Raw genomic sequence first — 105,812 nt, 5'->3', positions numbered from 1 at the left:
GTGTGGGCATAAAGCCCCCTTCACCCTGATTCTGAGCAACACTGCACCATGCAGTGAAATGGAATTCTGTAGATCAAGAGCACAAAGGGCTTTGGACTCAGAGGGATATATTTTCTCCCAGGCTTGATGCCTAGATAACTCCACTATTGGGAAAAGCTACTTTTTTTTTATGATGATGTATTTCATATCTCTTATTATCTTTTATTTATTTATTTATATTTTAGTTATAAAAATGAAACATTGACAAAACCATAGGATAAGAGGGGTACAACTCCACATAATTCCTACCACCAAAACTCTGTATCCCATCCCTTCCCCTCATAACATTCCTATTCTTTAAAAAATATTTATTTTCTTTTGTTGCCCTTGTTTTCTATTGTTGTTGTAGTTGTTATTGATGTCTTCATCGTTGGATAAGACAGAAATGAAGAGAGGAGAAGAAGAAAGAGAGGGGGAGAGAAAGATAGACACCTACAGACCTGCTTTACCACCTCTGAAGCGACTCTCCTGCAGGTGGGGAGCCAGGGGCTCAAACTGGGATCCTTATGCCGGTCCTTGTGCTTTGTGCCACCTGCGCTTAACCCGCTGCGCTACCGCCCAACTCCTAGAATTTCTATTCTTTAACCCTCTGAGAGTATGGACCCAAGGTCATTGTGGGATGCAGAAGGTGGAAGTTCTGGCTTCTGTAATTGCTTCCCCTCTGAACATGGGCGTTGGCAGGCCAATCCATATTCCCAGCCTGCCTCTCTCTTTCCCTAGTGGGGCGGGGTTCTGGGGAAGCTGAACTCCAGGACACATTGGTAGGGATGTCTGTCCAGGGAAGTCTGGTTAGCATCATGCTAGCATCTGGAACCTGACGGCTGAAAAGAGAGTTAAAATATAAAGTCAAACAAATTGTTGACTAATCATGAAACTAACGGCTGGAAAAGTTCATATGAAGAGTTGGGAGGTCTCTGTTCTGTAGATAGCTAGTAGGCATATTTTAGTTATATTTCAAAGGGCCTGTGGCTATACTAGTTTTTTTTTTCCTGAGCCTGAAATCTGAAATGCAGGTGGATCAAGTTATTGTCTGAGGAGATGATGTCATGGCTGGACCAGAGGACCAGAAAGCTGGATCAGGGAAGAGAGTAGCTCCCAAATATGGGAAAGGTGTATAGATATTGTTGGTTGTAAACCCATTGATCTGATGTGATCTGGGCCCATATTCAGCTTAGGAGCCTATGTGACCTCTGCATCCCTGTAGATCTGAGCTCACATTCTGTGGTCATGAGTAGGAACGTTCTAAGCTGCCCCAATATCAGGACCCATCTTCCTCAGGTGGAGCATAGAGTATGTTGAACAGCCTCCTTTCAGAGGATGGAACATTCTCTGCAGTTGTTGATACAAGTTGAGGACAAGGTCCTATGGGGGCCCACAAAGGGGTCTATTTTGTTGTTCCTGATAGAGATGACCAGTAACAATGGAGAGGGATTTATTCAAGGTCTAGGCCCACCATGTAAAAGCCATTTTTTCTTTCTTTCTTCTCTCTTTATTTCTTCCTACCTTCCTTCCTTTCTTTCTTTCTCTATTTCTTTCCTTCCTTCCTTCCTTCCTTCCTTCCTTCCTTTCTTTTTTTTTTTTTTTTCTTTTTCCTCCAGTGGTTATCACTGGGGCTTGGTGCCTGCACTACAAATCCACTGCTCCTGAAAGCCATCTTTTTTCCATTGTTGTTTTTGCTGCTGTTGTTGTTGGATAGGACAGAGAGAAATGGAGAGAAGAAGGGAAGACAGAGAGGGGGAAAGAAAAATAGACACCTGCAGACCTGCTTCACTGCTTGCGGAGTGACCCCCTGCAGGTGGGGAACTAGGGGCTCAAACTGGGATCCTTGCACTTCACACTGCGTACACTTAATTCGGTACATTACCTCCCAGCTCCTTTCTTCTCTCTTCCTTTCTCTCTCTCTCCCTCCCACCTCTCTCCTTTTCTTTCTTTTCCTTTCCTTTTTTTTTTTTTTTTTTTTTTTTGGCCTCCAGGGTTATCGCTGGGTCTCAGTGCCAGCACTATGAATCCACCGCTCCTGGAGGCTATTTTTCCCATTTTGTTGCCCTTATTGTTGTTCTTATTATAGCTATTGTTGTTGGACAGGACAGAGAGAAATCGAGAGAGGAGAGGAAGACAGAGAGGAGGAGAGAAAGACACCTGCAGACCTGCTTCACCATTTGTGAAGCGACCTCCCTGCAGGTGGGGAGCTGGGGGCTCAAACTTGGATCCTTATGTTGGTCATTGCGCTTATGTGTGCTTAACCCACTGCGCTACCACCCAGCCCCCCATTTTTTGTAAAGACACCGGAGACAGACAGAGAAGGAGAGATAGCCACAGCACTGCTCCACTGCTTGTGAAGCATCCCTCACCCTCCCACCCCCCGCAGATGGGGACCAGGGGCTTGAATCCAAGTCTTTGTATGTGGTAATATGTTCTCTACCAAGTGAGCCAGAACCCAAAGCCAGCTTTTTATATATATATAATAAAATTGTGTGGTCCGGGAGGTGGCGCAGTGGCTAAGGCACTAGTCTCTCAAGCATGAGGTCCTGAGTTCGATCCCCGGCAGCACATGTACCAGAGTGATGGCTGGTTCTTTCTCTCCTCCTATCTTTCGCATGAATAAATAAATACATTCTTTTTAAAAAGTCTTTAAAATATATATATATATATATATATATATATATCAAAATTGTTCGGGGGAAACACACTGATAGATTCAGTTGTTTTTATTTATAGAGATTTATTTATTAATATGAGAGAGTTCAGGGGCCAGGTGGTGGCACACCTGGTTAAGCACACCCAGAGTCACTTATCTTTCCCTGACTCCACCCTGCCTCCCCACCCTGGGCACAGAATAGTGAGCCAGACAAGCTAGGTTCTGTGATAAGGAAGTGAAGAGAAAAAGAAAAAGCATTTAGGCAGTAACATTAATGAAGCTTACCAGTGACAACATAGAAAGACTTTAGTCTACTAAAGGGTAGAGGAACGGAGCTGTCTTCTCCCAGACCTGGCTCAGTAAAGCCAGAACAGTCCCTGTACATGAGATGAGGCTCTTCCCATCCACCCCCATGGGCCCTGCCAGGGTTATCGCTGGGGCTTGGTGCCTATATATTTTTTCTCCTCCTTCTCTTCTCCTTCTCCTTCCCCTTCCCCTTCCCCTTCCCCTTCTCCTTCTCCTTCTCCTTCTCCTTCTCCTTCTCCTTCTCCTTCTCCTCCTCCTCCTCCTTCTCCTTCTCCTCCTCCTCCTCCTTCTTCTTCTCCTTCTTCTTCTTCTTTTCTTGTTAGTTTCCTCTTTTTAAAATTTTTTTGCCAGTCTTTTAAAAACATTTTTAATTATCTTTATTTATTTAATGGGGGGGTAGTGACACTCAGCTCTGTACCCCTGCTTTCTGCTGTTCCTTGGGGGTCAGTGTCATTGAGTCTTTTCCTAGGAAAAGAATCATATTTCTTCCCTCAGCAAAAAAAAAAAAAAAAAATGTCCAACTTGCTGCTTCTCGAGTCAGCCCTTCAGTCTCTTTGAGAGAGAGAAACAAAGAGAAAAGAGAGGCACTGTAACTCCACTTCACCATCCATGAGGCTCCACCAGTGCTCCATGGTGTTCCCATGTGGTGCTGGGGCTCAGACCCAGGGAGACACACACAAACACACACACACACACACACCAGGTCTTTTCTACCAAGTGACCCATCTTCTGGGCTCTAGTCCCTCACAATTTATCCTTGGTGATACCTTCATCTCCACCATCATCTCCACTGGACTCATGCACCTAGTTAATCACCAAGTTCTCCCAAGCTTGTCACTATAGGGAAACAAAATTCATGACACTCCAGATGACCTCTGCCACTAGAATCTCTCACCCCACACCAATACAGAAACAGAGACAGAGAGGCAGAGAAAGAGGACAAGAACCCACAGTACTAGGGGCTGGGCAGTGGGGCAGCCAGTAAAGCGTACAAGTTATCATGTGTGAGGACCCAGCTTAGAGTTTCCTGCTTCCCACCTTCACACGAGCAGTGGAGCAGGTCTGCAGCTGTCTTTCTTTCTCTCTTCCTCTCTATCTCCCCCTCCACTCTCAATTTTTCTCTATCCTATCAAACAAAAAGGGAAAAAACAAAAAGCAAACATGGTGCCAGGGATGGTGGATTCTTCAAAGAGGCACCAAGCCCCAACTAGCAAAAGGGAAGCAAAAATAAAGAAAGGAAGGAAGGAAGAAAGAGAGAAAAATACTGACGCTTCCTCAAGAAAGAAAGAAAAACACTGAAGCTTCCTGCAGTGCAGTGGGGGCCAGGCTGCACCCTGTGTCGCACACATGGCTGAGCAGGGGCGCCAACCTGGTGTACAGGTGAGCTATGTTGCTGGCCCCACCCAGACTAGAATTCTTTCACGGGTGGGGCTCTGCAGGTGGGTGGAGTCTGTCCCTTTTGTCAGAGGACTTCACAGCTATGAAAGAAATGTCTCCCTTCAAATGGCATCTTCTTGGCTGCACCTGGAAGACCTAATCTCTTTACCCCTTCCTAAGAAGACTGTAATCTCTTTAACTGTTATCTGTGAGCTGCCTCCAACTTAAATCTGCTTAACAAGACAGACCTCATACACTGAGTCTTTCCTGCTGACCTCTCATAACTGACCTTCCCTTCCCCACCTGCCCAAAGCTCCCCAATAGCCCTTAGCTTTTAACTTTATCATGTAAGAGAGTATGTCACATGAGATAGAGGGAAAAGAAGGACAGAGAGAGGGAGAGGGAGAGAGAGAAAATGTACAGAGCACCACTCTGGTACATGTGGCACCAGGGATAGAACAGGGAACCTCAAACATGCAAGTCTGATGCTCTACAATTTGAACTGCCTCCTCACCATCATTTAAATAGGTAGATGACAGACAGACAATAGGTGTTAGATAGATAGATAGATAGATAGATAGATAGATAGATAGATAGATAGATGATAGATAGATGATGGATAGATGGTGGATAGATAGATGATAGATGATGGAAAGATAGATGATAGATGATAGGTTGATTGATAAGTAGACTGACTGATGATATATATATACATATACATATACATATACATATACACATACACATACACATACACATACACATACACATACATATACATATACATATACATATATATATACATATATATATATATATAGACAGACAGATAGATAAATAACCACAACGGCAAAGCTTCCTTCAGTACAGTGGGGATAAGGCTCAAACTTGGGTTGTGCAAATGACAAAGCAAGTGAGCTATTTCCCCAGGCCCCCCCAAAAGGATTTATTTAATTTATTACAAGTAAAGAAAGATTCACATGGGGCAGAGAGGAGAGAGACAAGACAGAGTGCCACTCTGCTGCATGCAGTGGCAGGGGTCAAACTGGGAACTTGAACCCTGAAAGTCCTATATTGTACTTAACCTTTTAACTTTAACTGAACTTGGGGCCAGTCAGTGACACACCTGGTTAGTACATACATTACTACAGGCAAGGACTCGGGTTCAAACCCCTGTTCCTCACCCACCAGAAGGAAACTTCATGTGTGGTGAAGCAGGGCTGTGTGTGTGTGTGTGTGTGTGTGTGTCTGTCTGTCTGTCTGTCTCTCCCTCTCCCTTTCTCTCACTTTCTCCCTCTCTATTCTCCTCAGTTTCTCTCTGTTTTATCAAATAAAAAGGCAGGAAAAAAAAATACTTGCATGCCTAAGGCTCCAAGGTCCTAGATCCTAGGTTCAGTCGTCAGCATCACCGTAAGTCAGAGCTGAGTAGTGCGCTGATAAAGTCAATCAATCCATACAAAAGAAAAAAAACTATAATTGAACTTACTTAAGGAGATGACTTAACCCATTTTGGAGAGTTATTTAGTGATACTGATTTTCTTTCAAGTATAAAAGTCGTACACACATTACTGTTAAACCTCCCTCCCTTATCAAACTGATACCAATTTGATTATTGAACTCCATACAAAAAGCAAGAGGAAAGGAAATTCACCCATTTTCCATGTAAAAAATGTTTGTATGTTTCCAGGTGACAACTCTTCTTTCTTCTAAATGTCAGCACCTCTCTTCATTTTTTTTTTTTTTTGTCTTACCAGGGTTATCATAGGGGCTCCATGCTTGTATGACAACTCCACTGTGACTTGTGGCTATTTTTTCCCTTTCTTTTCTTATAGAGACAGAAATAGAAAGGGAGGGAATGGAAAGACAGGGAGAGGGGAGGGGGTAGGGAGAGAGGGAGAGAGAGAGGACTTATAGCTCTGCTCCTGTTGTTAAAATTTCCGGAAGGCTCCAGCTGGCCGGGCTTGCTTCACGGCGGGTAACAGAGACGCTGAGACAACGGCTGGGCAGGGAAGCTGTATTTCTTTATTCAGGAACCACGATTCATAAACTAAGACAAACTAATCACCAAACAAAACTCTGCTGTCTCTTTGCGGCGGCGCAAGCACTCTTTCCTTTTCTGTAACTCGGGAACTCTCCAACTCTGGAACTCTCGGACTCAGGAACCCTCTGAAACTCTGGCACACTGGAACTCTCTCTTACTCTGTAACCCTGAAACTCTCAAACTCAGGAACTCAGGAACTCTGTCACTCGGGAACTCAGGAACTCTTGCTAACTCAGGAACTCAGGAACTCTGTCTCTCTGGCACTCTCTCTTACTCTGTAACTCTGGAACTCTCCAACTCTGGAACTCTGGAACTCTCGTACTCAGGAACCCTCTCCCGGGGTTTCTTGGGGCGGGGCCAAGCAGGCCCGCGAAATTAATTGGACTGATCCAATTCTCTTGGCGGGGGGAGGGCTAGAACAAACCAATGTAAAGCATACGACAATTTTGCCGTTATGGGTGTCCCATTATTTTTGAAAACAGACAATGCACCTATGTTTACAAGTAAACAATTTAAAGATTTTTGTTCCCTCTGGAATATTACTCATACCACGGGCATTCCCTACAATCCACAGGGACAAGGCATTGTCGAGAGGGCCCATCAAACTCTTAAGGCTCAACTAAATAAAGATAAAGGAGGAACATATCCCCCAAATATCCAGCTAGCAAAAGCCTTAACTACGTTAAATCTCTTTAATATTTACAATAACTCAGCCTTACCCCCTATTATTCTTCACTGGCAATCACCATCTACCCTCCCATCTATTAAGGTCAAATGGAGAGACCCACTCGATAAAGTTTGGAAAGGGCCTGACCCATTATTGACCATGGGAAGGGGTTTCGCATGCATTTTCCCTCAAAATTTCTCTAAACCTGTCTGGGTTCCTGCCCGCCATGTCCGACAATACCCGCAGGATGGCGCTGTTATTCCTGAAGAACAAGAAATAACACAAGAGGACTAGATGCAGGATACATCCCAGCAAAAAGCCACAAGGGTGAGAAGCTCTTGCTGTTCAGGGGAATCACTTCACAGGCGGTGAAGCAGGTCTACAGGTATCTTTATCTCCCTCTGTCTTTCCCTCCTCTCTCCATTTCTCTCTGTTCTATCCAACAACCACAATATCAGCAATAACAACAATATAATTACAACAAGAACAACTAGGGCAACAAAAGGCAAGATACAAGATACAAAAAAAAAAAAAAAAAAAAAAGGGATAAGATAGTTCCCGCTTCCCTACACCTTAGAGTCTTTGTTAAAAGATAAGGTCTTTTTCCCCATGAATCACCCAGGACCTTCCAGATAAACGGCTGACTACCATGACAAATAATATAAAATATAATCATAAATGAATAGGAAAGATACATCCCCCAATACTCAGTTGGTCAAGGCACCAAACCTCTTCTTCTATAAAGCATTCAAATCAGATGCCCTGCTAACCACGAGAAGCAGATTGTTTGTGTTTCTTTCACAGGAATCCCGGAAAAACCATCTGAACCCCTGCACACCCTCACGTCACTCACTAGATGGCACGACTACCGTGGCACACCCCCCGAAACCCTAGATGTCACTCAACGCGATCTGAAGAATCTGATTTGCAGACTCCAAGGACAGAACCTTTTTACTGCCTGTCTGCCTTTCCTGCTTTTGCTTTGACCTGTCACGTTTTGGCGGTTCCAGCTCACAATCTACAGAAAAGCAGAATTCCAGAGGCTGACCTTCCTCATGCAGCATTTCATCCCCTGCCATTTCTCCCCCTAGTCGCCTACTTTGGACTGAGACTTCTATCGGACTTGCTGGTATACCCTTTGGACACTTTAGACAATTTTACAGCAGCTTCCTTCCCTTCACGTTGCTGGTTTTTCATAGACTGATCCTGAGTAATTCATAGACTTTACAGACTGTTGCCTTGAGGACTATACAATGCCAAATAGCCCCTCTGTTTGGTGGGTCATTCCTCCTGCCTCCCCCTCATTATGTACCCTTGCCCCTTTCCCCACCCAAACAGGGAATGTTCCTTTACACACCAATCCTTCCCTTCACACCACACTGGCTTTTACTTCTCCCCTGCTTATCTCTTCCTATTTTGTTATGTCATTTAGGCTTATGCCCAGAAGGTTTCTGCCCCATGATAGTCTTTTATAGACTTTGTACATCTTATGCTATTACTAGATAGAAAGATAGAAAAGATGTAGAGATATTGTGAAGAGATGGTTGAGCAGGCTGCGCTTAAACCTATGAGATGAGTCTCTCCAGGTAAGTCTCTCTCTCTAAAGAGGGGTTGAGCACAGGAGGACGCATAAATCTCACAAGGTTGGCAGCCATTTAAGCCTTCCCTCCTCCACAGAAAGTCCTACATCTTCCCACCCGAGCATGGCATTCCTCTAAAACATTTAAGCCTGCTCCATTTTTCTTTACTGTGTCCATTTAGATATAAAGGGATAGGAGGAGATGTTGCTGAGGACTTATTCTGATGCAGTCTCCACCCCCAGGTTTTTCTATGCTCCGCTAAATCCTAGAGTGCCCCCTTTCAACCAATCCTGGCTCCGCCCCCAGGTTTTTCTATGCCCCGCTAAATCCTAGAGTGCCCCCTTTCAACCAATCCTGGCCCTACACGTCACCCCTGGTTGTCGCCCAATAAAAAGCCCCCTCACCCCTCCCCCTCTCTCTCTCTCTGGGCTCTCGGCTCTCCCTCTCTGAGGTCTCGCTCCCTGCTCTCCCCCCGTGGTCGGCCATTGCTGGCTGGCTCCACGTGGTCTGAACCAAACCTCCCCCCGCATCCTATAATAAAGATCTGTGTACCCCTTTGCTCTGGACGTCCGCTCTCTTCTCCGCGGTGCAGCCCGACACCAGACTGCCTCAACAACAGCTCCAGTGCTCATGAACCGTCCCTCCTGCAGGTGCAGGCCGGGGACTTGAATCCAGGTCCTCTTGCATGGTGGCCTGTGAGCTGTACCTGGCAAGCCACTAGCTAATCCCCTGCACTTGATTCCTTTCCAGACCCTTCAGGTAGTTTAGTTTTTGTCTGAGCTCATAATTGCTGTCTCTAGGACACTGATCTGATAAGAGCTACTTTGCTGTTTGGAAAATTCGAAGATTTTTGCCAGTTTTTTTTAACTTTTTTTTTCTATTTTTGTTGCCCTTGTTTATCGTCATTGTGTTATTGTCATTGTTATTATTGCTGTTGTTATTGTTGTCATTGCTGTTGAATAGGACAGAGAGAAATCAAAGAGAGGAGGGAAAGACAGAAAGGGGGAGAGAAAGACACCTGTAGACCTGCTCACCACCTGTGAAGTGACACCCTTGTAGGTTGGGAGCCGGGGGCTCGAACCAGGATCCTGATGCGGGTCCTTGCCGGTCCTTGTGCTTTCTGCTGGCCACCCACCGGCTCCCAGATTTTTGCCTTTTTTATTTTCCATTATTTGAAATGACAGACAGATATTGAGAGGGGAGAGGGAGAAAAAGACAGAGACACTGGAAGTACTTGTTTCACTGCTCATGAAGCTTCTCTGCAGGTGGGGAACGGGGACTCAGAGCACTGCAAAAACTGTAGTTTGTGGTGGTGAAGGGGACTGAACCAGGAACGTTCCTATCCTGTTTTGTAAACCCTACTAGTGAGGCAGTAGTGAGAGGGAGAGACACCACAACACTGAAGTTCCTGCCTGCTCCCAGTGCAGTAGAGACCTTCTATAAAGTACCGGGGGTCAGACCTAGGTCACACGCATGGTTAACCAGGCACCCTCTCACCTCACCAACTACCTCACTGACCCCTATAGTCTGCTACTAGTTTTTTTCTTATTATTTATAAAATGGGAATATTGACAAGACCATAGGATAAGAGGGATACAGTTCCATACAATTCCCTCCACCAACCCTGTATTCAATCGCCTCCCTTGATAGCTTTTCTATTTTTCATCCCTCTGGGAGTATGAACTCAGGATCACTATGGGGTGCAGAAGGTGGAAGGTCTGGCTTCTGTAATTGCTTCCCTGTTGAATGTGGGTGCTGACAGGTCGATTTTAGATTTATTTTAATTTTTATTTATGAGAAAGATAGGAGGAGAGAGAAAGAACCAGACATCACTGACACATGTGCCGCCAGGAATCGAACTCGGGACCTCATGCTTGAGAGTTCAAAGACTTATCACTGTACCACCTCCCAGACCACCGTATATGAATATTGTTAACTATAAACCCCACCGATTTGATCTGGGGCCCATATTCAGCACAGGAGCCTATGTAACCTCTGCATCCCTGTAGGTCTGAGCTCACATTCTGTTGTCACGGTTAGGAACATTCCAGGCTGCACTAATTTCAGGACCTCTCATCCTCGGGGTAGAGTATGTTAATCAACCTCCCTTTGGAGAATGGAACATTCCCTATAATTGTTGAGCCACATTGAGGGCAAGGTCCTATAGGGGCCCACAAGGTTCTATAGGGGCCACAAGGCTCTACTGTACTCCTCTTATCCTACGGTTTTGTCAATGTTTCCATTTTATAAATAAAAAAAAATTAAAAATCTAAAAAAAACCCCCAATATTCATATACTATTCTCATATGTGAGAGTTACTCTCTTCCCTGATCCAGATTTCTAGTCCTTTTTCCAACTCTGACACCATCTCCCTAGTTTTTGTTTTTTCACCACGGCACTGCTTGGCTCTGGCCTCTAGGGTGCTTGGGGATTGAACCTGGTAATTTGGAGCCTCAGGCAATAAGTCTTTTGCAAAACCATCATGCTGTCTCCCCCACTCTCTAGCTGTTTTAAAATTTATTTAAACATATTACTCTGCATCTGATCATGCTAGTGGCTTTTGCTTATTTTTCGTGTTGTTAACTAAATATTTTTTCTTGAGGGAGGGAAGGAAATACTTGTAATACATATGTGAAAAAAGCAAAATAAAACTCAATTGGCTGTAATTTCATCTTTAATTGATGCATAACATCTCATTAAGTGGATGTTTCCATAGTTCACTGAACTGTTGCTGATGCTTCTGACTACTCAGGCTGTTAACAATTTTTTCCTGTTAGGTAAGCACTCTGGTGTGAGGACTCTGACCAGGTTCCTGATTATGTCCTTAGGTCAGGTACTTGGCAGTGGAATTGCTAGACAATCACTTTTTTTATTATTTTTTAATTTTTATTATTATTATTTTGCCTCCAGGGTTATTGCTGGGGCTCAGTGCCTGCACCACAAATCCACAGCTTCTGGAGGCTATTTTTTCCTTTTTGTTGCCCTTGTTTTTTTTTTCCTTTTATCATTGTTGTGGTTATTATTATTGTTGTTATTGATGTCATTATTGTTGGATAGGACAGAGAGAAATGGAGGGGAGGTAGGCAGAGAGGGGGAGAGAAAGATAAACACCTGCAGATCTGCTTCACTGCTTGTGAAGCGACCTGCCCCCGCCCCCCCGCAGGTGGGGAGCCTGGGGCCTGAACCAGGATCCTTAACCTGGTCCTTGTGCTGTGCCATGTGTGCTTAACCCACAATGCTACTGCCCAGCCCCTGACAAGCACTTTTTTAAGGCTCCAGGAACCTGCTGATCAGTATTATTCCAAAAGTTTTGCATCATTAATAGCCCAAGAAGTGCTGTAGTGGATAAAATATTGGGCTTGCAAACATGCATGTATGTATCTGTGTTTTTCTGTATCAGAGCACTGCTCAGTTCTGGCTTAAGGTGGTGCTGTGAATTGAACCTGTGACCTGGTAGCCTGAGGCATGAAAGTCTTTTTGCATTTTGCTACCTCCTAGACCCTAAGTAAGTAAGACTTACTATCACTGTGTATCTGCCCTGGCAGGACTAGGGGAGCACTGCTCAGCTTTGGCTTACAGTGGTGCATAGTTTATTTATTTTAATGAGAGAAATACAGGGAGAGTGGGAGAAGGGAGAGATCAGAGCACCGCACTGCTCAGCTCAGCTCTGGTTTATGTTGGTGCTGGGGATAGAACATGGGACTTCAGAGTCTCATGCATGGGAATCTGCTTACATAACCATTATGCTATCTCCCCATCATGCACTGGGGCCCCCTCATCTTCTCATCTTTTCCATCCTCCTAGTGGAACTGAATAAAGTGTGTGCTGGCACTCTTTTCTTGAAGATTCACTCTCTCACTCTCTCTCTCTCTCTCTGGATACACTTCATTATATTTTAGTTATTAATTTTATTTACTGATTTTTTTTATTTTACCAGAGCACTGCTCAGCTTTGGTTTATGGTGGTGTTGGGGATTGAACCTGGGATTTTGGACCAGCAGGCAGTCCACCCAGTAGAGCACACATATTACTCTGTGCAAGGACTCAGGTTCACCCAGGCCACCACATGAAAGCAGGGTGGAAGTTCTCCAGTGGTGAATCAGTGCTGTGATGGCTCTCCTTCTCCCCCGTCTTCCTCTCCCTCTTTGTCTCTCATCCTCTATCAGGAAAAAAGAAAAACATGACCACCAGGAACGGTAATGTTGTGCAGCCATTGAACACCAAAGCACTGAGGTAAGAGGAAAAAGAAAAAAGGGGAGGGAGAAGTCTGGTGTTCTAGCTTATGCCCAACCTCCCAGGCTGTCCTGGTTTGTTTGTTTTATAGATAGGTTCCAGCCCAGCCCCCACTACATTGAAGGAAGCTTCAGTGTTGTAGTCTGTCTGCCTGTCTATTTGTCTATCTCTGTATATATGCAGTGGATAAACTTTGATTCCTGGTATCACATGCCATAATGAAGCTCTGGTGTGAGGCTCTAATTGATATATATTCCTCCCTGTGGAAGCCAGAAAAATGATCACCTAAAGATATATCAGTAACATCTTAATCCCAGAACCTCTGAATCTGTCATTTTTACAAGCAGAGAGAATTAGCTTCAAACAGAATTGATGGCTAATCACTTCATTTATTTATCTATGTATGTATTTATTTACCAAAGCACTGCTCAGTTCTGGTTTATGGTGGCCCCGGGAACGAGCATGGGAACTCATAGCCTCAGGTATGAGAGTTGTTTGGCATAACCATTATGCTGTCTCTTCACTAATCATTTTAAAATGGGAAAATCTGGGGCCTGGTGGCAGCGCACTAAATTAAACACACATGGTGAGAAGCGCAAGGACCAGCATAAGGATCCCCAGCTTCCCATCTACAGGGGAGTCACTTCACAAACAGGGAGGGAGGCAGGTCTGCAGGTGTCTCTCTTTCTCTTCCCCTCTCTGTCTTCCCTCCCCTCCTCTCTTGATTTCTCTCTGTCCTATCCAACAACAATGACAGCAACCACAACAATAACAATAACAGCAACAACAAAATGGAAAAAATGGCCACCAGGGGCAGTAGTAGATTCTTAGTGCAGGCACCATCTCATTGCCTCCCTGGATGCAGCACGCCAAGCCCGCTGGCAACAACTCACGGAAAGTCTGAACTTCACCCACTCAAGTAGGAAGGCCTGGAAGCTTCTTCACAGTCTCCGTGCCGGTAGCCAACCCACTCCCATCTCCCATCCTCCTGTATCTCCAAACTCAGTGGCCAGTCACCTAACTCAAGTTGGACGTGCTAAGATCAACCCAGTCTGGAAAAGAGAAATTTCCCATGAGTGGTCATCCCACTTCCGGTTATCTTTGTCCATCTCCAAAACTCTCTCCCTTTACACTGTCTGAACTGGAAGACGCTTTGAAGAGGGTTAAACCAGGAACAGCTGCTGGCTATGATAACTTCACCCCAGAACTCATTCTTAACCTGGGCCCCGCAGCAAAGAAGTGGCTCGCTTCATTCCTGTCCCACATCTTGGAATCTGAGTCTATGCCCAAAGTTTGGCGTCGTGTGAAGATAATAGCGGTTTTGAAACCAAAGAAAGACCCAACACTGGCCGCCAGCTATAGACCAATTTCTCTCCTCTCCGTGTGTTACAAACTCCTTGAGAGACTGCTTCTGTCACGTATTTCTCCTCTTACAGAGAAATTCCTATCACCCGCCCAAGCTGGTTTCTGCCCAGGAAGATCTACCTGTGAACAAGCCCTGGCCCTCTCAACTTACATTGAAAATGGATTCCAGAAGAATTTAAAGACGGGTGCTGTCTTTGTTGATCTCACAGCAGCCTATGACACGGTCTGGCACCGTGGTCTCCTAGTCAAGATCTCAAGATGCCTGCCTCCATGGGTGGCCAACACTATATCGTTTCTTCTCCAAAACAGAAGATTCCGGGTGCATCTGGGTGACAAGTCTAGCAGATGGAGACTTGTCTCAAGTGGCCTCCCCCAGGGCTCTGTTCTGGCTCCTACACTATTTAATATTTACATCAATGACCTCCCAGAAACTTCTTCAAGGAAGTTCATCTACACCGATGACATCTGCTATACAACTCAGGCATCCAAGTTCGACATCCTCGAGGAAACACTCACGAAAGACATGTCTCTGATATCTGATTACTGTAAAAAATGGCGACTAATCCCTAGCACTGCAAAAACGGTATCATCTGTTTTCCATCTACACCATGCCTCGGCCTCGCGTGAGCTTAATGTGCAGCTTGGCGATATGAGAATCCGGCATGAAGCCCAGCCAGTCTATCTTGGCTTTACTCTCGATCGCACTCTGTCATTTCACGAACATCTCATAAAAACTGCAGCAAAGGTGGGCGCGAGGAATAACATCATTGCAAGACTGGCCAGCTCCTCATGGGGTGCGAGCGCTTCCACACTACGATCATCATCTCTGGCATTATGTTATTCCACTGCAGAATACTGTGCCCCAGTATGGTTCCGTAGCCCCCATGTCCACTTGGTCGATTCCAAATTATATTCCTCCATGAGGATAATTTCTGGAACCATCCGTTCCACCCCGGTTCCATGGCTGCCAGTTCTTAGCAACATCGCCCTGCCAGATATTCGTCGGGATGCGGCATCATCTAAGTTCATTTCCCACATCTACGCTCGACTGGACCTGCCAATATACGCGGATATCTTCGCCCACCCTGTCCAACGCTTGGCGTCTCATCACCCAATCTGGTCCCCTATGCCTACACTGAATTTCTCTGTTCCAGTCTCTTGGAAACAGAGTTGGTAGTCAGCCGAGGTAAAGAACAAACACCTTATCACAGACCCCTGCAAGCATCAACCCGGTTTTGACCTAGCACGTTATGATTGGGCCCTCCTCAATCGCTATCGAACAGGCCATGGCCGGTGCACCGCTATGTTCCATCGCTGGGGGGCCAGAGACGACCCGAACTGCTCCTGTGGCTCCAGACAGACTATGACCCACATAGTCAACGTTGCCACCTCTCCAGATTCAAAGGAGGTCTCGAAACTTTACATCAGGCTCATCCTGACGCTACGGAAGAAGGGCAAATGCTAGAAGAAGAAGAATTGCAGGCACCCAGCCCCAGCGATAACCCTGGAAGAAAAAAAAAAATGGGGAAATTATCTTGGATTGTCTGGGTTACTCCAATGTGATCATAAAAATCCTTTTTAAAAATCACTTTTATTTGTTATTAATAGTTTGTTGCAAGATAATAAGATCACAGTGTGTAGCTCCATACCACAGCCACCACCAGAGTTCAGTACCCCCCCCTCCTGCCTCACAAGAAAACCACCAGAGTTCTCCCAAGTCTTACAAATAGTTTGCTTGCTTCTGTTTTGTTTAGATTTTTTTTTTTTTGGCAAGTTCATGTAAATCAAGTCTCTAGATTCCACATATGAGTGAAACCATCTGGTAGTTGTCTTTCATCTCTTTACTTATTTCACTAAGTGTGATCACCTCCAAGTCCATCTGTTTTGTCCCAAAGGACACAATATCAGCTTTTTGATTGCAGAGTGGTATTCCATGGAATATATATCCTATAACTTCTTTGGTCAGTCATCTGATGATGGGCATTTAGGCCGCTTCCACTCTCTGGCTATTGTGAATAATGCAGCTGATTAGTGTTTGAATGTCCACTGGATAAATGCCTAAAAGTGGTATTGCTGGATCATAAGGAACTTCCATTTTTATTTGTTTAAGGGCTTTCCATACAGTCTTCCAAAGGATCTGCACTAGTTTGCATTCCCACCAGCAATATAGCAGAGTTCCCTTTTCTCCACAGCCTCTCCAGCACCTGTCATTTCCTGGTTTGTTGATGTAATCCATTCTCTCAGGTGTGAAATGGTATCTCAGTGTAGTTTTTTTTTTTTTTTTTTTTTTGCCAGAGCACTGCTCAGCTCTGGCTTATGGTGGTGCAGGGGATTGAACCTGGGACTTTGGAGCCTCAGGCATGATAGTCTCTTTGCATAACCATTATGCTATCTACCCCTGCCCTCCTCACTGTAGTTTTAATTTGCATTTCTGAATGATAAGTGAAGGAGTATTGTTTCTTTATGTGACTGTGGGCCATGTATATCTCTTCTTAAGAAAAAGTGTCTGTTTAGTTCTTTGGCATAAAAGTCCAGTAGAGAGCCAGAGGGGTGGCAATATGAAAAGAACTGGGGGGGGGGGTGGCTGGGTGGTGGCACATCTGGTTGAGCAGATGTTATAATGCTATTATGTTATAATACACAAGGATCCAAATTCAAGCCCCTGGTCCCCACCTGCTGGGGAGAATTTCATAATCGGTGAAGCAGGGCTGCAGGTATCTCTTTGTCTCTCCCCCTCTCTGTCTCCCACTTCTCAATTTATGACTGTCTCTAGCCAATAAATAAATAAAGATAAAAAAATTTTAAAAGAACTTGGCCCAAATTGCTGGCTTTGAAGATGCATGCATGAGGCCATGAGCCAAGGAATGTAGGCACATTCTAAAAGCTGGGAATGTCCAGGAAATAAATCTTTCCTTTAGAGCTTCCAGAAGGCACTTGCTAACATTTCAGTTTTAACCCAGTGAAATGTTTCAGAGTTCAGATCTCTAGAATTGTAAAATAGTTACTATGTAATTTCATTTCATCCAACAGGTTTGTAGTAATTTATTATATCAAAAGGAAATGAGTAGGGCCAGTGAAATAGCTCACTTAGATAGTATGTTGCCTTGCCCAGGTTTTAGCCTAGTCTTCAGTGCACTCTCTCTCCCTTTCCTTTTCTGACTCTATCAATTTTTTATTAGTAGTTTATATTTTATTTATTTATTTTTATTATCTTTATTTATTGGATAGAAGCATCCAGAAATCGAGTGGAATGGGGGGATAGAGAGGGAGAGAGACAGAGAAACACCTGCAGCCCTGCTTCTCACAGGTCAGACACCACTCACTGTGCCACCTCCCAGGACATGATCTCTCTTATTGTCGAGTCTGCCCCTAGGGAACTCCACCTTCAGGCCCAGCTGACCACCCCTTTCTTCTGGAAGTAACTCTCCCTGAAGTACTCCTCTTGACTGATTCCACACCACCCCCAAAAACTGGAGGTATATCCCAGAGGTGTGTGCCCAATGCCCGCTCTCTCTTTAATATTTGATCAACTTTTTTTTTTTTTGCCTCCAGGGTTATTGCTGGGACTCAGTGCCAGCACTCCGAATCCACTGCTCCTAGAGGCTTTTTTTTTCCTTTTTGTTTCCCTTGTTGTTTATCATTGTTGCTGTTATTATTCTTGTGATAGGACAAAGAGAAATTGAGAGAAGAGGGGAAGGCAGAGAGGGGGAGAAAAAGATAAACACCAGCAGACCTGCTTCACCACCTGTGAAGCGACCATCTTACAGTTGGGGAGCCAAGGATCAAACCAGGATCCTTATGCCTATCCTTACACTTCGTGCCATGTGTGCTTAACCTGTTGTGCTACCACCCAGCACCCGATCAACTTTTTAAAAAAGTTTTTATTGACTTTATTTATTGGATAGAGAAATCCAGAAATCAAATGGGGAGATAGAGAAGGAAAGAGACAGAGAGACACCTGCAGCCCTGCTTCACCACTCATGAAGCCTTCCCCCTGCAGGTGGGGATGTGGGGACTAAGGGATTGAACTTAGATCCTTGAGCATTGTAGCATGTGTGCTCAACCAGGTGTGCCACTGCCTGGTCCCACCACTACCTTCTCTTTGCCCTGGGCAGGCTGTGATAGTCACAGCCATGTCTTTAGTCCAGCGTCCCAGACCCTTCTGTTTGCCATCCTTCCGGGCAGCTCCACCAGCCGGGACAGCCTCTGCTCAGATGACTCAGCCCCTTCCCCTTGAACTAGATACCCAGGAGGGGCCAGCTGGCACCTATCAGTTTGCAACTAGATAGATAATCTATCAGCCTTAATCTGTGATGGCATGACAATGCTTGTCCCTTGGGATGATCTAATCTGTCCTTGTCATCAACATTTACCTGACCTTCCTGACTCCCTGCCATAGGGCAGAAAAGACAATTTGGCCACTTCCTTTTACAGAGGGAGAGAACCAGGGAAAGACACTTGCCCCCCAAGTCTCTGGGACAGTGAAGTCCAGTGTGGGCTGGTCTCCCTGTGGCCAGGATGGGGCAAACAGTGCAGCCCCCTGCTGCTTCTTGAAGTGCTCAAAGTTCATTTGGAGGTGGCAGGATTTTTCTGCTTGACCTGCTAAGATCCCCTGAGAGTGAGGGAGGAGGAGTAGGGCGGGGAGGAAGGAGGGGCCTCAGGAGGCCTCTCCACATTGGGACTTCAGGCTTGCAGGAGCTAGATCACCCTGAGGGAGGTTAGGAGATACCAAAAGGCCTGGGTCCTCCCACCCCTCATCCGTGAGTCCTGGGAGCCTCCAGGGACTGCGTAAGTGAAGAGACAATTTGGAGTCATTCTACAGCCATGTCAGGCAGTGCTTGCAAGAAGGCCTTCTCGAAGAGGCATGTCAAGTGGATCCTTGCCGGTGGGTCTAGTGTGCTTCTGGTGGTCTTCATCTGCTTGATGGTGGCCAAACTGAACTCACGAGGTAGGACCCCACTGCCATGTCACCTGCCTGCTTCCCACACTGCTTGTTCCTCCCTGCTCCAGGTCCTGAGCTCTGCACATTGAGCTGTCTGCCCAAGTGTTCGATTTTCTCCTCTTCCTCCCCCTTTGACTTTTTTTTTTTTAATATTTTTATTTATTTTAAGGAGAGAGGTTGAGGGGAGGAGACACCAGAGCACTGCTCTCTGCTCTGGCTTATGGTGGTGCTGAGGACTGAACCTGGGACCTCTGAGCCTCAGGCATGAGAACCATTATGCTGTCTCCCTGGCCCAATTTTCTTCCTTTTTAAATTAGTTTTTCCTTTAATTTATTTGAGGGTGGAGGTTGATAGTATAAAGGTTATGCAAAGAGATTCATGTCTGAGACCCCAAAGTCCCAGGTTCAATCCCCCACACAACCACCACAAACTAGAGCTGAGCAGTGTTCTGGTTAAAAAATAATAATAATTAATAATAATAATTTATTTGAGAGAAAGAAAAGAACAGCACCACTCTGACACATGAAATAACAGGAATGGAACATAGAAACCCATACTCAAGGGTCCAGTGCTTTATCCACTGTGCCATCTCCAGAGTCACTCAATTTCCTTCATCATGAAAACAGCACTACTCTGCCATTCATAGAATCCCACCTGTGTTGTTTCTGAGCTCTCATGTGCTGCCAGGAACCAACCCCAGGACCTCAGGCATGGAAGGCCCTTGCTTTACTGCTGAGTCCCTTCCCCAGACCCTGCTGCCCTCTCTTCTACCAGGCTTTTCTTAACCTTCAAGTCCTCCTGTCTGCTTGGGGTGAGTCAGAGCACCCTGACTGCTGGGAGTCCACGCCTTTCCTTGCCTCCACACGGACAGCTATGAGGTCCCACAGCTCTGTTACAGGGGCTCAGAGAAGGGTGCCCTTGGGCCGGCAGGAAGCTTACCCTCACAGCCCCTGTCTCCTTCCCTTCCAGCGTGTGTGCAGCCTGGGGCCTGCAGCGTGGATGCAGACATGCTGGATTACCTGCTGAGCCAGGGCCAGCTCAGTGGCCGGGACGGCCTGCTGGTCACATGGTACCACGCCGCCAACAGCCGTGCCGAGATGGAGGCCGCTCTGAACAGTAAGTCCTCTGCCCCTGGGCCAGACCAGCGCCGGGTGGAGGGAAGGTACAGCAGATGTGGGGACTAGACAGTGGGGTCCACAGAGCCCATCTGGGAGACGGCAATCTGCTGCTAAGAACAGGATCTGGTCATGCTCCAATGGGAGACAGAAGTGACCTGCTCAGGTGACACCTGGCTCCAGAGCCACCATGTTCTGGCCACTCTCCCAGCCACCAACCTCTCAGGTGACAGCCATCCCTGCTAAGAAGGCCTGTGCCCTCAAAGCTTAAGACAACCAAATGCTGTGCGTTTGATGCCCCAGAAGCGCTTCAGACCCCTTAGTCTCCGGTGATGGCTCTGTGGGTTGCTTGACACACTCTCCACGTGTTTTCTAGGTACCACTGACCCTGCTTCGTGGGGACCTGTGGTGCCAGAGCCCTGTGCATGCACCATTCCATCACTCTAGTGCCAGCTTTTTATTTCAGAGAGGAAGGGAGGCAGTCTGCCCCACCATCCATGGTGCTCCCACTTATTTAAGAGAGAAGGAAGGGCCTGGGAGATAGCCTAGTGATTATGAGAAAGACTTTCCTGCCTGAGCCTCTTAGGTCCCAGATTCAATCCCCAACACCATTATAAGGTAGACCTAAGAAATTCTCTGGTAAAAAGAAAAATAAGTGAATGAAATGAAATCACAGCACCAAAGCAGTGGGTAAGAGCTCACACCGAGGTCATGCATGTGGCAGAGCAGTGCAGGATCCAAGTGAACTATCTCCCCAGCCTCCTTCATGGATATTTCTTGACCAAAGGAAAATGGGCTCAGAGATGCCAGGTGGCCTTCCCACACTCATGCTGTTTGACAGTGAATAAGCCGGCACGAGCACCCAGAGCCCTCAGTTCCATGCCCTGAATCACTGCATTATTCCATTATTCTGCCTTATAATGGCATTTCAGCAAGGAAGACAGTCTCTCCTGCAGGACTGTTGGCAAACTCAGCAATTTCAGGAAGGGACGTGTAAGCTGTAATGCAGAACTACACAAGGTGTGTGTGTGTGTGTGTGTGTGTGTATGATTGTTTCTTGAGAGGGAGAGCCAGAGACAGGGAGACACCACAGCATCACTTCTCTATTAGAGCAGCCCCTCTCTGCAGGCATACCCACATGGCAGCCACGGGTTCAAACCCTGGTCTTTAGATGTGGTAAAGTATACTCTCTCCCAGGGAGCTATCTTCTGAACCCAAGCCTTTCTTTTTTTTTAAAAAAAATATTTATTTATTTACTCCCTTTTGTTGCCCTTGTTGTTTTATTGTTGTAGCCATCATTGTTGAATCGGACAGAGAGAAATGGAAAGAGGAGGGGAAGACAGAGAGGGGGAGAGAAAGATAGACACCTGCAGACCTGCTTCACCGCTTGTGAAGCGACTCCCCTGCATGTGGGGAGCTGGGGGCTCGAACAGGGATCCTTCTACCGGTCCTTGCGCTTTGCGCCACCTGCACTTAACCCACTGCACTATAGCCCGACTCCCGCCTCTTTTTTTTTTTTTTAAGATTTATTCTAGGGAGGTGGTCAATAGTGTACCCAGTTAAACACACATAATACTAAGTGCAAGGACCTGGCTCCCCACTTGCAGAGGGAAAACTTCAGGAGTGGTGAAGCAGGTCTGCAGGTGTCTATATTTCACTCTCCTTCTCAATTTCCCCCTCCTCTCTCAATTCCTCTCTGTCCTATCCAATAAAATAGGGGGGAGTGGCCTCCAGGAGCAGTGAATTCATAGTGCCAGCACCAAGCCCCAGCAATAAGTCTGGAGGCAGAAAAAAAAAAGATTTACTTAATTTGCTATAAGAAAGTTTCACATGAAACAGAAAGAGAGTGGCGAGTCAGAGCACCACTCCAGTATGTGTAATGCTGGGGGTATAACCACCGACCTCAGCTATGATAGTCCAGTGCTCTAGCCATTTCCCCAGCTGCCCTACCACACAGGGTCACAGTGTGAAATAGTACAAGGCCTTGGGTTCCAGGTTTTGGGATGAGACTCTGGAGTTAAGTGCTTGGGAACAGTTTGCTGAATGAATGAATGAATGAATGAGATCTACGGAGGGCTTCCTGGAGGAGGGAGATAGGCATGTCGCTCTGCAGAGAGGTCTTTGCTAGCTGGGTGGAGCTGCTTCAGGAACTGGAAGACTGATGGTCTGAAAGTTGATGATAAGAAGACCAGAGATGCTTCCTCCTGAGGAATGAGCAAGGCCAGGGTAGAAGGACTTTTATCTGGGAGATAAGGCCAGGTGCAGACCACTCCCTGACTCACCCCAGGTTGGCCCTGGGGCAAGAGACAATGATCAGAGGGGACCTTGGCCTGAAAGAATGTATTCCACTGGGGGCCAGGTGAAAGCACAAGAACCATTGTAACGATTCCAGTTTGAGTCCCCGGCTCCTCACCTGCAGAGCGGGTCGCTTCACAAGTGATGAAGCAGGTCTGCAGGTATCTATTTTTCTCCCTCTCTCTGTCTTCCCCTCCTCTCTAGATTTCTCTCTGTCAACAAGGGCAACAAAGGGGGGGAAAATGGCCTCTGGGAGCAGTGGATTCATAGTGCAGGCACCAAGCCCTATGGATAACCCTGGAGGCAAAAAAAAAAAAAAAAAAAAAGAACATATCCCACAACGGGGAGCACAGAGAGGTCCCCTCAGCATAGCTCATGGAATTCAGTGCTAGTGGTGGAGTTAAGCTGATGATGTCAACTTGGCCAGATTCCACATCTGTGTGGAAAAGGGTCAGAGTGAAGACCCGGGGATGAGACAGTTACAGGTTCCAGTTTTACCCGGAGCCAATTCCCAGTGAAGTGATGTGACCCAGTGACTTCACCTTCCTGCAGATCAGATGTTGCCCTTTGCAAAATGTAGGCTGGTAGGATGATAAAACCACCTCTCGTACCAGGCAAGGAACATGTGATAGCGACAGAGGTCTTTATGATGCTGAGACGCCATTATGTCCCAGGCATGTGCTGAGCCCTCACTCCAGTGTGTGTAGAGAATGGAGGGGAGCAGGGAAAGAGTGGGAGAGGCATTCAGGAAGCGGTGCGTGTGAGCCAGGAGAGGCGAGGCTTCTGTGGTACTGGAGCTGCCAGCTGTCCCTCCACTACAGCTTCAGATGAACAGTGTCTCTGGCCAGGTGTCCCAGTATCTCCTCCCACTGGGAATATCTTGGTTTTAGCCCTCTCCTAGATTGAACTCTGGAAAGGAGGGACCAGACATCACCCAGTGGAATTAACTGTGTGATTGATTGAGTGATTTGATAGAGAGATTGAGAGGGAAGGGAGAGATAGAAAGGCAGGAGAGAGGGAGAGACCTGAATCACATCTTCACTGCTTGTGAACCACCGTCCCCCCGCACCCACAGGTGGGGGCTAGGGGCTTGAGCCCAGGTCCTTGCACATGGCAACATGTACGACCAACTGGGTGAGCCACCACCTAACCCACTTACCTGTGTGAATTAAGATGTGATCTAGTGGTCCCAGCCTCACATGCATGGGGTTCTGATTATTCTGGGGCAGAACTCTGGTCTCTCCCTATCAGGAACTTGATTAATTAAATAAAGTCATGGGGGGGGGGCAAATCCAGGACCTCACACATGTGCATTTTCACCACTCCAGATTGCCTTGTTTTTGAGAGGAGAGAGAGAGAGAGAGAGCAGCACTTGAGGAAGTCTGGTACCAACACACCTCCCCATGTGGATCCTGGGCTACATACACCTTATCCAGAGAGTTATCTTTCTGGCCCACAAAATAATTCATTTAATATCAAGAGCTTATATTAATTACATTAAAATAGTTCTCATATAGTAAAGACATGTTGCCATGAGCAACAGAAGAACAGATAGATGCAAGGCAGCCACAGCAGATGGCACAGAGAAAAATCAGGTCTGCTTTTATAATAATAAAATAACTTAAAAAAAAAAAAAAGAGGCCAGGTGGCAGAACACTGGGTTAACACACATAGTGCAGAGAGCAAGGACTCCGGTTCGAGCCCCCGGCTTCCCACCTGCAGGAGGGGTCGCTTTGCAAGTGGTGAAGCAGGTCTGCAGGTGTCTCTCTCTCTCTCTCTCCTCCTTTATGTCTTCCCCTCTTCCCTCAATGTCTCTCTGTCCTATCCAACAACAATAACAGCAGCAGCGACAATGGGGGAAAAAAGGCTGCCAGGAGCAGTGGATTTGTAGTGCAGGCAATGAGCTCCAGCGATAACCCTGGAGGCAAAAAAAGAAGGAGGAGGAGGAGGAGGAGGAGGGGAAGAGGAGGAGGAAGGGGAAGAAGAATGACAGTGCTCAGTGCTAGCTAGGTGCAGGGAGTTGGGCAAGTCTGTGCATACTGAGGCAAGATCATGGATCAGAACAAATTTTCTCCAGAGTAATTTGAGAGCACACAGTTTAAGAAATGACCCTGCAGGATCAGGGAGACAGCAGCTAATGGTTAGGCAAAAAGACCTTTATGCTTGCTGCTCTGGAGTCCTAGGTTCAATCCCCAGTACCATCATAAGCCAGGGCCAAGTGTTGTTCTAGGGGAAAAAAAAAAAAATTTAACACACCCAGCATTGCCCTAACTCAAATTTCATGAGCAGAGATGAGAAATCATCAGAAAATCAGGGAAGTGTGAATGATTCCTAGAAGCAAAAAGACAGAAATTAGAAACTTCCTAAGTGTCCAAATCAGAATTAAGGGCATTAGGGCTGACAGAATCATGGTGCATCAGTTCTTCTGCATTCCCCCCTTCTCTCTCTCTTTTTCTCTCTCTTTCTCTCTCTCTCTCTTTCTCTCTCTCTCTCTTCTCATGAAGTATAAAATATTGTGCAACTGTATCATCATGTTGAAAGAAAATGATGAGAACTTACATAAATGCAGTGTGGTCTCAACTACCGAAAACTATGCACAGACAAAAGTGGAAGAGGGACCAGATGGTGGTACATCTATCTGGTTGAGAGCACACATTACAAAGCACAAGGACCTAGGTTCAAGCCCCTGGCCCCCACCTGCAGGGAATTTCATGAGCAGTGAAGCAGTGCTGCAGATGTCTGTCTCTCCTTCTCTATCTCTCCTTTCCTTCTGGATTTCCCTGTCTCTATCCAGTTAATAATTAATAAGGCTTTTTTTTTAAGTGAAGGAAACATAAGAATATGAATAATGGGGGGATGGGATTCATAGTTCTTGTTGTATTTTTCTAAATGTGCTACCAGAAATGCACAGTGCTTTGGCAATGGGAACGCTTGTTTAAAAGAGAGAACCCATTGGGTTGTGCCTCTGGCCCAGGCGACGTCATGGTGTTGGAGGCGGATGTCACTGTAGAAGGGTTCGGCACAGTCAACGAGACGGAGGTCCCCATCATGGCCCATCCCCCACTCATCTACAGCGACAACACCCTGGAGCACTGGCTGGAGACCGTGCTGGCTTCTTCTTGGAAGGGTAAGGACCTCTGGCGGCCCCCTCCACCTTCTCCAGCTGAGGGTCTTGGAGCAACAGGTACTGGGGTGTGAGGGGGGGGTCTCTTCACTGAGAGGGCAAGCCCACCATTGCTCATAATTGGACATCTGGGCTGCTTATCCCAATGCTGTGGAGGTCCCGGCTCCTGGAAGGCTGAAGAGGTGAAAGATGGGACACTACAAGATAGGAAGCAACTGGGAGTCAGGCAGTAGCGCAGCAGATTAAGCGCACGTGGCACAAAGCACAAGGACCTGTCAGGATCCCGGTTCAAGCCCCAGGCTCCCCATTTGCAGGGGAGTCACTTCACAGGCAGTGAAGCAGGTCTGCAGGTGTCTCTCTGTCTCTCTTCCTCTCTATCTCTCTTTCTCTCTCAATTTCTCTCTGTCTCTATCCAATAACAAATAAATAAAGTTAAAAAAACAAAAAAGATAGGAAGCAACCCAGAGAGGAAGGCAGTGCTTCTGTAGGAGTGAGCCTCTGTCCCAAGGGGTAGAGGGGTGAGGGGTGGGGTTGGGGGGTGGGGATGCAGAAGCCAGCTATGTGTGTGCCAAACACATTCAGCTGTTTCCCCAGGATTTCTTGTTAACTGGATACCTTAAGTTCAAAACCAAACCCACCCTTCCCTCCTAGCTCCTGGGACCAACTCCAGATAACAGAATCTAAGCTTTGTTTTACCAGAGCACTGCTGAGCTCTGACTGGGGATTCAATCTGGAACTTTAGAAATTCAGGCATGGGAGTCTCTTTGCATAACCATTACTATCTCCCCCACCTGGGCACCACCCTTAACACGCCCTCTCCCTCACTCCCTGCTGGGTGCACTCAGCTGCTGGATCTGTTGATTCTTACTTATTGATTGACTGATTGATTGACTGATTGCCTCTAGGGTTATTGCTGGGGCTCAGCGTCTGCACTATGAATCTACTGCTCTTGTGGCCATTTTTTTTTTTTTTCAATTTTCTGGATAGGACAGAGAGAAATTGAGAGGGATGGGGAAGAGAGAGAGAGGGAGAGAGAATCTTGTGAAGCAACCACCCCTGCAGGTGAGGAGCCAAGAGCTTGAACCGAGATCCTTGCTCAGGGCCTTGCACTTGTACCATATCGCCACCACCTGCCTGACCCACATCTGTTGATTCTTACCCTTAATCCTGTGTCCTTGATCCAACCCCACTTATGTCTTCTCCTTCTCTTTTTAAAATTTTTTATTATCAGAGAGTCGGGCAGTAGCGCAGCGGGCTAAGCGCATGTGGCACAAAGGGCAAGGACCAGTGTAAGAATCCTGGTTTGAGCCCCCAGTTCCCCACCTGCAGGGGAGTCACTTCACAAGTGGTGAAGCAGGTCTACAGGTGTCTATCTTTCCTCCCCCTCTCTGTCTTCCCCTCCTCTCTCCATTTCTCTCTGTCCTATCCAACAATGAAGATAGACAACAATAATAACTACAACAGTAAAACAGCAAGGACAACAAAAAGGGAATAAATAAATAAATAAATTTTTAATTCTATTGTCTTTATTTATTGGCTAGAGAAAACCAGAAATTGAGAGGAAAGGGGTGATCGAGAGGGAAAGAGTCAGAGAGACACCTGCAACACTGCTTCACGTTGTGAAGCCTTCCCCCTGCACCTGGGTCCTTACACACTGTAACTTGTACACTCAACCAAGAGCACCGCCACCCAGCCCCTTCTCTCTCCCTCTCTCTCACTCTCTCCCCTGGATCTCCTTCCTCACTGTCTCCAAACTCAATGCCTCTTCTTCAACCACCACCACACAAATATACCTGAGTGAGCTTTCCAAAATGTCAAATTTGTCATGTTGCTTCCCGCTCTGACCCTCCATGGCTCTCTGTTGCCCTCAGGACGAAGCATGGTCTCCTTGGCTTGGCTTCTCAAGAATCAACTTTGCAGCTTCACCACCCACCATTCATTCCCTTCTCCCCGTCCCTCACCACCCTGAAAGGAAAGGGCTTCGTTCACCCAGGGACCTTCCTCTACCAAAATTGCCCATCTGTTAAGACCTTCCTGAAGGCTGAATCACTCCCCCGCAGGCTCTGGTGGCATAAGACCTTCAGTATCGACCCTGTCAAAGAATTAGGGTTATTTTTGTTTTGTTTTGTTTCAGATGCCCCAAATCCCAAACACGTACACAGCTGGTTTCTGCATCCCTGCCCCTGCCCCTCGGGACAGGGACTCACTCCTGCAGAAACACTTCTTCATGGCTAACAGAAGGGTCATCAAAATATATTCCTTGCTTGGATCATTCCCTGGCACTGTGTAAGATAGAGCTAAACTATGGTGGATCCCAACACTCATAAGATCTTTAAAAACGCGGGGGGGAAGGGGACAGGGGGTGGTGCACCTGGTTGAGCACACATGTTACAATGCTCAAGGACCCTGGTTCGAGTCCCCAGTCCCCACCTGCAGAGAGAAAGCTTCATCAGTGGTGAGTAGGTGTTTCTCTCTCTCTCTCTCACTCACTGGCTCTCTCTTTCTCACTCTTTATCTCTTGATCTCCCCTTCCCCTCTCAATTTCTCTCTCTGTCTCTATCCAATTAAAAGAAAACCCAGGGTCCAAGAGAGACAGCTTACCAGGTGGAGTGCACAGTTGACCATGCACAAAGACCCCTCCTACCTCCAGCAACCACATGAAGGGAAGCAAAGCTCTACAAGCAGTGGGTTGGTGTGGAGGTATCTCATTCTCTGTCTTTCCTTTCCTGTCTCTTACCTTATAGTTGGTGGTGAGGGACATGAAATCCCAACAAAATCCTTGGCAGCAAAAACAGAAAACACCCTTTCTCATACCCAGCAGGAATCTACCACCTTATTACTTCTTTATGCCCCTTCATTCAAGTCACACCTGCTGTCTATCCCAGGAAGTCCTGTTCCTTCTCCCCTGAGCAACAAGGGCCACCTCCCTAAGCACCCCCACCACACCAGCCCATCTCCACAGGAATCAAGCTGGACTTCAAGAGCCTCAAAGCTGTGGGTCCCTCCCTGGATCTCCTGAAGCAGCTGACCCAGCAAGGGAGAGTGCAGAGGCCTGTGTGGATCAACGCCGACATCCTGAAGGGTCCCAATGTGCCCCTGTCCGTGGAGGTCAACGCCACACAGTGAGTGTTGGTCTCTGCCCCGGCTGTGTCCAGCTCTGTCTGTCAGGCCTGGCACAAGACATGCTCAGGGGCCCTTCTCCACATTTTGCCTCCAGCCACACCATGTGGTCTCATCTCTGAGCCTTTGGGCATATACTCTTCCCCCCTGCTTTAGATGTCTTCCCTAACACAGAGACACACATTTCCTTTTCCAGAAAATTCTCTGACATCCCAGAACTTCCACCAGGGTCCTCAGCCCCACACTTCCTCCTAACAACCCTGGTGTCACTGGCTGTCACGGTTGTTTATCAGCTTGACATCCTACTTGACTTTGGACTTCAGCAGTGCAGATGGGGCCCAGACCTCTGTGTATACCCAGGCACCAGGGTAGGGTCATCTGGAAAAAGCTAAAGTGCTGGGTCTTGTCCCAGCTCCCCTGAAACCCCAGCACCGCCACTAAGAGCACTCACCCATCGCGTACAGCAGCTCCAAGCTTCCCACAGTGTATGAAGAAGGACCAAAGGGACATAAAGAGACCACTGACCCGACATGATCCTTACATGCCAGTGCCAGGTTGGGACTGTCTTTTTAAAAAGATTTATTTGTTTATTTATTTATGAGGCATTTTTGGATTAGCTTTATTGGATAGAGATATAGGAATCAAGAGGGAGGGAGTCGGGCGGTAATGCATCAGGTTAAGCGCAGGTGGTGCAACAAATGAGAACCGGTGTAAGGATCCCGGTTCGAGCCCCCGGCTCCCCACCTGCAGGGGAGTCACTTCACAAGCAGTGACGTAGGCCTGCAGGTGTCTGTCTTTCTCTCCCCCTCACTGTCCTCCCCTCCTCTCTCCATTTCTCTCTGTCCTATCCAACAACAGTAAAACAACAAGGGCAACAAAAGGGAAAATAAATAATTAAAAAAAAAAACTTTTTAAAAATCAAGAGGGAATGGAATGATAGAGAGGGAGAGAGACAGAGAGACGATGTGCGAAGCTTTTCCTCTGCAGGGGAGGACCAGAGGCTCCCCGGGTCCTTGAACATTGTAATATGTGCGCTCAACCAGGTGTGCCACCACCACCCGGCCTGATTATTTTACTTATGAAAGAGAGAACCTGAGCATCATTCTAGCATATGCAATGCCAGTGATCAAACTCAAGACCTTATGTTTCAACATTTTATCCACTGTGCCTCCTCCCAGGTCCCCGGATTGGGAGTACCCCCTTACCCCCCACCTGCCAATTTGTAGATGAGGAAGCTAACAATAGTTGAGATTCAGTATGTTGAGTGTTATGTATCTTGGGAACTAATTTAAGTACTTAAACAATTTAATTCAATTCTTTTTTTTTAAAAAAAGTTACTTTATTTACTTATTTTACCAGAGTACTTGCTCAGCCCGTTTATGGTGGTGCTGAGGATTGAACTTTGGACCTTTGCTGCCTCAGACATCTTTATTGTTTATTTGTTTAAGAAGACAGTAAAAATACATTTTCTGAGATAGATGTGGACAGTATTGTAGTTGAGTATGGTTTGTTGTTTTGGTTTTTTCCAGAGCACTGCTCAGCTCTGGCTTATGGTGGTGTGAGGGATTGAACCTGGGACTTTGGAACTTCAGGCATGAGAGTCTGTTTCCATAGCAATTATACTATCTCCCCCACCCAGTACAGTTTTTTAATTGTTTTTAAATATTTTATCTATTTATTTGTTTTGGGTAGAGACAGATAAAAACTGAGAGGGAATGGGGTTGATAGACACAGAGAGAGACACCTATACCACTGCGTCACCACTTGTGAAACTTTGCCCTTGCAGGCAGCGACCAGGAGCTTGAACCCAGGTCCTTGTGCACTGTAATATGAGCCCTCAACTGGGTGCTGCACCACCTGGCCCCAACATTTGACTCTTAGATTAAATGTGAAGTAGGTAATCTTAATTTATTATGTTTTAGTAGAATATAGATTTTTTTTTTTTTTTAAGGAAAAAAGTTGCACACCAGCAGTGGAGTGTGGGCTTGATCTAGAGAAATGAGAAAAGCCTGACTCCATGTGCCACAAGTAGTAATAGGGTATTTAGTTAAATACAAGAAAATAATACACACTGTAGTCAAAGGACAGGCCTGATTCAGGATAGAAACACTGAGGTGGCACAAAAAAAAAAAACAGTAAAAAAATTTTTTTTAATTAAAAAAAAACAAGGGCAACAAAAGGGTAAATTAAAAAGTAAATTAAAAAAAAACTGAGTGAAAATGGACAGGACACCTCAAGGAACAAAGAGTGGTCAGGCAGTGGGCCAGCCTGATTGCATTTTTTTTAAAACCAGAGCACTGCTCAGCTTTGGGTTTTTTTTTTTTCTTTTTCTTATATATATATATATTGATTGATTGATTTTCCCTTTTGTTGCCCTTGTTTAACATTGTTGTGATTATTGATGTCGATGTTGTTGGATAGGACAAAGAGAAATGGAGAGAGAGAGAGGGGGGAAGACAGAGAGGGGCTGAGAAAGATAAGACACCTGCAGACTTGCTTCACCGCTTATGAAGTGACTCCCCTGCAGGTAGGGAGGAGGGGGGGGGGGTCAAACCGGGATCCTTCCACTGGTCCTTGCGCTTTGTGCCACCTGTGCTTAACCCATTGCGCCACCGTCTGACTCCCTCAGCTTTGGTTTATGATGGTGCTGGGGATTGAACTTGGGACATTGGAGCTTCAGGTATGGCTGTCTCTTTGCATAACCATTATTCTATCTCACTAGTCAACCTGACTTCATTTTTATTAAGAAACTACCTCGGAGCCAGGCAGTAGTGCACCTGGTTAAGTGCTGACATTGCAGTGCACAAGGACTGAGGTTTGAGCCCCTGGCCCCCACCTGCAGGGGGAAAGCTTCAAAAGTGGTGAAGCAGGGTTGCAGGTGTCCCTCAGTCTGTCTCCCTCTTTACCTCCCTTTCCTCTCTCAATTTCTCTGTTACTATAATAATAAATAGATTAAAAATGGTTTTTTTTAAATTAAGAACCTACCTCCTCGAAGTTAAATGATCTGCTTGTGTCTAATACATGGTGCAGAGCTAAGGCTCAAAGTCAGGCTTTTCAGATTCTAAGTCCCTACTGTTTACCACCTATTTCTTCATCATCCATCCATCCATCCATCCACCCTCCCACTCAACCAACCAATAATTCCATCCCTCCAGGTTATTTGTTTGTTTGTTTTGTCATCGCCAGAGACTTACTGTTTCAGGGGAACTTTTTCAGACAGAAAGAGAAAGAGACAAAGACACTGTCCGGCCCCAGAAGCTCCTCTAGAGGAGTGGAGGCTGGGCTAAACCCTAGCGGCGTGCACGGCAGTGTGGGCACCCTCCAGGTGAGCTATCTTGCTGGCCACAGTCTAGTCCCTTATTGTGCTTTTCAAGCTAAGATTTGAAAAGCAGCCACATGATAGTCCAGGAGACAGCATAGTGGTTATACAGAAAGATTTTCATACCTGAGGATCTGAGGTCCCAGGTTTAATCCTCAGTAACACCATATGCCAGAGGTGAGCAGTGCTCTGGTATAATAATAATATAAACCAGTTTGAAAAACTCGGGTTTTTTTTTTTTCACTTAATAGTTTAAGAAAGGAGAAGTAGTATTTATTAAATTTTGCATTGCATCACAAATTGAAATTTAAAAATGAAAATGGAGACTTCAGGGACTGTCACAGCTAACAGAGCCAGACCCCACAGCTGAGCCTGATCACACACCCAGCACCCCCGGAAGGGTGCCATTTTGAGAACCAGAAAGTTGGAAAGAGCTGCCCAGAGTCACAGTCATGGCCTAAACCCAGCCCTTCCTGACCCCAAAGCCCAGGCCTTCTTTGTGAGACCTTGAACTAGCCACTTAGGTTCCTTAAGACTTGGCCTCTGCCCTTACATTATCATTGCAACAGGCCCTACTGCTCCCTACACCACATTGGGAACCCAAGAAACAAGGGAAAGACTGGCAGATTCTAAAACACCAGCATTTCCAGGCCTGTGAAATGCCTCACTTGCATACTAGTGTGCTGCTTTGCCGTGCACATAACCCAGGCCTGTGAAATGTCTCACTTGCATAGTAGTGTGCTGCTTTGCCGTGCACATAACCCGGGTTCAAGCCCAGTCCCAACGCACTGGAGGAGGCTTCAGTGCTGTGGTCTCTCTCACTCTCTTTGCCTATTTTTTTGTTTTTGTTTTTGCCTCCAGGGTTATTGCTGGAGCTCTGTGCTGCCACTACGAATCCACTGCTCCTGATGATGGTCTTTTTTTTCCCATTGGATAGAACAGAGAGAAATTGAAAGGTGAGAGAGAGAGAGAGAGAAAGTGAGAGACCTGCAGCCCTGTGCCCTGCTTCACTATTTGTGCTATGTGCATTTAATCTGGTGCACTATGGCCCGGTCCCCAATGCTTCACCATCTGTGAAGCAACCCCCCTGCAGGTGGGGAGCCAGGGGCTCGAACCAGGATCCTTAAGTGTATCCTTGTGCTCTTTACGATGGGCACTTCACCAGGTGCACCACCTCCCGGCCCCCTCATTGCCTGTCTCTTTCCATTAGAGACCAGCATCTCTGATTGCCTATAGGTTTCTGGCTTTGGTGCAGGAGAAGTACCCCAAGGCCACCCTGTCTCCAGGCTGGACCACCATGTACCTGCCACCATTCCTGAATCACACGTACACTCGGGCCATGGTGGAGAAGATGCAGGAGCTGGTGGGATCCCTGCCACAAAGGGTCACCTTCCCTGTGCGGGCCATCCTGCTGCGAGCTGCCTGGCCCCACTTCAGCTGGCTGCTGGGCCAGTCTGAGAGGTAAACACTGCCAGGCCCCTATTCCCTTCAGACACTACTGTCTGCTACTTAAACCCCAGACTCTGCAGCTGAAAGGGTCTTAAAGAGCATGTTCAGTGGGGAAGCAATTACAGAAGCCAGACCTTCTACCTTCTGCAACCCTCAACGACCCTGGGTCCATGCTCCCAGAGGGATAGAGAATGGAAAAGCTACCATGGGAGGGGGTGGGTTATGGGGATTGGGTGTTGGGAATTGTGTGGAGTTGTACCCCTCCTACCTTATGCTTTTGTTCACTAATCCTTTCCTAAATAAAAAATTAAAAAAAAAAAAAGAGTATGCAGGGACTTGGGCAGTAGCACAGCAAGTTAAGCACAGGTGGCGCAAAGTGCAAGAACCAGAGTAAGGATCCCGGTTCAAGCTGCCGGCTCCTCACCTGCAGGGGGGTCGCTTCACAGGCGGTGAAGCAGGTCTGTAGGTGTCTGTCTTTCTCTCCCCTTCTCAGTCTTCCCCTCTTCTCTCCATTTCTCTCTGTCCTATCCAACAACAACGACAACAATAAAACAACAAGGACAGCAAAAGGGAATACATAAATAAATATTTTAAAATATATAAATAAATAAAAGAGTACGCAGCCCCACCCCTGCTGGTGCACATGTCATCAGCAGTGCCCCTGTCTTGTGCTTGCACACCTTTGGTAACAGGATGCTCACTACTACCTGAGGCAGACTTTCCATTAGACCGTAACTGTGACTATCTGAAGCACCGCCACTGCAGCTCACCTGCCCTCCCGCAGCTGGTGCCTCCTGGCGCTGCAGAAGCCACTTGTGCTCCAGGATAGCTCTGGGGCGCCAACAGCCCTGCCCCTCCTTCAGCTGCTCTCACAGTTATCTGCCTTTTACCCAGCTCATGCTTGGCCTCTCTGCCAATCTTCTGTGCCCGCCTCCTTCTGTCCCTTCCCTAAGTCAGGACCAGAAACAGGCTTTCCAAATGAGGAGGCAGGATAGTCGTGTTCCCCACCCCATCTCTGCTTTCCATCACTGTTCCCATAGCTATTTCTGCCCCCCCACTACCCTCCAGGGAAGAGAGAGGCAGGGAAAAGGGGAACGGTGGGAAGTGGGACGTCAGGCACCCCAGCCCTGCCCAGATGCACTGTTGTTCTGATTGGGGTGGAAGGCCTTTCTGGGGCCAAGCGGGGGGCTGAGTCCACCCACTCTCTGGACCCAGGTACAGCCTGACGGTGTGGCAGAGCTCCCCAGAGCCCGTGAAGGTGGAGGACCTCCTTTATATCCGGGACAATACTGCCCCCCATCAAGTCTACTACGACCTCATGGAGCCTGTCATGTCGCAGTTCAAGGAGCTGGCCTGTAGGTGGCAGCCTGAGGGTGCCGGGAAGGGCGAAGTGGAAGTTGGTGGGGGTTGATGCTGCACTGGACAGCACTTGGGGAACAAAGTTGGGTGAGGGGAGACATCGGAAGGGAAACTCTTAGGTGGAAGAGGGGGAAGGAATCAATTTGAGAACCTCTGGGGTGCCAGACCCTAGAATCAATCATATCCCTCGCTGAATTTGCCTTTATAGAACCTCTGGGGTGCCAGACCCTAGAATCAATCATATCCCTCGCTGAATTTGCCTTATAATCCACGTGGGTTCAGAACAGTCATGTATACAAAGCTCTTCTGCTTCTTGGAGACACAGCTCAGGCTGGGACCCAGCAGGCCCCACCCCCAAAACTCCCCCTACTCTGGGGGTCACTCCAGTGCTTCAGACATACCCCCTAATCAGTGATCCAGGGCCTGCCTCCTGTTCCCTGTCTGAGTCCCTTGTTCTTTCAGCCCTACCTAAGCCATCTCAAAGGCACCCTCCAGACCCAGCGTTCCAACCTGGAGAGCCACGTAGGGTGTAGGGAGTCAGTTCCAATTCCAGCAGCTCTGCCTGCTGATTACAGAATATTCTTTTTCTCTTTTCCATCAGGGTTCTCACAGAGGTTCAGTGCCTAGCTAGCTTCACCAATCTCAACAGCCAATGTTTCCCTTTTTCTTCTCCTTGACAGAAATATAGAGGAAGGGAGGAAGAGAGAGGAGAGAGGCAGAAAGCAGCAGCACTGCTCCACCACTCATGAAGTTATGCCCCTGAAGGTAGAGACTGGGGTCTTAAGCCCCAGTAACAGGTCTTCTCTTTCCTATTCCTCTCTCTCCCCCAATCTCTCTCTCTCTCTCTCTGTCTGTCTCTCTTGCCTCCAGGGTTATCACTGGGACTCTGTGCCAGCACTACGAATCCACGGCTCCTGGTCGCCATTGTTTTCCCATTTTATTGGGTAGGACAGAGAAAAATTGAGAGGGGGGGAAAGAGGGAGAGAGAAAGATAGACACCTGCAGACCTGCTTCACCACTTCTGAATCATCCATCCCCCCTGCAGGTGGGGAGGAGCGAGGGCTCAAACCCAGATCCTGCTTGGATCCTTAGTACTATTTGTGCTTAACTGGGTGTACCGCCACCCAACACCTGTAACTCTGGTGAGCCATCACCTAGCCCCTAGAAGGTATTATTTTTTTTTTCTCCTCCCTTTTTTCTTTCCAACTCCAGTATCACTTTATTGAAGACATGATGGTTTACAGGATTTTTGTCACCAGGGTTCATTTCCACATCCCCCCCCCCCCCCGCCCCAAGGATCTTCATATAGCAGGCAATCACTTCTGATAAACTACAAAGCAGGGGTCCCAGCTGGCTGGCAGGCCGATGTGAGGTTTGGAGAGTGTGTGGTGCTGTGGGGGCAGCCACTTATTTTGGCAATTTGGGCCCCACAGTGAACACCACTCGGGAGCGAGTCTACTACACCGGGGGCAGCCTGGTCCCCAGTCTCCAGGCTCCAGGGGATGATGGTCTGAATGTGGAGTGGCTGGTCCCTGAAATCCAGGAAGGAACAGCAACAGTTCAGTTTCCAGGTAAGGCAGCTGCAGCCCCTTTGCTTGGAGTGGTACCTCATGTCTCTGTTTCCATGGCAGCACATTGGCTATCTGGTGAGTAGGTAAGATGCTATGGTGTTAAGTAAGAGCTTGGTGCCCTTCAGCCCTCAGTCAGAGGAGGCTGAGGAAGAGAGGGACTGTCATAGGCAAGGGCTAGGAAGCTGAAATAACAGCTAATGTCATTCCACAGCACCAGAACACAGTTCTGAAGCAGCTCCCTTAGGGCTGGAGAAATAGCTCACCTATCATGCACACAACCCAACCTCAAGCCTGGCTACCATGGCATTGAAGGAAACTCTGGTGCTGAACTATCTCTCTATCTCTCTCTGACACTCACATCTCTCTTAATAAATCTCCTCAGAGTTGCAATGACAAAAATAAGAAATTAATCATAAAAATAAATTTAGGGGGGCGTCAGGTTAAGCACCGGTGGCACAAAGCGCAAGGGCTGGTGTAAGGATTCCGGTTCGAGCCCCCGGCTCCCCACCTGCAGGGGAGTCACTTCACAGGTGGTGAAGCAGGTCTGCAGGTGTCTGTCTTTCTCTCCCCCTCTCTGTCTTCCCCTCCTCTCTCCACTTCTCTCTGTTCTATCCAACAACGATGACAACAATAATAACTACAACAAAACAACAAGGGCAACAAAAGGGAGTAAGTAAATAAATAAATTTTTTTTTAAAATGAACTTGGGGCTAGGTGGTGGTGCATCTGGTTGAGTGTACACAGTAGCATGCACAAGGACCCGAGTTTGAGCCATGCTCCCCACCTGCAGGAAAGATGATTTATGGGCGGTGAAGCAGTCTGTAAGTGTCTATCTTTCTCTCTCCCTCTCTATTTCTCCATTCCCTCCCTCCATTTCTCTCTGTGCTATCAAAAACAAGGGGGAAAATGGCCAATAGGAACAGTGGATTCATACTGCCAACACCAAGCCCCAGAGATAACTCTAGTGGCAAAAAATAAAATAAAATAAAATTGGTCCTTCCACCCAGAGCCCAGACCCAGATCCTCCTCGCCAGCTGCCCCTGTTCCTGCTCTGCCCCCTCTAACAGTACCCTCTGGCCTCCCTGCGCTGATTCTCTGTCCCTGCATCCAGACAGGGAAGGCATGATCCTGCTGGACGTCGGCCTCCAGAGGCTTGCAGCTGGGGCCCCTGTGCCCATCGTCCTGGCCTCGGGCAGCCCTGCCCTGACTCTGGAGTCATGCCTGCTGCAGCTAGCCACACGGTGGGAGCGCTGGGGTGTCCATCTGTACATATCTCAGCCCCCTGCTCTCCGTCCCACCCTGACCCTGCTGGCACGACTCTCCACCCTGGGAAAGCTGTCCCGGCCTGTGTGGGTGGGGGCCACCATCTCCCATGGCAGTTTTGCTGTCCCTGGCCACATGGAGGGTGGAGAGCTGCTCACGGCTGTGGCCGAGGTCTTCCCCCAGGTGACAGTGGCGCCAGGCTGGCCCGAGGAGGTGCTGGGCCAAGGTTATGGGGAGCAGCTGCTCACAGACATGTTGCGGCTATGCCAGGGCCTCTGGCAGCCCGTGTCCTTCCAGCTGCAGGCCAGGCCACTGGGCCAGAGCACGGCTGGAGTCGTGGCCAGGCTGCTGGAGGCCTCCCCCAGGGCCACTGTGGTGGTAGAGCACAGCCCTAAGAGGGGCAGCTTCACCTCCGTGCGGACAGCGCTGCTGGCAGCCAGGGCCGTGGACAGGACTCGAGTCTACTACAGGCTGCACCCAGGGTTCCGGGAAGACTTGCAGGCAGCAGCCAGCAGAGACTGACCACCTCTGTCCCTTCTCCCAGGGGTCTGGTGGGGAATAAACGCCTCTGTCTGCACCTGTTTGTATGTCCTTGGGGGCTGGGTGAAGTGTGGCTGGAGAGGGAAGACCTCGTACGGTTGCTAGAGGGTCTGGAGGCTGGGAGCCAGTTCGCTGCGGTTGTCCAAGAGGAACTGCTCACAGGCTTTGAAGGTGGTGTAGAACTCCGAGGAGAGGCCGGCCACGTTGGTGGTCACATAGCTGAGAAGGCCTGGGGTGGCCTGATTGTAATAAGACACCTGTGGGACAGAGAGCCACACTCAGGGATACTGGGCTGGGGCAGGGGTGGGTGGGCACCAGGCAGGGAGGGAAGGCGGGGGGGGGGGGGGGGGGGGGGCAGTCCCGCTCGCCTGCAGACAGGCAGCGTCCTGGGGCGATGAGAAGATTGCATGACTGGCCAGTGGTGTCACCTCCTCCAGCAGGTCCTCCCACCCCCCTGAGCCCACTTCTCTGGTGCTTCCCTCTGTCACATGCACTATACTGTCATCATGGATGTCCCCTGTCAGCTGGCTGGTCCTGGAGGACAGGGACTGGGGTCTCAAGTGCCCAGCATGGAATCATTTCTGTTTGCTTACGGGATTTTGTGATGCTGGAGACCAAACTCGGGGCCTCATGTTTGAGAGTCTAACCCTCGACCCACTGTGCCACCTCCCAGGAGTCCCTAGACGAACATGAATTCTGGCCACAGTCTCAGCTCAGGATTAGAGATTATTCTGAGAAACTCATCAGTTGGAGTAAGTTAGGTACCAGCTGAGTCCCCACCTTCATATGTCTCAAGTCGCTAACAGCAGCTGTGGGCCAAGGAGGGGAAATTTCCCCCTATTTTCTGGCACCCAGCCTCCTCCCCCATGTTTCCAGTGACTGTCCCACTGAACTGTGGGGCCATGAGAACCACGTAAGCCCTTCTGACAAGAAGCACTTGGGTTTACATGAGAACTTGGCCTAAACTCCCTGCTACTGAGAAAGGCAGACTGCTAGGAGGACAATAGCCAGAGAGGTCTGGAACAGGCTTTCTGCCCTCTGTGTCTAAAGCTTCTTCTCAAGGTCCTGTAGTAAGTCCAGACTGATTTGCAGATTAACCTTACTAAAGGTGCATCTCGGGACTGCAAAACAGCTCACTTGAAGGAGAGTGCTGCTTTGGTATGTTCACAACCCAGGTTCAAGCCCAATTCCCACTGCACTGAAGGAAGCTCTCTTTCATTCTCTCTTTTTCCAAAACAGGAAATAAAAATAGGCATCTCTACAAACACACTTAAGCTCCCTGGTACTGGGAGAGGCAGACTGCTGGGGGGACAAGAAACAGGAGTCTGAAACAGTCTGAACCAGAAAGCACTGAGCTCTGAGGGTGAGTCTGGGTGATAGGGAGGAGGGGACATCTGGGCTCACCTTGGTCAGCAGGTCCCCTTCATGCCAGAGGCAGAAGCCAGAGCAGATGGTCTCTCCACGCCTGTACTTGGGCGTCTCACGGTGCGTGGGCAGTGTGACTGACCGCATGGCAATGACATAGGGGTCCCTGGGGTAGGGAGGCAGAAGGAGGTCTGGGCCTGGCCTGTGACAGGTTCCCAAGGCCCCCTCTGCACTGACACCCTCACCAGACTCCAGGGCACATACACTTAAGAGGAGCCACTCTTGGCTCCAAGCGAGCTGGACAGCACCTGTGTATGCTACATTGCTCAGAACCCCTGTGACTTCACTGTGGACTTTCTGGAAAAGTCCTTCCTCTACAGGTAATCATGGGAGATGTGGGTGCATTGGGGTTTTTGTGTCATGAAAATCTTTTAAAAATTATAAATGAGCTTTTTTTTTTTTTCTCAACCAGAGTTCTGCTCAGCTCTGACTTATGGTGGCGCTGGGATTAAACCTAAGTCTCTTGTATTACCGTTATGCTATCTCCCCTGCTTATGAAAATAAATCAGTACATCTTCAAAAAATTATAAAAGCCTTGGAGCTGGGGAGATAACATAATGGTTAGGCAAAAGACTCTCATGCCTGAGGCTCCTCCAAGGTTCCAGGTTCAATCCCCAGTACCACCACAAGACCAAGTTGAACAGTGCTTTTGTCTTTCTATTGTCTTTCTCTAGATCTCTCAAAATAAATAAACAAGCAAATAAGTAAATGATCTGAGACCAGGTAGCCTTGCCACCCAAGGAACAGAGGCCATACATACTGCTCTAAAGAACATGTGTGTACGAGGGTGTGTCCTCGTCCCTGATTCTACCCCCAGTAAGACCACAGCAATCCAGAAAGGAAAAGTGACCCCCGGGGTCCCAGAACCAGTGGGAAGCTCAGCTCTGGTTCCCAGCTGAGGTCCCCTCCCTGGAGAGGGAGATGCTCCCCGCTCACCAGTGCCACCTGGCTCCCTAGCAGGCAGCCACATACCCATTGTCACATGGCTTCCGCCTCGAGGCCAGAATCACAAAATCCTGGGGCTTGGTGTCCCCGTCCCCACCAAGGGAGGGGCTGATGACATGGTAGATAGCATCATCTTCATCCACCTGCTGCACTAGCTCCACGCTCCTGCAGGGAGGACCACAGCTCAGGAGCCCAGAGAGCCACCCCACCACCATGTGCCCACGCCAGGCTGGCCCAGGGAACTCTGTGCTTCAGGCTCCCTGAGCAGGTGCAGGAACCTGGGAATGTCTGGCTAAGACCAGAGACACATATGTTAAAGCAGATCTCTATGCACATGCAGGCATGGGGCAGACAGCAACACGGATAGACACATGCACATCTGCGGACAGATACCCAGGGCTGCACAGCCCACCCCCAGGTGTTTCTATGACTACAGGTGCACATGTCCCAGCACAGGTGCGACCTATTAGAGGCTTAGTGGAAGCACCTGGCGCTGTTCTCTGTGCTTCTGCGGCACCATGAACCTGACTCCCAGCTCATGGCACAGTCTGACACTAAAAGCCAGTAGAGCGCTGAGAATCAAAGGGAAAGACTCCACAAGAAGAGAAATGGGAGGCCTGCCCCCGCCCCATCTAGGCTGAGCAGGGACCCTCACCGGAAGTGCTTGTCCCACTCAGCCCTTCGCTGCAGGTCCGAGAGCAGCAGAAAGGCCTGTACAGTGTCCACGTGCACCAGCATCTCCATGCGGAAGGAGAGGAACTTGTCGTCCTCTAGAGTATACAGGCAGACCTGAATGGGCAAAGGGTGGCCTCGTTCCCACAGTGTTCCCCTCACAGTGCCTGGTGGCAGGTGGACTGGAAGGAGGTTAGAGGCCAGGGCTGCAGGCTCAGGGTCACCACTAACTCGCCATGTGGCTACGAACAACCTCCCTGAGTTTCTGCATGAAGAATGGTCTACTGAGTGGATTCTGGAAAGGTGGACAGGAAGTATCTTAAGATCCAGTGGCTGGGGCCTGGGGGAAGGGGGATGGTGAGTGAGTAAAGCAAAGGCACCACAAGAAAGCACCATAGCCAACAGCAAGGGCGGAACTGGTGGGGCTCCTTGCATGGTGGAGCTGTGCTTTGGTAACTCTCTCTCTTTTCTCTCCCACAAAGAAAAAAAAAAGAGTGTAGTGAAGGGGCTGGGGCATAATGGTTATTCAAAGACTTTCATGTCTGAAGCTTCAAGGTCCCAAGTTTAATCCCCAGAATCACTGTAAGCCAGAGTTGAGCAGTACTCTGGTATAAAGAGAAAAAAAAAGGAAGGAACGAAGGAAGGAAGGAAAGAAGGGAGGAAGGAAGGCTGGAAATAAAGAAGGAAGGAAGGAAAAAGAAAAGAAAGGAAATAAAAAGGGTCAGTGACTAAGGTCAAAAAACAAAAGAAAAGAAATAAGACGCTCAGAATCAGGTGTCATCCTAATGTCATAGGTGGGGGAGTGACTCACCCAAGGGCACACACGAGAGTGATAGAACTCAAATCTCACTCCTCTCCAGCCCATTTGTTCACTGCCTTCCCCACACCACCCCAACCCCTGCAAGGGCTCGCTGTAGAAGGAGCAGAGAGAAAGAAAAAGGAAGGAAGAATGAAAGAGGGAGAGAGAGAGAGAGAGAGAGATAGATAGATAGATAGATAGATAGACAGACAGGGAGGCAGGCAGAGGAGAAGGAAGAGAGAAAAGAAAGAAAGAGAGAGAGAAAGAAAGAAAGAGAGAGAGAGAAAGAGAGAGAGAGAGAGAGAGAGAGAGAGAGGAAGGAAGCAATGTGATGGAGTAGATAGCATAATGGTTATGCAAACAGACTCTCATGCCTGAGGCTCCAAAGTCCCAGGTTTAATCCCCCTGCACCACCATAAACCAGAGCTGAGCAGCACTCTGGTAGAAAGAAAGAAAGAAAGAAAGAAAGAAAGAAAGAAAGAAAGAAAGAAAGGAAGAAAGGGAGAGATGGAGGGGGAAAGGAAAGGAGCAGGGAGAGGAGGAGGAAGCCACTGAGCAGAGGGCAAAGGGTATGTGTGATGGGGGCCTGAAGGTGGACAGGCGCCAGGAGAGATCTGGGGTTCTGTACATCAGGGCCTTTGGGGCAGGTACATTCCCGTAACTAAGCTGGTTTCCACATCTCTTCCCATTCCTTTGCCCAGAGTGGTCTGAAAGTGTCTCTTGCTTGCACTCAGCTGCCTGAGGCTGCTCAGAGGAGAAAGCAAAGTGGGGCGGCTGGGGTCAGCTACCTGGTTGCTCTCTGAAGACATCACCCAGTTGTCCTTGGCCATGAGCATCGTCAGGGAGGAGACGTTATTGTAGCTCAGATACACCTGGATGGACAGAGGACGGGGGGAAGCCTCACCTCCACACCCTTGGGGCTCCCTGCTGCACTCTCGCTTGGGTGGGTAGAGGGACTTGGACCAGGAATGGGGGTGCAGGCCAAATAGTCCTGAGCTCTGTGAATGGAGACTGTGGCCTGGCCAAGCTCCCTGTGTGAGCTCTGTCAACCTGTGGGGGGGGGGGGAGTGGGAGGGAGGCAGGAGAGTCCTTGGACCCCTAAAACAGGCTTGAGGACCAGGTCCACCTCCATATCCACTTTGACAAGAGGCCATTCCCCTCACAGACCAGGGGACTGTCCCCTCAGAACACAGGGACTTACCTGATTGCTGGGGTCCCAGGGGACAGAGAGGGGCATCTCTGCCTGCTTACAGGACACGATGTACTTCCTGGGAGAGAGGATGACAAGATGATAAGCTAGGTAGTTTCTCTCTCTCTCTCAATTTATTTCATGGGGGCAGGTGGTAGTGCAGTGGGTTAAGTGCACATGGTGCAAAGCGCAAGGACCGGTGTAAGGATCCCATTTCAAGCCCCCAGCTCCCTACCTGCAGGGGGAGTCACTTCACAAGTGTTGAAGCAGGTCTGCAGGTGTCTATCTTTCTGTCTCCCTCTCTGTCTTCCCCTCCTCTATTTCTCTCTGTCTTATCCAAAAACAACAGAAATAACAAGGGGGAGAGAGAGAGAGAGAGAGAGGGAGAAAGTTTCAGAGGGGTCAGAGAGAAACTGGAGCCTCACCTGATGCTTGTAGTGTCAGGGTTAGAACCAACAACCTGCATCATCTAGGTCCCCCCAGCTGAGCCATTTCCCCAGCTGCAGGGAGTTCACCTCTTTTGACAGATGGCACCACAGGCCTACTGTGTGCCCACTGGAAAGACACCTGCCTGCCTGGGGAGGCTGGCCGGGCTCACACTCTGCAGCTGGGAGCTCACAGTGTCTGAGGTGGGGCAGGCTAGAGTTGGGCCCAGGCAAGGGCTTGGACCTTGCTGGGCAGCAGGCTTTGGCCAAGTGACTTCTCCCTGGTGCCTCAGTGTCCTCACCCAACAAGTGGGGTGAGAACTCACACCTGCTGTCCTGACAATATGGCCGACGCACGGTGACTGCTTTGCTAGTGCACATTTTGCTTCCTAATGGTTGGGAACCCGGGCTCAGCATTTCAGAAGTTTGTAGAACTTCAGGAGCAGCTGTGTCTCCTCTCAGAGCCTGACTTTCTTCAGCACCCATGGGTGGACACCAGAGTGGAAAAGGGATGCACCTGGCATCATTCCTACCTGGGGCCAACCCGTCCCTCTGTCATACCTCTGCACAATGAGCTGGTGAGAATGAAGCCAGCAGGAGGGGCTACATGGGTATAAAGGGTCTAGCCCAGTGCCCAGCACAGTAGCAATGCAGAAGAAATTGCAGGCCCTGAGGCTGGGGGGGGGGTAGTGGTGGGGAGATGAGCCCCGTGTCCCTTCCCACCACCCAGCTCTCACTCACCTGTCCAGGCGGATCTTCCTCCTGGCACTGGCCTCTCGGTATCGCCGCTCACCATCCTGGAGAGGGAAGCAGGGGCAGACTGTGGCGTGGGCATCACCCTCCCCCCAGATATCCTAGTCCTGTCTGCCCCACAAGGCCCCGCAGAGGTCCTACAGGGGAGCTCAGTCTCACCGGGGTAGCCAGTGACAAGTAACAGGACAGGCCTGTAGCTGAGCTCTTGACCCCCGCTTCCCTTCTGACCCTGAGAGGCTGAGGACCTCACTTTCTTCCTTTATAAATGAGGGTCCCAAAGGGCACTTACAGTGCTAATGGGAAGCAGGGCCAGGCGGTGGCATACCTGCTTAAACACACACATTACAGTGTGCAAAGACCCAGGTTCAAGTCCCTGGTGCCCACGTGAAGGGAAAGCTTCATGAGTATGAAACGGGACTGCAGATGTTTCTGTCTCTTTCCCTTTCTATCACGCCTCCCCTCTCAATTTCTGTCTCTATCCAATAAAGAAAAAAAATGCTAATGGGAACCCACATTTACTGAGAGTTTGCAGTGTAGCAGACATTCTTCTGAAGTGCTTTCTATGCAAACACTCCATCCAAATGTCTGTAGCAGGCTGGGGAGACAGCATAATGGTTCTGCAAAAAGCCTTTCATGCTTGAGGCTCCAAAGCCTCCTTCATATCGCCCACCCTAAACCAGAGCTCTAGTCTTTCTCATTAAAATTAATTAATTAAATCTCTACCGCTGCTGCTATCCCCACAGCAGAGAGGAAACTGAGGCAGGCATGGGCTGAGTGGCCACCCAAGGTCACAGGTGTAAGGAGTGGAGCCAGGAACTATGCCCTGAGGGCTGCACTCTGAGCCTGTCCCTAGCACTGCTGCTGTGGCTTCCCACTCACCAGCACTGAGTGAAAACACCCAGGAAGGCACCTCACATACCCAACTGCGGAGCTCCCCACCCCTCCTCTCACTGGAGCTACAGAGCCCATGCAGGAAGGGTCACACAGCTCAGCTCCAGTCTGTCACTCCAAGGTGTCACAAGGCTCGGGTCTCCCAGCCCACCACCACTACTCCAGAGCAAACTAGGCCCTGGCTCACAGGAAGCAAAAAGGAGCACCTTCCCCCTCTCCCTCCCTCTTCCTTCCCCCTTCCCCTGCCCTCTCCTCCCCTCCCTTTCCCTCCTCTTCCCCTTAAAAGAATCCACAGCACTAAAGCTTCCTTCAGTGCTGTGGGGGTCAGGCTCTAATCTGACGACTGCACATGGCAAAGCAGCGCACTACCCAAGTGAGCTATATTGCTGGCTCAATAAGCTTTTTTTTTAAAAGAAGAGAGAGAACCTGGCATATGTCATATGTGATGCTGTGGGCTGAATTGGGGGTCTTGTGCTTAAGAATCTAGTGTTTTATCCAATCTCCTGCCTTTTGGGCCTTAAAGGAGTTTTTTGTTTGTTTGCTTGCTTGCTTTTGTTTGAGAGAGAGAGAGAGAGAGAGAGAGAATGGCACTGAAATCTCCTTCAGTGCAGTGGGAGCCAGGCTCAAACCTGAGTCGTGTGGGCTATTTCTTCAGCCCCAAAGGGGTTTTGCTACAGTGCCAGCCTGAGTGTCCGCCCCGTGCACCTTGCTCTCCTGCCACTCCCATGGTAACAGCCCTACTTCCTGAGAGCTACAGGGCTTGGCCAGGCATGGGGTCAGTATCCCAAAGACCTCTGCCCCCAAGAGTCCCAAGGGGCAGGGACTGTGCACATGCCCATTTTACAGAGCGGGGCATTGGGCATTTGCATCAGGCACTAGAAGGTGACAGGCATGGTGGTCCCCACCCACATGACTCCTCTAACTGCAGGCTCGTGAGTGCTCCCAGACCCACATGAATGGTGGAGGTTCTCTAGGCAGAGAACAGGGACAAAGCTGGGGATCCTGCCTGAGCACGCACAGCTGACTGTCCCCCCAGCAAAGGGACTGTCAATCCCCAGGCTGCCAGACCCCACCACCCCTGGGCAGAAGGATCTGGATCTAGGAGCAGGGGCAGGGCAGGGCACGGCCCCCACTCACTCCAGGATGGGGCCTTATCCAGGGCAGCAGCTGAGGCTGGTTGTCTGTGTCCAGGACTTGGAAGGTCATGAAGGCGCTGTTGATGTGACGCCGCTGGGTCTCTGCCTCCTGGCGGTAGGCCTCCACACACACGCCCACCTCCATGCTGAGGGCAGCGAGGGCTGTTGTGACAGCAGGCAGACCTTACCCAGGCCATGCCACTTGACACACACACACACACACACACACACACACACACACACACACACTCCCGCCATTCCTCCAGCAGCCCAGATCAGAGTTCCCCCTAGGAAACCCCAGAGCTGGCCCCTCTCAGCAACAATCACAGGGTGTCCTGTGTGCTTGGCCCCAAGCTAGTCACTGGAGACACAGAGATGCAGTGAAGCAGGACTGCAGGTGTCTCTCTTTATCTCTCCCTCTCTATCTCCCCCTACCTTTTTGATTCCTGGTTGTCTCTATCCAATAAATAAAGATAATAAAAAAATTTAAGATTGGGAGTTGGGCAGTAGCACAGCGGGTTAAGTGCACGTGATGCAAAGCCAAGGACCGGCGTAAGGATCCCGGTTCGAACCCCTGGCTACCCACCTGCAGGGGAGTCGCTTCACAGGTGGTGAAGCAGGTCTGCAGGTGTCTATCTTTGTCTTCCCTTCTCTGTCTCCCCCTCCTCTCTCCATTTCTCTCTGTCCTATCCAACAACAATGACATCAATAACGACAACAATAACTACCACAATAATAGAAACGAGGGCAATAAAAAGGAAATAAATAAATATAATTTAAATTTTTTAAGATTAAAAAATAAGTTAATTGATTAATGTACAAAACAGGACTCACGGGGCCAGGTGGTAGCGCAGCAGTTTAAGCACACGTGTCGCAAAGTGCAAGGACCGGGGTAAGGATCCCAGTTCGAGCCCCCTGGCTCCCCACCTGTAGGGGAGTCGCTTCACAGGCAGTGAAGCAGGTCTGCAGGTGTCTATCTTTCTCTCCCCCTCTCTGTCTTCCCTTCCTCTCTCAATTTCTCTCTTTCCTATCAACAATGACAACAATAATAGTAACAACGATTAACAACAAGGGCAACAAAAGGGGAAAAATGGCCTCTAGGAGCAGTGGATTCATAGTGCAGGCATGGAGCCCCCAGCAATAACCCTGGAGGCAAAAAAAAAACAGGCCTCACAGCAACTGGCTCAGGGCTTCCCCATTGAATAACAGCAGAATGTGTGCCAGTCAGACTATGAATGATAGTGATAATGATAATTATGGACTGGGAAGACAGCATAATGGTTCTGCAAAAGACTTTCATGCCTGAGGCTCTGAGGCCCCAGATTCAATCCCCAGCACCACCATAAGCTAGGGCTGAGCAGTGCTCTGGTCTTTCACTGCGTCTTTCTCTCTGTATTTCTCTCCCCTTAAAATAATGCATATTGGGGGCTGGGCATTGGTGGACCAGATTAAGCACACATAGTATGAAGCACAAGGACCCACTCAAGGACCCCAGCTCCCCACCTGCAGGAGGGTTGCTTCACAAGTGATGAAGCAGGTCTGCAGGTGTCTCTCTTTCTCCCTATCTCCTTCTCCCCTCTCAATTTCTCTCTGTCCTATGCAAAAAAATTTATTTAAAAAAAATGGCCACAGGAGCCGTGGATTCATAGTGCAGGCACCAAGCCCCAGCAATAACCCTGGGGGCAAAAATAATAATAATAAAATAAATATTAAAATAATGTTTTAAAAGATGATGATAAATATTAATAACAACAGCGAAGGATGACCTTCACTCAGCATTTTCTTTGGCATTCCTACTAGTTATACCTCACTGACTCCTTACAACAGTGACCTAACTGTGATTAGCCTCATTTCACAGGTGAAAGATCTGAGGCTCAGAGACATTAAGGAACTTGCCCAAAGTAACACAGCCTGTCAGCAATGGAGCCAAGCTTAAACCCAGGCAGCCTGGCTTCAGAGACCAGGTATGCTCTGACACCACTAAAAGGATACGGACTTGAGTTAAGCCCTCCAAGGGGCATAAGGGTCATTCCAAAGGTGAGGACTCTGGGGACTGACTAGCGGTTGTTTCAGGGAAAACTGGCAAGAGGTGGCCTATAATCTGAGCACCCACAGTGTGGCAGAGATCAAGACAGAGACACAGTGAGCACATAGTATGGGAGACACAGGGCTGGGGGCCCAGGAGAGGGAACTAAGCAAGATGGTGATGGAGAAGGGGCCCTGGTAGCCAGCGGAGCTGAGACCCTGCCTGCAGGGCACAGGGCTCATGGCAGATTTATAGGAGGATCCAGGGTGTGTGCGTGTGCCTGTGCGTGTGTGTGCACGTACGTGTGCTTGTGCATATGCATGTGCGTGTACGTGTGCGTGTGCGTGTGCGTGTGCGTGTGTGTGTGTGTGTAGGGGGAAGCCCTCAGGGACCAGCCCTCACCTGTGTTTGAAGGCATTGTTGACGATGGCATTGAGCACTAGTCGGTCCCCAACCTGAGACGGGCCTCGGAAATGGAACATCTCAATGATCTTCAGCGTGGGGTGGGCATGACACAGTCGGCTGGAGGAAGCCGCAAGGTGGAAGGGGCGGAAGAAATCCCAGTGCTTCAGCCACTGGCTCAGGCCAGTTGCAATCCCTGTCCCCAGCCCAGAATCCAGCACAGAACCAGTGTCACAGACCTCTGGTTCAACCACACCCATCCAACCCAGTGATAGTTCTGTCCAGAGAAAGTGAACTAAATCCCACTTCCCAGCAGATACTGAAGTTGAGGTGGAAATAGGCTGAAGTTTATTTTAGATAGAGACTGAGAGGGAGAAAGACAGGGAGAGGAAGAAGGAGAGGGAAAGAAAGAGGGCAGAAACACTGAAATAGATAGCACAATGGTTATGCAGACATTTGCATACCTGAGGCTCCAAAGTTTCAAGTTTAATCCCCCACATCACCATAAACTAGAACTGAGTTTATGCTCTGCTAAAAAAATTAAAAAAAAAAAAAAAAAAAAAGGAGAGAGACCACATGATTGGTACAGGCATTCAAGGCTCCCTTCAATGTGGAGGACAGTGACAGGGTTTCCACAGGCTAAGGAAAGTGGGGATTGCAAGGCCTAAATTAGACCAGAAGCAAGGGTAGGGGGCTGGAAATGAGGAGGTTGGGAGTGGGAAGGGAGAGTGGTTTGATCTGGAGGGAGCACAGGACACAAGGAGAGAGCAGCTGGGCTCATTTAGGGGAGGCCTCAGGTCAAGCTTAGGGGCTTGGTGTTTCCCAGATAGGCCATGGGAACCAGCAAGGAAGGGACAGTCTGCTCAGAGTAAAGCATTTCTTTCTGATTCTGTGGGTCTGGAAGCCTAGAGCTACCCTAGCAGAGCAGCGGGCTCCTGAAGCCTTCAATGCCTGCACCAGTCAGGGAGCCGGCTAAGTGGGCACCGAGGAGGAAGAAGAGGAGGCAGAGGTAGCCAGCTGGTCCCTTACCTGGCTGCAATGGTGGCCACGTTCTCCATCCAGGCCATGATCTGGCCCCCGAAGGTGTTGCCTTGGTGGTTGGCGTGGGGGGGCAGGACTAGCTCCACACTCTCCACATGAGTGTTCTCAGCCGGCACCATGCGACTGCAGTCCCTGCTCTCCAGATCTGCCCAGGGACGAGAGGGAAATGAGGTTCTCCTCAGGGAGGCCCAGGGGTGCTCCACTACTAAGACTCCCAAGTCCAGTGCTCTAGCCTCTGTGCCACTTCCTGAGCTACTCAAGATACATTTTTTCAGGGCCAGGTGGTGAAGCGCCCAGTTAAGTGTACACAATACTAAGAGCAAGGACCCACACAAGGATCCTGTTGGAGCCTCCCACTCCCCACCTGCAGGGGGGACACTTCATAAGTGGTGAAGCAGGTCTGCAGGTGTCTTATCTTTCTCTCTCCCTCGCTATCACTCCCCCCTTTCAATTTTTGTCTGTCCTATCCAATAAAATGGGGAGGAAAATGACCGCCAGGAGCAGTGGATTTGTAGTGTCAGCACCAATCCCCAGAAATAAACCTGGGGGCAAAACAAATTTTTTTTTATTACCAGAATTATTGTCACTGGGGCTCTGTGCCTACACTAAAAATCCACCACTCCTGGAAGCCATTTTCCCTTTCTTTTCCTTTTTCTTTTTTCTCTCTCTCTCTCTCTCTCTCTTTTTCTTTCTTTATATTTTATTTGGTAAGACAGAAAGAAAGATACCTACAGATCTGCTTCACCACACCCTGAAGGTGGGGAATGGGAGCTTGAACCTGGGTCCTTGTGCTTGGTAAGATGTTTGCTCAACCCAATGCCCCACTGTCTGACTCCCTTAAGATACATTTGTCTTTTTTTAATTTTTTTTTTAATTTTTTTTTCTCCTCCAGGGTTATTGCTGGGCTCGGTGCCTGCACCATGAATCCACCGCTCCTGGAGGCCATTTCCCCCCCTTTTTGTTGCCCTAGTTGTTGCAGCCTCGTTGCGGTTATTATTGCCATTGTTGATGTTGCTTTGTTGTTGGATAGGACAGAGAGAAATGGAGAGAGGAGGGGAAGACAGAGAGAGAGGGAGAGAGAAAGATAGACACCTGCAGACCTGCTTCACCGCCTGTGAAGCAACTCCCCTGCAGGTGGGGAGCCGGGGGCTCTAACTGGGATCCTTACGCCGGTCCCTACGCTTTGCGCTTAACCCACTGCGCCGCCGCCCGACCCCTAAGATATATTTTTAAGAGGAAAAAAAAAAAGAAACAAAATACAGAACACAGTTACTGTATATTCTCTTTGAGGCAAACAGAAAGGTTTGCCTATACAGGCCACCAGCAGGCGCACATCCTGAGCAGATTCCCTCCCTCCCTCCTTCTGCCCAGCCCAGGGCATGTGGGACGCCAGCCACCCACCCACCACAGTCACTCACCATCCTGAATGGCGCAGTTAGCCAAGAGGCCACTGATGGTTTCTGCATGAGCCAGCCGCATGCGCCGGCGCTCGGCCGCCACGCTGTGCTCCGTCTTCTCCTCCTCCGTGCGGGGCGTGATCTGCTTAAGCTTCACCTGCGTGAGGAGGAGGGGTGCTCAGGACCACACTGGCCACCTTCGTACCATCTCAGGCTGGGGGGCTGCTGACTGGCTCCGAGTCACTATCTCCTCATTGTCCTTCCCTCTCTCCCTCCCTCCCTGTGGACTGATATACCCCCGCCCCCAAGTGTCCCCAGGTCTCCTCTTGGGTAAAAGCACAGAGGAACTGTCTCTGCACACGTGGAAGGGCAGTGGAGAGCCAGATGAGTTCTCAGGTGAGATGCACAGCGAGAGGCAGGGAGAGAGGGAGGGCACCTGGGATTGCATCACAGAGAAGCTGGGTTCTCTGCTGGGCATTGTGGGTTCCCTGTTGAACCCCATCTCCATCCTCCTTCACCTCCAGCCTTGTCCCCTGAGCCAGGCCCACAGTGATGGGGGACAGGTGGCCCCACAGCTACCTTGGAGATCTCCCGGTAAGCCACAAAGGTGGCCAAGGCCTTGCACACAGTCCACTGCTTCTCAGAGCACATGTCCTCAGAGGTCACCTGGATGCCCACCTGGGGAGGGAGGGGGAGAGATAGCCAGAGCAAACCAGCCCCACAGCTCAAGGAGATGGGACACACACACATACACAAACACACACACCCTACCCACTCAGATACAACCTCTGGCATCACCTCCTGAGTCTAGGGGGTCCCAGCCCCCAGGGAAAATGCTGACTCTTCCCCCTGACCCCTGGGGACCCTTGAGTAAATGACTTCTCCCCTCCTCTGGGCCTCAGTTCCCTCATTTGTGAGCTGGAAATGATCACTCCTCTCTCCTCAAGAGGTGGGGGCAGAAATGACAGCATCCAGGAAAGGGTTGGACATGGGTCAAGTGTTGGCCAGGTTGAAGAGGACTTGAGGGGGACCAGGGCATGTCTCGGCATTTATGAGGTGTCCAGAGACACAAGCAGTGTCAGCCTGGTGATCTCTCCATAGGCACGGGCCCTGTTGGTTGACTCTGCTTTCAACTGAAGTCCAAGGTGACAAACAAGGGTCCCACCTCTACACCCACAGAGCTCTGAGTTCTGGGCACCGGTATTGAGTCCTCCCTTCAAACCTGTAGTCCTCCCTCCCTTCCTCCCTGGGAGCACAGGAATGTTTTCATTGCACAGACGGGGAAACTGAGGTTATGGAAAGTGAACAAGGAAGCCAAGGCTTCCCAAGCTATAGCCCTGCTGCACAGTGGCTGTCTTCTCCGCCCCCACCCCCCACCTCCCAAGCCCATGACTACCTGGCCACCGAGAGAGAGAGAGAGAGAGAGAGAGAGAGAGAGAGAGAAAGAGAGAGAGAGAGAGAGAGAGATTCTGAGGCTGTCCTGCCTCTCTGTTGAGTCCCAAGTTGAATCTATGTAGCATGGTAACTTGAGACAAGGAGATTGGCCATGGGGCAGGCAGGTCCCCAGGCTGCCCCCCAAGGTCTCTGGTTGTTTCAGAACCCCTGGGCCTCCTCAGAACCCTAGGGATCTTTGGCTATGAGCATGCCCACAGGGGCTGAGAATGGAGTGGAGGCAGAAAACCCACCCACTACCCTGTTCCCCATCAGTGCCCACCCCACACACCTCCATACTGGAGTTGAAGGCCCGGTTCACCTTGGCCTTGATATTCACCACTTGGCCGACACTGGGGAGGGAAAATCAGGAGGTGAGCCTTCTGGAGGGGGCAGAGGGAAAGAGCCAGGTCTGAGATCGTCTCAGGGCCTCAGCTTATGGGGACCACCAGGATACTGCCATTGCTCACAGAGCCTATTCACATCTACAGTGTCACCTCGTCCTTGGAGCATGCCAGCAAGATGCACATGGGCCCTTGACTTTACAGGTAGGATAGCTAAGGCTGGTAGAAAGGCATGGCTCCGTTCATATCCTACTTGTCCCATGCTCCCCATTGTCCAATTAGTGTTCAGGTTTCCTTTTGTTCTCAGACCAAAGGTTCTTTCCTCCAGGAAGCCCTCCCTGCCTCCTGGAGTCCTGTAAGGCCCCCATCCTTAGGCTGCTTCCAGTGATTGATCACTGTCTCCCTGGAGAGCTTTGTTTCACTGGAGCAAAGCTCACAGTTGTTTTGCTCACTGCTGACTCATCCAGACTGTATGGGTTCCTCCTTAAGCAGTGACCTACTGAATCAATGCATTCCACATTTATTAGATGCCTACTGTGTGCAAAGAGCTGGAAACAAAGGGTGGAGGGGACTGGGCGATGGTGCACCCAGTTAAGTGCACATAGTACTAAGTACAAGGACCCTAGTTCAAGTCCCTGGCTCTCCACATGCAGGGGAGTCGCTTCACAAGTGGTGAAGCAGGTCTGCAGGTGTCAATCTTTCTCTCCCCCTCTCTATCTTCCCATCCCCTCTCAATTTCTCTCTGTCCTATTCAACAACAACAACAATAATAATAACACCAATGGGGAAAAAAATGGCCCACAGAGCAGTGGATTCGTGGTGCAGGCACTGAGTCCCAGAGGTAACCCTGGAGGCATAATAAATAAATAAATCTATTGATGACAACAACTGTTCTGTAAATCATTACTTCCCTTATAAAAGAATTTGAAAATGAACTAAAAATTATATATATACATATGTATTAGAGACTACAGAACCAAATCTTCCTTCAGTGTGGTGAATGGTGAGCACAGAGCTCAAACCTGAATCAGGCACATGGCAATGCAACACACTACCCAAGTGAACTATTTTGCTGGCCCAAAATATATTTATTTTAATTTTTTGTTATCTTTATTTATATATAGGATAGAGACAGAAATCAAGAGGGCAGGGGGAGATAGAGAGGAAGAGAGACAGAGACACCTGCAGCACTGCTTCATCACTCACAAAGATTTCCCCCTGCAGGTGGGGACTGGGGCTCAAACCTGGGTCATTATGCATTATAACATGTGCCAAGTGTGCCACCACCCGGCCCTCCAAATATATTTATTTTTCAGTCTGCCCTGTGTATAACTGGAGGCAGCAAAGGGTGCCCCCTTGATGGACTCTGGGGAAGACACATCAGGGGGGCTGCAGTGCTGGTCCCATCAGTCACTGTGAGACCCTGAACTCACACACCCAACTCTCTGCACCTGGACTAGTGCACAGTGCTGATTTCTCCTTCAGACAACACAGCCACACCCTCCCGTCCTCAAGCTAGGAAAGGTCCCTCCCAAGAGGCCTGAGGTTAGGGGGGCAGCAGGGGACACAGTGGGAAAGGCCATACAGGGCAGGGGTCCAGTCAAGCTCTAGCCAGACTGTCATGTTGCCAAACTGTGTGACACTGGAAGGTCCTCTGCCCTGTCCGTGAAATGTGGAGAAAGTGTGGCTGCCAAGGGGCAAATGAGGAAAACAGAACTGAGCTGAGCACCAGGCCCAGTCCACAGCAGAAGTCCAAAAAAGAACATGAGTTCAGCAGCCTAGGAGGTGGTGGCATGGATTAAAGCATGGAAGTCCTGAGTTCGATCCCCAGCATCGCATATGCCAGAGTGATGCTCTGGTTCTCTTCTCATCTCTTGTAAGTAAGTAAGTAAGTAAGTCAGCAAGCGAGTGAGTAATCTGTATTTGAACTGGGGAGATAGCATAACAGTTATCCCAAAAGACTCTCATGCTTGAGTCCCCAACGGCATCCACTTCTTCTTCTAGCGTTTGCCAAGGCATCCACTAATAAAGTCTAATTCCTTCCACTTTACAAATAAAAAAAACAGGGGCAAGACAGGTGAAAAAGCACATTTAGCAGTGTGTTGCTTTGCCATGTGCGGAATCCAGCTCCCAGTACAGTCCCCAGTGCATTAAAGGAAGTTTTGATGCTCTCTCTGATCTACTTCTCATCTCTGTCTAAAAACAAGAAGGAGAAAGAAGAGGAGAAGGAGGAGGAAAAGGAAAGAAAGAAAGAAGAAATAGAGGAGGGAAGGAAGGAAGGGAGAGAGGGAGGGAGGGAGGGAGGGAGGGAGAGAGGGAGGGAGGGAGGGAGGGAGGGAGGGAGGGAGGGAGGGAGGGAGGAAGGGAGGTCTGGGAGATGGTGCAGTGGGTAATCCCCAGCAGCACATATACCAGAGTGATGTCTGGTTCTTTCTCTCTGCTTCTATCTTTCTCGTTAATAAATAAAAACTGAAAGAAAGAAAGAAAGAAAGAAAGAAAGAAAGAAAGAAAGGAAGGAAGGAAGGAAGGAAGGAAGGAAGGAAGGGGGAGGGAGAAAAGGCAAGGAAACTGAGGTTCAGAGAAGGAGACCGGCCTCTTCAAAGTCACACACTACGCCAGGTCCAACTCCAGATCTAAAGCGACTGCCATGATCTCACCCTGAGCAAGGGAAATCCCCCCTTTCCCCTGACAGCTCACCTGGAAACCTCACTAAGTCCCTGCTCCCCAGAGGCTGCCCCACTCCACTTGGGGCAGACCAGACCATCAGGTCCTAGACAGCACATAGGCTGACCAGGCAGGGGAACTGGAGCCAACCTTGGGCTTGTGGGGTGAGACGGACTGAGAAGTGATGGAAGGTATGTGTGTGTGTGTGTGTGGGGGGTCACTCACCTGATAGTGTGCTCAAAATAGATGTCGTCCATGGAGGCAGTGACACAGGGGCATCCGGCATGTCTTTCCGCTGGCATCAGGAGGAGAAAGCATAGCTAACCACCTAATGTCACCTTAGGCCCTGCTCTAGGGGCAGAGCCCCCTGACTCATGGCCATGCCCCCACCCTCCTCTGCTTTCCTCACCACCACCATGGCCTGACCTGATTTTCTTTCTTTCTTTTTTTAATTTTTTTTATCTTTATTTTATTTATTGGATAGAGACAGCTAGAATTTGAAAAGGGGGTGATACGGAGGGAGAGAGACAGAGAGACACCTGCAGCACTGCTTCACCACTCACAAAGCTTTCCCTCCGCAGGTGGGGACCAGAGGCTTGAACCTGGGTCCTTGTGCGTTGTAACATGTGCACTCAATCAGGAGCATCACCAACCAGCCCACTGACCTGCTTTTCCAAGTCCCGGTTTTGGCTAAGATCTCCCTTCTGCTATGTTGTCAGTCACCTGAGGCTAAGGGTTTCTGCCTATCTTCTCCATGGCTGTGTGCTGCCCCAGAAGTAGACCTGGCACATCACAGAGACTGAGTAAGAGGAAGGAGTGAATGACCGTCATGCCCTTCTCCTTCTCAGGCTCTGCAAGGGCCTGGACCTCTGCCCCAGAAGCTTCACTCATTTTTGTTCCCTGGGCTGAGTCACCCTCACCCTCTGGACTTTGTGTCTCTTCCTTGCCTTCTCTGCCCCTGGGCTAAGTCAGGGCCTCTGCTCTTCTCTCCCACAACCCCACAGCCACCTCCTTCTTCCATCCAACAATCCAGGGGAGGGGAGGGCACTCAAGTGACTCATCTATCCCCCCACCCCACCCCAGACGACTGTGAAGCAAAGCAATAAAATGAGCTCAGTCTGGGGCCAGGTAGCTCACCCAGCAGAATGCTCACCCAGCCATGTCTGAACCTGGGCTCAGGCCCTCAGAACCACACACGAGCACTGTGCTCAGTGGTTAGCACAGCACCAAGGGGAAGCTCCATGAAGGGTGGATGGGGGCTATGCTGTTCCTCCTTCTCTCTTGGAACTTTTGATTGCTTCCCCAGTCACTAATTAAAAAGAATAATAGGACCGGTGTAAGGATCCCAGTTCGAGCCCCCAGTTCGAGCCCCCAGCTCCCCACCTGCAGGGGAGTCGCTTCACAAGCGGTGATGCAGGTCTGCAGGTGTCTGTCTTTCTCTCCCCATCTCTGTCTTCCCCTCCCCTCTCCATTTCTCTCTGTCCTATCCAACAGCGATGACAACAATAATAACTACAGCAATAAAACAAGGGCAACAAAAGAGAATAAATAATAAAAACAAATATTTAAAAAACCTACAGTTAAAAAAAGAATAAAAGATTTATTTATTTTACAAAATTTTGAAATCTCTTTTTATCTAAAGTTGAAGTGGTCAAGTCCAGCTGGGTGGTGGTGCGCACCCATTAGAGCCCACAGGGGTTCAAGCCCCCTGGTCCCCACCTGCAGAGGGGACACTTCACAAGAGTTGAAGCAGTGCATCAAGTGTCTCTCTTTCTCTCTCCCTCTCTATCTCTCCCTTCCCTCTTGATTTCTCTCTGTCTCTACCCAATAAATAAATAAATAAACAAATAAATAAATAGCACAAGGACCCAGGTTCAAGCCCTTGGTCCCCACCTGCAGGGGAAAAGCTCCAAAAGTGTGAAGCAAGGCTGGAGGTGTCTCTCTGTCTCTTTCCCTCTCTATCTCCCTCTGCCCTCTCACTTTCTCTCTGTCTCTATCTAATAATAAGTAAATTTAAAAATATTTTTAAATAAATAGATACTTTTTTTTTAAGTAGAAGAAAACTCTACTGGGAGCAGTGGAATTGTGTAGGCATGAGGCCCCAACTGCAAAAATCATCAACAAGAGATCTTGGTAGCTCCACTCAGTGCCAAAAACTGTGTGAAGCAGGCAGAGAGATCTCTGCTTACTGAACACTGAGCCACCACGGTTAAGGCCGTGACCATGGGAGCAAGGGACCTAAGGGCACGGGACCAGCTCTCAGCAAATGAGGATCTGGCACGGGGGGAAGCCCTGAGTGATTGGAGAAGGCACCTCAGGCAGGTGGGCCAGCAGGAATAAAGGCCTGGACAAAGGAACAAGCATGGCCCAAAGGGGCTGTGGCATCTCTGAAAAGCGAGATCTCTCCCCAGGTTCATGGGGTTGGGGGGAGTGCTACGTCACGCAGCCTCACCCGACAGGCAGGCCGTGGTGTCGATCCACTTGAGCAGCTGCCCGATGCTCAGCTCCCCGCGCTGGTTGGTGTGGCAGGGCAGCACAAGCTGGCTCATCTGCACCTCCGTGGGGTTCCGGTACCCCTTACCCACGGCCATGGCGCTGTCACTGGCCTCCATCTTTGAGGTGGATTTCCTGGATATGTGGCCAGAGAACACAGAGGCCAAGCTCTGGGGGGACAGGGGGAGACAGAAAGGTCAGCTCACGGCAGCCTCTGCTAGGTGTGCCCAGCCCTGAAGCCAGAGAGATAGCCTCTAGCTACCACCCACTGGAACCCCTATCCCAAGAGTGGTCATCTGTCTCCAGTCATGGTCTCAGATGCTGGTAGACTCCCTGCATGACACTGACATCCAGAGTCTTTTTGACCAAAAGCTCCATGTGAATGCAACCTCAGACTCAGGGAAGAGAGAGGAGAGAGGAATCGTGCAGAGTACTTAGTCCTGCACACGTCAATGTGTGGGACATCTTTAGTTAATTAATTAACTGAGAGTAGGGGGAGAGAGAGAGAGACAGAGAGAGAGAGAGAGAGAGACAGGACACCAGAGCATCACTCTGGCACATGAGATCCCAGGAATTGAACTAAGGACTTCATGCTTACTGATCCAACACTATCCACTGCACCACTTCCCAGGCTGCTTAAATTGTTGTTTTTATACTTTATTTATTTATTTAGAGAGAGAAGTCAGAGCACCACTCTGGCACATGCTATGCCAGGACTCAAACAGGAAGTTCTGCACTCTACAGATTTAACTAGTTCCCTTGCAGTTTAAGAAAATTGTTTTTTTCTTAAGATTTATATATCATAGGGGCTGTGCAGTGGACCACCTGGTTGAGCATGCATGCTGCAATACACAAGGACCAGGGTTCGAGCTGGCAGTCCCCACCTGCAGGGGAAAAGCTTTGTGAGTGGTGAAGCAGTGTTGCAAGTATCTCTCTGTCTCTCTCCCTATCTCCCCCTTCTCTCTCAATTTCTGGCTGTCTCTACCCAATAAATAAATATAAATAATTTTTTTTAAAGATTTATATATTGACTTTATAAAATAGAAGGAAAGGAAGACGGGCTGTAGTGCAGAGGATTAAGCGCATGTGGCACAAAGCACAAGGAACGGCAAGGATCCTGGTTCGAGCCCCCGGCTCCCCACCTGCAGGGGAGTCGCTTCACAGGCTGTGAAGCAGGTCTGCAGGTATCTTTCTTTCTCTCCCCCTCTCTGTTTCCCCTCCTCTCTCCATTTCTCTCTGTCCTAGCCAGCAACGATGACATCAATAACAACAACAATAATAACTACAACAATAAAACAACAAGGGCAACAAAAGGGGATAAATAAATATTTTTTAAAAGTATAAAAATACACACAAAAAAACACTATATATATATATATATATATATATATAGAGAGAGAGAGAGAGAGAGAGAGAGAGAGAGACCAGAGCATGATTCTGTCACAGGCAGTGCAATGGATAGAACCCATGGCCTCTTGCATGAAAGTCCTGTGCTCTACCAGTTAAGCCACCTCTGGGACCACAGGCCAACATTTATTTGTTTGTTTATTTATTGACTGTTAGATAAAAACAGAGAGAGTTAAAGAGACCATGAGCACCGGCGCTTCTTTTCATGCAGTGGGAGCCAGGCTCAAACCTGGGTCGTGCACATGGCAAAGCAGATCATTATCAAAGTGAGCTACCTCACGAGCCCATGGGCCAGCTTCGAAAGGTTCCACCTCAGGGCTGAGTGACAGCTCACTCAGCAGGGTGACTTCACCATCTGCAAGGACCGGAGTTCAAACCCTAACACTCCATGGGAGCAACATGGGCAGCAGCAGGGGAAGTGCCACAGATGAGAATGCTGTTGAGGTACTGCTCTTCTCTCTCTTTCTCTGAAAATAAATAAATAAATAAGATAAGATAAAGTTGGGAGTCAGGTGTTAGCGCAGCATGTTAAGCGCATGTGGTACAAAGCTCAAGGACCAGCATAAAGATCCCAATTTGAGCCCCCGGCTCCCCACCTACAGGGGCGTCGCTTCACATGCGGTGAAGCAGGTCTGCAGGTGTCTGTCTTTCTCTCCCCCTCTCTGTCTTCTTCTCCTCTCTCCATTTCTCTCTGTCCTATCTAACAATGACGACATCAATAATAACAACAATAACTACAACAACAATAAAAAAATTAAGGGCAACAAAAGAGAAAATAAATAAATATAAAAATATATACTTTAAAAAAAAGATAAAGTTTTCCCAGAGCAGTAAGACAGCACCAAAGAAGCAAATAAGCAATGTGAAATATGTAAGTTGTGATTAAAGAAATAAATAATGAGATAGGTCTGGGAGACAGCTCACCCAGTAGAAGATAGATCTCGCCATGTAAGGGCCTGGGTTCAAGACGCCATCGGGAGCAACACTGAGGGTTATGGTGTTTCTATTTCTCTCTCTGTCTGTCCTTCTATCTTTCACCTATTATCTAATAAAGAAAAAAAAAGAAGCTTCCCAGGAGTGGTGCAATCATGCATGAATGAAGTCACAGCACCACCTGCACCTTAAAAAGCTCCTGGACCATGCACCTGCTTTGCCATGTGTGCAAACCAGGTTTCAGCCTGGTCCCCACTGCTCTGAAAGAAGCTTCGGTACTATGGTCTTTCCCTCTCTTTCTGTCTGTGCTTCTATCTAAAAATTTTTTTTTATTTTTATTTATTTATTTTTTAAATATTTATTTTATTTATTTAGTCCCTTTTTGTTGCCCTTGTTGTTTTATTGTTGTAGTTATTATTGTTGTTGTCGTTGTTGGACAGGACAGAGAGAAATGGAGAGAGATGGGGAAGACAGAGAGGAGGAGAGAAAGATAGACACCTGCAGACCTGCTTCACCGCCTGTGAAGCGACTCCCCTGCAGGTGGGGAGCCGGGGTTCGAACGGGGATCCTTATGCCGGTTCTTGTGCTTTGCGCCACCTGCGCTTAACCCGCTGCGCTACAGCCCGACTCCCAATTTTTATTTATTTTAATGAGAGAGAGACACAGAGAGAAAGACCAGAGCACTGCTCAGCTCTGGCTTATGGTGGTGCTGGGGACTGAACCTGGGACTCAGAGCCTTAGGCATGACAGCCTTTTGCATAACCATTACGCTGTTTCCCCAGCTCTCTAAAATAAATTAAAAAAAAAAAAAGTCAGCCTAAAGCAGTGAATCCATGACAACAAAAAAAATGTATTGAATTTTTTATATTTATGTACTTATTTGATAAGACAGAGAGAAAGGAGAAGGGGAGAAAAAGAGAGACACCTATGGCATTGTTTCATCAATTATGGAAAAAAAAACAAACCCACAGGCAGGGACTAAGGGCTTGAACCTAGGTCCTTGAACATTGAAACATATGCACTCAACTGAGTGTGCCACTGTGCAGTAGTAACAACACATCTTAATAAAAGCAAAGTTGTGTCTGAGATCAAGCCTCATTCTTGAAGATTCCCCCCTCTGTGTAGGGAGGGAGCCCTTCAGCAATCAAGTTCAGGAACTCATTCCCAGTCAAGTGTCTCAAGAGGCAAGCTGCTTCACCCCAAAGGGCCCTTCCTCAGGCCCAAAGGTCTCAAGGACATCAGCAGGAGCAGTCCCTCTGGGTGCTCTGCTGGCCTTAGCGTCCGGCTTTGCTTAGCAGAAAGTCTCTGGCCAGTCGCTGGTCCACTGTCTGGGCCAGGGCAGGGCTGCCACAGATGCCAGCTGCAGCACCAGCAGAGAAATCCTCAAAGTCAGGGGCTGTGGGTGGAATTTTCCCCAGAGTCAACTTGTCCTGGGCAGAGAAGACAGAGCAGCCATTGGAGAAGAGAGGGACAGGGAAGGGCCAGCTGAGCTGCCAGCCCACCCTCTGCTCAGCTCTCCACATCAGACCAGGACTGGCATACCCTCAGGCCCAAAAAGGAAGTGACAGGAGCAGGCACATGGTTTCCAGTACCCACAGTCAATGCCAACAGCCACCACTAACATTGCTTCTTCTAAAAGACTTATTTATCTATTAACAAGCAAGGGAGAGAGCCAGAGTCAGCGCCAGAGCATCACTCTGGCATATGCAGTGCTGGGGCTCAAACTCTATAGACTTCAGGCCTGTGGGTCCTGTGCTCATCTGCTGCACCACTTCCCAGGCCCCTTAACATTTCAATCACACTTATTCAGTGTCAAATACTCGTCTAAGCTCTTAACATTCATTTTATCAGCACAAGGAACCTCAGCGTTAGGCACGCAATTATCACCCTCATTTTATTGTGGAGGAAACCAAGGTCCAAGCAGATGCAAAGCCCCACAGTGGCCACGCCACACAACATGCGCACAGGGTGTCCCCAGAGCGAGAATAGAGCAAGTCTCCTGCAGCCACAGAGAGCTGCCACCTGCTAGTGGCCCTGTCCCAGATGGAGGGCAGAGGCATCAGAGGCTGTCCTGTGCTGGAAGCTGTACTCCTTGGACAGTTCCTCCCAAGAGGCTCCTGTAGCTCTCAATACATTCAAAACACAGCAAGGGGGCCAGAAGACGGCCAACCTGGCAGAGCACACACTTTGCCATATATGAGGATGTGGGTTAGGACCTCTGGCCTACACATCGGAGCACCTGCACAAGCAGTGAAACACTGCTATGGTATCTATCTTCTTTCTCTCCCTCTATCGATCTCTCCCTCTCTGTCTCCTACACTCTAGCTATCTGTTCTTTGGGGGTTTTTTGAGGGAGGGAGAGAATGAAAGAGAGAGAGAGACCACAGCATGGAAGCTACCTCCAATGTAGTGGGAGCAGGGCTGGAACCTGGTGGCACACACGGAAAAGCAGTGCACTAACCAAGGGAGCTGTTTCACCAGCCCTTCTTACCCTCTGCTTAGAAAAATCAATGTGGGCCAGGCAGGGCACACTTGGTCAAGCGCTCACATTATGATGTGCAAGGACCAGATTCAAGCCCCTGGTCCCCCCACCTGCAGAAGCAGGTCTGCAGGGGTCTCTCTCCCTCTCTACCTCCTCCTCCCCTCTCAATTTCTCTCTGTCTCTATCTAAGACTAAATAAATTTTTTCCAAGGTTATTGCCAGGGCTTGGCACTGGCACTATGAATACACTGCTTCTGGAAGGCATTTTTCCATTTTACTGGCTAGGACAGAGACAAATTGAGAGAGGAGGGGAGGCAGAGCGGGAGAGAGACAGATAGACATATGCAGACCTGCTTCACCACTCGTGAAGTGTCCCCCTGCAGATGGGGAGATGGGGGCTCAAACCCTGATCCTTGTGATTAGTACTATGTACACTTAACTGGGTGCACCACTAGCCAGCTGGATCCCCCATACTCTGCCCAAACCTCTCCCACACTCAGGAGTTCTAAGCAGGACATTCCAGAAAGAGGCTCCCCCAGAATGCTGGGGAAATGTAAGGGCCATGATGCAAAGAGCTGGTCAGCCTGTGGGTGCCTGGCCAGTGGCAGGCAGGCACACAGAGTACTTTTGGGGAAGACAGAGGGGAGTGCTGTTCAGCCCATTTCACAGCTGAGGAAGGTGAGGCCAGGGCCACTCAGGGCTGGTAATCAGAAGACTGCTTCCCACCTGATCAGTCAGTCCCCACTGCTACCAACGTCCTACTTCCTGTTCTCAGGAGACTCAACATGGCCGGAGGCAGGATCTTTGCTGCCTCATTCATACACACGGATAACCATCCCCCCACTTCTGTCAAACAGAGTCTTGGACCAAACACTGAGACCACAAAGCTACATGGAGCCAGACCCTTTGAGAGGCTCCTGCTCACGTCTAGGGGCTGGAACACATGCCTCATTCGAGCTCTGTGGAGGGGTAGTCAGACTTGAGTTTGTTTGTTTGTTTGTTTGTTTGTTTATTAAAGATAGGGCCAGAAATATAGAGGGGCAGAGAGAGTAAAAGAGAGGCAATACAGCACTGAGGCTTCCTTCAAAGGCTCAAACCTGGGTCACACATGGCAAAGCCAAGCAGAGGACTACCCAAGGGAGCCATTTCACCAGGCCCCAGACTTGAGTTCAAATCCCAACCTATGAGCTCAGCTGCCTTGTGGTCCGGAGCTTCTGAGGTTCCTCTGTGACTCTAGTGGGGAGAGGGAGGGTGATGTGAGAGGAGATGGCCAGTCCTTAAGTGCTCCCAGCACTGTTCCCAGGGTTTGGAGTTCAAGTCTGCCTCCAGGGCTTCTCAGAGTAGGGCTGAGCCACCCCCCCACACTTTCTATACTGCCCCAGGCAAGCTGAGGAGCCATGCTGCTGCTGTGGCTGTCCCCCCACCCCCACCCCCACCCCAACTCCAACTCCATCAGAAAGCCGTGTAGGGCGTCTGGCTTGGGGCATGGCAGAAGGCACAGCTTCCAAGGGTTCAGCTCCTTCCTTGGCTACAGGGCAATCTGTCTCCTGGGGAAAACTAGGGAGTGGAGGGGTGGAGGGGAGGAGAGGAAGACCAGGCCAGGCCTCCTCTCAAGCCAAGGCGGGCAGGCAGCCAGCCCGAGAGGCAGGGGCGTGAGAGGCTCAGGCAGGCTTTGGCCAATGCAGACCCAGGGCTGGGCCACTCCTCCCAGGGCCTGGCATGGAATAAGCAGAAAGAGTCAGGGTCAGGGTAGTCAAGCCAGCTGAGCCCAGACAGCTGACAGGGAGGACAGAACAAGCTCTCAAGTTGGGAGGACACCCAAGAGTGAGAGATGTGCCCTCTCAGACAGCTGTCATGCCAGCCATGGGGCCCTGACCAGGCCTGATAATCCCAGACAGGGCCTCAGCTGGCTACACCATGGGCTGTGTGGCTCTCGTCCTGGGCCCAGATCACGTCACAAATCTGCCAGGTCAGACCAGAGAAGGCCACTGTGCCCAGTCCCTTCACAGCAAGGGAAACTCAGGCACACAGAGGGGGAGACTGGGTCAGGGTCCCATGGCTGGGAGCCTGGGTGAGTCCCCAGGGAGCAGGCCCACACTGGCAGGCTCCACGTCCATCCAGCTTCCAGGGCCCAGACTCTTCCAGTCTACCCCACAGAGCCACGCTGCTTGCTCCCTGGACCATCTCCCCACCACCTCCTGGCCCACACACACCAGAGCCATGTTCCCAAACAGCAGATATTCCACCAGCCTGACAACCACACCTTTCCGCATCCCACCACACAGGGCCAAGCCAGGCCCAGTCCAGTCGCAACTCTTCCCACGATGGGGCTTGATTGCTTTTCTTCTTTTTATATCTCCCAGGCTCCCCAGAGTGACACCACTCCAGGCTAGCTTTTCCAGATAAAAAGACAGAGACAGAGAGAGACACCACAGCCCCAAAGCTTCCCCCAGTGCTGTGAGGACCTGGATCTGGGCCACACACCTGGCAAAGCAGATACCTTCCCAAGTAAGCTGTCTGGCCAGTGCTGGGACTTCATCCCAGACCCTCAGGCTCTAACTGATGACCTAACTGACTAGGTGCCTCCCCTGCTCAAGACTCCTCTGCTGGGCCTGGGGAGCTAGCAAAAGGGTTTGCAAATGAGTCTCATGCCCGAGGTTCCAAAGTCCCAGGTTCAATCCCCTATCATAAGCCAGAGCTGAGCAGTGCTCTGGGGAAAATAAAAGAAAATAATGGGAGGAGGAGAAAGAAGAGTGGGAGGGAGAAGAAAAAAGAGGAAGTAGAAGAGGAGGAGGAGACGAAAGGGAGAAAAGAAGGATAGAAGGGTGGAAAGAAAGAAAGAAGGGAGGGAGGATGGAAGGGTGGAAAGAAAGAAAGAAGGGAGGGAGGAAGGAAGGAAGGAAGGAAGGGAGAAAGGAAGAAAGGAAGAAAGGAAGAAAGAAAGAAAGAAAGAAAGAAAGAAAGAAAGAAAGAAAGAAAGAAAGAAAGAAAGAAAACGACTCCTCTGTTGTCCCCACTGCCCTGGGCCCACTCAGCAGCTCACACTGCTGCTCCCACAGCTGCTCCCCCACTCCAGAGCACTTCCATTACCCAGCTCCACCCCCCACCCCATGTGGAGCCCTCTATCTTGGCCTTTTTTCAAGTCCCACCCCATCCCCATGTCCGCCCTAGGGAGAGCTAAAGCCTCCCCAGCCCCAGCCTTGCTGGTTTCCATCACAGCACTGTCCCCAACTGAGCCGTCATTGTTACAGCAGCCACTCCACCCCCCACCACACACACACACACACACACACACACACACACACACACACACACACACATCTCAAGGGCAGACTCAGGCCTGGCACAGGGCAGGTGCTGAATAAACACCTACGTAAGCAGGCAGGGGCGGGAGTGACCGTAGAGCTGAGACTTGGAGCAGAAAGGAGGTAAGGAACAGGAGAGGCAGAAGCAGGAATAGTGTGGTGCCAGTGAGATAAACCACCAGGGCAAAGGAGAAGCAAGTGGAGTGTCCTGGAAACCTGGGTGGGTTCCAACAGAGAGGCCACAGAATCCCCAGTCTGAGATCAGGGCTTCAGACCACTGAGTCCCTGTTCCGCCCACTCACCCAGGCTGCCTTTCCCAGGTAGGGAAGGGCTGGAAAGATAGTCCAGGGGAGCAGGAACATGGGCTTTGATCTACTGTGGAAGCTGCCAGCCAGGGCCAAGGAAAGATTTCCTTGTCCAACTCAGGCCACTGGGCGGTGTGAGGGAGCTATCTATACAGAAGCCCTGTCCTCACAGGGGAGGCTTCAGCCTCTGAGAGGGCAGCCTCCTGAAGGTCATCTGCCCACTCCCAGCCCACCCCCAGCAAGGCAGGAATGTTTGTCAACTTCCTAAACTCCTCTCCTGGCCCACTGCCCACCTTCTTCCCTAAAAGGCCATGAGACAGCCGGCACCAGCACCAGGACACACAGCCCGCTTGCCCGATCAAGTGCAAACACAGCTAAGCAACCAAATATGGAAGGCTGGATGCAGAAAGGGGCTGCTCTAGGGAACCGTGTTTTGTCTTGAGATTCCCAGCAGGCAAAGCAAAAAGGGTAACAGTGGCTACCAAACATAGGTTAAAATGAAGATGCGCATGTGCATGAAGCTAGCCAGTGGGCTGGGAGGACACCAGTGGATGTCCCATGACCTTCTGGGTCATCACGGATCATCAGCTTACATCTCTTCATTCAAGAAGAGAGCCAGGGATCCTGAAACAAACACTCTGTTTACTTCTGCCTACAAGGCGTGTGCCAGCACTCCTCAAAACTGTACAACGGAAACCATCAGAAGTTGAACCAACAGTATGTCCTCTCTGCCCTTTCTCTGGTTAAAACTTAATGAACAAGGGCAAGGGAGATAACATAATGGTTATGCAAGCAGATCCCATGCCTGAAATTCTGAGGTCCCGGGTTCAATCCCCCACACTGCCAGAAGCCAGAGCTGAGCAGTGCTCTGAGGGAAAGGGAAGAAAGAAGAAAAAAAAAAAAAAAGACTTAATAAAAAACACATGCTATATATCAAAGTCTGCGCTAGGAGATTTCACAGTATGACTTTAGTATTTCTGTTGCCTCCCATGTGAAGAAGAATGGTTGTTCTACCCATTTTACTGAGGGACAAACTAAGGCTGAGAGCAGACCACCTGATCTACTTTTTCATTCAGATAAAGAAACAGAGAGGGGCTAGGCAGTGGTACATCTGGTTAAGCGCACACATGACAGTGTGCAAGGACCCAGGTTCAAGCCCCTGGTCCCCACTTGCAAGGGGAAAGCTTCACGAGAGATGGAGCAGGGCCGCAGATGTTCCTCTGTCTCTTTCCCTCTCTACTTCCCCATCCCCTCTCAGTTTCTCTCTGTCTCTATCCAGTAATAAATAAATTAATTTTTTAAATTTTTATATTTAATTTATTTTCCCTTTTGTTGCCCTTGTTTTTCATTGTTGTTGTAGTTATCATTGCCATTGCCATTGATGTCATCATTGTTGGATAGGACAGAGAGAAATGGAGAGAGGAGGGGAAGACAGAGAGGGAAAGAGAAAGACAGACACCTGCAGACTTGCTTCACTGCATGTGAAGCGACCCCCCTGCAGGTAGGGAGCTGGGGGCTCAAACTGGGATCCTTACACTGGTCCTTGCACTTTGCTCCACCTGCATTTAACCCGCTGCACTACCGCCTGACTCCCAAATTAAAAATTTTTTTAAAAGAGAGAGAATGAGAGCAAAAACCTCCTATCTCAGGACTCAAACCTGAGACACAGGCCTAGTAAAGCATCTGTCTTATCCAGTGAGCCGTCCCTTTATTCCATAGGTAGATCTTTTGAGAAAACAAATAATAAAGTTTTAGCCACCAAATTGCAGATGCTTGTCATGACACCAACCTGACTTCCCTGGGCAGATGACCTCACCAATATATCCTGGAACCCCACCTCCCCAGAGCCCTGCCCCACTAGGGAAAGATAGAAACAGCCTGGGGGTATGGATCGACCTGCCAGTGCCCATGTCCAGCAGAGAAGCAATTACAGAAGCCAGACCTCTGACCTCTGTAAAGATCTTTGGTCCATACTGCCAGAGGGATAAAGAATAGGGAAACTTCCAGTAGAGGGGATGGGATATGAAACTCCAGTGGTGGGAATTGTATGGAACTGTACCCTTCTTATCCCACAATCTTGTCAAGCATTATTAAATCATTAATAAAATAAATTAAAACATAATAAAGACAAATCATGAGAACCAGGGAAATAGAACATAGTGGTTTATACAGCAGACGCTCATGCCTGAGGCACCAGAAGTCCTAAATTCAATCCCCAGCACCACCACAGTCCAGAATTGAACAGTGTTCCAGTCAAAAAAAAATAAAAATAAAAGCACCCAGTTGCCCAGGAGATGGCAAAGTGGCTAGAGTGGTGGTCTTTAAGCATGAGGTCCTGAGTTGTGGATCACATGTGCCAGGGTGATTCTCTGGTTTTCTCTCTTCCATGTTAACAAATAAATAAATCTTTTTAAAAATATTATTTATTTTAATGAGAGAAATATAGAAAGACACAGAGATGGGAGTCAGGCAGTGGCACAGCCGGTTAAGCGCAGGTGGCGCAAAGCACAAAGGACCGGCATAAGGATCCTGGTCCACTCCCCCAGCTCCCCACCTGCAGGGGAATTGCTTCACAGGTGGTGAAGCAGGTCTGCAGGTGTCTTTCTCTCCCCCTCTCTGTCTTCCTCTCCTCTCTCCATTTCTCTCTGTCCTATCCAACAACAACAACAATAATAACTACAACAATAAAACAAGGGCAACAAAAGGGAATAAATATAAGAAAGAAAGGAAGGAAGTAAGGAAGGAAGGGAGAGAGAGAAAGAAAGAAAGAAAGAAAGAAAGAAAGAAAGGGAGAGAGAGGAAGATAGAAAGAAAGAAAGAAAGAAAGAAAGAAAGAAAGAAGAAAGAAAGGAAGAAAGAAAGAAAGAAAGAAAGAAGAAAGAAAGGAAGAAAGAAAGGAAGGAAGGAAGGAAGGAAAGAAAGAAGGAAGGAAGGAAGGGAGAGAGAGAAAGAAAGAAAGAAAGGAAGGAAGAAAGGAAGGAAGGAAGGAAGGAAGGAAGGAAGGAAGGAAGGAAGGAAGGAAGAAAAGAAAAACACAGAGAGAAAGACCAGAACACTGCTTGGCTCTGGCTTATGATGGAGCTAGGGATCGAACCCGGGACCTCAGAGCCTCGGGCATGAACCATTATGCTGTCTCCCAGCCCAATAAATAAATCTTTAAAATAAAATAAAGTGGGCCAGACGGTAGCACTACAGGCTAAGGGCATATGGCATGAAGCGCAAGGACCAGCTCAAGGATCCAGGTATAAGGCCCTGGCTCCCCACCTGCAGGGAGGTCGCTTCACAAGCGGTGAAGCAGGTTTGCAGGTGTCTTTCTCTCCCCCTCTCTGTCTTCCCCTTCTCTCTCCATTTCTCTCTGTCCTGTCCAACAACAACAGCAATGACAATAATAACAATAATAACAACAAGGGCAACAAAAGGAAAAATGGCCCCCAAGAGCAGCAGATTCATAGTGCAGGCACAGAGCCCCAGTGATAACCCTGGAGGCAAAAAATTAGATTAAATAAAAATTAAATAAAATTGGAAATTAAATAGAGTTCAGGCGGTGGTGAAACTTGTAAACACACAAGATATCATGTGTAAGGACCTAGGCTCCAGTCCCCAGTCCCCAGCTGCAATGGGGGAAGCAGTAGACCATAGTGCAGGTGTCCCTCTTTCTCTCCCCTTCTTTCCGCATTTCTGTCTTTACTATTAATTTTTTTTTAATTTTTTTAAGAAAGAAAATGGCCATACATTTGTTGTGCAGACACCAAGCCCCAGATATAACCCTCTGTGGCAAAAACAAATAAAACTAAAACATGCAAAAAAGAAAAATAAAAATCATGAGGTCAAAGAATTGAGACCAAGAGGGAACAGAGCTAGAGGCAGGAGAGACACACAGCCACTTAGCAGAGAGAGAGAGAGGGAAGCAGGGCAGGGAGGGGCCTCCCACCCCAGGCCACACACATTCCTCAGGCTTGAGCAGCTCTCAGCCCTGCGGATCCTGGTTGCAGCCAGGACTTCCTGCCCCAGGAAGCTGGCAGCCCGGTGCTCCCCTTGGAGGCCCCAGCTGCTTCTCCAGCCCCTGCAGGCCAATCTTTAGCAAGGGGGCCCCTCTCTCACCCCTGCAGGCCAGCCGGCAGGCACCTCCCTGCTCAATATACAGACTCAACAATACCCCTGATGTCCCAATAGTTCCCAGCTCTGCCCGCCCAGGTCTGGAGACTTCTGGTTTTCTGACAGATTCCCCCACCCCCACAAAAAAAAAGTGTTCAAGAAACTGTTACTGAGCCTAGCAGAGTGTAAAAAGTAAATGGCAGGGTTTTACCCACAGAACATGTCCCTGTACCTAGCAGAAGCAGACTGGATGAGACAGAGTAAGGCAAACCAACGCTACAGGGGCTTTTTTCCTGAGGTCTCAGGGTATCTGGTCTCTGAGTCAGAAGCCCAGCCAGAGCCTGCCCTGAGTGTCCCAACCAGTCTTCCTGGGTACTCACCCTGCTGCAGCTGCTTCCCTCAGTGCTGGTCCTGTCTCCACTCTGACTGTAAAGATCTGTCTGGTCCCACCTCCTCTCCCAATATGCTAACTCAGGGGAATTTGAACCCACAAAAAGATTTGTTAAATGAAGCCAGGCAATGGTCCACCCAGTTGAGCACACACATTACCATGCACGAGGACCTAGGTTTGAGCCCTAGCTCCCCAACTGTAGGGGGGATGCTTCATGGGTGGTGAAGCAGGTTTGCAGGTATCTCTGTCTCTCTCCTCTATCTTCCCCCCCTCTCAATTTCTCTCTGTCTTATCAAAAAACTAGAAAGAAAAAAAAAAAGAGAGAAAAATGGCCACCAAGAGGAGTGGATTTTGTATAGCAGGCTCCAAGCCCCAGTGATAATTCTGGTGGCATTTTTTTTTTTAAAAAAAGAGGATTTGTTGAATAAGTAATGAGAAAGGTCTGGGCAGTAGCGCACCAGGTTAAACGGACATAGTGCGAAGCACAAGGACTGAGCAAGGATCCAGGTTTGAGCCCCTGGCTCCCCACCTACAGAGGAGTCTTTTCTTAAGTGGTGAAACTGGTCTGTATGTGTCTATCTTTCTCTCTCCCTTTCTATTTCCCCCTGCTCTCTCAATTTATCTCTGTTCTACCCAATAAAAAAATGGGGGAAATGGCTGCCAGGGGCAGTGGATTCGTAGTGCAGGCACAGAGCCCCAGTGATAACCCTAGAGGCAAAAAAAGAAACAGAGAGAGGAAGAAAGAAAGAAAGGAAGAAAGAAAGAAAGAAAGAAAGAAAGAAAGAAAGAAAGAAAGAAAGAAGAAAAGAAGTAATGAGAGAAGGCTGGGGACACAGCATAATGGTTATGCAAAAAGACTCTCATGCTTGAGGCTCTGAAGTCTCAGGTTCAATCCCTAGTCTAGAACTGAAAAGTACTCTGTTCTCTCTCTCTCTCAAATAAAATATTATAAGATGAAGAAAAAGAAGGAGAAGAAGAAGAAAAGAAGAAGAAATGAAAGGAGAGGGAGGAAAGGAGGAGGGGAAGGAAGGTCCAGGGACCAGCAAGAGGGACAAAGGTTGTCCTGGAATCCTGATCCTGCATCTGTCTCCCTTATTAACCTGCAGTAACTTTGAACCTCACTTTCCACATCTGTAAAATGGGTAGAATAGTATCATAGTGAGGATTCAGTGATATAATATGTACAAGGTGCTTCAAACAAGATCAGGTCCATATGTGAGCTGGGGGGTGGTGCAGTGGATAAAGCACTGAACTCACAAGCATGAGGCCCTAAGTTTGATCCCTGATATTGGATGTTCCAGAGTGATCTCTGCTTCTCTTTCTTTCTTATTAATCAATAATTTTTTAAGAGAGAAGTCAGAGCCATATAAAGCATCTGAAGTCTCAGTCCTTTTATGTTAAAAGCTTGAGGCGCTATTGAATAACATGAGCCATTGTTCTAACCACAAAGAGTTGGGGACACCTGCCACAGGTAGCCTTTGCTGAGTTCATCAAGTTTGAGAATGAGATCCCATAGGGCCAGGTGATGGTGGTGCACTGGTTAAACAAACATATTACTAAGCGCAAGGACCCGAGTTTGAGCCCCTGCTCCCCACATGCAGGGAGTCCGCTTCATGAGCAGTGAAGCAGTTCTGTAGGTGTCTGTCTTTCTCTCCCTATCCTCTCTCAATTTCTCTCTGTTCTATCTAATAAACAAAATATGGGGGCCAGGTGGTGGCATAACTGATTAAGCACTCACATTATAGTGCACAAGGACCCAGGTTCAAGCCCCTGGTCCCCACCTGCAGGGGGAAAGTTTCACGAGTGGTGAAGCAAGGCTGAAGGTGTCTCTCTGTCTCTTTCATTCTCTGTCTCCCCCAATATCTTGGTGTCTCTATCCAATAATAAATAAATATATGTATATATTTTCTTTTCTTAATATTTTATTTATTTATTAATGAGAAAGATAGGAGGAGAGAGGAAGAACCAGACAGCACTCTAGCACATGTGCTGCCAGGGATCGAACTCAGGACCTCATGCTTGTGAGTCCAAAGCCTTATCACTGCGCCACCTCCTGGAGTACATAAATAAATATTTTTAAAAAAAGAATGAGATCCCATTTTGAGGGGCCAGGGGAGCTCTGAGAAAAGCCACAGCAGCCCCCCTCTGTAACATTCACACTCACTGTCCCTGGGGAGTCGGAGGTAGCGCAGTGGATTAAGCACACTCACTGCCCCTCTTGGCAGTGCCTGTTGCAATACAATCTGTCGCCCACCAGGGCAGCGCTGCAGCAGGGAATTAAGCTATCGGCAGGGAAGAAGTCTGGGGCGATCCATGGAGACCTCCTCCCATGTCCACACAGCCCAGCCACTGCAGAGGTGTCCCTGGCAAAGGGGATGACAGGCAGTAAGCATTGGAAGTCAATTCAGGTTGACCAGTGCCTTGTTCTCTACACAAGAGGAAAACTCCCAGGGCAGGAACAAGTGTCAGTATTGATTAAACATCCTCAGAGGCACATAAGTGCCACCATCTGCTCTGTTCAGTGCTGGCTCTAAGGACTCAAATGCAGACAAGCCTGTCTGTAGATGACTATATGGAAGGTCTGACATGCATGCATACATCAAACCAGGGCCAGCAATGTAGCTCACCTGAATACTTGACCTACCTTGTCATGTGGAAGGCCCCGCCCTGTCGGGAAATTGTGAGGATGTGGTAGAGCCTGGCAGGGTTTGACCTGAGGAGTACGTCTATCCTGTCAGTCTCTCTCTCTACCAAGAGGTTGAGCAAGGAGGGACAGTAGTAACCTCAAAGGTTTTCCCTGTCTTATCAGACTCCCTGCCTCACAAAGCACCCTGCATTCCTGATACTATGGTCATTAGATAAAAAGAAAGGGGGAGATGTTGGGAAATTGTGAGGAGTCTCACAAAGCACCCTGCATTTTTCTGCCTCCAGGAGCCTGGCATTCCTTAAAACATTAAGCCAGCGCCCCCTGCCCCACCCTGCATTCCTGATACTATGGCCTATCTACATAATCATTGTTTTGCCTGAAAGATCCCCACCCATTCCATTCATTTGATCTATAATCTTTCTACCCTCAAGACCCTCCCTGCATCCAGTTAAAACCCTCACAACAGTTGCTAAGGAAGTTCCTACCTTTCCAGTCCCTTTTTGCCTTTCCTAGCAAGTTCCACCCCTTTCCTAGCCATTTCCATTTCCAACTTGCCACTTCCGGGTCTGCCCTTTAAAAGCCTGGGCTCTCTGATCAATAAAGAATTAATTGTCTCACCACCACGAGTCAGTTCCTGAGTCATCTCCCTCACATTGCTGAGTGAGTAGCAGCCCAGGCTGGCTCTGGTCAGTTCTCTCCAACCCAGAGAGTACGCGCCCGGAAGAGGCACCCCAACTCTAGCCCAGCACAGCCCCTCTGCATCAGAGAAAACTTGAGAGCTGTGTTGTCTGCCTTCCCCCACCACCACCTCCATGAAAACATCAACCCAGAATAGTGAAGCCCTAGTGATCAATCAATCAAATCTTTTAAATATATTTTATGTAGTGCTTTTTTTTTCCTCCAGGGTTATTGCTAAGGCTCGGTGCCTACACTATGAATCCACTGCTCCTGGAAGCTATTTTTTCCCTTTTGTTGCCCTTGTTTATTGTTGTTGTTATTATTGCTGTTATTGTTATTGGATAGGACAAGAGAAATGGAGAGAGGAGGGGAAGACAGAGAGAGGGAGAGAAAGATAAGACAACTTCAGACCTGCTTCACCAATTGTGAAGCGAACCCCTGCAGGTGAGGAGCTGTGGGCTCGAACCGGGATCCTTGCATGGGTCCTTGTGTTTTGTGCCATGTGCCGTTAACCCACTGTGCTACCTTCTGGCCCCCTTATATATTGATTTTAATACAAGAGAGACCAGAGCTCTGCTCAGCTCTGGCTTATGGTGGTGCTGGAGACTGAACCTGGGACCTTTGGAGCTCACTCAGGCATGAAAGTGTTTTTGCTATCTTCCCAGCCCTAATAAAGAAATCTTTTTTAAAAATCAGGAACAGGGAGTCAGGCAGTAGCATAGCAGGTTAAACGCACATGGTACAAAGCGTAAGGACCCGTATAAGGATCCTGATTTGAGCTCCCGGCTCCCCACCTGCAGGGGAATCGCTTCATAAGCGGTAAAGCAGGTCTGCAGGTGTCTCTCTTTCTCTCCCCCTCTCTGTTTTCCCCTCCTATCTCCATTTCTCTCTGTCCTATCTAACAACAACAACATCATCAACAACAACAACAATAATAACTACAATAACAGTAAAAAAAACAAGAGCAACAAAAAGGAAAAATATATATATATATGAGTAAATTTTAAAAATCAGAAACAATATAAAAGCAGAACAAAACAGGCAAGATCCGTGGCATCAAGCAGCATTTCACTTTTTTGCTGCTGCAGTGGACTTTGCTTTCAATTACATGCGTGCTGGGTGGCTTGAGCTTAATTGCTGTTTATACAAGTAGGGAAAAAGCCTCCTGGTTTCTTCTGTGCAGAAGCTCATAGTGACAACTCTGACTGCAAGTAGCCAGGCTACCAGTGCTGCTGATGGCCTCTGTTTGCAGTGAGGGTGGGGGTGTGTTTAGGGCAGGAATGGTCAGTGGCAGGAAGGAGAGTGTGCAGCTGAGGGGAGGTAGGCGGTGTGAGGGACCAGCACTGTGGGGTGGGGGAGTGTGTTCGGAGTGGCAGACCTCTGGCTGCAAACCTGAGGAAGCAAACGACAGAAAGCAGCCTGATCAGAGTGAGACCAAGGCAGGTGGGCCTGGATGGGGCTAGAGAGAGGCCAGGCCTGGCTAGGGGTCAGCATCACTCTCTCTTTTATAATATGAGAGCCATTCTCCTCTTCCTCCTCCTCCTCCTTCTTCAAAGATTTACTTGGGAGGGCAGTGGTAGTGTACTTAATAGAGCAAACATTTTACAATGGGCAAGGACCCAGGTTCAAGCTCCCTTTCCCCACCTACGGGGGAAGCTTCATAAGCAGTGAAGCAGTGCTGCAGATAGATGTCTCTACCTTTCTTTCTCACTCCTTCTCTCTTTCCCTCACCTCTCTATTTCTCTGTCTTTATAAAATAAATAAATAAGATTTCTAACATGTTAAAATATGTGTGTGTGTGTGTGTGTGTGTGTGTAGGGATGGGGAGATACTGGGTTCTTTCACACATGTTCAATGCCTGGATTTTTTTTTTTTAACTTTAGAGCTTTATTGAATAATGGTTTACAATATAGTCTTTTTATTTTTTTACCACGGGATGGGGAGATATTGCAGCAGGCAGTGCACCAGACATGCATGCTTGAGAGCCCAAAGGTCCCAGGTTCAATCTCTGGTACTGTTGTAAGCCAGAGCTAAGCAGTATTCTGGTCTATCTCTGCCTTTTTCTATGTCTCTCATTAAATTTTTATGAAAAAAAAGACATTTATTTATTTTGTGAGAGACTAGACCACTGCCCCACTCTGGCATCTATAGTGTCAGGAACCAAACCCAGAATCTTATGCATGAAAGCAGGTCTCTATCATGAAGCCACTTCCCCAGCTCAACATCAGCCTCTACTAAAACTAGGTGCTAGGAAGTCTTTTTTTTTTTTTTGCCTCCAGGGTTATCTCTGGGGCTCAGAGTCTGCACTAGGAATCCACTGCTCCTGGAGGCCATTTTTTGCTACCCTTGTTGTTATTATTATTGTTATTGTTACTGTATAGAGAGAAATTGGGGGGGAGACAGAGAGGGAGAGAAAGATAGACACCTGCAGACCTGCTTCAATGCCTGTGAAGGGACCCCCTGCAGGTGGGGAGGTGGGGCTCCAACCAGGATCCTTCCGCTGATCCTTGGGCTTGTGTGCTTAATCCGCTGTGCTACCGCCCAACTCCCAGGAAGTCTTAAAATAGACAAGATCTTCTCTGAGTGTTATGTACTCAACTTTTATATGATCTACAGTTGAATGAAATGGTTTTTCTGAGGAAAACTATACTAGGAAAGAATATGGGGGGCAGCAGCCGTGGCACATCCGGCTAAGCACACATAGTATGAAGCGCAAAGACCCATGCAAGGATCTGGGTCCAAGCCCCAGTTCTCCATCTGCAAGAGGACACTTCATGAGCAAAGAAATAAGTACAGGTCTCTCTCTCTTTCTCTCTCTCTCCCTAACTCCCCCATCTCTCTCAATTTCTCTCTGTCCTATCCAATGAAATGGAAAAAATGGCCACCAGGAGCAGTGGCTTTGCAGTGCTGGCACCAAGCCCCAGCGACAACCCTGGAGGCAAAAAAAAAAAACAAAAAAACTTGGGGGTGGAGGTGGGGGTGGGTGGGTGGGGGACAGATTATCCAGTAGAGCATTTTCTTTCCCATGTGTGAAGGCCTGGGTCTGAGCCTTGGCACTGCAAGAGAACAGCATGAGAGGCAGCAGGGGAGCTCCAAGGATGTTGGCACAGTGCTGTGATGTCTCTCTTCCTCTCTCTCTCTAATATATATATATGTGCAGATCCTACTCCTGTGAACAGACAATAAATAGTAGAACAAGACCATTTGTGTTCTAAAGTGAAAGGCACTACAAGAAAGAAAAAGGAGCCAGGTGGTAGAGCACCCAGCTGACAGTATATGTTACCATGCTGAAGGACCCAGGTTTGAGTCTCTTCTCCTCATTTGTGTGTGTGTGGGGGGAGGGTTCATGAGCAGTGAAGCAGGGACACAGATCTCTCTGTCTCTGTTCCTCTCTATCTCCTCTCCCCGCTCAATTTCTCTCCTTCTTATCTAATAAAATAGAAAAGAAAAATGGTCACCAAGAGTGGTAGACTCATAGTGCCGGCACCAAGCCTGAGCAATAGCCCCGATGGCAATAAAAGAAAGAAAGAAAGAAAGAAAGAAAGAAAGAAAGAAAGAAAGAAAGAAAGAAAGAAAGAAAGAAAGAAAGAAAAAGAAAGAAAGCATGGAGGAAGGGAGGAAGGAAGGAGAGAGGGAGAAAAGGGAAAGAAAGCAGCTCTGACTATAAGAGAAGGTAGTAGTCAGGGGAGGGTGACCAGCCAGGCTTCAAGGTCAAGCCTGAATGTATGACAAGAGGCAGCAACTATGCAAGGCTCAGGGGACACTGTGTTCCAGGCAGAGGACAGAGGATACAAAGATCCTAAAGAGGGTGAGCCAGGTGACTCAGCAAGTGACTCAGCATGTAGACAGCAAGACTCGCAAGCCTGAGACATCAAATTCAATCCCTAGTCTGCAAATGACATGGCTGACTTTGCTTACTTGTCTTTTCTCTCTCGGAAAATTAATAAATGATTGTTGGGGGGGGAGAATCCCAAGGAGAGCACAGGGACAAGCTCTTGGCTGCCAAAAGAAGAGCAGGGCAGCCAGAGTGGCCAGAGTGGCCAGAGTGGTGTGGGGCAGAGGAGATAGTGGGGTGTGCTGTCAGGGGAGCAGACAGGACCCCTGATGCCCAGAGACGGGTAGGTCCCAGCAGAGTTTGGAGAGAACTGAGGCTGCAGGTGGGACAAGAAGTGCGTTACAGGCTGGCTCTCCTATAGTGTGGGGATGGATTCTGGGTGGAAGAGAAGCAGGGAGAGTCCTCAGGAGGCCAGTGTGGTCTCAAGAGAGATGATGGATGAGCTGTGACTAGGGAGACACAAAGAAGATGAAGCGAGGTGCATCTGGAAGGTGGAGCCAGCACTCACTGAGAAGGTCCACATGTGAGAGGAACAAAATCTCTGATCAAAGAACTGGAGGGGCTGGTGGTTTGGAGCTACTGAGCTGCAGACAACCAGGGGAGAAATAAGTGTGTGGGGGGCGCACATGAACTTAAGAATTTTGAGATTCAGAGCCAGGGGATGGCTCACTCAGCAGAGCACACTCTTTACCATTTGTAAGGACCTGGGTTCAAATCCCGGGGCCATTACACGGAAGCATCATGCAAAGGAGAAACTCCATGAGTGACAGAGCAGTGCTGTGGTTTTTCTCCTACACACTTTCTCTCTCTTCCTCTATCCAGAAAAAAAGAAAAAAAGAGAGAAGGAAAAAAAAAAGGTGGGGGGTGGCAGGCATCCCTAAGACCTTGAGGCAATTATGGTGGTTATCCTTGGGGAAGTGTGGTCACAGAATTCTGATGGCGGGAGTGCTGTGGAACTATATCCCTATTATTTTATAATCTTATAAATCATTATTAAATATTTAATTGAAATTGTAATGGGGGTCAGGCAGGGGCACACCAAGGTAAATGCATATAGTATGAAGTGCAAGGATCCCATTTCACAAGCAGTGAAACAGGTCTGTAGGTGTCTATCTCTCTCTCCCCCCTCTATCTTCCCCTCCTCTCTCAATTTCTCTCTGTCCCATCCAATAAAATGGGAAAAAAAAATGACCACCAGGAGCAGTAGGTTTGTAGTGCTGGCACTGAGCTTCAGGGATAACCCTGGAGGCAAAATAATAATAAAAGCCCTTCCCAAATGGGGGATCTTCTGAGAGTAGCGGAACTTCTGCATGTACAAAGCCCTGTAAGCCAAAGAAACACACACACACACACACACACACACACACACACACACACACACACACACACACACACACACACAAATAAAAATGAATATGAGGGCCTGGAAAAGAATGGTTACTCCAAAGACTTTCAAGCCTGAGACTCTGAAATTCTAGGTTCAATCCCCAACACCATCATAAACCAAAGCTGAGCAGGTTCCAGTAAAAGAGTTGAGTGTGTGTGTGTGTGTGTGTGTGTGTGTGTGTGTGTGTGTGTGTGTGTGTGTGAAGCATGAGAGCTGGGGAGGTGGCTCAGCCATTAAACATGTTTCTTGAATGCCTGGGGTTCTTAGTTCAATCCCCCAGCAACAGACAAAATGTCAGAAGAATATTCTGGGGTTTTTTTCTCTCAATTAAAAAAAAAACTTTGAGGTTCTATTAAATACATGAAGACAGCTGTCAAAGTGATGAGTGATTCTTCAGATTCCGAGCCTGTACTGTGAGACTCAGGATTGTGTGGACATTTTAAGATCCATAGGTTGTAGCTTGGGAATTAGCTCAGCTGATAGAGCACAGAACTTGGCTGCCTGAGGCTCCTGGTTCAATTCCTGGTGCTGCATGTGCTGGTGCGGTGCTCTGGTCTCAGTCTCTCTCTCTGTCTCTCCCTCCCTCTCTCTTTCACACACACATACACACACACATGAAACTATTTCATATGCAATACATAAAATAAGTCAGAAAGAAAGAAAGAAAGAAAGAAAGAAAGAAAGAAAGAAAGAAAGAAAGAAAGAAAGAAAGAAAGAAAGAGGAGGGGAGAGGATGAGAGGGGGAAGAAAGGGAGAGGGAAAGGGGAGGAAAAAGGGGAAGGAAAGGGGAGGGGGGGGAGAGACGAGGGAGGGGAGAGAGAGGAGATGTGCAGGTCTGTGCAGCCTTGAGAGAGGGCAAAGAAGACCTGCGGCTCTGGTAGGTCCCATCCCATCCCCTATCCTTGAGTTTGCATCACACAAGTGACATTTCCACTAATGATTTCTGAGACTTGCTGTGAGGAACCTGGCAGCTTCCACTTGGGACCCCTGGGAGCTCCAGCACTGCTAAAGTCAGCTGTGGAAAGAAACATCTGAGGGCCCTGAGCTAGTCCAGACAGGAGACTCCATGTGGCTACTCAGATCAACAATCCCGGTGGGTCCATCTCCCATCATCCCACCAGGGTCAGCTTCCAGTGGAGCCATCTTGGGCCCTGCCCATCCACCCCCTGGATGCCCCCAAGTAACATCCACCAACCCACACAGAACACAACAGCCAGGCCCTGCCATAGCTCCTAGCCCATAAACCCTCACGAAATAATGATATGGCTCTTATTTTAAATCACTAAGTTTGAGGTTCTTGTTTATGTGGGCATAGTAATGTGAGAACAGACATCACCCAAGGAGAGCAAGCGGTGAGGTGGGTAAGGTGGGTGGGAGGGGGAGTAGGGAGGCTTCACAGAGGTTATATACCGAACTTGCACGCCTGAGGCCCCAGAGGCTCCAGGTTCAATGCCCAGCACCATCAACTCCATCATGGAGTTGAACATTGTACTGGCCTCATAAATAACCCAAACCAGAGCAGTGGTGGTGCTGGGAATTGAACCTGGAACCTCAGAGCCTCAAGTATGAAAATCTTTTGTATGACCATGATGCTATGTCCTCAGTTCACTAAATCTTTTAAAAATAATATTAACAGGTGTCAGGTGATGGCGCACCTGGTTAAGTACACACACTACAGTGCACAAAAACCCGGGTTCAAGTCCCTGATCCCCACATGCAGGGGGAAAGTTTCATGAATAGTGAAGCAGAGCTGCGAGTGTCTTGTCTCTCTCCCTTTCTATATCCCCTCACCTCTTAGTTTCTTTCTGTCTCTATCCAATAATAAATAAATAAAATTTAAATAATAACACAGGTGGGAAGAAAGGCCAGAAGGGCATAGGGTGAGGTGGAAGGACCCTCCTGCACTGCCCCCACCTGGAGTCCCTTCATTCTCAACTCCACTTGAGCAGGAATCCCCAGTCAACAACTGAGGAAAAGTAAACTCAGGCAGGAAACAGGGCAAGATCTTGGTGAGGACACACAGTCAACAAAAAAGCAGAGGGGTGGTTAGAGAGGTGAACTGTGGACCAAGTGTTAGACTCTCAAGCCTGACGTCCCAAGTTCAAGCCCCAACATTCATGTACCACAGTGATGCTCTGGCTCTTGATCGCATCAATAAGCAATTTTTTTAAGTAAAATCGCTTAAAAATAAGGCAGAGAGGGGGGAGTCGGGCAATAGTACAGTGGGTTAAGCACAGGTGGCACAAAGTGCAAGGACCAGCATAAGGGTCCCAGTTCGAGCCCCCAGCTCCCCACCTGCAGGGAAGTTACTTCACAAGCGGTGAAGCAGGTCTGCGGGTGTCTATCTTTCTCTCCCCCTCTGTCTTTCCCTCCTCTCTCCATTTCTCTCTGTCCTACCCAACAATGATGACATCAATAACAACAACAATAATAGCTACAACAATAAAACAACAAGGGCAACAAAAGAGAATAAATAAATAAACATTAAAAAAAATAAGGCAGAGAGGGGAAGATGGACTTGGGTCCTTCTGACTCAGAGCATGACAGGGGAGGCCTTGAGGCTGAGAGGGGAGGCCAAGAGATAGGGAGGGCAGTCCCTAGGATTTCTGAGACAGAGCCTGGCACTCTGAAGGGCCTCATCATTCGCCTCCCAGCTCTCCTGCTTTAGAGAGAGAGAGAGAGAGAGAGAGAGCTGGAAGGGCATGGAGGAGAGCTCTGATCAGTCCATCGCACCCAGGCCAGGGGGCTCTCAGCACCCCTGAGCACCTCTGCAGTCCCTCAGAGAGTCCCTCCCAGTCTCCTGTTTGCAGAGCTGAGAGTCAGTTTACAGAATAAAACAAGCCTTCTTGCCTACAAGCTCTACTTTCATCTTCAGAAGTAAGAGTGGATCAGGGCCAGGTAGACTGAAGCTGCAGGAAGCCCTCAGGGTGGGGGGTGTGGAGTTGGGCAGCAGTGCAGTGACTGACCCTTCCTGAGCCTCCAAGCCATTCACTCCTTGGACCCCTTTCTCTGTGCCAGTTTGTACATAGGCCCTGCTCTCAGGTCTGTGGGCATGGCTCTCCATCACTTCAAATGTCTCCTCTCTGTGCAAATGTTGGGTTGATGGTTCACCCAGCAGAGCTCACAATGCAAGGAGGACCTGTCTTCAAGCTCTTGGCACCACATGGAGCATCATGAATGAACCAGAGGGAGTCTCCATGAATGGTGGAGTGTTGCTTTGCAGTCTCCTTTCTCTCTCTCTCCTCCTGTTTGTCTTTCTGAGATCGAAAAAGGAACAGAAAAGAGAGAGGGGAGTAGGGGAGAGAGGAAAGTGTCTGCTGAGAGTTGTGAAATTCTACAGGTGCAAGGTCTGAGCAATGAGGAAGGGAGGGAGGAAGGAAGGGAGGAAGGGAGGAAGGGAGGAAGGAAGGAAGGAAGGAAGGGAGGAAGGGAGGGAGGGAGGGAGGGAAGGAGGGAGGAAGGAAGGAAGGAAGGAAGGGAGCGAGCGAGGAAGGAAGGAATGGAGGGATAAAGGAAGGGAGGGATGGAGGGAGAGAGGAAAGAAGGGAGGAAGGGAGGGAGGAGATGCTGGGATAGCACTAACCTGCTCAGCACAAAGCAGACCAAGTGGCAGAAACCATAACCACCACATCCTGTGCCCCAGAGGAAACTGAGGCTGGAGAGAGGGTAGCCCCCAGCCCCCCAGGCCCCCAGCCACTAGCCCAGAATAGGCCAGAGCCTTCTGAGTTCAGCCAATCCACCTGTTCCTCCCTCAGTGCACAGATCTTTCTCCCTGGAGAGGAGAGGAGGCCCCCCCAACACCCTCGCTAAGGGATCAAAGGGAAACTGAGACCCACCTGCTTCACTGAGTCCTGGGGGTGCTGCACACTCACACACAGGGACTGCAGAGGCAGCTTTCCCCAGCCCTCGGCCCTGCCTCCACCACCTCTGACCGCTTTCCTGGTAAGACCAGGGGCACACCTCTGGGTGGATCAAAGTTTGCCCTGCAGGTTGCTGATAGGACCAGACCGAGGAACACAGAGACCACGGTTTCAGCACGATTCCCTTGCCTGCTGAGTCCAGTGCAGGCAACTCCCAGACTCCACAATGGATAACACATCAGGAGGCAAGACACTCCTTCAGGTGGTTTGGCAAGATAGCTCACCAGAGAGTGCACCGGCTTTGCCCAAGTTCAAGTCCAACCCCCCCCCACACTAGAGAAGGCTAATTCAGGGTTCTGGCGATTTCCCTCTCTTCTTCTGTCTCTGCCTCTGACTCTGTCTCTATCTGAAAAAGTGTATTCAGAGTGCTGAAGTGCTGGCTTTACCAACAATAATAACGACAATAAAAAATAATGTAGCTCCTTGAAAACAAGGGTCGCAGGGGCCAGTTGGTGGTGCACCTAGTTAAGCGCACACACTACGTTGCACAAGGACCCAGGTTCAAACCCCCAGTTTCCACCTGCAGTAGGAACACTTTATGAGTAGTGAAACAGGGCTGCAGATGTCTCTTTCCCTTTCTACCTACTCCTCTCAATTTCTCTCTGTCTCCAATGATAAATTAATAAAAATATAATTTAAAACACAGGGGTCAGCCAGGTAGTGGTACACCGGGTTAAGCACACATATTACCAAGCCCCAGAACCTGGGTCCAAGCTCCCACTCCCCACCTGCAGGGGGTCCACTTCAAGAGCTGTGAAGCAGGTCTGTAGGTGTCTTTCTCTCCCCGTCCTCTCTCAATTTCTCTCTGTCCTGTCTAATAAGAATTAGAAAGAAAAACATGAGTACCTGGAGCAGCGGAATCTTGTAGTGTAGGCACCAAGACCCAGCAATAACCCTGGCAGCAATTTAAAAAAAAGAAACCAGGGTCCCGGGGGTCGGGCGGTAGTGCAGTGGGTAGAGCACACGTGGTGCAAAGCGCAAGGACCGGCATAAGGATCCTGGTTCGAGCCCCAGGCTCCCCACCTGCAGTGGAGTCGCTTCACAGGTGGTGAAGCAGGTCTGCAGGTGTCTTTCTCTCCCCCTCTCTGTCTTCCCCTCCTCTCTCCATTTCTCTCTGTCCTATCCAACAATAAACAGCATCATCAACAACAAGGGCAACAAAAGGGGGAAAAATGGCCTCCAGGAGCAGTGAATTCATGGTGCAGGCACTGAACCCCAGCAATAACCCTGGAAGAAAAGAAAAGAAGGTCCCATGTCACGTTAGAGTTCCAGTATTCCAGCTCTTCCCTCCGATTTTCTCCAGTTTAACAGAAAATAGTATAGGCATGGTTTAGTAGTGAGGCTGTGATGCGCGCACACACACACACACACACACACACACACACACACACAAGTGACTGCCACCACCATGCTGCTTTACACCCCACCCCCTTGCAGTTTACTCTGTTCTGGGTGACACCTCTAAAAGCTACACGCTTGGCAAATCACAAGTAGACAATAATCACTATTAACTATGACCACCATGTCATATGTATAATTTTTGAGAGAGAGAATTGAGAGGGAAGGGGAGATAGAGAAGGAAAGAGAAAAAGAAACACTTACTTCCAGCTTTGTATATACTTTATAGCATGTGTGTGTGTGTGTTTATGTGTGTATGTTATACAGTGATTTTTTTAATTTTATTTATTTATTATTGAAATCAAAGAGAAATTGAGAGGGAAGGAGGAGCAAGGAAGAGAGACAGAGAGATACCTGCAGCTCTACTTCACCACTTGTGAAGCTTCCCCCCAAAGGTGGGGACCAAGGGCTAGAACCCAGGTCCTTGTGCACTGTAGTATGTGAGCTTAACCAGGTGCACCACCACCAGGCCCCTACAATTTTTTTTTAACCCATAAAATCATTGAGTCAGGAGTCAGGCAGTGGCGCAGCAGGTTAAGTTCATGTGGCACAAAGCGCAAGGACCAGCGTTAGGGATCCTGGTTCAAGCCCCCAGCTCCCCACCTGCAGGGGAGTCGCTTCACAGGCGGTGAAGCAGGTCTCCAGGTGTCTGTCTTTCTCTCCCCTTCTCTGTCTTCCCTTCCTTTTTCCATTTCTCTCTGTTCTATCCAACAACAATGGCATTAATAGCAATAACAATAATAACTACAACAATAAAAAAAAAAGAAAATAAATAAATAAAAAATCATTGAGTCTTCCGGGGTTGGGTGGTAGAGTGCAGCAGGTTAAGCGCACATAGCATGAAGTGCAAGGACTGGCTTAAGAATCCCAGTTTGAGCCCCCGGCTCCCCACCTGCAGGGGGGGGTCACTTCACAAGCGGTGAAGTAGGTCTGCAGGTGTCTATCTTTCTCTCCCCCCTCTCTGTCTTCCACTCCTCTCTCAATTTCTCTCTATCCTATCTGACAGCAATAACAACAATAATAACAACGGTAAAAACAAGGCCAACAAAAGGAAAGCAATAGCCTTAGGAGCAGTGGATTCATAGTGCAGGCACCTCGGGAGCCCCAGCAATAACCCTGGAGGCAAAAAAAAAAAAATCATTGAGTCTTCACAAAAGCCCTATGAAGAGCATTTTTCCTCTCAAAACAGAAAGGGAGTTTGGCTGTCAGTAGCATCCCCTTAAGCACCACAGCCCTGGGAGGTGGCAAGGGATTTGCCTCTCTCCGCTTCTGAAACTCTATTTGCTGGGCCTCCTCCCCGGAAGAGATGCCAAGTACTCAGTGCCTGCTGAGACTGAGCAAGTGTCTGATTTACTGAGGGCAAATGAAAGAAACCTCAGGAGGCTGCAGGGGTCACTACCAAGTGCTCCCACCATTCTCACCTCTTGCACAGCCATTTCCATGTGGACCAGGTTTCCTAGTCAAGGAAAGCCTTCAAGCCCAGCTAACCTGCCACTTCTTCCAGGGAGCCTGCCCTGCCCTCTAGACTGGGAGGGGTCACCCTTGACTTCCCTTGGCAAGAATTTAGCTGCATGTGCTGCCCTTGTTGGTTTGCATCTCTCCCCAGCAGCCTGGGGCACCTGAGGACAGGTCTGATATGACTCATCCCTGGGTCCCTAAAGGACTGGACTCTGGTCCTTTCTATCAAAGCCCCGGTGCCATTGCCTCCCTGCTAGGAGATTGTCCCTGGGGAAGAGCAGGCCTGCAAGGAGCTGGCCGAGGACTCTGCTGGAAGCACAGAACAGGAACAAACAGAAATACCCACACCTCAGCTCAGTGAGGTCAGCCTGGGACAAGGAGAGTCAGTCACATCATCTGGCCAAGGGTCAGACAAGACTTGCAATTCCATTGTGACCAGAGAGGGGGCTCAATAAGTAGAGCACGTGTTTCGCCCGTGCAAGTTCCCAAATTCAATCCCCAGCATTACACTGCTCTCTCTATCTCTCTCATACTATATATATACAAATATACAAATATATATATTTGCCTCCAGGGTTATCGCTGGGGCTCAGCATCAGCACTACAAATCCACTGCTCCTGATGGCTGTGTTTTCCATTTTATTGGATAGGACAGAGAAACATTGAAAGGGGATGGAGAGGCAGGAAGGAGAGAAAAAGACATCTGAAGACCTGCTTTCCCAATTATGAAGCATCCCCCCTGCAGGTGGGAAGCTGGGTGCTCAAACCCGAATCCTTGTGCATGTGGTTGGGCTTTATACTCCGTGCACTTAAGCTGATGTGCCACCATCCAGCCCCCAGTAAAAAAAAAGACTTTGCATTCTCTAATTCCAGGTGCCCCCAAGTCAGAACCTTGGTTTCTTGTCTGTGAGGCCAGATAAATACCAACAATTCTGTGACACTGCTGGGAATTTTAAGTATGCCTGATGCTGAGGAACTCAACAGAAGTTTCACTTTGGGACTGGGAGGTGATACACTCTGCAAAGAGCACATCCATGTTTCAGACCCCAATCCCCACCTGCAGGGGAATAAGGTTCACACGCAGTGAACCAGTGCTACAGGTATCTCCCTCTCTCCCTCCTCAATTTCTCTCTGTCTTGGTCAAAATTAAAAAAAAAAAAAATCTCCAGGAGCAGTGGATTCCTTGTATAGACACTCAACTCCAGTGATAACCCTGATTTACAAGTGACGTGAGGGAAGTTAGCATTTCAGGCAGGTATCTGACAGGGCCAGGAGGAGGAACAGCCATCCAGAGGCCCCGCCAGGCTGGTCTGACCTGGCCCAGGCACGGGAAAGGGCACCGGGTGTTCGAGGTGAGGGGTGGGGCGCCTCCAGTCAGCACTGCCAGTGTGTGAAGGTGGCAGAGAAGCTGAGAGAGGCGGTAAGTCTGAGGGTGACAAGGCCACTTTCTGGGAAGTCAAGACAGGAGCTAGAAAGGGGACCCCAGCCTAGGAAGGAAAGGTTCTCCTGCCAACTGCACCAGCCTTGGCACAGCACCTCACCTCCCCGGAGCGTTTGAGCCTATCATCCACCACCCTATTGAGGGTAAAGCAGTGGGTCTGTCACTGTGCTAGTCACAGAAATGAGCCCTGAGACATATGCACCTCTATGTTCATAGCTGCATTATTCACAATAGCCAGAGTGGACCCAGCCTAGATGCCCATCATCAGATGACTTGCTAAAGAAGTGATGGAAAGGGATGGGTGGTGGCACACCTGATTGAGTGCACATGTTACAATGTGCAAGGGCCTGGGTTTGAGCACTTTCAGGGGACAAGCTTTACGAGTGGTGAAGTGGGTCTGCAGTTGTCTCTTTGTCTATCTCCCCTTACCCTCTCGATTTCTGTCTGTCTCTATCCAATAAATAAAGATAATACATCTAAAAAAAAAGTGTAGGATATATATTCCATGGAATACTACTCTACAATCAAAAAGAGATGATATGTCCTTTGGAAGAAAATGGATGAGGGGGTCAGGCAGTGGCGCAGTGGGTTAAGTGCATGTGGCGCAAAGCGCAGGGACCGGCATAAGGATCCCGGTTCGAGTCCCTGGCTCCCCACCTGCAGGGGAGTCGCTTCACAGGCAGTGAAGCAGGTCTGCAGGTGTCTATCTTTCTCTCCCCCTCTCTGTCTTCCCCTCCTCTTTCCATTTCTTTCTGTCCTATCCAACAACGAACAACATTAACAATGGCAATAATAATAACCACAACGAGGCTACAACAACAAGGGCAACAAAAAGGGGGGAAATGACCTCCAGGAGTGGTGGATTCATGGTGCAGGCACCAAGCCCAGCAATAACCCTGGTAGAAAAAAAAAAAGAAAATGGATGAAACTGGAGGTGATTATGCTTAGCAAAATCAGTAAAAAGAGGAAAGACAATCACCAGATGGTTTCATTCGTATGTGGAATCAAGAGATCTGATTTATATGAACTTGAAAAAAAAATTTTAAAACACATCCAAACAAAACAGAAGCAAGGAAATTGTAAGACTTAAGAGAACTCTGGTGGTGGTTATCTTCAGGAGGTGGGGGGGTGGGATACAGAACTTCAGTGGTGGGTGTGGTGTGGGACTAAACCTATACAATTTTACAGCCTTGTAACAAACTATTAATAAGAAATAAGACAAATAAATAAATAAAATCCTGATTCACAGAGGAAAAAAAAAAGAGCCCTGATAGTCAAGCTCAGTGCACAGGGACTGAGCACCAGGACATCGGGACCAGGAGGCTCTCCAGGAGAACGATATTCGGTGGCTATCAGAGCTCAGCCCATGGCACCCCAAACCCCAAGCCTACACACGTGGCAGCCTGGGCCCCTTCCAATGCCATGCCCACTCCCCTCCCAGCCTCCCTGGTCCTGTCAGCTGCTCAGGAAACAGCTGGCCTTGAGGCCACTGTTCCCTCTCACTGCAGTGCTCCAAGACCACCTACTGTGAGGCATTTGGACTCTGCTCCCAATCTCTCTCTCTCTCTCTCTCTCTCTCTCTCTCTCTCTCGTTCTCTCACATGCCTGTGGTGAGTGTTAATAGTGCCACTTAACCTCTGTGTGATCTCAAACAAGGTACTTAACCTCTCTGTCTCCATCCATTCTTTTGTTGCTGCTGTTGTTAATGTTTCCCAGGCGTGCATTATTCTTTTATACTGATCATGCCAGGCATCCGTAGGAGATAGGGCTCAGCAGCCCAGGCTCTCTCCTCTGCTCCCACAAGTGCCCTTCTCTGTGGCTTCCTTTTTTTTTTTTATCTCTGATTATTGTCCTTCGTATCTTTCAAGACACCACCTCTGCTCTAGATCACTTAAGATGCTCAATTGTAACTATAATTCTAGTTATAGTTATAGGGAGAGTTCAGCAGGTAAAGTGTGTGCCTTACCATGTGTGCCACCCAGGTTCAAGTCCTGGCACCACATGCAAGTACCATAGCAATGGAGGAAGATCCACTACTGTGATGTCTCTCTTTCACTGTCTATTTGGATGGGGGAAAAAAATCCTTCTGGAGCCAGTATCATGGTGCATTCATGAGATTCTAACTTTGCAAAACAGACACGTCTTGCCCTTTACTGGTTTTTTTTTTTTGTTTTATTTTTTATTATCTTTATTTATTTATTGGATAGAGACAACCAGATGTTGAGAGGAAGGGGGGAGATAGAGAGGGAAAGAGACAGAGAGACACCTGCAGCCCTGCTTCACCACTCATAGAGCTTCCCCCCTTGGAGGTGGGGACTGGGGGCTTGAACCTGGGTCCTTACGCATTGTATCTTGTGTGCCCAACTAGGTGTGCCACCACCCGGCCCCTCACTGGTTTGTTTACAGCCATGCTAGCAGCATGCTGGGTGACACTGCAGACTTTCCTTGCTTTGCCATGGTGTCACTTGGGAAACAGTCACTTTTTAAAAATTTATTTATTTATTTATTCCCTTTTGTTGCCCTTGTTGTTTTATTGTTGTAGTTATTATTGTTATGATCGTTGTTAGAGAGGACAGAGAGAAATGGAGAGGGGAGGGGAAGACAGAGAGGGAGAGAGAAAGATAGACACCTGCAGACCTGCTTCACCGCCTGTGAAGTGACTCCCCTGCAGGTGGGGGAACAGTCACTTTTGAACAGTACCCCTGCCCTTGCCGCCTCTCATGTCATCTCTCTTGTAGGCTCTCAGTGCTCTTGGCCGGAGGAGCGGCTCTCCGTGTTCTAAAGGGCCCCGGAGAATACACCCGGGGCGCCTCCTGCTCTCCCTCTGTCAGTCATTATGACAACTCACTAATGGATGGTTGCCCTGGCCCCAGGCATCGTGTCATCTCTGTGAAGAGAACAGTATCACGATCTACTTTACAGAGACTCTGTGAGCAGCAAGTGAGAGGGGGCATACTTGGCACCTCCACAGCAGTTAGTCTTTTTTTTTTTAATTTTCTCTTTTGTTGTCCTTGTTGTTTTTTGTTGTTGGAGTAGTTATTATTGTTGTTGTTATTGATGTTGTCATTGTTAGATAGGACAGAGAGAAAGAGAGAGAGGAGGAGAAGACAGAGAGGGGGGAGAGAAAGACAGACACCTGCAGACCTGCTTCACCGCCTATGAAACAACTCCCCTGCAGGTGGGGAGCCAGGGGCTCCAACCGGGAGCCTTACACTGATCCTTATGCTGGTCCTTAGGCTGGTCCTTGAGCTCTGTGCCACCTGAGCTTAACCCGCTGCAGCAGTTAGTCTTATGGTCATTTCCATTCACAGGATTAGCCATTGTGGGCTTATGTGACTCCTTCTTCCCAGGGTGCGCCATCAGCTGTCAGCTCTAGGGACAGCCTGGGCCTATCACAGTGTTCTCGGCACCTGCTGCTGCACACTAACCCCTGTGCAGGGGACGAAGCCCTGAGGAGCCATCTGTTCACTGTGTGAACAGGAAGGGTGGGGATATGAAGGGGAGATGCCACTTAAGCTGGGTTATAAAGGGAGAAGAAGAGCCTTCCAGATGAAGGACAATGCCCACTGGGGTTGCATGTTACATAAAGCTAATGTTCCATCTCACCTTTTCCTCCCAGAAGTCTCCCAGGATAACTGAGCTCCCATCTGATCTCCCATTGTCACTCATTCACTCAACATGCACCTTCATGTCTATGGTGTACACAGCCTGCCTTCTCCACCACACAACCTTTCACCATCAGGACCAGCCTCGCCACGGTGCAGAGGCCTTTCATGAACACCCTGTCCCCTAGGATGCCAAGGCTGGTGGGGTCCTCAAGGAAAACTCCCCAAAAGAGGGAGCACCTGGGCCCAAGGTGACACCATAAGCAATGGGGTGAAGACCAGATTAAAATCCAGAGGTGGGCAAGCATGCGTCCTCACACCTCCTGACACTGTGCATGAGACCCTGAGGTGTCTGGGGGCTGGGGAGGAGAGAGACATTTTCCACCTTGGTGCTCAGGGTCAAGGTGAAGTCAAGGACAAACACTGGGGAACCGTGGGCCCATGAACACGGACATGCACAGATGCTCACGGCTGTTTCTGATTTTTTTTTCGTTTGTCTTGTGGTAGCACAAGCCAGGCATGGGGCTTCTCAGGGAACTGGATGGACAGCACCATTTCCATTTCCAGAGACAGGAAAACTGTCACTGAGAACTGAGGCCTGAGCTAAGGTGCCCAGCCTCTCAGCAGAACTCTGTGCCCAGTGCAGACAGAGACAGGAATCCCATGCTGGGCTCTCTCCACACCCAGGAAGGTGTCCATTGAGATGGCAAGGACTGAGCCAGGATCAGGAGACCTAACAACACCCCAGACAGGCAAGGCACTCAGCTCTCCTCCTCCAGCACCTCCGTAGCTTAGCAGCCAATTCAGCAGCTCGTTCATTCACTCCTCCATTCATCATTCACTACTTTCATGTGCCTGTGCCAAGTGCCCACCAGGCAGTGAACATCTAGCATCATCTGACTCCAAAGCACTCACTGCTGAGCCACAGGACGTTGGCAAAGCCACCTCGACCCTGTGAAGTCAGGCTTCAGGCTTATCTGAGACCCTCCTCTCCCACCTCCCCTCACACTTTAACCTGACTTTCTCTGTCTCCAGTGAAGACAGTCAGGAGAAAGACTTTGGTTTCATTTTTGGAGTTTGCTTGTGGAGGTGGGGTGGGGTGGGTGGAGTATGGAATAGGTAGACTAGCTAATGCACCTGCTCTGTCCTGCACAGGGCTCAGCTTCGAGACCTGCCCACCCCCACACTGCAGGAAGCTTTCTCTAGTACTGTGGTGTGTGTTCCCTGACCCCATCTCTGTCTATCTGGAAATATCGACCTGGACTGGTGAAGTCCCAGGGGCAACCGCAACAAAGACCTAAGTAACAATCCAAAAAAGGGGGGGGGGGGCGGGTGTCCCAAGCCCTGAAGTATTCCAGAGGGAACTAAAAGAGGTAAGAAAGAAACAAGGGGACTAGGCAGTGGTGTACCCAGTTGAGTGCACAAGTTATCACGCACAAGGACCCAGATTTAAGTCCCCAGTGCCCCCGAGGGGGATGAGCTTCATGATAGATGAAGCAGTACTACAAGTGCATATCTCTTACTCTCTCTCCTACTCTATCTCCCTCTCCCCCTCGCACTGTCTCTCCTTCCCTCTCAATTTCTGCCTCTATTCAAAATAAAAGAGAAAGGAAGGAAGGAAGGGGGGAGAGAGAAGGAAAGGAACTAAAAGAAAAGAAAAAAGAAAGCAGCAAGGAGAGGTCAAGGAGATAAGTTGTGTGGGCAATGGTCCAAAGGTGGTGATCAGTGTCAGCGTGTTCCAGCCAGCTCTAGGTCAGCTCTGTCGCCTAGTGGGCCTGGCTCCCATGCCCCACACCCACCTCCTTCCCACTGCAGGGAGGCAGAATGGGGGCTGGGGGAAGAGTGAGGATACACAGGTTGAAATCTCACTCCAGGCTTTCATCAGGCTGAGCCTCATGTTCCTTAAGAGCTCAAACTGACCCAGGTTCAAATCCCAGCTCTGCCAATTCCTATTGGTGTGGTCCTGGGCAAGTCCTCAACCTCTCTGAACCTCAATTTCCCCAAATGGGATATAGGGATGATGAAAATTCAATGAATTTGGGGGAGGGGGCAAGCACACACATTACCATGCTAAGGACCTGGGTTCAAGCCCACAGCTTCTACTTGCAAAGGGAAATCATCACAAGTAGTGAAGCAATGCTGCAGATGTCTCTCTCGCTGTCTGTCTTTCCCTACTGCCTCAATTTCTCTCTGTCCTATCAAATAAAAATAGAAAGGAGGGGGAATTCAACTCACAGACACCAAGCCCCAGCAATAGCATGGCTGTTAATAAAACTACACAAAACCAACGAGTTCATGCAAGCAAAGACTGTGCTGTGGTGCCTAGTGTGGTCTATGCCGCAATAAGCTCCCACTTAACTGTCATTGGTATGAAACATATTAAGGAAAGGATGGCTTTTGTCTCAGCAGCATTGTACAGAAAGGACAACAGACATCAAGGTGGAAGGAAGCAACACCATTCAAGCCCATTGACCTTGAATTTACACCTAAGGTTTTGCTATCTTCAGACAATGGGAATAATTCGAAGTCCCTTTCCCAACTAACTTCCACAATGATCCATAAATGGTTTCATGGCCTTCTCCTCAGTTACTAAGAACTAGCAGGTGAAACGTTGCAAGGGACTAAAGACCACAGGGAACAGAGAAGACACAGTCAACCCCACCCATCTGAAAGATGCTGTCTGCCCTACATTCAGAAGACAGGAGCAAAAGGCCCCAGGGGACACTGCCTAGACCCATTCACCCTTGAGGCATTTCCTGAGACTCTGGTCATGCCCAGCCAACAAGCCAGGGTGGGTAGAGACTTGTTGTATGAAGAGAAATCTCAGAGGGACCAGGTGGTAGCACACCTGTTTGAGCACACATTACAATGTGCAAGGACTGGGGTTCAAGACCGCCTGGTCCCCACCTGTAGGTGGAAAGCTTTAGGAGTGGTGAAGCAGTGTTGCAGGTGTTTCTCTGTCTCTCTCCCTCTCTATCTCCCCCTTCCCTCTTGATTTCTGACTGTCTTTATCCAAAAAATACAGATCATAAAGAATTACTAGAGAGAGAGAGATAAAAATAATAATAACTAGACCCCCACACCTATGGACATCTAATCTTTGACAAAGGGACCCAGACTATTAAATGGGGAAAGCAAAGTCTCTTCAACAAATGGTGTCGGAAACAATGGGCTGAAACATGCAGAAGAATGAAACTGAACCACTGTATTTCACCAAATACAAAAGTAAATTCCAGGTGGATCAATGACTTGGATGTCAGACCACAAACTATCAGATACTTAGAGGAAAATATTGGCAGAACTCTTTTCAGCATACATTTTAAAGACATCTTCAATGAAACGAATCCAATTACAAAGAAGACTAAGGCAAGCATAATCCTATGGGACTACATCAAATTAAAGAGCTTCTTCACAGTGAAAGAAACCACTCCCCAAACCAAGAGACCCCTCACAGAATGGGAGAAGATATTTACATGCCATACATCAGACAAGAGTTTAACAACCAACATATATAAAGAGCTTGCCAAACTCAACAACAAGACAACAAATAACCTCATCCAAAAATGGGGGGAGGACATGGACAGAATATTCACCACAGAAGGGATCCAAAAGGCCGAGAAACACATGAAAAAATGCTCTGAGTCTCTGATTGTTAGAGAAATGCAAATCAAGACAACAATGAGATATCACTTCACTCCTGTGAGAATGTCATACATCAGAAAAGGTAATAGCAGCAAATGCTAGAGAGGGTGTGGGGTCAAAGGAACCCTCCTGCACTGCTGGTGGGAATGTAAATTGGTCCAGCCTCTGTGGAGAACAGTCTGGAGAACTCTCAGAAGGCTAGAAATGGACCTACCCTATGACCCTGAAATTCCTCTCCTGGGGATATATCCTAAGGAACTCAACACATCCATCCAAAAAGATCGGTGTACACATATGTTCTTGGCAGCACAATTTGTAATAGCCAAAACCTGGAAGCAACCCCGGTGTCCAACAACAGATGAGTGGCTGAGCAAGTTGTAGTCTATATACACAATGGAATACTACTCAGCTGTAAAAAATGGTGACTTCACTGTTTTCAGCCGATCTTGGATGGACCTTGAAAAAATCATGTTGAGTGAAATAAGTCAGAAACAGAAGGATGAATATGAGATGATCTCACTCTCAGGCAGAAGTTGAAAAACAAGACCAGAAAAGAAAACTCAAGTAGAACCTAAAATGGAATTGGCATATTGCACCCAAGTAAAAGACTCTGGGGTGGGTGGGTGGGGAGAATACAGGTCCATGAAGGATGATAAATGACATAGTGGGGGTTGTATTGTTAAATGGGAAACTGGGGAATGTTATTCATGTACAAACTATTGTATTTACTGTTGAATATAAAACATTAATTCCCCAATAAAGAAATAAATTTTAAAAAAAAAGAAAAATTCATGTTAAGTGAAATCAGTCAGAAATAGAAGGATGAATATGGGATGATCTCACTCTCAGGCAGAAGTTGAAAAACAAGATCAGAAAGAAAAAAAAAAAAACACAAGTAGAACCTGAAATGGAATTGGCGTTATCGCACCAAAGTAAAAGACTCTGCAGTGGGGGTGGGTGGGTGAGGAGAATACAGGTCCAAGAAGGATGGCAGAGGACCTAGTGGGGGATGTATTGTTATATGGAAAACTGGGGAATGTTATGCATGTACAAACTATTGTATTTACTGTTGAATGCAAAACATTAATTCCCCAATAAAGAAATAAATAATAATAATAATAATAACTAGAGAGAAATGTAGGCAAGTTTCTCGGAGGAAGTAGCATCTGAGCTGAGATCTGAGTCAAGGGGACATGTTAGCAGGGGGTGGAGGCAGGCGTGGGGGAAGGCATGGCCACACAATAGCACAGAGTTAAGGGCAAAGGTAGGACATGGAGGTAGAGACAGTCGGTCCAGCATGACAGCCAGAGCACATGCACAGGACAAGGGAAGGGGACTGAGGAGGGGGAGGTTTGAAGAGGCCAGGTCACACACACATGACAGCATGGCTGTCATATTGAAGGCAGCCAAGGAAGTACCGCTCTGGTACAGGGCTAGAACTCAAGGAAACCAAACACAAGTCCTGTACTCTGTCTCCCCCACTGCACTCCCAGCTGCAAGAGATGTCTCTGTGTGCCCCTGATCCTTTTGAGCAGTGCCACAGCCCAAACTGAGAAGCTTAAATATGCATCACAGAGCCACCTCCCCAGCCCTTATTTTAGTTTCCTTTTTTTTTTCTAGAGATAGAGAGAACTTAAGAGGCAAAGGGATGATAAAGACAACAAGAGAGACCCCTGCAGCACTGCTTTGCCACTCACGAAGCTTTCCCACTGTGGGTGGGAACCAGGGGCTTAAACTAGGTCTTTGCATATGATAACATGTGAGTTCTACCACGTGCACCACTACCTCCTGGCCCCCTTTATTATACTCTTTTTTTTTCTCCAAGGTTATCGATGTGGCTCAGTGCTACACCATGAATCCACTGCTCCTGGAAGCCTTTTTTTCCCTTTTATTGCCCTTGTTGTTTTATCATTGTTGTGGTTATTATTGTTGTTGTTATGATGTCGTTGTTGTTGGATAGGACAGAGAAAAATGGAGAGAGGAGGGGAAGACAGAGAAGGGAAGAGAAAGATAGACACCTGCGGACCTGTTTCACCGATTGTGAAGTGATTCCCCTACAAATGGGGAGCCGGGGGCTCGAACTGGGATGCTTATGCTGGTTCTTGCACTTCTGCACTTAACCCTCTGCGCTACCACCCAATGTCCCTATTGTACTTTTCTATGAGAGAATAAGATACAGAAGCAGGGGGGAGAGAGAGAGGGCGAGCCAGAGAGAGAGAGAGAGAGGGAAGGAGAAGGAGAGGGAGAGGGAGAGGGAGAGGGAGAGAGGGAGAGAGGAAGAGAGGAAGAGAGGGAGAGGAAAAGGAAGAGAGGAAGAGGGAGAGAGGGAGGGAGAGAGAGGGGGTGGCAGAGGGAGAGGGAGAGAGGAAGAGGGAGAGAGGGAGAGGGAGGGATGGAGGGAGAGAGAGAGAGAGAGAGAGAGAGAGAACAAATTACAGTTCTGCCGCTCATGGGCTCATGGAGGTCTAATCATTTGTCCTTGTTGTTCTTATGTGGTGCCGGTGATCAAACCCAGAGCCTCACAAGTGCACAGCAGCCTTTGTACTACAATGTTTATAAAGTTGTGTTCCCCAGCCCTTGCCCCCTGTAGAGGACTTTTCCTGAGAACATCCTCAGCAGACCTGCACTGCACACCCAGCCCAGCCTCTGTGTTCCCTCTGGCACTGCTCCCCCACTCACCAGATCAAAGGCCCCTCACCCAGACCCATGGAACACTGAGTCTGTCTTTTTCTTTTCCCCCACCAGGGCTGTTGCTGGGGCTCAGTGCCTGAATGACAAATCCACGCTCCCGGTGGTCATTCTCTGCGGCCCCCCCAATGCCTTTTTTGTCCATTTGTTTGTTTGTTTTAATTTGATAGAACAGAGAGAAACTGAGTAGGGAGAGGGAAATAGAAAGGGAGAGAGACACCTGCAAACCTCTTTCACCCTTCATGAAGCTCTCTCCCTGCAAGTGGGGACTAGGGGCTTAAGGCGGGGTCTTTGTGCATGCGTGCTACTGAGCGTGTCATTGGCCAGCCCCTAGGTCTATCTTATGGGCTCAGCCTCTAATCTCAGCTCCAGAGTTCCCACCGAAAGCCTCCCTGGAAGTGTCCTCTACAATGTCACCTTGCAGGACACCTTCCCTAAGCTTCGGCCTCTCCATTCGCTCACAGGCAGGCACACCCCGACCCGAGCTGGGGAACTTCTATCAGCTGCACTGCGTGGCCTTTGAGCCCTCAACTGTGAGCATGAAACACACAGAGCCAGACACGGGGTTTGCATGCCTGCAGAAACAGTCTCCGAACTCCGTGGGGAGAGGCACACACTCCAGAATAGGATTCCAGATGGAAAGTACTTGCCTGCAACCATTCTGCCCACCTAGGCCAGTCCCTGGGGGAAAGCTAGCCGCCCCAGGGGGCTTGTTTGTAATAATAAACCCGCTGGTGGGGGGTGGGGAGGGGACATGGAATGGAGTCTATAAAAAAGTTAGAAAACAGCCCGTTGGTAGGAGGGAGAGACAGAGCAGAGAGGATGCAGAACTCCTGACTTAGAGTGCCAATTCTTTTAGAATGCCAATCCTCTGTGGACGCCCTTGGCTGCCCCAATCGTGCCCCCCGGCCCTCAGCCCACCCTCCATACCTTTCGCAGTTGATTCCCAACATTCTGGATCATCGCTGCCCAGAGGCAGGTAACTGCTGGAGTTGCAACAGGCAGACTCTACCACAGCGGGCTCCTAAAGAGGCCTGCCCCCTCTCCTGCTCCTCCTCTCAGCACCGCCCCTCCCTGATAGCGCCAGTCCTCAACGCAGGCCCTCCGCCCCCTCTCCTGGAGCCCCTGTGCAGGGGTGAGAGGGAGGAGAAAAGCCAGCAGCCAGCCTGCAGCCAAGCGGGGTGGGTGAGCGAGCTGACCAGCCCACCCACTTGGTACTGAGCTGGACACTTGCTTTGCCTCCAAATCACAGCCCAACTCAGTCACCACACTTCAGCTCCTGACAGCCTCCCTCAGGGTCTCTTGGTTCCAGAGTGGCTCTAGGAGGTTCCTGGGGGCTCTCCTCACCCTGAACCCCATGCTGGTCAATACACGTCAGACTGAGAAAATGGGCACCAGAGGTCAGGTGGAAGGTGACCGGAGTCCACGGAGCTACCAATAGTTGCCCCGAGAGGAGCCAGGCGCACCTGCTTGTACTCTTCACCCTGGCAAGTGCAGTCGGTCCGCTTGCCCCATGGCTCTGGGTGCCGCCACCCACCCTTTCACTTCTTAAAATAGGCAGCACGGCTTCTCCAAGTAGCCTGGCCAAATCCCACCCCACTGGTTCTGTAAGTCTCAGCCTCACTGAGACCCCCCAAGACTACCTCTCTCTCCCTCTCTCTCTCCCTTTCCTCCTAACTCTCCCTCTCCCTCTCCCTCTCCCTCTGTCTCTCTTGAAGAGGAGCAGAGATGGGCAGGTGTGTTGAGCAAAGGAGTAATAAGCAGGCAGAGCCCACACGGACCCTCACTCCAATCCTGGCAGAGCTATGCTGGAAGAGCAGCCCCTGTCCTCTCCCAGCTCCCATGCCCATAGCTCACTTCCCACCTACATGATGGCTCCCCAAGCTGACTGTCCCATAACAGGCCCTGAGATATAATAGGCCTGCCTCTGGGCCCCTGCTCTAGGGCTCCAGTGTTCACCCTGCTGAGAGTTTTGTTGTTGTTATTGTTTATTTGTTTTTACCAGATCATTATTCAGCTCTGGCTTATGGTGGCACTAGGGATTGAACCTGGGATGTCAGAGGCTTAGGCACTAAAGTGTTTTTGCATATAACCATTATGCTGTCTCTCTAAGCTGCACGCAGAAAAGTTATGGCTTATAAGTGATTCACGAAAGAAAAAAAGAAAGAAAGAAAGAAAGAAAGAAAGAAAGAAAGAAAGAAAGAAAGAAAGGAGAAAGGCCAGGCGGGGGTGCACCTGGTTAAGCACACATAGTCCAAAGCACAATGACCCGCAAAAATCCGGGTTCAAGCATTGGCTCCACACCTGCAGGGGCTGCTTCATGAGTGCTGAAGCAGATCTGCAGGTGTCTTTCTTTCTCCCTCTCTATCTCCCTCTCCTCTTTCAATTTCTCTCTGTCCTATCCAATAAAATGGGGGGGGGTGGCCGCCAAGAGCAGTGGATTTATAGTCTTAGTGCTGAGCCCCAGCAATTACCCTGGAGGCAAAAAGAAAAGAAAAAGAAAGAAAGAAAAAAAGAAAGAGGGAGGAAGGGGGGGGAGAAAGGCAGGCAGAGCGCACTGGAGATGGTGCAATGGCTGAAACGTTGAACATTCAAGCCTAGAGTCCACAGTTTAGTCACTGGCATTGCATGTGATGCTCTGGCTCTCTCTCTGTCTCTCTTACTCTCTCATTAATAAAGGTATGATTTTTTTTCTAATAAGATCCCCAAATGCCGCTGTGTTGCAGGCCCAAGGGCCACACTGTGGGGAGCAGTGAGCTATGGTGGCCCTTGTATTTGGCTGTCAGCCCCTGACAGTCCCCTGCTATCACCACCATCACTGCTGATGTCACTAAGGCCCCATACTTTGGGCCTCGCCTCAAGAAGAAGATACAGTGATTATTACTATTCGACTACAAAGGATAGAACAAAGGCAGAGTCATTTGTCCAAAGTCACGTCCTTGATAAGAATCAACACCAGGATGTGCACTTTGAGCTAAGGCCAAAGCCCATGAGTTGAAGGGTTACTCTTCACAACCTGTGTGTGCTGACCAAGGAAATCTCTAGAAATCTCACAGCCTGAAGGCACGTTTCTGGCGTGAAAGGAGCTTGAGGGACCCTAACCTCCAAAGGCTTGTTCCTCAGGCTCTGGGGAACCCTGTGTCTGGAGAAAGCCTGTCCCTGCATCCCCGGGAGACCCAGGATCTTTTCTCCCCAAAACACTTCTCTTCCACCTTCTATTCACTTGGGGTTTCCTTCATTCTTGCTATTCTCTTTTTCTGACACCCTTTAATAAATCTACATTGGAAATCTGTCCCCCAAACAAGGTCCACCTCATATGCCATCTCCTCCAGGAAGACTTCTGGGCACTTCCTAAGTGGAAAGTGCATCCTCTTCCTTTGTACTCTCACCACCATCCTCCCCCCCCATACCCCTACACAAGCACACACACATATTCAGACTTTCATTTTTCCTTCCACACTCTCTGTTACCCCTGCCCCACTTCACCAGGGGTTTGCTAAGGTTTTGTTCCTACTGCATGGCATACTCCTGGTGAATTCTCTATCTAATTGAGAGGGAGAAAGAGAGATAAAGGAGGACAGGGAGAGGGAGAGACAGAGGGGGAGAGGAATAGACAGAGGGGGAGGAGGAAAAGAGGGAGACGGAAAGAAAGAGGGAGGGGAAGAGTGAGAGGGAGGGAAAGAGACAGAGGAAAGGGAGATGGAGCGACCAAGAAGAGGGAAAGGGGGAAAGAAAGAGGGAGAGGGGGAGACAGAGGGGGAGGGGAGAGAAGAGGGGAAGGAGAGGGAGAGGGAGGGGAAAAGCAATAGGGAAAGGGAGAGACAGGAGAGGGAGAGAGACAGAGGGGGAGGAGGAAGAAGGGATGGGGAGGAGAGGAAGCAGGAGCAAGAATGGAAGAGGGAGGGAAAAGCAAGAGGGAAAGGGAGAGTGTAGACTGAGGAGGGAGGAGGAGGGAGGAGGAGGGAGGTGGAGGTGGAGGCAGAGGCAAGGAGAGGGAAGGAGAGGAGGAGGGGAGGGGGAGGAGCAGGAGAGGGTAAGGAGCAAAAGGGGAGAGGGAGAAGGGGAGAGGGAGAGAGGAAGGGGAGTGTGAGAAGGGGAGAGGGGGAGAGGGAGGGGTGGAGGAGGGGAGAAGGGGGGGAGAAGGGAAGAGGAAGTGGAGGGGAAGAGGGAGAGGGACTCACCACTGCAAGGCTCCTGGGCTTTCTGTATGCATGGCGCTCCCAACTGGTGGCAGGGGCTCAAGCCGGGCCCTGGTGCTAGGTGAGGCGAGTTCTGCCAGGGGAGCCATCTCCAGCCCCACGCTGGTTCTTCTCTTAGGTCGGGCTGACCTGTGCTAATTTTTCCTTTTTGAGCTCAAGTGAGCTAACAACCGGAACTCAATGCTGCTGATTCATCAGAGCCTTGAAGCCAGTAAATACCCAGAAAGTACCCAGAGAATGAACAAATGCATAATTAAGTTTTAAAGAGTAAGAGTGTATGGAATGAGTGGATGGAAGAAAGCACGCAGATGGATGGATGGATGGATGGATGGATGGATGGATTCCCTAGCAGCCATTCTGTCCTCTTCTCCAAGGCGCCATGCTCTGGGGCCTCTTATAAAAGACATGGCAAAATAAAGGAAGCTGCGGGATAAGTGGGGGGGGGGGGGGCAAGTGAGGGGGGAGTGATATTGCCAAGAAGGGGGGCTTCAAGGCCATTGTTCATGGAGGAGAAGCTGGGCCAAGGGAGAAGAGCGAGAAGCAGAGGAAATGGTCCAGGACGAGAGGATGCAGAGGCCCACGGGCAGAGGCCAGGCTAGCTGCACCGACCCCTTCTTCCCAGGCTGGCTCAGACACGCCTCTAGGTGCCCCACCGCCTAGCCTCTTAGGGGTGCTGAAACCCCTCCTTTGCCCCTCTTTTGCTGAGGGAGTCTGGCCCCAGCCTAACTTGGGGCTCCGCCCTCACCTGGGCCTGCCTCCCCACACAGGCACCGCTCAGCACCCCAGCTCATGCCCCAGTGAGTCAGTCCGGGTTACACCCTCTGGACTCTGCCTTGTGCCCACACACCCTAGGCTCTGCTGCTTGCAGAGTGACTCCTGCTGTCACCCCACCTCAGCGACAGACCTGCCCGTCCCTGCTCAAATCCCAGGGTGCCGCAGGTCCCAGGGTGCCACAGGCCCCTGCCTGCCCAAGGAGAACGTGCAGGCACCGCCCCCTCCAGGATGCAAGTGCTGGGGCCCAGGGAAAGCCCGGGAGGAGCTCGGGGAGCCTCCCTCCCTAGCAGGAGGTGGGTGTGGGGGGACAGCTGATGGGGTCTTACCCACATGGTGGGGAACTCAGGCCTTGCAGGATGAGCGTGGGGAGGCCGCGGAAGGCCAGGGAAGGAGTCCAGGGCAGGCCAGGGAAGGAGTCCAGGGCAAGACCTACAAACAGACCTCCCAGGTCCTGGCCAGAGGCGGTGGGAGGCTGAAGCGAGGTGCAGGAAACCCAGGGGAGGAGCTGGGGGAGGCGGGTCTCCTCCCTCCTCCAGCCTGGCTCACAGAGGATGGGGGCGGGTGCCACTCCCCGCCCCACCAGTTCCCCCAAAACCTCACGGGCGCTGGGCCGGACAAAGGCGGAAACTAGTGGCTGGATCCTAGCTGGGTGGACTTGGAGCAGAACTGAGCACCAAGCCACTCCTGGTTCCTGTTAAACCAGCCCTGCTCTGTAATACCTGCTCTTCCTCACACTTTTGAGCACCTACTATGTGCCACACCTTTACTGAGCACCTACTGGGGGGGTCACATTTTTGTTGAGCACCTACTATGTGCCACACTATTAATGGGGACCTACTGTATGCCACCTGTTGTTGACGGCAGACTATGCCAAGCCTTTATTGAGCACCTACATGTCACAATTTATTATGCACCCACTGTGTGCCACACCTTGAGCACCTACTAAGTGCAGAGCACAAGGCCATGCTAGTGGCCCTGGTGCCACATAGAAGTTCCATGGCACCCAGGAAGGTGTGGTGATGTTGTCTCTACCTACCTACTTCGCTCTCTTTCCAGCTTTCTCTGTCTCTCTCTCTCTCTCTCTCTCTGAAAGTAATGGGGAGAAATCAGACCAGGACCAGTGAAGCAGCACGTATTTATGACCCCAGTGCTGAGAAAAACAAAAAAGGAAAAGAAAGAATACATCATCACAATCAATGAAATGAACATATAAGCCCCAAGTTTCCCTATGGACCCTTGCAATCTCCTTTCTGCACTAAGATGCCTTCTTTCCCAGAGCTCTAGGCAAATATTAAACAGCCTTCTGCCACTCTAATTTGCATTTTCTTAAATTCTATAGGAATGGAACTGTACAGTGTGTGTTCTTTGATGTGTGATGTTATTCACTATGCGCCATTGTTTTACAATGATACATTTTTACATCTATAGTGCACGTCACTAATTTGTTTCTTTTTTTTTTAATATTTATTTATTCTTTTTTGTTGTCCTTGTTTTATTGTTGTTGTTACTGATGTCGTCATTGTTGGATAGGACAGAGAGAAATGGAGAGAGGAGGGGAAGACAGAGGGGGGAGAGAAAGATAGACACCTGCAGACCTGCTTCACCGCCTGTGAAGCGACTCCCCTGCAGGTGGGGAGCCAGGGACTCGAACCGGGATCCTTAGGCCGGTCCTTGCACTTTGCTCTGCGTGCGCTTAACCCACTGTGCTACCACCTGACTCCCTAGTTTGTTTCTTTTTTTTTTTTTTTTTTTTTTTTGACTTTTTTTTTTTTTTTTATTTTAGGAGGGGTACAACTCCACACAATTCCCACCGCCCAATCTCCATATCCCACCCCCTCCCCCGATAGCTTTCCCATTCTCTATCCCTCTGGGAGCATGGACCCAGGGTCATTGAGGGTTGCAGAAGGTAGAAGGTCTGGCTTCTGTAATTGCTTCCTCGCTGAACATGGGCGTTGACTGGTCGGTCCATACTCCCAGTCTGCCTCTCTCTTTCCCTAGTAGGATGGGTCTCTGGGGAAGCTGAGCTCCAGGACACATTGGTGGTGTCTTCAATCCAGGGAAGTCTGGCCGGCATCCTGATGACACCTGGAACCTGGTGACTAAAAAGAGAGTTAACATACAAAGCCAAACAAATTGTTGAGCAATCATGGACCCAAAGCTTGGAAAAGTGGAGAGGAAGTATTAGGGAGGTACTCACTGCAAACTCTAGTATACTTCTGCTTTCTTACTTTGGTGCCATACTCCAAACTCAATTTCTGCTTTGCGTTTCTACTTTTTTTTTTTTTTTACATGCATAACATTCCCCAGATTCCCATTTAGCAATACAACCCCCACTATTTCATTCATCATTTTTCATGGACCTGTATTCTCCCCACCCACCCACCCACCCCAGAGTCTTTTACTTTGGTGTAATACTCCAATTCTATTTCAGGTTCGACTTGTGTTTTCTTTTCTAATCTTGTTTTTCAACTTCGGCCTGAGAGTGAGATCATCCCATATTCATCCTTCTGTTTCTGACTTATTTCACTCAACATGATTTTTTCGAGGTCCATCCAAGATCGGCTGAAAACAGTGAAGTCACCATTTTTTACAGCTGAGTAGTATTCCATTGTGTATATATACCACAACTTGCTCAGCCACTCATCTGTTGTTGGACACCTGGGTTGCTTCCAGGTTTTGGCTATTACAAATTGTGCTGCCAAGAACATATGTGTACACAGATCTTTTTGGATGGATGTGTTGGGTTCCTTAGGATATATCCCCAGGAGGGGAATTGCAGGGTCATAGGGTAGGTCCATTTCTAGCCTTCTGAGAGTTCTCCAGACTGTTCTCCACAGAGGTTGGACC

At 49.0% G+C, this 105,812-nt stretch overlaps 2 protein-coding genes across 4 annotated transcripts; one reads left to right on the top strand and one right to left on the bottom strand.

The window, feature by feature from the left end:
• Positions 1–18,933: 18,933 nt before the first annotated feature.
• Positions 18,934–38,379, top strand: FAM151A (family with sequence similarity 151 member A). Its single transcript, XM_007518048.3, has 8 exons — positions 18,934–19,193; positions 20,157–20,303; positions 25,572–25,724; positions 28,684–28,843; positions 33,397–33,621; positions 34,825–34,964; positions 36,402–36,539; positions 37,651–38,379. Exons 1-8 carry the CDS (start codon positions 19,070–19,072, stop codon positions 38,322–38,324), a joined length of 1,761 nt encoding a protein of 586 aa, XP_007518110.1. The 5' UTR covers positions 18,934–19,069; the 3' UTR covers positions 38,325–38,379.
• On the bottom strand, positions 38,299–103,365 carry ACOT11 (acyl-CoA thioesterase 11). Of its 3 annotated transcripts, none has more exons than XM_016185982.2 (16): positions 103,292–103,365; positions 58,335–58,545; positions 56,108–56,177; positions 53,167–53,227; positions 52,023–52,121; positions 51,465–51,600; positions 50,035–50,191; positions 49,006–49,125; positions 46,579–46,723; positions 44,539–44,594; positions 43,385–43,451; positions 42,972–43,055; positions 41,368–41,501; positions 40,740–40,877; positions 39,747–39,873; positions 38,299–38,599 (listed from the first exon to the last, which is right to left on the bottom strand). In XM_016185982.2, exons 1-16 carry the CDS (start codon positions 103,295–103,297, stop codon positions 38,444–38,446), a joined length of 1,767 nt encoding a protein of 588 aa, XP_016041468.1. In that variant the 5' UTR covers positions 103,298–103,365; the 3' UTR covers positions 38,299–38,443. The 3 variants fall into 3 exon arrangements, with proteins under 3 accessions (XP_016041468.1, XP_060062249.1, XP_007518094.2); XM_060206266.1 differs by lacking the exon at positions 103,292–103,365 and adding an exon at positions 102,174–102,552; XM_007518032.3 differs by lacking the exon at positions 103,292–103,365 and adding an exon at positions 98,923–99,045.
• Positions 103,366–105,812: the final 2,447 nt, after the last annotated feature.

Source organism: Erinaceus europaeus, chromosome 13 (assembly GCF_950295315.1).
Source record: "Erinaceus europaeus chromosome 13, mEriEur2.1, whole genome shotgun sequence".
NCBI classification, from domain to species: Eukaryota; Metazoa; Chordata; class Mammalia; order Eulipotyphla; family Erinaceidae; genus Erinaceus; species Erinaceus europaeus.
Note: the sequence above shows the minus strand (reverse complement) of the source record. Positions and strands in the feature narration are given on the sequence as shown.

Coding starts and splice junctions, on each gene's coding strand:
- ACOT11 (XM_007518032.3), bottom strand. CDS start 98,955: ATGATCCAGAATGTTGGGAATCAACTGCGAAAG. Junction 53,228..56,107: donor TATTTTGAGCACACTATCAG/GTGAGTGACCCC, acceptor TTCCCTCCCCAG/TGTCGGCCAAGTGGTGAATA. Junction 40,878..41,367: donor GAGTGGGACAAGCACTTCCG/GTGAGGGTCCCT, acceptor TCCTCCCTGCAG/GAGCGTGGAGCTAGTGCAGC.
- FAM151A (XM_007518048.3), top strand. CDS start 19,070: ATGTCAGGCAGTGCTTGCAAGAAGGCCTTCTCGAAGAGGCATGTCAAG. Junction 25,725..28,683: donor GCTGGCTTCTTCTTGGAAGG/GTAAGGACCTCT, acceptor CCATCTCCACAG/GAATCAAGCTGGACTTCAAG. Junction 33,622..34,824: donor CTGCTGGGCCAGTCTGAGAG/GTAAACACTGCC, acceptor CTCTGGACCCAG/GTACAGCCTGACGGTGTGGC.